This window comes from Candoia aspera, chromosome 6 (assembly GCF_035149785.1).
Source record: "Candoia aspera isolate rCanAsp1 chromosome 6, rCanAsp1.hap2, whole genome shotgun sequence".
Taxonomy (NCBI): domain Eukaryota; kingdom Metazoa; phylum Chordata; class Lepidosauria; order Squamata; family Boidae; genus Candoia; species Candoia aspera.
In genome coordinates, this window is record NC_086158.1 from 62875468 (window position 1) to 63019646 (window position 144179).

Sequence of the window (144179 nt, forward strand, 5' to 3'; positions counted from 1 at the left end):
ATTATTCATAAGGGGATTCGCTGAAATTGCCTTGCCACTAACCGATTTGCTCCAAACCAAGGGTTTGGGAGATACTCGGAGAGTAAAGAATCCAGGGGCACTGTTGTGCTGGACGCCTGCTTGTCAAACGGCGTTTGAACGGCTTAAAGCAGCTTTTATCAAAGAGCCCATTTTGCAACATCCTGATCCCTCAAAACCTTTTGTGGTGCAGGCTGATGCCTCCGATCATTCCATTGGGGCATTGTTGATGCAACAAGACGGGACAGGATGCCTCAAGCCATGTGCCTACTTGTCCCGCAAGTTCTCCGAGACTGAGCGACGTTGGCATGTATGGGAGAAAGAGGCATTCGCAGTAAAAGCCACGTTAGAAGCCTGGCGGCATCTGTTAGAGGGGGCGAATCATCCCTTTGAGGTGTGGACCGACCATAAAAACTTGGAGGCTCTTAGCACCCCTCGAAAACTGAGTCCGAAACAAGTCTGTTGGGCTCAATTTTTTAATCGGTTCAATTTTCAATTGAAGTTTATTCCGGGGAAAAAGAATTTCCTGGCTGATGCGTTGTCAAGGCAACCTCAGGACTCTGGGGCAGCGCCAGAAATGGTTAGCACCCTGTGGACGGCGCCCCAATTGGGTATGCAGGCTGTGACGCATAGCCAAACGCGCACGCAGCAGCCACCCGCTGCGGACGCCGCCCAGCCGAGCGCTTTGTCAATTCCTTCCCAGTTGCAACAAAAGTTTCTAAAAAAGCTGAAAACTGATACTTGGTTGCTTGCAAATAAAGACAATGTTACTTTTGACCAAGGCTTCGCTTGGAAATCTAACCGCCTCTATGTCCCTGAAAGCCTCAGAAAAGAGGTGTTACTACGTTCACACGATGACAAACTGGCGGGTCACTTCGGGTTTGTAAAAACCTTGCACCTTGTTCGGAGGCAGTTCTGGTGGCCCACATTACGCAAAGATGTCAAAGACTACATTGCCTCCTGCACTGTTTGTGCGATGTCTAAGCGCAAGGTGGGGAAGCCTCAGGGACTGCTGCAGCCGGTGGCTGCCCCTTCTTGCCCCTGGGATGAAATTTCCATGGACTTTATTGTTGAATTACCACCCAGTCAACGCAAAACTGTCATTTGGGTGGTCAAAGACTATTTCTCAAAACAAGCCCACTTCATCCCTTGCGTGTCCATTCCATCGGCATGTCAATTGGCCCGCCTATTTCTGGTACACGTGTACAGGCTACACGGATGTCCCTCCCGCTTGATTTCGGACAGGGGCACACAATTTACCTCACAATTTTGGCGGGCGTTCCTCAAATTGTTAGGAACAAAGCAAGCCCTGTCCACGGCGTGGCATCCCCAGACGGACGGGGCCACAGAGGCTTTAAATTCTACTCTGGAGCAGTACCTTCGAGCTTTTGTGAATTACCAGCAGGACAACTGGGTAGACCTCCTCCCTTTTGCCGAAGTGGCTTACAACAATGCGGTTCATCAAAGCACCGGCCAAACCCCATTTCGTGTGGCCCAAGGCAAAGACTTTGTACCTATCCCTGATCTACCGCAACCTCCAGGCGGATCAGCCACTCCGGGTGATTGGGCAACACAACTGGCAGACTCCTGGCCAATGATTCAAAAGGCACTAGCTGATGCACAATTGGATTATAAACAGTATGCTGATCGGAAGCGTGCCCCTCAGCCGGCATTTCAAGTAGGGGACTCGGTTTACCTTTCCACCAAGTTCATAAAGTCCTCACAACCTTCCAAGAAACTGGCTCCTAAATTTGTGGGTCCTTTCCCAATTACCGCTCAAATTAACCCTGTGACTTTTAAACTTGACTTGCCTCATAACCTCAAATGCTTACACCCTGTTTTTCATTGCAGTTTGCTCAAACCGACTATTCCTTCTGACCGCTGGCATCGCCAACCTCCACCTCCAACCCCCATCATGATTGACAGTCACCAACACTTTGAAGTTAAAGAAATTTTGGACTCTAGACGCCTTCGCAATACTCTGCAATACTTAGTTCGTTGGAAACATTTCCCTCATCCAGAGTGGGTCGCTGCACCAGATGTGGCTTCCCCTGTCCTGGTTGCCCGTTTCCACTCTGCTTATCCCACTAAGCCGGGTCCCTAGGGATATTTTTAGGGGGGCGGTATGTCATGTTCGCCGTTTCAATGTCTTTGATACATCGTAACGTTTCGCATGTCATTAGCTGGATGCGTGTTTCATCTTTCTCGGGAGGATGGGAGTAGTTATCTTTTGGCTTGGCTCTGGAATGTATTCGCATTATCTACTGCGTTCAAGGTTACTTTCCCAGGCTAGCAACTCTGACGATTGGTAGCACCTGTGCCGGGCGGGGCTGTTACGAGGGAGGCGGAATACGTTTGCACCAAGGGTTTAAGTTTGTATTTGGCGCGCTTTTGCTCATTCTCAGATTTCTCTGTATTTGCCTTTAGTTCCTTAATAAATCAGATTTCATATAGCAGCCTCTTGTGAGTCTGAGTATTTGGGCTAGGGCAATCATTACACCCTCTTGTCCACAGTAGTAGATCTGGAGTTCATTTGATGTGAAGTGGCCCATTCCAGTCCATTTCGGTTCACTGACGCCCAAAATGTCTATCTTTAATCTTGACATCTCACCAATAACCACATCCAATTTGCCCTGGCTTTTAGATCTTACACTGCAGGTTCCAATGGTGTGTTGATCCTTAGAACATCGGATTCGCCGTTCACCACCAGCACCGTCGGCCGCTAGCCGTCCTTTCGGCTTTGAGCTAGCTGCGTCATCATGTCTGGGGCTAGTTGAACTCATCCTCTGTTCCTCCCCAGTAGCATTTTGACCATCTTCCGACCTGGGGGTCTCATCTTCTGATGGTATACCAACGTATCTCTGGTTGTACTGATCCATTTAGTTTTCATGGCAAGAATACTGGGGTGGGTTGCCATTACCTTCCCCAGGGATCGCATTTAGTCTGACCTTTCTGTCATGACCTTCCCATCTTGGGTGGCCCTTCACGGTTTAGCTCATGCTCAAGCTCCAGCACCATGACAAGGTAACGATCCTTTGCTGAAGGTCCTTTGCTTACTTACATATAAATAAATAACATAAGCAATTTGAAATCCAATAAAACTAAACATAATAATGTAGATACTGTTATTTTCCCCATATGTGGTATATTTCCTCAAAAGGCTTTCTTGGCTAGTACGCCTCATGATGAACTTCTGACACAATCCAAGTGTTTCAGAAAAGCCCCATGCATTTGCCCATTGCACAGAATCCCTAACATTATACTGTATGGGACAGGATCTCTAACTGCAGATTGTGCATACAATTCTAAATGGTTTTAGAAATATTATAGAAGGATCTGCAACCAAAATAAATTCAGAGGTCAAGATAAGGTGGCCAGATGTAGAACTAAGGTGTGGTCCTTGCCCTTTCTTTATTCATGTAGAAGAGAAAATTCCATAGGTGTTTTACAAGTTAAAACTAAAGGGCAGCAGCTTTTTCTGTTTTGCCTCCATCCAGCCCAATATATATCTGCCTCCCAACTCTGTCATAATCCCATGGTTATAGATCATAGTTGGTTCTGGAAGGGAGACAGAGGAGAATGTTCTTCCATGGTAGAATTTTTTTCCTGAACTTATTTTGTTCCTGAACTCAGGAACAATGCAGAAGCTCTGATATTTGCCCCTACGTCTGAAGTGGAGAGAATTACTTATTCCCAGAAAAGGTTTCCCAGAAAACATCTTTGTTTTGTCAGGATTTCCAGATTGTCAAGTTGTATCATGTTAGAGACATCAGAGTAGTCACTGGATTTCACTGTACAGTTTTGCATCCTAAAAATCAACAGCAATTCTCTTCCAGTTCATCTCCAGACCATGATGGCTGTCATGTTTAAATTAGGAGCTACTGTTAACCTTGACATAGTGTTACCTTATTTTGTTTTGAATGTAGGGCAGGAACCGAAATATTTTTTAAAAAGCAACATTGAAATCACCTGTAATTGCAGTTTAAAATCTACACAAGGTCTTACAATTAGGTTTTGAAAGGGACAAATAAAAATAGCCTGGTTAAAAATCCTTGGAAGGAGTCAACTGCACAGTAATTGATTGTATGCTCATTTTTAGAAGACTGACCTTTCCTTCCAGTTGTCTAATGTGAAGATTTGCTTTCAGTGCTTTAGCTATCATCTGCCCTTGTTTATTCCATTAGGGGGGAAAAAAACCCTTTTCTCTGCCTAGCATGGAATATCACTGCTGATCTCATTAGGTGTCTTCAAATAATTGCAGGTTTTAAGCAAGCTGGAGATATCAACCTTCACAAAAAATTAAGCATGCCGTGAAAAGGGCCAGGAGCGGGGAAAGAGAGTGGGTGTATGGTAATTGCATGCCTCAAACTAAAAGCAAGCAAAAGGAAACAGAACAGTAGACGATATTGAAATAAAAAAAGAAAAGAAAATGTAATAGAATGTAGACAAATTTGGACACCAGGCAAATAAAAAGCATAATTTATTTAGCATTCCAATAGCTAGAGAGAACAAAGGACAAACAGGTGACTTCAAGTGAAATTGGTCACACAAGTATAACCATTTTACCTTGACAGGAATTACAGATGCTACACCAGTGAATGGATAGGAAAGAACTGCAGTGACCTAGGAGATATTTACACAGGTTTCAAAGGGAGAAACTCTGTGACAGACTGGACCAAAAATTCCCCTCATCTTACTACATTCCTTTTATTCTATCCTATCTATCTCAAAGTGTGTATATATACTCCATATACGTATGGAAACTCTCTTCAGTCACTGATTAAGAATCAGTCTCTCAAAAATTGGTGTCCTTGGTAGATAACCAGATCTGGAATGTATCACTTTACATGCACATGGATCTGTCTTCTTAATATTACAGAAAAATAAAGTCAAAAGGGAAAGCAACCATCCATGTTTGCTAAATGTCAGCTCCCATTAGTCTCAACCAGTATGGTCAATTGTGAAGGACTCTGGAAATTGTGACTGAGCAACCTTCTTACTCTCTGACTTTCAATATTTTGTGTGCAGGATTTTGTGTGCTTCCGTCTGTGCATAGATACATATATCAGAGAAAGAGCATGTTCAATACTCTACCCCCTCCTTGCTGCACCCATGTATGTTGGTATTTCTGCAACTTGCCTATAGTGTATGCATTCACTGGTTGGTGTAGACTTCACTTCACATCATCTCGGTGAGATGGTGTATTTAGATACATTGCTGATGTGCAATGAATAGGTGTACAAAAGCTGACACACTGATCCAATATCCTAACCATGCATACATTTGTTAGCCATATGGAGAGATTCATAGGAAGAAAGGAAAGCAGCATGAATCCCAGAAGAGACAGGAAAAAGACAGGGGCACTCCTGAAGAAAGTAAGATAAGGAACGTAAAATACGTAAAGAAAAGTAAAAATAATGAGTTAATTCCTGAAAAAAAAAATCAGGACACATTAATGAGTAACAGAGAAATGCTGTGCTTCTGCTCACTTAAGATCCAAAGCACTTTTGAGTCATTTTTGAAACTGGCACAGCCTTACAGAATACTGCCTTGTGACAGCCCCAGCATGGAGAAGTGTCATTCTCTGAATTTCTCTGCTCCTAGATGTGGAGCTATTGTAACATGAGCCTCCAATCCCAAACTCACACAGAGGATTGAAGAGCATAAAGTGCTAGACAGTATCAAAAGCACTGAGAGATCAAGCAGGATCAAGAGTGTTAAAGTGACTGCAAGAAGTCACCTAAGAGAATGACCCAGGTGGGCTTGTCTGCAGTACCCAGGGGTCCTGGTGTTGGAATGGGCAGCCAACTGTTCCTGGACCTTTAACCCTCTATTAATCCCCCACTCTCCTTCAAATGATCTTGGGGTGCATTTCTTTGCTCCACTTCAGAAGTACACTTGTCCTGTTTTGTTATCTCAAGTCTCCCTGTCCATTTGGGGTAGAGAACTTCAGTCTGTTGCTGTAGCAGCTGATGGGCAACTTCTCAGAGGAAGGACTGCCCCTTCAGCTGAACTAATGCTATGATGCACTCTAAGAGTTTCTATACATCCCTTTATTAGTAATGAAAGCGATCTCTACTTAACATAGAAAAACTTATTGGGTCAATACCTGCCGGAAGTGTTTTTGTTTTGTTTTTAAATAACAAATTTTCTTTTCTTGAACAGCTGGTTTTTCTCCTGAGGCAAAAGGGCTTTGTCTCCAGCTCCCAAATATACCATACATTTGAGGGTGAAATTCTTCAATTTAAGATGACTGGGAAAAGCATAAAATAAGCCCTGAACTTTTTTTTTTTGAAAGGGGACAAAAAATAGTGAAAATAAAAATGGCGATTTTAAAAAGTTTATGCCAGATTTCAAGCCAACAGTGTTTGCTTTGCTATTTCAGTAGTGCTGGTAAAGAGGGGTATGGAAAAGATTAGAGGGCATGCTGGAAAATTGGGGGAGGGAGGTGTTTACATGCATTTTGATGCTTTAGCCTTCTAAATATTTTAATTGTGTGTGTGTGTGTACATATACATATACAACTACATATACACATATACCTGTTGCTGATGTGCCATCAAGCCAGTTTGGTCTAGTGGTTAAGGTGCTGGGCTAGAAACCAGGAGGCTGTGAGTTCTAGTCCCACCTTAGGCATGAAAGCCGGCTGGGTGACCTTGGGCCAGTCACTCTCTCTCAGCCCAACTCACTTCACAGGGTTGTTGTTGTGGGGAAAAAAAGAGGAGGAAGGAGTATTAGGTATGTTCACCACCCTGAGTTATTTATAAAAATAATAAAGGTGGAATATAAAATTAATTAATTAATTAATTAGTTAGTTAACTTACTCTTAGCAACCTCATAAACACATTTTTTCCAGGAGGATTTATTCCCACCCTTGCAATGGTGCATCCACGGATGCTGTAATTGAGCCCATTACTTTGCTGCTGGTTGTCCTCTTTCCTTCCATCTTTTTACATCAATATGGACTTCTCCAGAGAGCTAAGTCTTTGCATAATGTGTCTGATGTATGATAATTTGAGCCTGGTCATTTCTGCTACAAGTGAGAACTCTGGGTTGAAATGTTTGAAAACATTTTTTAGTTTTCTTGGCTATCTGTCAAGAATATTTTCAGGTATTCTCAGTAGACTTCAACATCAAAGTTCAACAGTGTCAATAATCTTTCTTTCCTGCTTCTTCAAAGTCCAACACATGCACATACATATATAATAATATATATCTGCAGGAAGACCCCCCCAAAGGAAAGAAAGCAATTGGTCCTGCTTCCCTGGGATAGAAAGGTGGGAGGGCATAGCAGCAGGATTACCAACCAGTGGGAGAACATGGTAGCCTGTAATCCAGACTCAATAATTTGCAAGCTGTTGTCAAAATATTGCAGTTGGACAGGATTTTTTTTATGACAGTTTAGAGTCAAGCCAGCATGAGCACAGGACAGGATATAGCTCAAATGGTATAGATATGTCCTCTGATCCCAAACCATAATTGAATGGAAACTGAAAAAGGTCAAGATACATAAATGGTATCCTGTAAGAATATCATCAACAGGACAAATGCTACCTTCACAAGGATATTGTCCAGTAAATATATTTCCATTTATGATATCAATATATTCTTGCATTTATTTTTCTGTGTTAAATAGTAGTTTAATTCTATTCCAATGAAAAAAACACAATTTCCTAATCAATAAGAATGAATCTTATTTCCTTCCATTTTGGTAATATTTGATCATAATTTATATTATGCTCAGTTAATATATTTATTTAAATCTCATAATATTGGACAGGATACAAAGGGGACTAGCACAATGGTGTATTTAGCAAACCAATAAAAATGGAGCAATTCTATAAGTGAAGGTTGAAATGCAGATTTATGAGGTTGTTTTTGCTGAATTTCTGCTTAAGCACCATAATGTAATATATTCAAGCTTTGCTTTGAATGACAGGCTTCCGAAGGGGTTGCTATAATTTATAACCCAGATCTAAAACATTTTATGTTAATAATCTGGTATATAGCATATGGCATCATTGCATTTTCAATGCTATTTTCAACTATCATTAATAAAATTTCTTTTTTTTTCTGTGAAAGAATGCTTCTGCGTGCCACATTTAATATGACTAAACAGATGCTGTAATCAAAATCTAATATATGGAAATGTATTTTTTAAAATTAATGACCAAAATGCCTCTAATCATTTCAATAAGAGCAATGATCAGTAACACCAAGGATATGCTCATATGCAACTTGCTCCTCTCCCTTTTGGTGTCTGTTTGCAAGCGTTTTATTTTACATGCCACGTTTTAATTTTTCTGGAATTCTTTGCTTGTTTGGTGGCAGGAATTTTTCAGTGGGGGAGTAGAATAAGTAACATCCACTTTTACCTGATATTCAGTAATTTTCTCTTCTAAGATAATGGTGCTCATATTATACTCAGCAGTTTTGTCCCTGATTACATTTTTATTCTGTGAAAAAACAAGTCTCTAAAATTTATTTTAGAAACAGGCCAAACTGATTTTTTTTTAAATTTTGAACTGCCCGTTCAATATTTTACTTTAGCATGTTGCTAATTCTTTTTAATTAGCCAATTCCTGATATTGCTAATTTTTTTTTTATTTTATCATACATTTGGAGGAGCATTTTGTCAGTGGACAAACATGTTTCTGTCTAACAGTCTTATTTATCACTCAAATACTGTATACTGAGTGATAAATGGAAGTGAGGAAAATTTAAGGGTTCTCTTGTTGAAGATAGAAAAGATTTCAAAAGCGACTAGGCTGCTCAATATTAAAACACACACACACACAGAACCTAACAACCCAAGGCAAATTGGTTGAGAAGTCGAAACAGTAACAGACTTTTTCTTCCTAAACTCAAACATTCACTGATGCTGGAGAAAATTGTTGAGGACACCCTGGACTATATGAAGGGCAAATAATTGAATACTAGATGAAATAAAACCAGATTTCTCATTGGAACATTAATAATGAACATAAAATACTTTGGATACATAATAATTGGAGAATACTCTAGTGCTTGGAAAAATGGAAGGCAATGAAAGAGAGGCCAGCAGAAGACAGGATGTCTAGATTCCATCACTGATAATGCAAGCATGAGCTTCCAAGAATTCAAAGAGGTTACTGACAGACAGTCCTGGTGAAATGATGTCCATTAGATCACAAAGAGCCAGAAATGACTGAACAAGTGGACAAAACAAAAGGGTTTGATTCCACTTCATGAGGTATGAATCATTCTGTTTTCAATGTGGTTTAATATTCAGGAACTTTAGGCCAAAAGGCAAGCTGTACTGTGAATTCCACTGAAAAAAAGAAAGATGCCTGTTCCTTCTTTATCTCAATCATATTTCAAGGTAGTGTGGCTCAAAACATTAGTGTCTTTATGTTTCTTTTCTATTCTAGTCTAGATTTCCTGGTGCTTAGATACTTATGTATTGGACTTATTAACCTTGGCCAAACTCAATTTTGTACAATAGCCACACAAGAGCTATTGTTATTGTAACTTTAAAGATTACTGTTCCTTTGTAGTCCTAAATATGTGTAATATGAAGGACGTATCATCACTTTCAGTGGCATTTGCTTTCAGTTCCACTTTGGGGTCCAAGTGGATTTGAATAAGTATATTCCTTAACAGAAGGATTGTTGTGTTTCTCATTAAATCTGAGTAGAAAATGTAGATGCGGATATATATATAGTCTTCAAACACTATATTACAAACACTTTTTTTTTTTAAAATCAGTTAAGAGAGGAAATACAGTGTACTTGATTATTTAACATTCAAGCATTTGTATGATGGGTGACAGTATATTGAGGTATTTAATGCAACACAGCAACCTAAGTAGGCCAAAGCATAGCATCTGCAATGGTGATCACATCTGAATGTTTGTAAATTTCTTATCATCTTTACATTTATTGACAATGTTAGCTGACTCTCATATCTTATTCAGGCAACTAACTACAAACCAGGGATTAATAGCCCAAGAGCAATAAGAAAATATGGGTGACTTATCCTCAGTGTATGCCAATACATTGCATATACAGTACCTCCTAGTTGATGGGATGGCATAACAGTACATGGATCAGACTTGTGGAAAAGTAACATGCTGTTCCTCTTACATTATTTTTAGGGAAAATGGAAAAGGTCATATGAAGTCTTCAGCAAATTGATGCTGGGTAGAAAGATTAAAAATAGACTTGCTTTTATGTAGGAGTAAAAAAAGAAGACGGAAATCCATGCTGGATTTGGATGTGAGGGCAAATGGGATATATCACAGTTGTTTGGCCTACAGAAGCAGGCTCAGTGGAGATTATTGAAAGGAGAGTAAGTATCTTCTGCACCTTCTATAAATTACCACAATGCACAGACATCTCCTTAGGCAAGAGGGTAGACAATTTCATAGCTAAGCTGATAAAGATACTGGGTCATTAAATCAGTACATATCATAAAATCAGTATATCTACCTGATAAAGAAGTTGGAGGAAGGAGTAGAAATGAATTAAGCAGTCTGTACAGTAATCTAAGTTCACATACCACAGTCTTTTGTAAATAAATGCCTTCAGAACAAGGCAATAATCCACCAGTAACAAATTCTGACAAATGATAGTGAGTTCAGGTAATGAAGCTGCTTGAACGAGAACAAGTCTTTGGACACTTAGAATTCTTGACTCACATCTGCACTGCTGCAAGATCGCGTAAAGCATAATGGATTCACTGCCTTCAGGCACAGTTTTATTGCTTAGAATCTCTCTTGCCATGTCAAAGGAAAACAAAGCAATTTAATTCCACATTCCAGCCTTTTGAAAAGAAATCTGAATACAAGAAATATGATCCCAAGAATGTTACTTTCAATGATTCTTCCAGGACTTTGGACTATTTTAAATATATTTATGGGCATATTTTAAATAGTTTTCTATCTAGACATTCCATGAAGTGGATATTGTATGTGAAAGTATTCAACCTATGCATAAATTCATATCCGTCCTATCTCTGTCCATCTGTTTGTCTGTCTGTCTTTGCAGGGATCATACATTATCAAGATCTGTGGGAATGTTACAGACAGAGATTGAGTAGCCAATTTATGGAAATAAGACGCACTGGTCATGTGGAGTGCTTGAACCAGTAAGGCTGTGTTCCATTCTGTGGAAAATAGTCTGTGTCAAAACTAGAGCTACTTTTCCATCGCTTTCTTGCTAAAAAATGGTAGTTGATGTTTCTTAATAAGGTGGCCAAGGACTTTTCTTATTTCCCCCTGCTTTTTAAAACTAGAAAATGTTGATTATGGATGAAAAACAGATTTGAATATTGAACTATGATATTGTGGGAGAATAACTGCATTTCCGAAAAGCGACAAATGCTATTATCATGTGCAGGGCTACTTTCAACTCCTCCATCATCTATTACAGAGGTAGATAACTTTTGTCCTTCACATATAGTATTGCATTCCTGCTCTGTTGACTTAAAGCAATAGAGCCACATGCATATATCCCCTTCTATGTTTCCTCACTTAAGCTACACATGGCTGAATGTATAACTAGGCTAAAGTATACTGTCTACATCAGATGGTTTGAAATTGTCCGTAATATTTTACTTGTGCTGGTTCATTTTCAGAAAAAAATCAATCCCTTTGTGTTGGAGCTTTCAAATGATAATCATCTGATTGGAATCAAGCCAACTTCAGTCCACTGTTAGGTATATTGAAAACATGAATGTAGCAGGTACCTTCTCAGGGAAGAAATGGATCACTTCACCTTCCAACACTTAGGTAGGTATGATGGTAAACATATAAACATGTCATTAATATTTGATTGAATTTACTTTTTCTATGAAGCTCAGTGCAGGGATCCAAATTATGATATCCCTGCAGATGCCTGTCTAATCTCTGAACATATCCAGTGAAGGGAAGTCAATCACCCTTCTGAGATATCCCATTCCACTCTAAAACTGATCTTATTATTATAATTTTTTCCCTTAACACTAAACCAGAATCACTTTAACTACTACATCTTTTCTGTGCACTAGAATAGCTTACCCTAATCTGGTGCAGATATGTCCCTCCTATTTTGCTTTGACACTGTGTTACTTAGTAAAAGTAAGCACAACAGGAAGTATTCCCTTCTTGCCAAAAAATTTGCAGCAGAGGTATAAATATCCTATACACTAGTGATACAAATGCAAGACTAAATCCTCCCACCTGAGTTGGAAAATTCTTTGAAAATGCATTTTTCTCTCTTCTTTGTATGGGAAGTTAGAAAACTTCTTTAGAAGTTTAGAAGGATAGGAACAATTGGCTTACTTTGCAGATGCTGGGCAAGAAATGTCTCTCTAACTATTGAAAAGAAGATTGCTACACGCTCCTTTTTTGTAGTGTGTGGGAATCTTCTTTAACTTCTGAGACATAGCAGATGTGCACACAACTCTGCATGGTCCAGATAATCCACAGAAAACCAGCAGAACTATCAGCAGAAAACCCTGTAACGTTGTAAATGAGTGCAGGACTTCTTTTTTTAAGTTATAGAAATCAATAGCACTCCCAGACTCTCCTTCCTTTTCTAACCACTGGGAATTCTAGAGGGAAAATTTGGTTTGCTTTCCTTTTGTTCACCCCACCTGCATAAAGGAAAAAAAGTGAAGATTGTGCATAGATGGGATTATCTATCTATCTATCTATCTATCTATCTATCTATCTATCTGTCTTGCCCTTGACCAAGGGCAAGATGGATAGATGATATTCTAGAGGTGACGGACTCGTCCCTGGGGGAACTGTGGGTGTTGATGACCAACAGGAAGCTCTGGCGTGGGCTGGTCCATGAAGTCAGGAAAAGTCGGAAGCGACTGAACGAATAAACAACAAAATAGCTTTCCAAGATTTCAGACAGAGAACTTTCCCATCATCTACCACTATCTTATCTTTTTAACTGGAGATCCCAGGAACTGAACTATGGTTTTTTTGCAGGTGCTGTACTATACAGCTATGGTGACACTTTCATGTGGAATGTATAGTAAAGGTAAAGGTTTCCCTTGACATTAAGTCCAGTCGTGTCCGACTCTAGGGGGCGGTGCTCATCTCCGTTTCAAAGCCGAAGAGCTGGCGTTTGTCCGTAGACACTTCCGTGGTCATGTGGCCAGCATGACAGTCACAGAACGCCGTTACCTGCCCGCCGAAGCGGTACCTATTAATGTTTGTGTGAGTGCGTGTTTAGCTGCAAGCCAGCTTTTGCACTTTCTTCTTTCACCTTCATCATAAGGCTCCTCAGTTCCTCTTCACTTTCAGCCATCAAAGTGGTATCATCTGCATATCTGAGACTGTGGAAAGCTATTACTAGTAACAAATTGACCATAATGGGTGTATATAGGAAACAATAGTTTAAAGGAGAGAGATGCTAGCACATCTGGAGAGCATTTTGTGTATCTTCACATAAAATGGCTGCTAGATATTTGCCTACAGTATTTACAGAATTACTGCTATTGTGGATTTAGCTGATTACAAACGTTTCATTTACTTAAAAACAAAATGGGTACTTACAGCTCAAAGAAACATTCCAACAACCAACTAGGAGATAAAGAGTAATTAGTACTCACAGCTTACTTAAATAAACTGTAATAATTCAGAACATTTTGTTCACTTCTATTATAAGCAGAAGATTAATAAGCTAATGGAGCTAATAAATGTTATAAATCAAGCATGTTGCATGTCCACTATCAAAACCCTACTTGCAATGATTTTATTTTCTTTGTAATTGAATGTAATTTTGAATATATTTTTTCTTAGTCTTCATAAGAACATAACAAGTTAGACAATCATTGCATAATGGTTCTAGCAACAATTCATTTGACAGGACCCACTAAAATCTTGTTACCATGATATATGGGATAATTGGCTTATTTTAAACTTAAAAGAAACAAGACCTGGCATAAAATGGCACACCGTGTTTCAGACCCTGCAAAATGAATGTGAGCATCTAAAAAATTGAAACTGGAGAAAGGGATAACTAGTCAGTTCTCTCATAAACTGATCTAATCCATTCCTACAACCAACAGTAAGGTTTATCATTTATGAGGCACATTTAGCGTCTTCTAAATGGTTCACAAATATTAGTTCGTTGTAATTCTATATGGTAAATAAATTTCAGAGGTGAGGCAGAATCCTAGAAACATCACTGGTGAAATGTTATCTCTGCATCCTATTATAGGCCATGAAACAAGATTGGCACGGAGAGTTGAATCCTTCCCCAGGCATCTTCAACAGGTAGTTGATATCAAAAGGGATGAGAACAAACCCAAGTCCCTCTCTAATGACATGATCTAACTGCAACGACAATTGCATCAGGGCACTTGGAGCACTTTGAAATGATTCAGTGGGAATAAATGGGGAGAACTTTTAAGTCAACATATGGTGATTAACGATGGACAAAAAGTAATGTTTACTCTTTGGAAACCTTTATGTTCACCAGATGGTTGATTTTCTGACTCTATGTTAAAATCAGTTGCAAAGTGATCCCATGTTAGACTAACTAGAGCTGAATAAACAGTACTTGAAAGAATCCTTGAAATAAGTCTTTCATATAGTGCTTCATATTTCTATAACAACAAAAAACATATATTTCCCCTGCTGCATTTGTTTTATAAATCTTGCATCAGAATAGATGGTAGATGAAACACACATCAGATACATTGGACAGACTCCAAATTCTGTTCCCTATACCAAAGTCTCTCATTCATATAAAAATTGTTGCATCCTTGAATTTAATTTCCATATCCCAACCCTCAAACCAGTAAGTACAGAATCTTTAATTCAATGTTTTTTTTAAAAAAATAATCATAATAAGCCAATTATCTGTTATTTTATCTGCCTGGAATTCCTTTCCAGCACTTGGTGATATATATCTTCCATCTGGATTAGAGATTCAGATACTATATATAGTTATTACTTGGTAGTATCTTTCTAGAGGACAGCCTCTTAATTCCAATAATTTCACAAGAATTTACAAATCTAAACATTTAACTGTGGATTCCAAAAATATTCTTCAAGATAAGATTCCTAACAGTAACATGAATAAAAAGGACATATTAAAAATATTACATACATACATACATACATACATATTCTACTATAAGAGTGTGTTTCAGTTTAAGTGTGGAACTTGACAGCATTATTTGTTACATTGCAGAAAGCAGTCTATACTGCTGTCGTCTCTGTCTTGCTCGCTGTCTGAGCCGTCGAAGTGACATGCTTATAGGCTGCTTTCCAAATTTCTCCATGATCTCTTTGATTCTGGCCAAGTTGGTTTTGCTGATTGTGAAGTCACACTGGGTTGCACCCATGACATATCCTACAGCACAATTTTTGGTGGAAGTGGTGTAGCCCTCTGCTTTTACACCGACCACATATTCTCCTGGGTTTAGAAGCCGCCAATAATCTCCATTGTTGGCTGTTGAAGAATCAAAGAATAAATATTTAAATACATTTGCCTTAAGTTCCATCTTGTTTTTGTTTTAATATCAAAAGGCTTACTTTTGCTTACACATTTGATGATCATTCTAGGATTGCTATTAAGGACTTGTTTAGGAATTAATTATCTTTGAGGCTGGGTTGCTTTTAATCCTGTTAGATTTTACACCTACCTTTAGTGTATAGCATAATCATATATATTGAGTTACTTTATTGAACTCTATGTTTCATATTTTCCCTTCTGAAGCTAGTGGGAAGTTCTGAGAGGCTTTCAAAAGTCATTTTGTATGACAGAAGGAACAGTGGAATTTTTGGATGCCTTTATAATAATCCATCTATTTGACAATGCAAGTGCAGTTTGCACTTAACTATTTGACAAGTGCAAACTGAATGTATGAGAGAGAAAATGAAATTGAATACAGTTGGGGTCTTTCTCAGTTCTGTTCCCTGAAAAATGACAAATGAGAGACTGCAGTAATGAGGTGGACCACTAAGTTTTCAGATGTCACAAGATGTTCTTTTTTGCTGGTACAAATTGAGACACTTAACCTTTTGGAACCTGCATCTATTATACATAAGCAATTTTCATGATAGGCTTGTGGTTGTTCCTAATAACTGTGATTGGTCCATGATACAAACACTATATACAAGACTCAGATGGCAAATCCATTTCCATTTATTTCTGAAAAAATGGATGTACAAGCTTTATTGGTTGCCTTTTAAGGGAATTTGCATGCATGCAGCTGGACTTCTATCTTTATGGTAGATATTGTCATGCAGAGATTTAAAGTCTATATCACACTTCATAGCACAGAGTATAAACCGAGTGATACATATGTATAAATCCATCTTTACTATTACTGAACTAGGTTAAATCACCGTTAATGAAAATTTCTTCTGTAATTTTTAATGGCTCTCATTCAGTTTGACAAACTTAAGGTGCCACAAAGTTGTGAGGTGAGAGGGTGTGAGAATAATTTATTTGGTTGATTTTCCCAGAAGACTAAGCATCAGTTTAATCTATAAAGCCAGAAAATATAGAGTGTTAGATTTTAAGTCCACCACTTTCAATAAAATTCAAGAGATGTAAAATTAAACTCCTCTAATGTCTGGGTACTATGGAGCCATGGATGCATGTATACACATGTTGTTCTGAAGGCTGGATTATTTTGGCAGTGAGATTAAAAATAGAATATATTTGCAACATGTGCCTATTGTGAACTTTGCTATATAAAAAGAAGCAGTATTGTGAATGGGTCTTGAACATGTAATTCTCTGTGATTTTTAATACTACATGCATAGTGAATTTCCATAAGGAGATATTGTTCCTCAAGAGATCAGACAGAAGTAGAGCAGTGGATGCAGGGGCTAATTTTCCCAGATGTACCACTATGCTTGTTTACCAGATTCTGTTCACTTGAGTACAATATCATGGACTATATCAGAAATTACTGAGCATATTATATTTTATCCTTTTGCTTATGGCAGAGAGCATAGGGAATGGCCTTGAAGGACAGCAGGAAAAGCGGCTACCAAGGCAATGGTTAGATAAGAGGGGCTTGAGCCTGAGCCAAGAAAAAAAATTGAGAAAAAATCTCTGACAAGCCCCTCCCTAGTTCACATGAAGATAAAGTAAGGGAGGGGAAAGTACATTGAGACTTTCAAGATTCTGTTACTATAGCTGTTACAATAAAAGTTGTCCTGACTGTATGGCGTTGGTTTCTTAGTCTGGTCTATCTTGTTGGGCTGGCAAAGATAGAGCTACTTAACTTGACAGGTTGTGCATGAGTTGGCAATGCAACTAGCTTGAAGTTCAAAAATATGTGCTACTACCGGTTGTACTGTGGATCCACCCTGGCCTCAATCAGTAAAATGCAACCTTAATAAAGCTGTGGTCTGTGTAAATCACTGTTGGATGTTGGATGTTGGATGTTTTGGTCTCTTTTCTCATTTTCTTTCAATATAGAAATGTATATTTACCTGTGCGGACATCATGGTTAACACCTTCTATGGAAATAACGGCATTTGGAATTCCCTTCCCATGCTGATCCCTGACTATGCCCTTAATACCACGATGCACCTGTCAATGAAATGATAGGAACAGATATACAAGCTCAACATCAATAGAACAAACAAAAAGGAATTACATGCTGCTGACTGTTTTTCAAGGCTGTATAATTCACCATGGGCTAAAAGCCTCAAACAAATTAAGCAAGTTTTCCTCATTTAATTCCTACATAAAAGGAAAAGAATCTTTGGAGTGGGGCAGCTATAACGAATCTAATCACCATCACCTTCACCATCACCATCATCTCAAGGAACAGGTGGTTGCCAATGGATAAACAGCTTCAGAACATGTGATATTAGTGCTATTATACTGAAGATGCACCAGCTCAGCCTTTAGAAGGTGGAGAGAGCATAAATATTGAGAAATTAATGGATGGACCACCTTATATGATATATAGATGGGATTCCTTGTGTTGTGGCCAAAACCTGTCTGCCAGGCTCCCTTTGCTCAGATGAAGCAACCAAATCACTCTGAAGATACAACATAATTTTATTTGCATGCATACAAGCAATTATACAGTATATACTGGACCCCCACCCCCAGCAAAACTTTGATAGTGGCTGTGAGCAAAAGCAGAACCAGAGCTTATATACCCACTACATTACAAAGGCAAGACAAAGAAAAAGGCAGACACAGTGGAAATTTCAGACATTGGAATATTTTAAATAATCCCATCTTTGTGACCTTATTATTATTTACCCCTTCCTACTTGATCAGCAAGCTAGCCATACTATCTTTGAGATATGGTCAGTAAATAGAAACAATCTGGTTTACTGGGCCACAGGTTCCTGACCAATTCTTCTCCCTGTCACCACTCAGGATCAATTCAGCTTGCTGTGAATGTTTTCTTACTTTCAGTAGTTCATACGTATTGGGGTGGGGGGGCATTTCAGAGGTCTGGAAGTGAATGCAGCTCATATGTGTTAAACCTTTTACCATCACACTTGCATATGTAGCCACAATTGAGGAGGCTATACACAATCTCCTGAAAGTGTTTTGGGATTGAAAGTATATCTAGCAACTGTTAATAAGGAATACAAATTTAGGTTTACCAAGGAAGGTTTATAGTGTTATAAGACAAATAGATTCAGATCATCACAGAGGTCACTTAGTCCAGCCCCTGGTACAGTATTTCAGACATAGGCAACAATAATGGTCTGTTGCAGCCAAAATGAAAAATAACATACATAAATATGGGGAGAAGAAGTAACTGTGAATGTATAGAAAAAGAGGGTCATGTATAGAAAAGCAGGGGTACTTGGTGCTGAGGATATGTGAGTATGGGGTATATGCATTTCACAGTTTCCATCAAGCTCACATATTCAACTTTTGTGAATCCATCCTGACTTGATTTTAATGGGACCTTTGAAATACCAAAAGAGAGACAGTTTAGTGTATTGGTTAAGGCACCAGGCTAGAAACCAGGAGATTGTGAGTTCTAGTCCCGCTTTGGGCATGAAGCCAGTTGGGTGACCTTGGGCCAGTCTCTCTCTCTCAGCCCCAGGAAGAAGAAGGCAATGGTAAGCCACTTCTGAAATCTTGCCAAGAAAACTGCAGGGACTTGTCCAGGTAGTCACCAGGAGTCACTGCTGACTTGAAGGAACAAAATCATCATCAACAACACCATCATCATCATCTGGTTCAGTTCGAAGGGTCAGTTAGAGGGCAGTCTATAACAAGCTCAGAAGTAACAGAAACAACATGGAATTTGGGAGACACTTCAAAAGGCTACAAAGTGCTTTAAAGCCATGTAATTTGGTTCACTGCCTGAGTTTTTTGTACCCTTGATCTGTGAATTTGCACAGCCATATTGAATATCTCTTCCAAACTCTTATTAATAATATAATGACCTGCATTATATTATGTTTGGAACATAATGGTGATATAATGAAGGTCATTAAATCTCATATTTGCAGGGGCTGCTCTAATTACATGACATTAAATAACTTCTTACTGAGTTAATAGAGCTCGATCCAGAGTTTCCACTTTTGTTCAACTTATTATTTAAAAGTGAACTCTACGAGATGACTTAAATAGGTGTAGATAAGCAGATCAGTTATTGTTTGTATGTTCTCTATGAATAATATAAGCTTTGAAACATCGTTTTAAAAATATTGTCAGGGTCAGAGATATGAAAAGCGATTAAACCCACTGCTTCCACATACTTGCTAGAGTGGCTTCTGGAATGTAGCTTTTCTTGCCTGTACTAAAATAGCCTGATTTTTTTTCGAGGAGGGGGGAGGGGGAGGGGGAGGGGAGCAGGGTAAAAAATAATGTTATAGTACTTTTGAAGGCTAAAAATTTTCACTCATGCCAATACAAGCAAAGTATATTTCACATTCGAAACTTCCCTGGGAGAGCATCACCAAACAAACAAGAACATGGACATCTCTCCAGAATCATGAGGATTGCATGAGGAGCAGGCAAACAACAGAGAACAAGCTGTGTTAAGATAAATGACCCCTTCTCTTCCTCACATTTAGTTTTTGATCTTTAAGCACCATTGTTTATTACAGTTAGCTGGCACTTTAGTTCATTCAGTCTAAATAAGGTTAGACCTGGTTAATAATTAGACAGGAGATCATCAAGGTCTAGCTGTAAGCTAGACTGGAAGCTGAGGAGAAATACCAGACACATCCAAGAGCAAACCACATCTTATTGCTGCCAAGAAAACTACATGGATGCGTCCATGTAATCACGAGGAGTTGAGCTCAACTCAAAGGAGTCTTCATTTTGCCATTGCTTATGCAGCCATCGGGGGAGTTTAAAAACAAACAAACAAAAGCAGAAAAGTGAGGACTGAGCACTCTTTGTTGCCACAGAATGCAGTGCGATTGTTGATGAAAAATAAATTAGAAAGAATTTCTTGTAGAGGTAGGGAGAACAGAGGAAGTGCCTGAAATTGGAACAGCAGGACTTTTTATTGTGATAGTTCGCTGCAGTTCACCCTGGTTGTGATTCTATTCCTTCTAGTGTGCCTAAGGTTGTCCATATAGAGCTTTATACATGAAGACCTGTCCGAGGTAGTAATGATGCTGGTAGGAACCCTGGTGTCTGTGGACACGCTGCACCTCTAATCAGTTCTCTTCCTACTGATGTCTGTGAGCCTTTGCCCACTAATTGGTCAGAATGGTGAGGAGAGGAATGGCTGTGGAGGAAATTGACTAGTGACAACTCTGATCATACCCACAGAAAGTCAGCTGATCTTGCCTCCAAAGTGACAAACCATTATACACCTTGAAGCTATGGTGGGATGGTGTCAGCTGAAGGAGGAACCTAGTGCATCTGATGTGAACTTAAAACTGTTTCCTGATATGCTGGGGATGAGATGAAAGCAATACATGTGACCAAAGGGGAAGATTGGTTTTATCAGGGCACAATTGGGTCATGACAAAGTGCAGGAATGGTTTTCTGCAGAGACTGTGCAAGCAGCAAGGGAAGTGGCAAGGTATTACTGGGCTCCAAATTTTTTTCTGGAGGTTAGATTGCCTATCCTGGTGGAAGATAGGTCCTATTATGCTTTTGTTTCTTGGCTGAATTGTAGTGTATGTATTCTCTACATGGTCCTGTTAATGATAGCTTTCAAGCTGCGTGCTACAGACCATGTGGCTTTAGTTTGTTGAATATTGTTGGCACCTTATCAAATGTAAATACAAGCATTGTGCAGTGTATTAGGAAGAGAAAGATTCTTCAAGCCAAGTAACCAGAAAAATGCAGATTTTGTGTTGTTATGGGAAGTGCTCAAGAAAATCACACTGTGTGTTGCTCTTTGTTAGGTTTCTGCAGCTGTATCAGCAAACTGGAAAAAAGCCTGTTTAAACTTTTGCTTCCTACAGGATTTTAAATATGCCACAATTTAAAAAATTAGCCCCATGGCAACTTTTCTTGTAGGTTGGATGATGTGCATTATTATTAAGATGGGTTACCCATCCACTTACTAGGGTGAAAAATAAGGGAACAAAGAGCTTGTTTTAAATTCCTACTGTCCTCTGTAGAAGATCATTCAAAACATTTAGTGGTTATCCAATGCTCAAATCCAAATACTTTTTTCATTTGATGCACACTCCTGTAAGGTCTCCATGAGATAAAAAAAAAAACCCCAACAACCCTGATCTCTATCCACCTACCTTTTTTATGTCCAGATGCTTCTGTGTCCCATTTACAGCCAAAAATGAGAAAATAAATGTTAGAAACAAAGGAAAGGTGGTTTGCAAATGGAATCTGAAGCACTTCTTGAAATTTGGCCCAAACGAAAGAAGGATGGGCTCTAAAAGCAGAGGCCCAAAGCAGTTCATTTGAGATTTGGACTAGGTAGAGCAGTGTTTCTCAACCCTGGCAACTTGAAGATGTGTGGACTTCAAGTCCCAGAATTCCCCAGACAGTCTTGCTGGATGGGGAATTCTGGAAGTTGAAGGCCACACATCTTCAAGCTGCCAAGGTTGAGAAACAGTGAGGTAGAGAATTAACCAACAGGGTGAGTGGTGGAATCAGATTTAATTTCTGATGCTTCTGATGCTGTCAACTTGCTATCTTTTATTCCTTATTTTTCTTTCTTATTTTTTTCCCTAGTGCTTTTACTTGTGAGCCGCCTAGGTGGCATACAAATTTAATCAATCAATCAATCAGTGCTGAAGGGAGGTGATTTAGGTGGTGTGGTAGGAAGTTTCAGGTGGGCAGAGAGAGAAACAAGAGAAGAGGTCTGGGTGTTTGGATGGAGGGTATGCATTATGTAATAATGGAAGTAAATGAATACAACAGAGAGAGAGAATGTCTCTGGAGTTTTTCTGAAAGAGAAAAAATAATGAAAGAAGTGAAACTTTTCTGCTTGCTATATTCAGCCACAACTCTCAAAAGAGTTGCTGTGTGAGTAGGTGGCAGTAACAATCAATCAATTAATTAATAGATTTCCCTACCAATGTGAACAAGGCTTTTTCTACATGTTCTGAATTTGGAACTGCAGAACTGGCTATGGAAGCCATTTTTCCCACATATGTATTTATGTATTGGTGAGTAGTGATGAAAAATATTGATTCACAACACAGATTGAAATGTCCATTTGTCTGAAAATGAAAACAAAACCTATGCTTTCTGGTTCCTGAGAGAGCACTGTTGGCAAGAAACTATGGTAAACAAATATCACACATTCCTGTTAAGAATTGCACTGGAAACAGATCCAAACTTAACCAGCCAAATTGCTCTGCTACTTACCTGCTCCATGAAAACGATAAGTGACTCCCGGTTATTTTCCCATTCTTCTGGTAATTCACTTTCATGAGGATATTTATCACAGCCAACATATATAGATAGTTCAAAACAATTTGTATGTAGATAGCTAAAGTCATTTATGCCTGTCCATGCAATGAAGAGGACAAAAAAGGAAATTATTTTTATTTCTTCTGAGACTAAATATAGTCATTTTTAAAATAAAGCATTTATCCTAAATAGTTACAATGGATTGGTAAAATGTTTTAGAAAATACATGTATTTTAAAAGATACCAGTAACTTGATTAAAAGGAAGTCACATAATATTAAATCAGCTTTAATGTTTTTTGTTGTGGAACGTTAAATTAGGCCCATAAAAATATGGCTATGATCTGGCATGCAAATGTCTTACCTTTATAGATTTGAGGACATGTTCAGAGCCAAGTTGAAATAAGTGCAAAGCCAATATGCATAAATCCAATGTACAATAGATTTAGGAAACTGCGAACTTCTTTTTTACTACCACATTGATCAGAAGTTCAAAAGCTGTCTTCCCTTAACTGGCAGATACTACAAACTGATGGTTAACAAAGCAACAAACCATCTACTGGTTGAAATGTACTGCAGAAAAGAGCTTCTCCAATAAAGTTACTATTATTAGAGGAACAGTATTTGCAAAATTTAAAAGTTAAGAAATTCTCAAACTCTCAGATTTAAAATAGCCATAAAATAAATCCAATTAGGGATCAACAATTTGAATAAATATTTGAGTGCTAACTATCCATCATGTACATATTTATAATAAATCTTTTTCTAGTGGAAAACAGCCTGATCAAGACATTTGGAAGTTGGATTATGAACAGAGAAGATACTTAATCCTTTCTGAAGTGTAACTTCTAAACTTCAACTTGGCTCTCCTCAGATGGATTTGAAGGAAGGACAAGGATAATTTCTCCCTTCCTACCATTTTTCATCCTGAAATCCTCACTTACCAAAGCTGTTATTTTCCTAGAGAAAGTAGCTATCACACTTTCATTATATGCACCTGTTGATAATAAGTTATTCTATCCCTAAGATTCAGATGTAACTAACAGCAAAGATTCATGAATCAGAATAAGCTCACGAAAACTTACGCTTTTTAATTCAGTTTGTTAATCTGAAAAATGCTACCAGACATCTCCTGCTTTTGGGTTACCACAGACTAAGACAGCTGTCCTCCCGCAAGGTCTACAAGGATTCATGAGTAACAGTACAGGGCCAATGTTACATAATACCCACACTGGTGTCCAAGCTAGTTCAGGAGCACAAGGACACATGGTGAGAACCACTAGCTGGATTAAGTTCATTCTTGGGCACTTCTACCCAAAGTCTTTGCCCTGGCCAGAATCAATTCTGTGGACTTCTATATTCTCATGCTAACCTCTGTGTTCAATAAGAGAGTTGATGTCAAATGGTATATTCAACATGGCAAAAAAAGGATCTTTCCATTGGTAATACTGAAACTCTGCATATCTTGGGAGAAATTTGTTTCTTCATTGATCGGATTTCTTATCACATCTTGTCTCCTTGTTCCTGAGCTTCCACAGATTATTGTTTCTCTTCATTGCAAAGTTATTGCTTCACAGCTCCATCCAGGGTTTTTTGTTTTGTTTTCTGGTATATGACAAACACACACACACAAACACACACACACAAATATACACATCTGGCTGTGCCCATTATAGAACACAGCTGGGATTTTTATGAACTGTTTTGACCGCAGATCCTTACAATCATCTTTCCATTTGCAACACTGAAAATTCCACATAGCTTGTGGGTGGTCTGTTTTCCTTTTAGCAGAAGTTCTTGCTTCACCCTACCCCGGGGCTTCAGCTGTCTTTTTTGTTTTTTTGGAAATGAGTATAAATATATTTTGGAAATGTGCATGTGGGTTAACCACTATTAACTGGCTCTCTAGCTAGGAATCTAGCCATATTTATATATCAGCTCTAGAGTTTAAATCCTGTATCTCTTTCTGTCACCCATATGTAGTGAGAAATTTTTGCAACCCATTTTTCAGCCTTGGATATTGAGGACCCCTGCATACTGTTTTGATAATGATCGTGTCTTGACTCAAACCATTCACTGGTCTTGCCAGCTTCCGCCCTCACATCAATATATTTTAACAATTCTTAGATTCTTAGATTCCTTTATTTTATAATAGTTTAAAAAAAGTTTAAAAAATAGTTAAAAGTTTAAAAAATAGTTTAAAAAAATAGAAAGTTAGAGCAAAATAAAAAAATAAAAAATCACATTAGCATACAGGAATACTCAGGTATTTAATGAGCCCTAAAGTATGTTCTCCAGGGTTGGATTATATAACATAGATGTTGATTTTGGGGTTGATTCAATGATTAAAATGTGAGAGCACCAACTGATGCAGCTCAGCTAAAATCTTCTCCTTTCCCAGTTAAATGCCAAATGTTTGCAGATTTTAAATTAATATTTTGCAAAAAATGAATTATAGGCTAAGGTTTAAGCAGGCTCTCAAAATATCCTGAAATACTGCATAAACTATGCTGTCATTGCATGTACTTATCCATGTTCATTTTGAAATGTTAAAGAAAAAGTTCACATTTCTGAGACCAGGTCCTATTGTCTCTGGGAATGTAAGCTTAGGAGATCTGAAACAATATTTGTAACTTTTTGAAATTATATTGAATATTAACTCAGTTATTGCTGTTTGGATTGCATAACCAAAGGAAAAGCAAACTCAAAAGGTATTTATTTAGTTCATTGGAAGATTATGATGAAATATTATTTATTTTCACCATCTTTCAGTCCAGTGTAAGTTCTGGGTTCTGGGTTCTGTGTTTACAGTAGACCAGAATGAGTTGAGGTGGGTGATTTCCTGAATTTCAGAACAAGTAGATAGGATGAGAAACTGGAACCAGTATTTTGGAACTCACATTGCATAAAGATACAAGACTAATTATAGCAATTCAAAAGAGATAATTAAAAATAACTCAGAGTATAATACAGAAGTAAAATGAATTTAGTATACTAAATCCAAAGTAGTATTTGCCATTTAAGAAACAGTATTTATCAATGTGGTTAAAATCAATTCGTAGTGTTAGCTGATAGCAATATAGTTTAGTGGATTGATTTATTGTTAAGTCGATTGTCTTTTTCATTGTTAAGTTGGAGAAATGGATTTGACTGAACTAGAGATATCCACTGTGGTTGGGTTACAAATAGGCAAGGGTGGAAAAACCTTTAAACAGAAGGCAAAAGAAGTAGAGGGATTTTTTTCCATTCCTGTTCTACAGAGGGGCCCAAAACATTTTGCTTCCTAAGACAGAATAGTGCAGTAATGAGATCCTCACCAACTTCAGAGTACCCAATCTCAACCAAGACATTTTGATACACAAGGCCCCAAATCCTATAAAGACTTCTCTCCTCCAATGCAGTAAAACACAAACCACATCAATGAATTTACTGCTCTTTCCTCACTTAAACAATATGGGGCTTGGGATAGCTATTCTCCTCTACCATGGCATCTTACCTTCTGTCCAAAGAATGTCAAATAACTTCAGAATTTCAGTGCAATTCATATCCCTCCTTTCTAAATATCACACAGACTATATATGTATGTACAAGCAGCAGCACATGTAAATGTTGGTTATTCAGTAATGTATTAATATAATTGTTCTTGATTGTGCTAGCCTAATCATGTTTGTGAGAAAGTGAATAGACAGTCTTGTCCTTGGTGACATCTAATTGCACCATGTACCTGATACACCCTTAGATGCCTGACCCCACCTGATTCTTTTTTTAATGTATTATGTGATAGGCATTCTTTTTTAAAATGGGAAGTTAGCATACCAGTGGTACCCAGAAGAACCCACTGTCAAATTAATGACATGTGTATGATATCATTGTGCAACTAATGTAATGATGTTGCATATAAGTGATATCATTTGCATGATTACATCATCATGCACCTGTTATAATTTGCCCTTTACATGCACTCCCTCCTCACAGCTTTGGCCTCAAGCATGATAAGGATATTTCTGCCCAAATTATATAGATGGCATTTAAATAAGCAACATGCAGAACAGATGAAGCTTTTTAAATATTAGATATGTTGTTTGTGGAGGGCATATTCTAAACAGGTAGCTGAGAATGCTCAGAGGAGCTATTCTTAGCTTTTATCGGGCAAAAGTAGGCCAATATTTATTTTTGGCAGTCAGGTGTTTCGCACTAAAGCCACAGTTCAATTCCTCTGTGCTCCAGCATTTATTTACAAGAATTACAACTTTTCCACAAACGGGAAAATTCAGTCTAATTTCTGAAGCTGCGTCCCAAATGCAGCATCACATCTATAGTCAAGGCAGAGAGCAACTGAGGTGGGAGTTCCAGCTTTTGTATCTTTAACTATTTTGTACCTTTGGCTAAAAGGATTGTTTCTCTATCTCGTCTGGCCCCTTTAATTCTACAGAATGGGATCCAGTCTACCTAGGAAAGACTGCTGGAGAGAAAGGCTCTGCTTTTTAGCCACAACTTGTGGTAATCATGGGACTCTATAAAGCTAAGGCAATGAATAAGCAACAGGTCAGGGTCAGGGACACCAAGTTATAAAGAGACCCAGCACAGGTGCCTTGATATTAAAGTCTGGATGTTAAGTAGAAAAGGCATACTGCTACAGAGCACTTTTTAATTTGATATTCATTTCTTTGTGTACACAAATTTTGGGCAAGACTTTTACTAGGACCCTCCCACCCACTTTGGTTGCAGGCAGATTTAGTCAAATTCCATACCTGATATGCATGTCTATGCGGTAAAGGACAGCTGGAGTCAGCCAACACATTCCTATATTGTTCCTGTTATAGCACTCCCACTGGGAATTCTCTTCTAGCTAATTATAATTGTATTGGTTGATTTGTGGAGCTCCTCTGATTTTAATTATGCATGATGATAAGTCCATGGGTTAGGAATGTATGCTTTATGTTTTTCTGTTTGAAGTTTTTGTGTTTCTAATTAAAGATGGTACTAAGTTTTTCCATCTATGTTTCTGGGCCCAATACTTTCTTAGACTTCCTTAGAAAATAAAATAGTAGGTGATTGCAGTCTAGTTCATTTTATAGTCTGGTTTGGAATTGTGCCTATCTGGCCAGAAAGACGGTAAACTGAGTTCATGGAGACTATTTTGGAAAGTTAACTGAATGGTATGGAGCAAACTCATCAATTAATCATTCAGATATCTAAAAAAATTGCATTCACTAGATTGGCTATGCCCACTACAGTAGCCATTTTGTGTAAATTGTGCATGACAAACACTCAACATTTCAGATGTGTACATCACCTCTAAAAAGTTGAGGATAATTCCTTAACTACACCAGGATTACTATCTATCAGGAATAATAGCTTCATTGCATATTGCTTCTTGCTCCTGCAATTCTTTTATTCACACAGATCCTTGTTATTGCAATGCATACATGGGTTATTGCATTTTCCTTCCTTTAGATGCGTATTAAATAGACCACATATAATTTACATCCACCGTGCCAAAAAACATGGATGAGGAAAGCCCAACAACAATCAAGACCACAATGCTGAACATCTGGTACCTCTGCCTTAGCCCAGGAACATTTTCCAAAATTCAGATGGAGACAGTTATTAAGTCTTGCTTCCATGCTGTTAAGCAGGTGACTGCCACTCAATGTATAGTTAGGACAACAAGGCAAAAGAACAAATCTGACCTATTTAAACGTTTGAGAGGTTTTTTTTAATTTTAATTTTCAGCTACCACTTACTTCCTGCCACAGTATGCCAGGAAGCTCCATTTATTGTTCCATCCTCCTTCTGGAAATCTTCTGTATGGCATACTCTTCGCCGAGCATCTGTCATTAGTCGGTGAGTAGAGGCATATGAATAGGCCAGCCATCGAAACACGTGATCATCTGGAGTGGGTGTGTGTTCCTGTGTCTTCCAGACTGACCGGACCATATCATAGGGATAGGCAACTACCAGCTCCCCTCCTTGTAAGTTCCCTCCAAGCACAAAAGGATTCTTTTCCATCCATGCTATCACAGCTCGTGTTTCAACTGCCACCTGAGAAAAGGAGAAAATAGAGAATTATTAAGCCAGCTGTTCAAGAGACAAAAGTAACTTTGAAGAATCTCTGAATAAATAGACACAACTGCAACAAAGACAACATGGTGCATTTGATTTTTCACATTGTTTTGGTTGTGGTGTCTGGAATAGTCAACAAATGCAAGCAAAAAATGTCAAAGGAAGCTAATGTCTTGATAAAAGAAATGTAAAAGGAAGTTTTAGCAATTCTTGCTAAATATGATCATAAACATCCCAGCATGATCAAAATCAGAAACAGATTGTAACATATATGATTCCCAAACCACCTTGGAAATAAATGTACATACCATCTGCTGACAGAGAAAAATAAGGAGTCACTAAAATAAGTTTTGAGAAGGTTTAGATTCAGATTTGGAAGAAACCCTGCTTAAAACTTCATGTTTCCTACTGGATTCATTTCTGGGTTTATGCCAAATCTGCACCACACGTATTCTTTCTTAACAAGAATACTAGCTGTTTAAAAATCCCTCTTTCAGCAGGTAATAGGTAGCTCCCTCCTTACATCTCCTGAAATTGGCTATGTTAAGTTACAAGAAACAATGTTCGGCGTTGATATATGACAAGGACAAACAAAGTAACAATGTTGCATCTTCTATTAATAACAATTTACACAAGTCACTGTGGCATTGCCACTAGCAGTATTATTGAAGATTGTGGTTGTGGGGTCAAAAAAATGAAGTGGGGCACATAAAAGAGGGCAGAGCTTCAATCACACTGTTGCAGCTGCCATTTGGCTTTTTTAAACATCATATTCTGCAAACACCCCTGGTTCTTGTTCCATTGGAACATTTTTAACCCAAAGTTATCAGAATGATGTGGGTAAAAAAAATCAGCTATACATAGATTATAAAGTACTTGAAATCTGTGTTTTAGATTACAACACTAGAAGTAGATTACAGAAAGGTCAGCAACCTTACTTGTAAAACATTAAACTGTAAACATATAAATTATAAGCACTGTGATATGCTGTGTACTGTTTTATGTATTAAGCTCAATTAAGTTTATAGTGAAAAGAATGAAATAATTTTCAACTACTCCAAACTACTTGATATTTATGTTTGTAGAATTTCTACTTACTGTAGCATTTTCAGATAGATACCATTCTGGAATTGGAATTTGATGATTTGGGACCTTTCTCAGAAGCCTTCTATGATCTTCAGATTCCCAAAGGAGTGTATTTAAGTCTGGGAAGTTATTGTTGATATCAATACCATCCCGAGTCCATCGTCCTAAAGACCAGCCTCCTAGTTCAGAACCCTATAATGCAGTGATCAGATTATTTAGCTTATTTTATAATTGCAATTACTGTAGGAATATAATGACATACTCTATGTACCTTTCTTACAATAATAAAACTAACCTCTTATGTGCATGATAAAATCAGTCATTTTGGCTATGAAGTTGGATTGACCAAAATATCACATTCTTTTGCATCACTCTTTGTTTTCTCAACATTATAATTTGAACAATCAGGACACCATGTCTAACTTAAATCCACATTTCAACAGGATGTAAGCATGACTAATTTAATTCACATTTATCCCCTTATTCCCAGCACTTTCACATTTTATTGGACATCTTTCTCAGTACGCTTTTGGTTATGATGCATCTTTCTTTTCTCTTCTCTGTTATTATTGCGATACAAATGTCCTAATTTCTATACCATTTAATTTGCAGCAAAGAATGTGAATTCTGTCAAAACATAAAATGCCACTTTGTAATAAAAAACAACATGGCATTGTAACTGTATTTGGAGGCAGCCCCAAATGAATTTATGCATAATTGATTCCCAGAAATGTGGTGCTGGGATTCTGTCACAATGATTTTAGCCAGAAATACTAATATGATACCTGATAAATTAATGGAGAGGGAGCGGGTAATGGTGGTAGTTCTACCTAACCTTGGCTGATCCTGAAAAATTAAGCAGGGTTGGACATGGTTTTAATTTGGATGGGAGATCCTCAGGACATTCCAAGGCCATAGGCTACACTAGGAAGTTGAATAATATCCTGAAAGAAAGCAAGGGAAAACTTCTCCTGCATCATTGCCAATGAACTACAAGAGCATGTCCATGAAAAAACAAGGTTGGCTTGAACAAGATTTTAGATACATAGACTGGGGCAGCTGTGGCTTTCCAGATGCTACTGGATTTTAACTTCCCCCACCACTGGCTCCTGTTGGCTGAGCTACTGGGAAATGTGGTTTACCCACACCTGAATATCCAAAGGTTCCCTACTCCAGTTTAAGAAATTTCTTCCTCTTATTTTCAAATGCAGGACAATTCTACACATATTTTCTTCAATGTAATAGCTGCACAAGATCAAGGAAGCAAGAATTATATAGACTTCAGTAAGATATCTTTAATGCTAGCCTGGAGTAAATACAGTATCTTGGAAATTCCTGTACTGGGAGTTTCCAACTCTCATTTATAGTGAATTGGCAAAATCTCTTTGAATATTTGAGATGCCACCTGGGCTGAGTTGCCATTTATAAGATAGGTTGGCAATTGGCATTTCTACTCTCTCTTCCTCCCCACAATGGAACACAGGTTCCATTTCTTCAAATATCTAAAAACTTGTACTCCAACTAATTTTGCTCATCTAAAAGCAGAACAATCTTAAATGAAACAAAGAAAGGATAAAGAAACATATTTGCTAATAGGATGGCCAGATTTATTCAAAATTTACCTAACAGCCTTTCTTTTGGTACAACATTCTGTTTCAATTATACAATGTGCAAATATATATATATCTGAACATTATTCTACACTTGGCTATATTAAGTTCATCAAGAGAGATTGCTCAAAAGTTAGGAGCAAAGTGTCACTGCTTGGCAGATGACAGCTTAAGTTTCCTTCTTTTTTTTCTTCTGCTGATCAGGAATAGAGAAGAACAACCCATTGCAAAACACAGAGATCTTCTTGCATCTCTCTTTTTCTGTTTTGTTATTCGGCTTTTCTCGTCCTAACATCACCTTACCAAGTGAATTGCCTTTTTTCCATTCAGAAGTGGACTGGGTGGAAAAAACTGCATTATACTGATTCAATAATATAGAAGATGTTCAACAAGATGATACCAAGAGACCAGGTGGGGTGGGAGGAGATTTTACACGTTCTATTCTGTTTGTAAATGCATTTGTATTCCCTATTAAATGTAATAACTGTTTTGATTGAGAACATGGGGATAAAAAAATCAGGAGCATAATAATATTCCTGTAATATACTATCTTTAGAAAGAATCAGCATAGCTAGTTTAAAAGCAAGCAAGAAAAAAAAAACAGGTTCTTTATACCCAGTTTAACAGCAAAGATCTGTCTAAAGAAGGTCTTCCTCACTGCTTCTTCTGACCATTCATTTTTCCTTTTAATTGCACTATATGCTACATAGGCATTTTTGCCACTGAAGAAATGTTTGACCAAGATGTCAAGTTAAGTGAATTACTGGGGAAAAAAAAGACTAATCAAATAATATCCAATAAGAGCTGTCACAAAAATCTCCTAAAGGTCCAAACTATTCCTATTTTGACATTAGAATCTTGGTATATCGATGTTATTTCAAAATACAATGCTGGCAATTTGGAATCAACATTTGGCAGTGGGAACTGCCTACAGTGATTACTTAAGGAAATGAAGTAAACATAAAAGAGCATCTCATTTTGGGTTATATCCAAATTAAAGCAAGCCCCAGGAAAAAGATGTGGCTCTAATTTCTTATGATTTCTAAAAAATGGACAGCAAAATGTCAGACTGTTTTAAGGTGGAAACACATGAAAACTGCAGTGATATCTTATGATATGCATATTACAGTTAAAAAAGAAAGAAATTCCCCCTCCCCACAAACTGAGCCAGGCTGAAGCACCTGGCAGACCTTGGATTAATACTTAGATGAATCACTGCCAGGAAACATTGTTCTGTAAACTAGATTGGAAGTCGGTAAGATGGCAATGGGAAACCACTTCCATATTGCTGCCCCCCCTGCCCAAAATTACACAGACAGTTTCATGTAGCCACTAAAAATTGAGCGCTGCTTGAAGGTGTTTTTATTTATTTATTTATTTAGATTTGAAAATAGCATTTGTCATGATGTTTTACCACTTTACCCCTTCATAGGCCTCTTCATATCCATCTGGATTGATTGAAGGAAGAAGATGAATTCTAGTATTCTCAATGAGATGCTTAATGCGCAGATTCCCAGCAAGATATTCTTGGCAGATGAACTGCATTAACAAAAGCAGTAGCTCACGCCCAAGCACCTCATTCCCATGAGCCCCTGCCATGTACCGAAATTCAGGTTCACCTATTCAAAGGAAAGAAGTTGGTAATCAGTCTAGTGTCGTAATTTCTATCAGGGTAAAGGTGTTTATCAGCAGCTTCATAAAGCATCTCAGTACTAAATGTAGGCAACTAACCCCAAAGCACTACATCTGGAACATGATCTATGAACTATTTCATGGGTTTAGAAAATAGATTTGTTAGTCATTCAACTCAACTAACTCAGCTCAGCTTAGCTCAGCTCTACTCCACTCTCCATCTCTTCTCTCCTTCTTGAAGAAACAAAATCAAAACATTATTTGGGGAGTGGGAGTATCAAATTGCTCAGAAAGATTTAATATCAGTCATTTAATGGGGATTCTCCTATTTCACTTCATAGAACCACAGAATCTGTCCACAGGGGTCTGAATTAACTCGGGATGTTGAATAGGAGCTGAATCTGAAGCACTAAAATGAGCATGTTTTTAGACATTAGTCATATTATTCAGTTGATTTAGGCTTTTCTTTAAGCTGTAGGAACCATTTAAGAACCATTAGAACCTATATTCTAATGTAGCTAGAATAGTTGCTTTTAGCAGAAGTCTGAAGAGCTTTTTATTTTCTTTCTTTAAAAGCTTTGTACACAGTATTAATGTGTCAGTTTAGTCATTCTGGCTGGAGATTTATTTACTGATTTATTTATTTATAAGACTTATATTCTAGGAACTGTAAGACCTATCAAATCTAGAGGGCCAGGATGGTTTGGGTACCTAGATGAATAGACATCAACAACAAGAAACTTAAGTACATATTTCTGAATATTAAAGATTTCATTATAAAGAAAACTTTATAAATCTGGGAGATTTGATCCTCATCTTTGGATGGTTTCTATTTCTATTTATCTTAATTATCTCTAAGCAGGAAAATATAATTAAAATTTCTCCCACGTACTGTATTTTGCAGTACTGGAAGTCCTATAGGCACTTACCTATATTCATATTGTATTCAAGTCTGCAGAAGAAAATTGGCAAATCTAAGCCAGCCACAATTTTTGAGGAGAATGTAGTGCTGTAAGCCAACTTATGATGAATTATCTTTCAGTGATAGCTAGCTAACCGCTATAAACATGAGGAATATTAAACTGTTAAACCTTCCAAAAGCATCACCCCAAAGCCTTCAGACTGTTATTTTTGTCAGAATGTAATCCTAACCAACTTCGTGTTCTCCAGGGTTGTCTGATATTTCAACAGCATACAGCTTTAGCCCTTGATGACTTTTTCCAATATTGTAAATTCTTGTGATATTTGGACACATCTCATATACCACCTTCATCAGCTGTAAAAAACAACAAAAGGAAGATATTTATATATATTTATAGCCAGGAAATGGATTCAAGCTTTTACCTCACCCTTGCTTTTTGTTCTCAGCTAGAAGTGCACATCAATTCTGATCCAAATCAAACTGTCAGTTCAATTTGGAATGTTGACCTGATTTGATTTAATGATTGAATTCAAGTTAGAAAAGCAAGCTAATTCCATTTTCCAAATTGATTTGAGGCATCTCATTGCATTTAGTGATTCATTCGAAATTGCTGACCTGGTTTGGAAAGTTGATTCAATTTGGAGACTTAATTTATTCACCCTTGAATCAAATTTCCAAATCAAAACTTCATACAGTCATAATCTATATACTACTGTCTGTTGACTTCTTTGAGAATTTGGCCTAAGAGATGTAAAAAAATAATAACAAGAGAGGTAAATAAATAAAGTATCCCTTGTCATTCTTCATTTATAAGTCATTATGGGCTTTTCTACAAGGTGCAATACAAACTGGACATTAGGTACAGTATGTGAAACACTGTTTCTGTTTTGCTTGTGTTTGCAAATATTGAGTAGTCTCTTCTAATATGCAGTCACACCTATTAACAAATGGAACAATTATAAATAATTCCTAGGTCCTTAAAAGAACCATTAATTAGACTGAACTTTAATTCACATTGTATTCAAGTTTGCAGAAGAAAATTGGCAACTCTAAGCCAGCCACTATTTTTGCGGAGAATGTAGTGCTATGAGCCAACTTATGATGAATTATCTTTCAGTGATCGACTTAAGTCTTCAGCCAGATTCAGTCCATCTAATTATCTGTTTCATCCATATTCCCTATTTCCCAATAGTATTTGCTACTGACAAATTTGAGATGAATATTTTGGAAATGATCCTTTAGAGAGCAAAACATAACTCAATCATTCTTCCATCAGCTTCTTGCTTCCATCTTTGATATGATGAATCATTTAAACATATAGAAGGAACATTGTTCCTGAATTAAGTTGCTTCCTGGAGAATTGATATTGACAATAACAGATCTTCTAATTCAGTGTTCCAAATAAATGAAAGAGCAACAAACAAGGAAGCTTCAATTAAGAAATCATAACATTTAATGTTTAACTAAATTTAGGCAGAGTAATAAAGAATGGTCACTGACATCAGGTAACATCAAGTTTTGTTATCACTGCCCAATTGCCAGTCATTCGCTGCCCTCAAAGGAACTATTAAACAAAGAGAGAAAAACAGCTTTTAATCTTTTTACTTTCTCCCTGTGGGTGAGGAATAACTGGCTATTGCTTTTTTATTTTTATTTTTTTAATGTTTTATTGATTTTATTGTAATTTCTTTGTTTGATTGATCTGAGATACCCAAAGTCATTGAGAGTTGGGAGGTGTACAAGTTTAAAAAAATATTATTATTATCATTATCATTATCATTGACAAATGAATTGGCAGTGAAGAGATGACATGTCCCCATGTGAACCACCCAGAGTTGTTACAACACGAGATGGGAGGTAAAGAAATATGACAAATAAATAAATAAATAAAATTGATGGGTAAGCCCACCTCACATTAACAGTTAACTATCTCTGGAATGAATCAATACTGCGGCTCACTGAGCCATGATTTTGGGTCCCATACTCAGGAAGAGTACCCCACCAACATCCTTTTTTGCTAGATGAAAAAAAATTAAAATATATTTGAAAAAGAAAAGAAGAAGCTGGATATTAGAGATAGGTAGTAAAATAATAAAACAAAACAAAACAACAAGAGCATACATGTCTGGATAAAAAAACCAAACACTTCACAAAATACACCTGTCAGGGGCTTAACAACCTCTAATCCAGAGCCTGGAAGAAAAGGCAGGTTTCTAAGGACATCCAGAACCCCATCAGGGTTGGAGCCATGTGGATTTCTGGGGGATCTATTCCAGAGGCAGGTGCTGTGACAGAGAAAATAATCTTTATTTTTCAGTGTGTGTTACTATTTAAGCTTTATTAACTATGTATTCAAGTTCACTGTACAGCTCAGCAATTGTGCATTTCATGTAATGGAAATCTCTTTATAGCATAGTTACCTCTAAGAATAGGAGCTCTTATGGTCTGTTCAGACCCTTATATTTCCCCTATAGTTGTAATCTATGATTTCAACAATTCTGTATCATGCCAATGGATGTTTTACATGTAACTACTTAAAGCCACAAATGGATTTTTACATTTTTTTAAAAAAGGAAGTTTAATTTTATTTCTCTCTTGTGAAAGAGATTTATTTTCTAAAGGGGAGTGGGGGAGGGGCTCAATCTCCTAGCAAAATACTACAGGGTAAAGAGGTGGTGCTACAGAATGCATTCAATTTTGCCAAACAAGCAACATGGATTGTGGGAACCCTATGTAAGAGGCCAAGGAAGAAAAAGGGGTATTTTAAAATTTCACAGATGAACATTCAATCTTATCTGAGAAAATATTAGCCCTTCAGTTGTCACAATTAATGTCAAGCCTCTTAACAGCAATACACAAACAAGGAAGCAAGATTCAAATGGAGTTTCATTGATCAGGTTTAATGCCCAGAAAAGGGGATCAAACTTTCCAAAATAAAGAGGGGGAAATATAAATACCACTAACAGCCCTCACCCTGCATGTTTTTTTTTCATATTTGTTAGATAATTGTGCTAGGAAACAAAAACCTGAACTTATTTCTAACCTATGCATCCCTCCTTCCTTCTTACCACATAGGCTTAAATCACATATTCTCCATTGTTTATATTTGCCCCTAGAAGAAACTTACAATGCATTTAGTAATACCCACAGAAGCTTGTAATGGGAGTCATAATTTAGTAACATCTAGAGGGCCAAAGGTTCCCCAACTATAGTTTATTCCTAGCTGAAATACTTATCTACTGCTGCAAACCCCTGTCTTTCTAAGGGGACAAGATGAGGAGGAGATAGAAAAACTGCAAATATGTTTGCTCAAGGAAGAGCAGTTGCACTGGAAGGACTGAGAGGATACTGATGCACAATAAGAGGGATACACACACACACACACACACACACATATATTCATTGTTAGTGTGCAATGGTAGAATGAGCAATGAGCAGAAAAGATTAAATATCTCACTTGAAAGAAATGAAATGCAGATAAAAGTCAGTTATCTCATTTCAGAATTCTAACTGCAAGTGTTTTTCAGCCACATATTAGTGTATGTCAGCAAGGATTACACAGTGGCCAAATAAGATTACACAGCCAGCAGAGATTGCATTCTGAGATTCACTACTAATAGGAAAAATGCAATTATGTCTTATGCCAATTGATGTGATCAGATAAAATGGTAGATAAAGTAATTATATTTTATTCTACTGTACAACAATAAAGAACATTTTTGGAATCAAGGCTGCACCTCTTTCTTGACCTTTTCTACTTTGAAGGACTGACATTAATCTTGAAAGTCCATGAGAATTTCTATCTTCTCTTCATCTTATACCGAATAAGGCAGGTTTATTTTCTTTCTCATACTTTTCCTCCCTCTCAGGAGTGAGAAATCATTTCTGACACTCCTTCCTTAATGGGTTGTTTCTTCTCCATTCCCAAGGCTAGGTCCACATTCTTTCACAGATTAACTAGGCTAAGACTAAGATCTTAACTGCTAAATGGCCAGATGACAGTGCAAGTCAAAATCTTTAAAGGTTTGGGCATGGTTTTTCATAGCTCTACCAAATGCAGTGCGCACCAAAACTATGTAACTCCAAATAGACAAAAATCAGCAGCAGCAATGAAATCCTTCCACTTCATCAGAGGGGCACAACATATCCCAGCAGTGTTAAAGCTCTGTCTGGCTAAGGTGTGCATGAAACATTTGTTTGGTGCTCAATTGCGAACATATAATTCAGTTGTTTGTCTCTCTGGAAAGGGTTCAATCTAATTTCTGAAGCACTATCTTTCAAGTGGTCCCATGACTATTATATGAGTATCTAATGTGGTACTTAGGAAAGTGACAGCCAGTTTGGTGTAATGGTTAAGGCACCAGGCTATAAACCAGGAGACTACCTGGCCAGTGTTTTTCACATGTATCTTGATTACAACCATTTAAAAAGTATCCAGATTTAATAATATGTAGGAATGCATGTGTATTTGTGTGTTGTCTGTGTTTATTTTCAGGGACTGAAAGTCTTTCCCCATAGAGAGTGAACGCAATTAGTGATTTGATTGACTAGGGGTCACCCATGCAGCTGACTGATTTTTAAAAAAAATCAATTGACTTTCATTACCTTCAATGACATTGCTGACTGCTTTTGAAATGCCTGTTAACAGCTGATACAGAAACTTCTATAAAAATGATATTAAAAATAAAATGTTTCATAGAAAATAGCCCCTTCATGTTCTTTCTAACAGTGATGGGAAGCATCTTTTCACTCCACTAACTCTACCATGAAACCAGGTCTTCTCACCTGTATCTTATTGGCCTCTCTCCACCCTATCTGTCTTTGTTTCTGTACAAAAAGCAGAGCACTGGGCTAAAAACATGTCTCTTGTGCAGCAGTTTCCTTATAACCATGTGTCTTGAAAATGAAACAGAAACATAAAAAATAAACAGGTTTTGCATCTTGAGGAGGCAATTAAAGAATAAAATATTGAAATGGTGGGAATGGTACCAAGTCTCTGGCAAGAGAAAAACATGTCAGCAGAAAGCAGGAAAAGCAATTTTAAGAAGGCTGAACATTAAACTTAAAGGACATAATTTAGTACCTCTGAATTACTGTGTTTGGGGGGGTTTTTTGGCCTGAAAAGCCAACATTTGGGCCAGTTCAAATATACACAGTTCTTTGATTTATTGAACCACTGTTCGCTTACAAGGGTTTAAACAAAGTACTTGGACTATGTAGAAAAACATCACTACCAGTGAAAATGAACTGCTATATTACAAGAACACTCTGAAAGCTCTTAAGGAAGCAGAGAATACAGATAGGGGTTTTAGCTTTCCCCTGGCCAGGTATAACCACTGTTTAATCACAACTTTTTTATTCCTTATATAAGACCTGATGAAATCATTTCCCCCATGCTTTAAGGTATTAGTTTCCCACAAACACATTTTTTTCTACCTGACCAACCTTAGGATCTAAAATGCTTTTAAAGTTATTGTTCCTGACACTAATTATGCCAATTGAGTTTCTACTCATCTAATCTGTCTGCTGGAAATATAGGCCATGAAATCTCTTGTGAACAGTGTGTGACTCAGTACACAATTGTTCAATAAAAAAGGAAGAAGAATGATGACTCATTCGGGATAAATATGGTGAAGATTCGATACAATAAATGATTCATATACTTCATGTCTAAACATATTATAATTACTTTTGAAAAATAAGATAGAAAGGAATCCTATCTTATTAGCATATTCTACACCTACACTGCTGGTGATATTAATCAAGAGTGATATTAATCAATGTGCTTAAAGCTAAGAACATAGTTATAATCTGTGAGTCTAAAAAACAACTGGAAAGGACTTACATCTATGTGGATCTTGATGTTGGTATGGTATTGCCTTCTGTTGCCTCTCATGCTACCTGGAAACTCTGCATGAATTCTACTATTCATTTATCTAGTAGAATCAGATCAAGGCTATAGCATGAGGCAAGTGCCTTTTTAAGGTCCTCTTCTTCAGGGATTTTCAAACTTGTTCAGGCTGCAAAAATTGTTATTTCTTTTTTCTTGGAACCCCTGATGAGTCATCATGAGCACAAATGCCCTTTTCAGTTGACAAATCCCACACTTTCCACTGTACCTTAGAAAAATTGCTATGATTGCCCTGGATGTAGTCCCCCTTGCTTTTAGCCTCTCACAGAACCACATCAAATACTTGTAATTGCTGCAGAATATAGCTTGAAAAGCCCTGCTCTGCTGCACATTTCTATTCAAGCATATATACATTGCTCATTAATGTAGTCAGCAATCCTAGATTTGTCCCAGAGAATATTTTAGAGTTTCTGTCCTTCAGGCTTGGAGAAAGAAGTCCAATGTTAGATCACCTTCCCAGGTTGGAGATAAGGAATTAACAATCTCAAAAAATTGCCAAAGTAGAAATGTTGAAATTAGAGGAGTCCCACATCCAGCCTCTGTCATGCCTTAGATTTTAGCCATTTGATTGATTCTTACCCCACTCCCCACCATCAGTTGTATTGGTTGGGGAAGGGACAGTTTGTTTCCTTGTTTGTCTGTTTTTAAATTCCATACACTGTAAAAGAATGGATATTTGAAACTTCTTTCTTTGCTGGTCGCATCTGGCAAGAGACTAGAATTATGAGAACCACTTCAAGGTATTCTAACTTAGAGATAAAACCACTCTGATATGCTCAGTGCTGTAGATTATAAGAGAGAGGAAGTCTGAAGAATCAGTTTATTCATTTTTACCTGTGCTTTGTATGTCTGTTCCAAACTATACCCATATTAATTTGCTCACATATATCTGCACAAAAAATTCTATATAAAGGGATACCTGATATTTTACTATGTATTTTAACTAATTCCTAAAAATGTTTTACCTCAAAATGCACATTTATAAACCTATTTTGCTATTTTTTGAGTTAAAGTGTGAAAGATGATGAATGACTACATTTTAATTCACAATTTAATTCAAGCTGCATACATCTGATCAGTTTGCACTATAATTCTTAAAATTCAGATTTCTCCAGCATTCTGGATAAAGAGCCCCTATAAGAAAGGCAACAGAAGCCAGAATGATTTTGAATAGATAAATTTGACTTTAACATCAGGCCATATATCCCGTCACATGTACCACAGCACAGAAGTACACAGGTCTCTTCATGATGGCTTTGATTCTGGCTGAGTTTCTAGGACCTTTTATTTGATGAATCTGTATTGCACAATCACAAGAGTTTTCTAGGAACTGTTCCAGGGAAGGAAACCTATATATGAAAAATTACTGCATGAAGAAGGCTTTTCTTAAGTTTTAGCTCAGTAATGTGTGGTCACATGAAGTGGTAATACGTGATAATAAGGAGATTCCAGGAAGCTCTGACAAATCTAAGTTTGTATAAGGAGAACTTGATGTCATAGAGGCCACCTTAAGCACAATACAATATGTGCCAGTCTCCTATATAAATGTTTACAAAAAGGTCCTTATTGAGAAAGAGGCAGAAAAAACAAAGTTCCCTTCGAAATTGAAGATTTTGGGATAAAGTAGTTGGGAGGATTATTTTGACAAATACTTGACCAAATTATGTTCCTGGATGATTAGAGACAACTAGCTTTTGACAGTTTTCTGAAGCAGGCTTTAAATCAACCGATCAGTAAGCACATCCAATTAATTAAAAACCTATGGAACTTAATGGCTCTACCCTAAGGCTATATAAAACCAAATAGCCTGTTAGTATGATTTAAACTGTCTGCATTGTCTGTCCCCGCTCCCCCACCCCCCCACACTTCTTCAGGGTACCTATTCTCAGTAATGCCACTATTTTTCCTGCTCAAAGAACTGTATACACATTGTTTCTCCTTTGCATCCTACCTGCCTCATTTCTTTGTAATTATGATGCTTGAAATCTAGGTTGTCTGTTGTGGTCATTTCATTTCTTCTGTGATAATAATTATTTGGGTCTGTATAAAAAAAATAAAATATTTTCAATAGAGACAGTGATATTTTTGACCAATATCATTCATAAAACAGTTATTGGATGACAATAACACAGATCTTCTTGTAATGGTGAGCTGATTAAAATATTCAGGAAGGTGATTAAAAATTCCTGCTCAAACTACAGGTGACGATTGAACATGCTGTTCCATATTTCAATTTATCTTTGCTTTAGAATGATTTTTGTCTTTTGAATCTTGCTGTTTCAGATGTCAGATTCATATCTATATTAAGAGCACTGGAATCTTTGTTATAATCCACAGCATGTTATTTATATGTACTTATCTAGATATTTTATTAACATCAGTTTAACTTAGGAAAATAGGTTCAATCTCAGAAGCTATTAATGGATAAATTTATTCAGTACAATGATGTTTATATGTCATGCATTCAGAAATAAAATGAACAAGATTTTCAGTGATCTGTGAAATACAGAAATAAATTTAGCTTCTTCTAGTGATATGTCATAATTTAATCATCAGTTAGATCTTTTACATAATCGGTAATAGCATAGGCATGTGACTTTATATAACTGTTCCACTTCACCCTATCTGGTTTTCCTTCTCTTTCAATATTTTTACATCTTTGCAGGTGCCAGTATAAACTAGAGATAACATAGTAGTTGATGTGGATATATCAATTGCTCAGATTTACATGTTGCTAAATCCATAGATGGTACTTTTGAAAGGAGATATCTGATTGGGCAGCTTACTTAGTTCTTACATATAAAGTTATTTCAGAATGTCATTCTACTAAATTACAGTAGCAATTTTCACTATAGATGAAGGACTATAGTGGGGGAAAGTTGAAGTCTACAAGGCTAATCGCATACTTCTTAGGTCAAGCAATTAGATGCAATGTTCTTTCCAACTTCAAGGAAAATGTCAAGACAATACTGAAAGCCAGCCAAATACATCTATATATCCTCACAATCAGGGCAAAACTGTGTTTGTGTTGTGGAATAAGTAGGGGGGAAAAAAAGAATATTTATCCCTTCCAGGCTACTGCAGATCCCTGTGTCTCATTCTGCATCCATCTATAGAACAGAAAACCAAGAAAGAACCTGAACAGCTAGTATGTGTGTATCTACTCTAGCTTCTTCATGTATTATTAACTCTAATAATTTTCCCCTCATAACTTATGGAAATCATTTTACTATTGATCTACTACCAAAACTGTCATCCTTTTATTATTTTTTTTTAAATAACTCAGCACCCCATGTATATCTCAGAAACTTTTAGAAAATCAAAAAGGTGGATGGCTGCTAACCAGTGCTTTATCTGGATCTGTGTCTAATTCCCAAAAGACAAAGGGCACAATAGGGAGTATCTTGGCTAGCTAGACAAAGTGGCAAGGAATAAAATCTCTAGTTTGCCCTACCATATCCATCATCAAAGTCATTTTGTGAGACCATATACAAGAAGTTTTCAACATTCTCAATATGTTCTCTGATCCCAAAAGATTCAGCAACTACACTCCCTGGAACCAACCCAGAACTTTTTTTGATATTTTTTATATACTTTATGCCAAGTCTGATCCTAAGCATGGCTTTACCTGGGAGAGGGCAACCTAGGATTTCAAGTCTCATGCATATGTTTCCTTCCTCATACCAGGACTGAGGGTTTATCCGAATGTAACGTGCAACAAGGGGTACTGGCAATTCATTAAGGACAGGAATCTCCTTTTCACTGTTGCCTGCAAAAATCTATTTCAAAACACAAAGAATAGACATCGTTAATAACAACAACTGAAAACAGTGAAAAGTTAGAAGATGAATTAGGTATTAGGTAAAGATAAAGGTTTCCCTTGACATTAAGTCCAGTCGTGTCTAGCTCTAGGGGGCGGTGCTCATCTCCGTTTCAAAGCTGAAGAGCCGGCGTTTGTCCGTAGACACTTCCATGGTCATGTGGCCGGCATGACTAAACGGAATGCTGTTACCTGCCCGCCAAAGCGTTACCTATTAATCTACTCACATTTGCATGTTTTCGAACTGCTAGGTTGGCAGGAGCTGGGACAAGCACAGGAGCTCACCCCGTCACACGGATTCGAACCGCCGACCTTCCGATCGACAAGCTCAGTAGCTCAGCGGTTTAACCCGCAGTGCTACCGCGTCTCTGAATTAGGTATTGCACTGACCAAATAAGAAAACATTACTCCTAATCCCATTTGTTTTAGTTTTAACGGAAACTAATGAGGCAAAATGAAAATGGTTTGTTGTGTTTGTGAGAGAACTACCCCTCCTCATCTTCCTTCCTTCATTTTAATTTGTAAGGTAGTATATGACTGCCTTGCAAATTAAACAAAATGCCCATCCAACCATTTTTTCCAGTTACAAACATCAACTGAGTCAGTGCTTTTGGTGGAGAATCTCTTTGTGGAGAGTGAGTGCTGCATATGGCCTTTAACTGGAGTACTCAGGGCTACTCCCTCATAAGACAAAGGGAATGCCATCAGCACAATAAATTTGGATGAGACTATATTAGTGAATCAAATAGTAAACCTTTTTTTATCAAATAGTATTTGGGGAAAAACACTGTCAAGCAAATTTGACTATTTTGGCCTTTAACTGGTGACACCATGTCAGTGAAATGAGAGCCAGGAGAGACCATAAATAGATGGATGGTAACAGCATAAATCCCTTGTTTGCTTCTAAACAGCAGACCCACAGAAGGTGCCTCAAAGCTGTCCAAGAAAACAATGCACAGAAATTTTAGATATTTGGGAGTATGCTTTTATTGATATAAATCTACCTCAAGAATGTAAACATTGATAAAGATGTTTTAAACAAGAATATTTTTCGAATTTGGGAGAGAAGATGGTGTTAGGTTTGTAATTATCTGCGAAATATGAGAAATGAATTGTTAAATAAAATATTAAATCACAAAGGATATAAGAGAGAAGCTGATGCTGATCCCACTTGAGCTCTCTGACAAGGAAAGGCTCACAAACGCTTATGCCTTTTAATAAAATGTATTAGTTGGGAAAGGTGCTCCTAGACTCCTGATCCCAAAAAGTAGGTCAAGCGAGGATAGATATAGTCAGAGCTAGAACAAAATATAAATTATATCTAAAATTATAAATTTAAAATACTCCATAGCTATCTTAATTCTGTCATATTAGTCAGCTTTGGAGGGGGCTGTATGACGTTTGAAACTATAGGTTGCACAGCACTGCTTTGGATCTCTCACAAGACTGCATTTTCATCTATGGGGCAATTAACATAAAAATAAGTTGGCAGGAGAAAAAACATCTTCAGATCAATTGACTCTACATACTATTGTTTCTTCTATTAAATCAAATAATTGCAATTTCTCTTAGGCGTTACGTTAGTTCTATCACTACGCTTGTTATTATAATAGGCATGCATTCAAACTCCACCCTTTGATAATTTCATGGTATAAATGTTTGTTCTATTGCACTGAACAATGTATGAGTTGCCTCTTTTTGTTTTGGAAACAACAACAATATAATTGAATGTATAGAATAGGCATGATTACTCTTAATTCAGATAATGCAATGAACTCAGCAGGAGCAACACAGTATCAATGATGTAAGCCCAAACATCTATCCTGTCACTCCATTTTGAAGAATCTTTCTATGCTTTTCTGTCTTGAAGATACTGTTAGTAGAGAAGCTGCTAATCTGGAGCTGTCTTAAAAACCAATGCACCATGGTCAGAACATAAATTCATCATTTATAAATAGTGAAACAACATTCTCACAGGCTTTGAAAAGTCTGGAGTATTGCACTAGCCATAGCAAAACTTATAGGGAAACTGGAAACACAGACATCTTTCTTGTAGAGCTCAGTATTCTTGTTCAGAAAAGTTATGACTTTTGCTGGGTTTCTGTTAACTGATGAAAGTGGCAGGCAGGAGGCTCAGTGGGGAATCCAGAAACCTTTGAATAGCTCAGCCTTCACATGAGATTTTTTTTCAAACAAAACGTACTTGTATTTTTGAGATTGGTTGGGAAGATTATGTAAGCTACTTAACTATTCAACATGATCTATGGTGAATAATGTTCAACAGTGAACTCCAAAACTCAGCATCAGCTATGAGAGAGCATTTTCATTCCACTTAGATTTTGTTAATTATATACTTTCTGATCATTTCAGCTGTCTAGCCTCTGATGGTTCTCTGAAATTTCATGAAGTGAATGGTGCAATTAGGCCAGTTTATTTATAGGGATATGATTCCTGAATGGGCATAAGCAGTTAAGATATTTCTTGGGACACTAACCATGTCTCCAGAACCATTTTTGACAGCGATCCATTCATGACTGTCATTGCTCACCATAACTCGGTAAGATGTTACCCAGTCACTCCTAGAAAGAAACAGAGGATGGTTTTCTTAAATCATCATCATCATCATCATCAATCTACTTTCTAAAGATTATAATTAATCTACTTTCTACTACATCAAAGCCCACCTTATTTTTGCAGTGTGTTATTTTCAATTTGATGGTACAATTATATTTATTTAATTATTTGCTTCCTTAAGGATGTTTCGATTTACATATCTATTGGCAGCATTTATATACTGCCTGCTAGTTCTTTGGAAAGGAAAAGAAACAGAACTACAAAATTAAAAACATACAACATGAATGAAATGCACAATGCCCAGAATCTAATCAGCATTTAAAACATGTTTTAAAAGCGGTGGTAAAAAGTATTCCGACTTTTTGCCACAAAGCTTCTATGAAAGGTACCAGGTGAGCTTCTCTGTAGAGGAGATTCCACAAACTTCTTTGGGAACCATGATTGACTCCCATCTTTAATTTCTGTAATTAAAAGCAGTCATGGGTGAGATATCTTGGACACTGTGTAAAAAGGGACAGGACTTCAATTGTGCACTATCTTGGCTACTATCTTGACTTTGTTTACCCTTCTTCCACCCCTCTTCCACCCTCAACCATGGATGCTCCTGCCAGAGGCTCAGGGATCAAAGACTTTTTCCTTTGCCCCATTTCCTTGATTTAAATTGCCTTCTGAGTCTGCCATTAGCCACTGGGGAAATAGGGAAACAGTATAATATGCAGATTTGTTTCACACTTTCACACACTGCTTTCACTCCAGCTCTCCAGGCCAGGTTCCTGGGAAATCATTTTAAGTACTGTTTCTACAAACATGGTATTTATTTTTCATGCATATAGAAATCATTCTTTAATCTAACACACATTGAAAATGCATCTTTTAATGTGGGAGAGGTTGCTAACAACAATATATAACAAATATATAAATTTCAAGTGTCGATATGACATCTCTTTTTGCCTTTGGTTATATTTTGCACATAATAAAACAAATGCATTAAACACACAAAATATTTTTGAATTATTCAGGCTAATTTTTAAATAAATTATTAAACTTTGACCACAGAAAGTAATATTGATCATTCTTCCCACTGCATTAATAAAGTGCTGCTTCATAAGTAGAAAGTGAGTACATATTGATAATCCAAGATTGTATATTCAGAGTAATTTTTTCTTCCAAGCATGAATCATCTTTGTTAACCCTCACTCAAGCACAATAGAGTTATAATGATACATTGGATTTTTTAAAAGGTAATTTAGAAGCTTATTCACCTCCTTAAATCATAGCAAACTTCATAACACCACATTCACAGTTTTGAATATCAAACAAAAATGGAATATTAACTGATCAGGTCTATATTCTATGATTAAATGTTCCAGTATTACATCTCCAACTTATTGGAAATTGGAATTGGCTTTCCTGGAACTACTTGCATTACATTAGTACAAGCAATATAGTTAAGATTTTAAGACCCATTGTGACTGATTCAAAAGTACATAATATATTATATCCTTATTCCAAATGACTAATATTCTTATTATAGAAAATGACTAATATCCACCTGAGTAGTAACTGTTCGTTCCTTATAAAAAATGGATGCAGGTTTCAGTGTAACAAAAACACTGTCTTATGTTATGACAAAGCTCAAAGCTTGGCTTTTAAAAAATTTTTTTTTGATGATTTCTAGTGGATAAATATCCAAGACTAATCACAATTATTGCTATGAGGTGACTTCCCCACTACTGTTATAATAATTTGGTATTCCCCCTTCCCACTCAACATATCAGGAAATAACAAAATAATAGGACAAGATAGTTATACTATGTTTTGGAGGAAAAAAAAACTGATTTGTGGATTTGTGTTCAAAAACTGGAATGCTTTTCATATAGACATTTAATCATTGTCATACAATATTTTGATGTAAACAGCCAATATCCCTTTAACGTTTTCTTTAATCTCCTATCTGTGCAAAATCTCCAGGGAATAACTTGCACTAAATTATTAGCTCAAGGGGGAAAAAAAAGATTGGCATTTCAAGTCTTTCAGTATAAATTAATAAAGCCACTAGCAATTCCAGAGCTTCACAGAAAGTCAGTGGAGATTTCTCCTCCTTTTTCACAAGAGTGAAAATTATTGTCCTACCTAATCTTACAAAGATATGACTTTAAAGGCAATATTACTATGTCCCCAATTTGGTACCACCTAGTAATTTGGACTGTATTTCCCATCATCTCCAGCATGCTTGTTGGCAATAGTGACAGTTGTAGTCCAATGTATTTGCCAGAAATAGGAAAGATTACAATATTGCAGCCAGCAATGTTTGAGAAGAGGAAGTTAGCAGGTGAACCTAGCCCAAAATTCAAGGAAAGCAAAAACTATAAACTATGAAAGAGGGGGAAAGTTCTAAAAGAACAAATCTGAAACCAAATCTGTCATCCCAAATAGTTTAAATATCACCCATTAGATAAAATATTTAATTAGCTAAATTAAATTGCTTTACTAATTAAAGGCAGGAACATGGAAATTAATTAACCTCCTAAAGTCCATGAACATTGAGGCAATAGATAAATTCCATAAATAAATGAATAAATGATTTGGGTTTTTAGCTTGATGTATATAACTATAGTGGGCTATAGGTATGGTTAAAAAAGTCATTGGCCATGACCATGTGATCAAAGCTCCACCCACTTTTATGTGTAATGCACCATCATGGCCCCCCATTTTGACTTTTTCTACCATACCTTGCAGACACCCTGTGTGCATATATTTCGATATAAATAAAATGACCATACCTTTGCTTCCGTATATTTCACTAAAAAGGTTGCAACTCTCCTATCTTCCAGAATTGTGATATAGCTTTTTGTGTGAATAATAACTCACCCTGTTATATTTGAACAGTAAGCATATTTAAAAGGAACATTGACTAAGTTCAAAAAGATCCTGAAAAAAAATTGGTATTTAAATAATAGGCAATATACTTGAAAGTAAACCCAAATTCGTTCAAAATTATTATATGTCTCTCAGATGCAAGAATAGAGATACTTCTCCCATTTATGAATATGCTAAAATATAGAACAAAAAAAATCAACTTATATGCATAAAAGTAATGAATTCAGTATCAAGGTTATTTTTAAGTGCTGACCATGCAGTCCAAATATGCAAAAAAGCAGTACTGTCACAACTATCATTTTGTTCATGCTAGCTTAAATAATTTCTCAGAAAAGCTGGATCTAAAAGGAAAAATATGTTTAAATTCCCTATAACTGATTTATGAGGTAATTTCAAATAGAGTTTGATAAAGTATCATGATTTAAATAATGTTTACTTTCTATAGAGTCACCATTCTTTCTTTGTTAGGCTGTTTTTCTATACAGTAGTAAGAATTATGGAATTATTGAGTTACAGTATGTATATGTTTACGTATTTGGGTATGTAGTCTTTTTGTTGGAAACATAATGCCCACCCGCCAAATTGTTTCCTTCATATTATGTCACATATATTTGTACAGTGATATATTATGTGGAGGTCCAAATATGGTCCAGTCAGGTCCTGATCTCCAAAGGTAGTCAAATGTGACACAAGGCCTGAATCTGCAATAAGTTTTGGTGGGGTGGGGGGGGGGGAATGGAGTTCCCTTTCTTGTAGTCTGTTTAGATCTGATTACTGAGTTATTGTTTTATGACTTGGCTTGTGAATCTCCTTGAGATATATAATTATAGTGTTATATAGAGCTATACAAGTACTGGAAAATAAATAAAAATAAAGAGTCTAGCATGAATAAAATATAAAAAAATAATGCTTCCCTATCTGGGCTAAGAAATCCAGATACTTGCTAAATAGCAGCAGAGGGAAAAATTCTCTATTTCAATGTGTGTTCATCTAGTGGTCATCTGGATTTTTGCAGCTCAAGCATGGCAATTCTAATAAAAAGCCCTCCCTTCCCTTCCCTTCCCTTCCTCCCAGAATCAGGCTATTTGTCCTTACAATCCTATGCATTTTTTTAAAGTAAACCACATTAAGCAGTTACCTTCTGAGCACAGATTATTACAATGCCAAGGGCTGCAGCAGAAAAGGAAAATAGCCTTTACAAATAACATTGTTGGAGAAAGTTATGCTTCAAATAAGGAAATGAACCCCATTGGCCTCCTGTCCTACAAAAATGTGCAGATGCTATAAAATGTTTAGAGCAACAATATATTTGGATGCCTTCAAACTTGTTACCATAAGTGGGATTGGCAAATTTACTGATCATGCTCTCATTCAGTGAAATGGGCACCCAATCGTGTTCTCTTCCATATGCAATTCTGTATTTTCAGGACCAAATTGTACACTGCTTCGAAGACCAGGCTATTGATTCTGCTTTTCCTTTCACTCTCTTTTTCTCCTCCAGTAAATCCAGGGAAATTGTACTGGATTCAGGACCAAGAATATATGTGGAGTGCACCCTTTCCTAAGTGCAGAAAAAAATGGATTGATCCCTGATGCTAAAAGGTAATTGCTACAGTAAAAGTTGGCTGTGATTGCTTATATAATTCTTTATATAATTCATGGGCATCTGCAGGACCTTGCTGCTTTTATCAAAATGACAAAAGCAGTGTTCACTGTTGGGCCACAAGCTCTACCTCTTTGTTGTGTATATGCAACATCACAACCCAATGCTGCTTTCACTATTGGGCCTCCATTTGCTTCTCACAACACTGATGGATATTACCTGAAAATACATGGGGTTATGATCCCATTCTCCTCTCTACCTGCATTCAGAACAGCTTTTGAACATTTATGTTTGAAAACATTGGGTGAGGTGCTGGCATTTCCAGAGATGAAAATAGCCCTTCAGTTTAAATGAGTTTGTGAGTTTAGCTCTAATCCCTAAAATAGCTCAGAATGTGTCTCCGTTGCCAGATAATGTCACAAAATCGCAGCTCAATATGACTGACAGGTTTTGTGCACTTAAAACTGAAACTGTAGAACTGGATATTATTATTCACTGGGAAAGTTACAAAAAACGTGGCCCCTACATATGGCATTGCCAGAAAGATCCAATTTAACCACAGTATATCAACCCAGAACGAATGAACAGAAATTCTAACATGGCCAGAAAAACAAGTTTTCCCCTTAGTTACAAGTTTCCTAAAGCTTACAGCAAGGAAACCATTGAATCTAATCAAGTTTATCATTAGATCCAGCTTAGATTTTTCTAACAGTTTAATTTGGTGGTTGTCTACTGTGCATAGCCAGATGACAAGGAAAAAGAATGCCAGCATTTAAATAAACGCGTGCCTGTGAAATTTGTCATCATAGGCAACTGCGTTTTTAAAGTAGTGTTGAAACACCTGACCTTTTTATAAGAAATCACCATATGTAGCCCAGCATGGAAGCTTATTTCAGGGCTCAGTCTCAAACATTTGAGAGTCTCAAACATTTGCAGCCTGTTACAGAAGAAGGACAAAAAAGTCTAAAAGCTACACAAAAATCTATACCCTCAAAAGCTGAACTGACACAGAACTCTTCACGTCTTTCAGATGTAACTAAGTCCAGTGACATCTAGTGAAGAAACTATATAATGATAGGTGTTCATGTAATTGTCTGAATGGTGCTCTTCCACCAAGCATTATAATGCAGTCACAACTGAGCCCAACAACTGTGTAAGGTAGGTTGGGCTGAAAGAAACTAATTGACCCAAATCCACCCAGGGAGCTCCCATCCCTGAAAATGGATTTGAAACTGAGTCTCTCCCAACCTAGTCCAACATCTAAACCAGTGTTTCTCAACCTTAGCAACTTTAAGATGTGTGGACTTCAACTCCCAGAAATCCCCAAATCCCCATGCTGGCTAGGGAATTCTGGGAGTTGAAGTCCACATATCTTAAAGTTGCTACGGTTGAGAATCACTGATCTAAACCATTTCACCTTAGTGTTTCTTGACTGAAGTAATATAGGTATTGTGTTTCAGATGTCTACTACAGTTCTGGCCCTTCTACATAGTTTTCTAACAGAGGACTCTTCATTTCATTGCCTTTTAGTGTGTTGTTTAATAGAGTTGCTATTTAAAAGCAGTCTTGGTTTAAGCAAGTACAGTATCTAGCTCACCTTCAGGACTTAGTAAGAATACAGGCGCCGGGAAAAAAATACATTATTGAAACCGAGACTGCCACTTCTTTCATTATTGCTGTTTACGAGACGTATATTTGGTTCATGTCAGTACTGACATTTTTGCTCCTGACCCCTTCAGAATTAAGCTCCAGCTAGAAAGGATTTTTGGCCAGTAGCCATTATTGATTTCTCTTGGCAGCTGTCTGGACCTCCGCCCTCCCTCTTTTCCATTTCAATGTATGCCAGTTAAAAAGGCTATGACAAAGCCTATCAGTGAAAAGAAAAGAGAAACACCCAGGCATTTATTCCTATTGACATAGATACACATCCCAGGATGTGCCTTTCTGGGTGTCCAGTGGGGTATGTTCTGTGTTTTTAGGTTGCTTCAAAAAGAAAAGAAAGCGTCTACCACCCATCTACTACCCTACTGATGATATTGATTTAGTTTCATATTTTTGCCATCTCCACAGTGTTGAAAATGCTGCTCTGTATCTTTGGCCTTCTATGGGTCTGTGAAAGTGAAACAGAATAAGGCCCCTTAGCATTATTCTCAGTACTTTTTTCCTCCCAGACTATTAGACAAGGACCATGTCCTGTTTTCCTTCTTCTGAATGGGAATGCTTTATTGTACCCCAAGCACCGTTGATAAAATCTAGTGTCTGTGACTGTCAACCTTTCCTGCCAGGAATTATGTCCTTTTAATAAATGTGCAACAGTATAACATTTAAAATGGGAATCTTTTTATCACTGTTTTTTTTTTTCCAGGCTGAAAACTTTATCTTGAATTTTCAGTGATCAAACTTGATAATGCAATGCAAGACATCACTTTACCGGACATAAAACTTTAGAATAGAGCTTCACTATTATTAACAGAAGACTATGGAAACTTAAAATTAAATAGAGCTTAAATGTTGAATTTTAACTGACATTGTAAACCTGACAGTGAAACCTTGCCATTAAAATATATGTACTGCTGTTGAAATGTAGGCACTCTGAATAAATCATACTGAAATTTATTTAGGATTAATGCACAATGAATAAAAGGTTTGCTTGGAAAGATTTAATATCTAAAACAAAGCTTGATGCCTTGGAATCTACATTACTTTTCTCAGTGAAATACAATTTCTAGTATTATCATCGCTCAACATTTTGCTTATAGAAAGGAGATAAATTACCAATAGAATTATACTCATGATTTGGGCTGAAGCCTGATCCTCAAGTAGACTGCCATAATTCTAATATGTCTAATCTCAATCCCTAAGAATTTGTTAATTCTGCCACTAATTGCACCACAGAATTGTGCCGCTAATATTGAATTTGAAATTAACCAGCCAAGGCAGCACAGCAGCACCAGTATCAAACTGGAGAACATTCTTAAAACCTGATTCTTGGGAAGCAGAGTAACATGAAGATCTGTTTTATTTTTATTTATTTTATTTATTTTCTATCCCGCCTTTATTATTTTTATAAATAACTCAAGGCCAGGAACATGCCTAATACTCCTTCCTCCTCCTATTTTCCCCACAACAACAACCCTGTGAGGTGAGTTGGGCTGAGAGGGAGTAACTGGCCCAAAGTCACCCAGCCAGATTTCATGCCTAAGGTGGGACTAGAGCTCTCGGTCTCCTGGCTTCTAGCCCATTGCCTTAACCACTAGACGAAACTGTTGATTAATGTTTTATCCTAACAACACATAAATAACCACCTTATCCCCAAGGACACATTACCCAGACACAGGCTATGAAAATGTTACTTAGATCAGGGTTCCTCAGCCTTGGCAACTCTAAGCTGTGCAGACTTCAACTCCCAGAATTCCCCAGCCAGCAAACCTGGCTGGGGAATTCTGGGAGTTGAAGTCCACACAGCTTAGAGTTACCAAGGTTGAGGAGCCCTGACTTAGACAGTACAAAGGATGAGGCAAAATCTCATCCAAACTGGAAATGAGATAGGAAACTTGCCCAAGGAAGCTGTAGTTCAATAATAAGACCAGGATCTTCTGATTGGAGTTTCCACATTTATTTCAGAAATACATGAGATGTAGATACATTACATGTGCTTTAGAACAGGTTTAGGCTATTTTGTTTTCCCTTGCTGATAACTACTTTTGTTAGATTCCCTTGAACTGGAATTAATGTTATCAATCTGCAGGGACACATTGTTTTGAAAGTACAGGAGTCTCAGCAGTAAATTATCAAGAACATTTCCTCATCCTCTTAATGTTCTCAGAGTCACCCAAATGGCTAACCATGATGCGCTGCAGCATAAATTTGTGAGGCAACCTTATTGATAAAAAGACCAAGATTTAATTTGATGAAGCAAGACTCAGTTGAAATGACTGGAAGAGAAGTATTAGTCCTAATTAATCTATCTTTCAAGAGTACCTACTTGGTGGGCCAAGGTGGCCCATTCCATACTTGATGGGAAGTGGCATAAGGTGCTACAGTTTTAAAAGTATTATAGTTTCAACAATATTTATATTATAAAACTTTTGCTAAACCATCTGGGTTTTGCTTAGAAAGTGCATGGATGCCTACAATATAATACACATACATATTTACTTACAGCCAAAGAGAATTTCTCCCCTGTGTAATAACTCCTGTGAACTTCGTTAGCCTGCGAGCATCTACTTCAATCCATTGGTAGGGATCATTCCGTCCTGCACACCAAGCACCATCATAAAAATCATTCTCATTAATACCTGCCTGAAGAGAAGGCAAAGTGGTCTTTATAAATCTGAATAGATGTCCTTTGAAAAGAAATAAGTAAAGGGATAGAAATAAGCTAAAGTAAAGTTATAGCTCATTCTAGCCTCCATTTTTGTCATGGCTGGTGGTCATGAATGCCTGTTTATTGACTTCTATAGAAGCCCAAAACCTGAGTCTGTGTCAAGATAGTGGTCAAGGCTGAAGGCTGTAACAGGAACAGGCACAGGAACAAATGGTTAACCAGAAGGCAGGATTGAGCAGCAAAGCAGAAATCAAGACCAAAAGACAAGTAAGAAGATCAATCAGAGACGGTTAAGTTTCATCTCTGGAGTTCTGAGGGGAGGAAGGAGATTCTTTAAATGTCACTTGTTACCTTGCATATAAGTATACCTACGTTTATGTTGCCATTTTCAGATTCCAAACTGTAATATTTGACCTGATGAATCTTTCTGTGCTTTTTTTTTTAATTAGATGACCTTGTTCCAGATCACTCAGCATGCATCATAGAACATGTATGTCTTTGGTAATCAAAACAAGATGTTACAGTATATTTATTGTTCTCTTAGACTGCATTTTAGTTAATGAAATATTGTATGTAGTATTCACACACACACAAACACAATAGCTTTGAGTTTCATCCTTACTATAATTTCCAGAGCTTTCTTACAATTTTTTATGATAAATAACTATATAAACTGAAAACTAATCTATTTCTCAGCATGGCACTGAGGATGCCTTTAAAACCATAATGCCACATTTTCCTATGAATCCTCTAACATTTGCAGCAGCAGATGTGAAAAACTACTCTACTTAGCATTGGCCCAATCTCTGGTAGCACACAAATGTAACTATTTCAGAAAATTCCAAGGAGTTCATTGAAGGATTTGACATTGGGTTTACCAGGTGTTACCAAACTTCTAATCAAGCCAGATGTTTTGTTCCAGAAATACTCTGCATAATTATTATCAGCATCAATACAATCAGCACCAAAGAACTATGAGAGTGCATTTTGATGCCAACCTCCCTGATCAGCATCAAACTGAAGGGTGATTTCTCTCCCCACTTTTATAAACATTGTGAAAAAAAAAATACTCCATGCATCTGACAACAAAGCAAACTTAGGAGTTGATGGATGCTTGTAACATAATATCTGTATGAGGACTTTCAACATGCAGCAACCCTCCCAAGCTGAGATCAGTGCTGATCCCCCATATCCCCATGACAATGAGAGACTTGTGTAGATATTGGGAAACTAAGCCAATTAACAATTGTATCACTTTCTGCTCCAGAAGAAATTATTCAAAGAAAGATTTGCATCGTTTCCTCTAGACAAGTGTTGTCCCACTGTCAAGAATCATGTTTTGGCATAAACTGATTAATTGTCTGGGACTAACTTATCAATTGCATTTCTATACTGCCAGCTCCCCAAGAACTCCAGGTGGTTTCCAAGACAGCTGAATATACAATCCATCATTTGCACAAATAATGGGGTGAGGGCAGGCTTGATATTAAGAAGTTGGGAGAGCAGGAAGTTAAAGCTCCCCTATTACTGTACTCACTATTAACCAGCATTGGGTTCACTATTAACCAACATTATTTCCTTTTCTTTAAAATGGTAGTAGTCCTCAGGGTGGTCAAAAATGAAAGGCATATACTAGTGGTTTTTCAGAAGAGTCATATCCCCTAGATTTTTTAAAAAAGAAAGATAATCTTACCTGAATATTTAACCGTGCTCTGTGAGCTCCCAGGCCATATCGCTTCACTGTAGAAGCATGGAGCTGAAAATCAGTAATTTTTAAAGTTTCAAGACCCAGTGGAGGACAACCTGAAAAGCAAATATGTAAGTTTTAAATGAGAAAGCATATGAACTTTCCCAGATGCTTTGTTTAAATGTGCTTCTGTTGTGAATAGGCAAAATTGGGCAAATTCTCTTCAGTGAAAAAAGATCTGTCTTTAATTTTGCAACTGTAGTGTTAATTTTGCAACCTGAGTATCTTTGCAGATACTCAGTAATACATTATCAGATACATTATCCATAATTTATATGCAATAATTGTTTCCTGAGATTACAGTAACCACATTATTAAACCCTTCCACAAACTAATTCCAGTTGTTGCTTGATTCCAATTGGACCTCAACATGAGTCACCTGACATTGGGGAAAATTGTCAACAAAAATACCCATATAGTTGTAGTTCAAGAAATATATAAATATACAAAACATTAAAGAAAGTTTACATGTGGAAAGAAATGATTATTTCCTTGTTTTTACTTTAAAATGAACTTTACGGATTGATGTGAAACTTCATCAGAAGAGACAAATCAATAAATGAAAATGACAAGAACTATACAGTACATCTGTGTGTCTGTGTGTGTGTGTGTATACATACATAGAGAGAGAGACTGTAGATCAGAGAATCTCTTTGTCTCTAGTAAATACTGTGCCATTGCTATAGTATGCTTTTGGAAAACAGTGTTTTCCAAAATTAAGCATCAGTCTTAATAAGAACACCCAACAGAGACAGCAGGACCTCTTCTAAATATTTAGGTCTTTTTCTCCAGGATTCTTAATTTTGAAAGACACACTTTAATATAGCTCTTTTATTGTAAATATGTAGGCACGTCTTTTACCCCCCTATATTCTCTTATGCTAGAGAGGGTTTTTTATTGGGCTGGCGTCACGCTAGAGGCCTCAGGACCACCTTCCCTTAAGAGAGGGCTTATATAGCTTTAGATGTTATTGGTTACTGGCCAGTAGGAGGCACTACATGACTGGTTTCATCCTTACTAGGACTCTTCAGGTGTAGGTATCCTCCATAGATGTTCTGTGTTCAGCCTTTTAATGGGATTTGAACCCACAGGCCTTGCAGTTGATGATTAGTCAGTAGCTTGCAGGAAGGAAGGTCTTGGAAAGGGAAGGGAAGGGAAGGGAAGGGAAGGGAAGGGAAGGAAAGGAAAGGAAAGGAAAGGAAAGGAAAGGAAAGGAAAGGAAAGGAAAGGAAAGGAAAGGAAAGGAAAGGAAAGGAAAGGAAAGGAAAGGAAAACTTCTATGAGACCTTCCTTCCTCCAAGCTACTGACTAATCATCCTATTTAGATTTTTGGCCTGGGACAAAAACAATTCAAGCTAAATATTGCAGTAGGACTCTATTTTGTCTTAACTCCTAGAAGTACTTTAAAATAAGGAATACACACAACACACACACATACACGAAAGAAAGCTCTTAATCTACTACGTGAAATTATATTCCTTCTAAAATAAATCTTGTTTTTAGGAAAATTGTAGCTATGATCTCCCAAAAGTAATCCTATCAAAACTGCACCCATCTTACTTAGATCAGCCCGCTCAAGAATATTTCTTTAAATAGTTCAATATATATAGCAGAATGTTTAATTGTTGCAAACTGCTTATTTTAAGAATAAATTCTAAAGGATTCTTTAGGAAAAGAATGTACAGTATTGTTAGACAAAAGTTTCATGTACTGAATCTTCTCTCTCTGAGCACTTAAATATCTCATTGAGAACTTAACATCAGCAAGGTGATGCTGCATTAAAGAAAGTAAATTTGAGGTGCACAGACACCAAGGAAGACCTTTTTACATTGGTCTGCAAAATCTTATCTCATAGATACAGTTTCCTGCCAATTTAGTGTGTCACAGTAATGGAAGAAGTGTTTGGGACAGACTAGAAACACTCACTAGTGAAGTGTTTAGTGAGGCACTAAATGACTTTGGGCAGACACTGTTTCAGTCTAACCTAGCTCAGAAGTTTTAGGGTTGTTTTCAGCATAATTTAGAGTAGAGAAGGAACCATGTGCTGCCTTGAGCTTCTGGTGGAAAAATGGAATATAAATAGAAAAATTCAAATAAATAAAATACATTTTGAAGTAAATATTTTATATTTACAAATTCTAAACATGAAATCAGAAGTGGTATCAGAAATGTATGTCATATTGTGTGGTCACTTAATATATATATGATACATTTTCCTACAAACTGTCTACATATATTGCACAAGAATTTCTCCCTAATTTGATGTGTTTCTGCCTACCTTTGCTGAATATATACTTTTTCAAAATATAATATTATACATTAAAAAAAATTAAAAATACTACAAACAGAAAACCCCCTAAAAATACAAAGTAATAGAACTACATGTTCTGGTTCACACATGGGTATGCAAAGTGGGTGTTGGATTTATTCATATTAAAATGCAAAGGCAATAAATTTCTCTACCCCCTCTATTTAGATCTTTCTCTTGGATAAAACATGTAGCTACAAGAGAGCAGAAGTGAAGAGAAACATGATTTTTTTAAAAAATCAGGATTCGCAAAATTAATTTTAGTTGATGGAATATTCTGACTTCAAACTCTGATCATGCACCATTTCCTTCCTTGCATCCTTTCCTCTTTTTTTTTCTTGCACCTCTACATTTAGCATGTTAACTAAAAAAAAAAAAGTAACCGACTTTAAATGGATTTGAAATGTGTCATACTTTTAACCAGACTTGCTCTGTAGATCAGACAATAAACACTTTTTTTTTTCTATCAGGAAACTTTTTTATAGCTGAAAATATGGTCTGATTGCTTAGTGTTGTTAAACATTTCCACGGACAGCCTTTCTGGAGGTTGGATGAGATAGAATGACATATTTGGTACAATTCAAGTAGTTTGTCTTATTTCTATTTGCATAAAATTGTAGAGGATTGAGGAGGAATCACAGCTACAATCAGCCACCTTGATGGCACATCACCTCATATATGGAAGATTTATCCAGTCACTGATTGATATAATAAGCCATCTACTATATATTAAATTGATTATTGACAGTCTTCAGTTCCCCTTATTTTACAAAGGTGAATGCAGTAAGGTTAAATTTTCATGTAGGCAATTTTGACCTCTTGAACCTTTAAGAGATAGTTGCTGAAGTGACATAAAATTTCTACATTAGTCCAGAGAAACCTGTAACTTTAACCAAAATTTCAGTCCTGCCAACAATAAGAACATGATACTCTTAGCTCAGTTTGGTGTTGAAACAGATGGAGAACCTATTTCACAGAACAACCTGATCAAAGTCCAAACTCTACCTTCTTCTATTATTCTACAAATAATACCCATGGAAACATCACAAGGCGGATGAACTAAAATCTTGTTTAAAGTACACCACTTATTTTTGTAGATAACACACTTGAAAATTTTGAAATCTTTGAGTCCTAGCATAAAAGTAAACTCAGCCTCCTACTGGTCAGACAGAGCCCAGTGATGGTTGGGGTCACAAGTTAGAAACCGTTGGTTTACATAATGACATCTTGAGTTGTTAAATTCAGTGCTAGAATTCACATTATGTCTTCATAATTAACTCAAATCACAGCTACCCAAAACATCCACAGACTTTTCTGTAGTCTAGTAGAGGTGGATGGAATCTCCAACCTATGAAGATAATAGGATTACTTGGTACATGTTTGACAGCTATCTTGTTTTTGCAGTCCCAGGAAAGCAGACAAAGAGAGAGTTGCAAAGACACCTTGGTTAAATAAAATATCCTACAAATATGCTCATATTTTTAGACTATGATACTTTAGGAGTAAACTTAAATATGAAACGTACATTGGGTAATTATGAGGGAAACTGTGGAAAAAACATATGAGAAGTATCTTAACAGAAGTTCTCTCTTTCTATGTTGGATGGTGTAATTCTTTGAGAAAACCAATTTCACTTAACTAAAATGAATTCAAAAATGCTTTACACACACTCACAGAAGCAAACTGACTATTACATACAGATCATTAAAAACAGTTATAAGCCTCTTATATAGTAAGTCACTCAGGAAATTTTTAATGTATCACAGAAGGAGAAAGTTAATCAGCCAAGCATTCTCTTGAAAATATATTCATAGGTTCGTCTGAAGAAGTCCTACATGTACAGCCTTTTCCCAGCTGTCATCTGGATGTTGATTTCAAAGGCCAGGATTGGAAAGTTCTTTCCTTGAAATTCCATGCATCTCTGGGCTGTGGTATGATCGGGCTGTGGCACAATCACATTTCTTTCGATGTGTACAAGACAGTAAGCAGGCAGTCAAGCATCCCAAAGGGCAGGGGAGTGGTTAGGAGACAAACAAAAGCCCAAGGTGTGAAATTGAGTAGTCTTGTTTCTTTCCAGCTGGAAAGCACAGTAACAGTCACATAATTTCCCATTTAGCAACTGCTTTGCTTAGTGGCAGAGTTGCCAGTCCCAATTAGGGTCATTAAGTGAGGACTACCTGCATTTTTATGAGTACAGCTTAATTGTATAGTATCTGCAGCATCAGAACTGAATACTTTGATCCGTTGGAAGAATCTGGGAAATACTTTATCAGAATCTGAGAAAATGGTTGCTCACTCTTTCTGCTTGCATCAACCCTTTGTGTGATAACAAACAACAATAACAACAACAATGAGACAATAACAAAAACAATAATTAATAATATTGTTTACCTAAACTAACATTTGGGATATTTAGAAAAATTTGATGGTTTATTCATTAGTCTTCAAATGAGTTAATGCCCCTTTGCATTCTGGGTTCCAGGTGGTTGTGGAAGCCAATCCTTTTTTTAAAAAAATTACTTGATACTGAGCATCTGTTATTCTAGGAGACTTGAAAGCAAGAATTTCCAGTACAACTTTTCTCATGAGATGTATTTTCTAAACATTAAGGCTCAAGAGATTTAATTAAGCTTTAGATATTATTTTTTCTGAAGTTTTACATTCTTCTGCTACTTGGACTTTTTACTTTTTTACTCTTATTTATATTTATTTATTTGAATAATTTATATTTACATATTCTATTTTGTGCGGTTGTTGTTTTAATTGATTATTGTAAACCGCCCAGAGTCCCCTTGATGGGAGGAGATGGGCAGGGACAAATTGAATAAACAAATAAATAAATTATAAATTATACAACAAAATAACTTAGTAACTGGTACTTTTGAAATTGTTACCTTTCCCATCATCTGTCTTAGCAATATTATTTTTTTAATGCTAAGAAAATAATAGATAATAATCATAGAATGTAAAGGGCTGGAAGGCTCCTGGGAGATCTAGTCCAATCGCATGCCCAGTACAGGAATGTCAACTAGTTGGTCAAGCAACCTCCTTTTAAGCATCAGCAAAGGAAAGTTTACTACCTTCGTATAATCAGTTCTATTACTGAATAGATCTTACATTACAATTTTTTTCTGACATCCATCCAAAAATCTGCTTTTATATAATTTAAATCCATTGTTTCTTGTCCTGTATTCTGGAACACAACCATCTTCTACATGATAGCTTGTCAGATATGAAGACAGTTTTCATGTCTCTCTGCATTCTTCTCTTCTCCTGACTAAAAATATCCAATACATACAACCATTCCTTGTAAGTTTTTCCTTCATGTCCCTGAATATCTTCACTTTTCTCCTCTGGACTGTCTGAAATGAGATGCCCAGATCTGGATGCAATATTCAAGGTGCAGAACAGAATAGAACAGTGATCTATGTTGATGCACTTGGGTTGATACAGCCTAGGATTGCATTTGATATTTTTGTAGCTGCATCATATTGTTTGTTCATGTTCAGTTGTGCTCCACCACAACCCCCAGATCCTTTTTGCATGTACTGCTGGCCAGTATGATCATCAAACCTATATTCATACCTTTGAATTTCCCTACCCAACTGTAGGACTTTGCAATTGTTCATGTTTAATTTTATCTTGCTGGTGTGTGCATATTGTTGCAGCTTGTCATGATCCTCCTGAACTTTAATACTGTCTTCTGAAGTGTTGTTATTCTCCCTATGCTGACTTCAACCAGCTCTTCTCTATTGGTTAGTATCAGCAGGGCTGCAACTGGGGGGGGGGGCAAGCGGGGCATGTGCCCTGGGTGCCGCGCTGGGGGGGCACCAAAATGAGTGCTGGGGGGGCCCCAAAATGGGCGCAGAATCCATGTTTGTCCTGGATGACACAGACCCTAGTTGCAGCCCTGAGTATCATATCAAGAACAGCCAGTCACCTTGTCTCTTCTACAACATTTTGGAAAATAAAATAGTCAGCAAGACAACTGCAGATTTTGGGGGACTTCATTTTTTTTCCTCAATAGATCAGGAGTGGGTAGTGCTGGCCTAATTTAATGCTGTCAGTAATTTAACTCTGTGTTCGTGATACAGAGAGAAGGAAAGAGAAAAGAAATTACAGAAAAATTAAGAAAGCTTTGTGGACCCATTTATTCCAGCCACATTTTGTTTTGGCTTCACCTGCTTTTACCTCTTAGTCTATCCATAATGTGTTCTGGCCAACTAACTTTTCAATATACCTGACTAAGAAAAAGTTTCCACACCCCAGTGCTAGATACTCATTGAATGAGTAAGAGACAATTCTTCAAGAGAATATCTTCATGAAAAGAAAGAAACTGCCACAGATTTTAATACACAATTCAGTACATAATGTTTGGTGGGCAGGGGGGAGAGAGAATGGATAGTAAAATAATTTTTAACTGTCTATATCCAAATCAATTGAAAGAAGAAGAAAAAAGGATTATTCTTCTCTTTCAAAGTGTTTTTCTTTGCTTTCTGCCAGCAAATCCTTCTTCTTCACATTGCCTTAATACAGCTATAGTTTTGCAGAGTGAAGAAAATTTTATTCTAACTCATTGAACACTACTGAATGATAAAGTGTACAAGTTAATTAAAGGAGACTTACAAAACTATGCATAGTCAATATATGTGGAAATTCAAGGATGCTCAGCTATATTTTCTACACAGCATATAAGATTCCGTTTGGTCTAGTGGTTAAGGCACCAGGCTAGAATCCAGGAGATGGTGACTTCTAGTCCCACCTCAGGCATGAAAGAAGGCTGGGTGACCTTGGACCAGTCACTCTCTCTCAGCCCAACCCACCTCATAGGGTTGTTGTTGTGGGGAAAATAGGAGGAGGAAGGAGTATTAGGTATGTTCCCTGCCTTGAGTTATTTATAAAAATAATAAAGGCGGAATAAACATTTTAAAAATAAATAAAGAAACCCACAAATAAAGAAACATCTGCAAGACATACATATGCTACTACAGCTTACTACAGCTTAAAATGCTGTTTAAAGTAGATAAGTAAAATGAAATACAAATGAAACACCTAGTACATATTCTTCTTTAAGGCAACGAAGAGCTTTGCCAAAGGCCACCGCTTCCTTTATTAGAATAGCTTCATTTGTGATGCAGTTTTGAAGAATCACACAGTATAGCAAACCATCACCAAACAAAGGAAAGCTTCAAAAGAAGCCAACTTCTAATAAACACAGCTGAAAATGCCGAGAGCTTTAGAGTAGACCAGAGAGGCTAATATTATCCTTGATGATGCATGTATTTATGGATGTATTATTGGTACATATCTGTTATTGAAATCTGGCCTGCAGGGCCAAATACAGTTCCATGGAAACTCATCCAGTTCATCTGACTTCTGCCCCAGACTCCACCCTATGTCAGTAAGAAAAAAGAGCAAGGCTTATCTCAAAGATACCCTTTTCATTTATCATCCAAGTCCCTCTTTCTCTTTTGGTGCCTTTCACAATCTCCATATCCCCTTTCACTTTCTTCCAAACAGCTCTAAGCTCTACAGTTAAGGAAAGGCAGCAACTCTATTCAGAATTGCATGCTACAAATAATACAATATATGAACTAGGGAACTAAGGTTTTTAAATTTTCATATCCAGTGGCAGCTCGTTAGCAACTTGAAACAAACAAGTAAGCTCAGAAAACAGGGAGGTAAATGCCCAGCAATTGGCATGTCAAATTTTAATTGCCATTCTGGGCAGGATTAAGTCAGGCATTTCTAGAGCATCTACAGCTACTAGCAGAGCTATGCCCGATGACAAGCCAGCATGTGGATAACGAGTAAGGCTTTTAAACAATTTTCTTAAACTAGCAAGTAGAAAAATGAATATTGAAACATGCAGTTCAGACAGAACTCAATTTTATTAACATATCGGATGAACAGATAAATCTTTTTTTCAGCGTCTAAAATGCCAAGCTTGAAATGTCTCTAGTTATTTTGGTTCCTTTCAGTTTTTGTAGCTATATTAATTAAAAAACCTTAATTAAATAAGAAAAATAGGATTAAGAAACAAGCTGTAGCTACAGTAGATTTGCATATATTTTCAAATATTATTTTGTGGGGATGAAATCTTTAAGGCTAAAATCTTTTGCACACCTATTTGTAGTTGAGAGAAAGGTCTAGTGAGATTAGTCGGATAGCTACATAGGATTGCATTTTCAATTTTCTTGGTGCTAGACTATTCCACTGTTATAACCAAGGTTGCAGGATGCAATAAAAGATCTTTTAACAGATTCTGTCTAAATCTGTTAAATTAGATAATAAAAATCTAATGTTTTATTATCTTAGTAACTAATGAACACTGCAGTCACTCCAAAGAGAAACAGACAGTTAATCATAGGATTTGTGAACTTTTCATTACCACTTATACAGAAGAGAAAAGAAATCTCCTTCAGCAAAATATGATAAATCCAGGGGTTGGTTTAGCATAGAAAAGGTACCCTTTTACTCATTTTATCTTTTGGAATGAACAAATTGGTCAATTTCGATTGTTCAGTTTCTCATTTTTCCAATGCTTAGTTTGTGGTATCTGACTTTTACGTCAATTTTTAATGGAACAAAACAATTCTGCACACATTTGTACATATTTATGTGCCATTTCTCCATATATATCTTTGTCTAAGAAGCACATTAAAAAAAAATTCTCTAAAGCCATTCTGTATCTCTTCTTAAACAAGCATGTGCTCACTTTGTGTATTACAAATAAATGCAATTCAAAAATCTATTTTTGTTTAGATAACTGAACTGCAGAATTCTGATGACCTTAAATACTAAACTCCCTATTCCATATTCCATACTTATCCCGGAAGTACATATTTTAATATCAAAATCTGAATTGACCAAGCTTCTCACCATCACTATATCAGCCTCTAATTTGGTTATATGTACAATAGGTGAATCAGAAGCCTAATACTCAGCTTCAGTGATAATGTTCTTTTCATTTCCACCAGTAATGAAATAGCTAATGTGGGAAGTTTTCTCCTGTGAGCAGTGAAACCTTGCAGCAATCAACTAAACTGAACTGTAATCTGCCATGTTAGTCCAGTTAGTAGATTTTTTTTTTTTTACTCAGGTCTAGAGATGAGAGAGAGTGACTGGTCCAAAGTCACCCAGCCAGTTTCCTTACCTAAGGGAGGCCTAGAACCTGGATCTCCCCAATCCTGGTCCTATACTGGCTGATTGATAGATAGATGATAGATAGATAGATGATAGATAGATAGATAGATAGATAGATAGATAGATAGATAGAGGGAGGGATGATAGATAGGATAGATAATAGTAATTTGTTTATTTCCTGCTGGCATTCCAAAATACAATATTATTATCTATATGTAGTTGTACTAAATCAACTGAGACTGAGCTATTTTTTCAATTAAAGGGTACACTTAAATACTGTGCTACATCTAAACAAACACAGCTTTCTTTTGTGCTGCAAAGGCAGAAACATAGAGTGAAATTTTCCCTGGAGGCAAGGTATAATAATGTTACATGATCATATCACAATACAATCAAAAATCAGTTTTATAGGCTGCAATGTCTCCACTGCTGCTCTGATCTCCTTAAAAACCAGAAAAGGGGGGGGGGAGATTTCTCCTTCTTTTTTCTCTCCTTTCTCACAAGGTGAGATAAAGTCAAACATAGCATTAAGTTGCTTTGGCGCTTTAAACAAGGATTAAAATTAGCTCAGAGTATATCCATGAAGTCTAATCTCCCAGAAGATTAAAGGAAGAACAATTGGCTGTCCAATCACCCCAGCAGCTTGTCTCACCATGCCCCAGGTTTTGATACTAGATGCCCTAAATGTTATATACAAACATCAACCATAAAATCACCCTAACCCTAACCCTTTGCCATATTTTCAACATCTGTACACCCATTCAGAAAATAATTAAACTTTGAAAATTTTCAAAAGGTGACAAGAGCTGGGCAGAACTATCATCCTTGACAAAGCTGCCACAGTACACAGTGAAAGAACTTTTTAAAATCACCAGACTCTGTGATAGCTGTTTTTGGAAGGCACATATTTTCTCTTTTCTAATGCAATGGCTCTTATGCTTGAGACCATCCTAAATATTTAGGATTTGTATGTATATGTAACTGTCTGGAAACATGCTGTCTACTAGTTTACTGAAAAAGCCAATTCACAGGAAAGGTCAAATTATGCTACAGTTTAAAAAGGAAATGGAAAAGTAGTTTCCTGCTCTGTCACCGAGTTGTATGGATTTAACCGAGAATTCATTGGTGCTCAAGATACCTTTAATCTCTTTTGATTTTCCACTTTTTCCCTATACTTGACAGTAGCTAATGCACCTTTATACTCTGGTTCCACCATGAATACTGATAAGACACAAGCCCAAGTTTCATAGAAGGAATATGTGTTTCCTTTTGTAGATGGCTTTATACATTCCCTGCACTGTGCCGAATATGAAAAACTGGGTGTATCTTCACTGTGTTTTTACCTGGATTTCTGTTTAGTTATAATGGATTCATAGGTTTGCCCCACTTGCCCCTATCGTCCTCATTCAACCCTGGCAACACTGGTTCAACCCCACTGCTTTTCCAGATGGGGAGTTGAACCCCTGCCGATCAATGGATAATGTCACGTTGTGTTGTTTATTAAGCTCTGTCTTAGCTTCCTCCTGCTGCAATTATGAGGGAGGATTTCTTTGCAAGTCAGAGACTTCAGCATGGAAGTAGGAAGTGTTGCTGCCGAAGCAACAGCACTGTGCTGACTTCTATTGCGCAGGGCTTTCAGCTAGGTGACTGGAGCCGATTCCTTGCTCCTACTGTCGTCCAGTCTCTATATAAACCAGTATAGTACAATAAGACAAGGTGAGGAAGCCTATACAAAACAGTGTAAGCAGTGTGGTGGCTTGCCATCATTATCAGAAAACAGAGGGAAGTTGGCTAATTTTTTCCAGCATAAAACTGAGAGGCATGGAAAAGACACTTCTTGCTAGCCTCAAGGATTGTTAAGACACAAGGATTGATTGCCTGAGACATCTTTGTGCCCACATTTCACCAAGGAACAGCAAGCTGTAATTGAGTGTTGTATCCCTAGGAGCACAACAGACTCATGACATACGCTTGTTCCTGTACTGTCCTGATAACTCAGAATAGCCTGCTCAAGCCCTGATTAACTTAAATTGTGCAATCAGAAACTTCGGCAAGAAAGGTTGATTCCTGGAAGTGCATCCAGCTAATAATATCTTGTTTGGTTGGGGGTTGAGGGACAGAATGCATACTGGAGCAGGCAGAGAGAGGCAGCTAAAAATAAACGTGCCGCATACGATGGGTTGAAATAGCCACATCCCTACTTCTGATTCTGAAATACTGATAGGTATACAATATATTACTTCAACGTCAACATCCTTCAACACAGATCACCATAATTGGAGAATCCTGGAAAAGCAGATACTGTAATTAAAAGCTAGAGCTGTCAGTTGCAAAACTACACCCCCTTCTCTTCTCCACCTGCTTCTAATCCTGCTCTTTGTGTTATGTAGAAGCTTGAAAAGCAATGGTGCCACTTTATAGATGCACTGTGTCTATATTTTTTTGGAATTTGACAAATCATTTGTGAAGCTTTGGATTTTGACTTCTTTTGATCTGGATGTGTTTCAGACCTGTCTTATTCTGATTTATTTCTCTTCGGTTCAGGAATCAACCAAATCTATTGCATAATCTTAATCAAAACCAAAATTTAATAGTATTTAAATCTAGAGCTAAACAATCAAAGTGGCTTGCCTGGAGAGATAACTCTGTTAGTTTCACTTTCTCTCACATTTATCCATTTTTTTTAACCTTTAAGTGCTTTTCTTGCCAGTCATGAATAAGTTCTTATTCAAAAGGAACAACTGAAATGAACTACCTCCATATTCCATAATACAAAATATTTATTTTTAGGACCTCTTCTTGTTTCATTAAAATTTGTCCCAAGAGGGGTTCACCCCCCAAAAAATCTTCTAACATTTTGGCTTACTTTCCCTGCTGTCTTCACCAGTGCTTCGCCTTTCATAGTCGCCATCTGGTGTTCTTTCATTGCTCTTCTTGTTTTTCTCACCTTTCTTGTTGCCATTTTTAGCTGACAGCAGAAAAGAGAAACACATTATATTATTTGTCCCCAAATATAAACTATCAAAACAGAAAGACAAGAATAATGAACACAGTGAAAAAAATCCCATAATTTCCAGACCATTATGAGACTGTAAAAAGTAAGTAAAGAGTTTCTATTGGTCTCACCAAGTTCAAAAACAGATAAACATTAAATACTGTACATTTCAGAAAAGGTAAAGTGTACTTTAGGGATCATTATCTGTGGGTGCCCAAGGATCTTCAGGATATTTTTTTCTTTAGCCCAATATACCACAAATATTCTCTAAACCAACGTTTCTCAACCCCAGCAACTTTAAGCAGTGTGGATTTCAACTCCCAGAATTCCCCAGCCAAGTAACCACAATGAAACAGGAAAAATAGGATAAAGAAACCCTTCTCCCCCAAAAGAAGATGGCACCATTTTCTTTTGCTGCTCCATGGACCTTCTTCCTCCTCCTACAGGACCGATCTGCTTGCTGAAGGATAAAGACTCCATTGAGCCAAAGCCAATTTTTCTAGCAACAATGCAGAGATTTGTGTCCCTGGGTTCTTCTGGGAAGTCTTAAACTTCCCAGGTTAGCCTACAGTGCTGAGCATTCCTGGTTGTCTTCCATGCATGCTATCCAGGTTTAATCCTTTTAGGTTAGCCAAGGTCATCTAGATGCTCCCACCACTGTAGAATTCTACTTGTTACAAACAGTTTATTACAGTTTATTACAGTTAAGAGTATTATTGTTACTTCAACATTAAAGAAAAATTGGGTAGTTTCCAAATAACATCAACAGATTGTCATCTGGTTGAGAGACAGCTAGAATGATTAAGTGCCATCCACCAGATAAAGGAGGCATGCTAGTTTACTACTGTTGCTGCTGCTGCTGCTGCTACTGCTATTCTTCTTGAGATCATAAGCTGGCTCACATATGGAAAGATATAGCTTATGGTTATAATGACAGGTCTACAGGGGACAATGGGAATCTAGAGGTATATGGAAAGATCTCAGGAACCCATAGATTCCCATATGTACCAAGTGTGCTATAAACTTTGCCACTTTTGTAGCTAATAAAGTTAAATCTATATGAGATAAACTGGGGTGGGGGTGGATCATATGACAGCACTCTTTAAGTACCAGCAATGGTGGGCTGTCCATCGCTGGAGGCAGATGCTGATGTCAGAGATGCCGTAGTAGCATTTTCCTCCACTGTACAGGGGGCTGGACTAGAAAATCTCCAAAGTAGAACTCCCTTCTAGCAATTAACTTCTATGGTTTTATGATTGAATGTTAGAAAAATCCCCCCTTTCTATTCCATGATTCTATCTCCAGTTGATACTAAGGGAACCACCATAACCTTCTGCAAGACAGCAAGGTTGGTAATTGACAATTTTCTTTCCCTGAACTTCCTATCCCCACCATTGAAGGACACTTTTATTTTATGTACAGTATTTCTCTTATTTTACTAATACATGAAATAAATAACGGGATAGTGAAATTATGGAAGATATCTCAGTTAAATTGGGAAATCAAATGAACCATGAGAAAAAGCTAGAATTACTGTGTCAATACAAGTTTTAAAGAGGAAGCTAAGCAAGTATATGTGTGGGAGGCTTCCAGTATTTAGAAAAGATCACCATTATTATTACTCTCAAGTTTAAGATTTCCAAACTGAGACATACAAATATTAGCCGTTCATAATATGCTTCAAATAAAAGTTCTTTCTGTTATTCTGTTTTTATGGTCTATAGCCAAACCAGCAGCAAACACCACTAAGGACTCTCTTCCCAACATTCTGCTGAAACAGTAAATCAGGTGGGGATTGGAAGATGGACAGGATGAAACTAGACACTCACTGGAGGTGGTGTTGGCAGAGGATGCAAACCTCACTATGCTCTCAGTGATACCTGGAGCATAGCTGAGTCTGATTTAAATTAAAATCAGCCCCAGAATAAGCCAAGCTGTTTCCTAAACTTTAGGGGAAATAGTTTATTTTTCCAAGCATGGAAAAATAGCCAATAGCTGACATAGCCATATTAATATCACAATGCCAAATTATGCATTCTGAAGACACATCCAGACAGCCGGTTTAATGTGCTGTCCTCACACCCATGACACAACAACAGGAAGCCAGCATGCATTTCCTCTGTCTACAAAGCCAGTCTCTGCTCTGTTCTGCCTTGTTAATGAGGCCAGTGAGCAGGACAGTCCTAATAGTTGACGGCAGGGTAGTTTTCTCTGCTGATGGGAAAATATCCACCGATTGTTCTCCTGAACACAGAGAGCGGGTGGGGCTGGGAGAACAGTTTTGGCAGTTGGGCAGAGTGATGGGGGGGGGGTATACATCTATCAAACCTTAATCTGTGGCTGAGGAGGCTTTCTACTCCTGCTTGACCAGGAAGGCCCTACAGTATGGACCACTTGAAGCCATGTGAATCAAGCACTACAACGTTTCTAATATAACAGGAGAGGTTCTACCCTCCTGCTATACTGGAAAGTTCCTGCTTAACATAACCCTGCCCACAAACTTGCTGATATACTGCCCAGGAGAGCAAGTAGGCACGAGTTTTACTTCTGATCAGCCTACTGAATTGCACGTTGGTAGGTATCATGCAGAGTAGTGGTGGTGGTGGAGGACTGTGTGAAGCAGAAGAATTCAGTGTGGTATACCAACACAGCTGCTGATGTGCCGTTTGGGGGGGGGGGGGTGCAATTGCTGGCTGAAGTAGCAAGACTCACTGCCACTCTCAGATGCCACCCTGCATAATCTACTGACATAGTTATCAATGCACTCAAAGAAACCTTTATTACAGCCTTTAGGCCAGAAAACACTGCAATAAAAATACATAAACCTATAAGTATTAATAAACCTAAAAAGTAGACATAAAATGCAATAAAATTACATAAAATAAATTAATAAAGTAGCAAGATAATACAGATAACAGTGGCAGTCACCAAAATTTGTACTGATTTTCAATCGTAGGTAGGACAGATGACACAAATGGTGACACAAAATCAGACAACATGGAAAGATGTCAGGGTCCTGGTTGAATAGAAGTGACAGTTAAGCATTGTGCTCTCTACCAGGATGGGATCGATATATGTCTTCCAAGATTTTGATATATGTCTTCCAAGATTTCCTGAATGGAGAGCAACAAAGAGCAGGGGGCTTAGGGATTCAACAGAGCCATCTCCACATGGACATAAGCACTGCTGAAAAGGAATGTTTTATACCGCCCCCACAGGACTGCAGAGGGTAGTACATCCAACCTAGCCAAAGTGAAGGTCGGACAAAATTTCAGAATTAGAATTGAGGAGAGATAAGACGATAGCATGTGCCCATTTGAGAAAAATCCATGAACTATGGGGTTATTTTTTTTAATTGAAAAGTTTTACATAATTAAAAGATAAACAAAGAGTATCTAAAGAGAAAGAAGAAAAAGAAAAAAGAAAAAGTGCTAGAAACAGTACAGAAATGAAAAGAAAGTTAAAGATGCAGCTTCCAATCTTCTTTATAGCAGATACAAACTTTTATAATTTCTCCCCCTTTAGAATTACATTACTGTATATATTCCCTTCTTCCAATATTCAACCCTTTTTAATCAGCAAATCCAGAAATGTTCATTTTTGTCAATTTTCAGCAAAAAGCCCTTAAAAGGTTTCCAATCTTTTCTAAAGGTACTTATAGATTTGTCCCTAATCAAGCAGGTCAATTTTGCCATTCCTGCAAATTCTGCCATCTTCACAATCCACTCCTCCATTGTGGGTACTTCTGCATTTTTCTATCTTTGTGCATATAACAACCTCGCTGCAGTTATCATACAGAAAACCAAGTGTCCATGAGTCCTTTCTAATTGGATATCCATAAATCCTAACCAAAAAAAAGTTCTAGTTTCATCTGAATATTAATTTTTAAGATTGGTCGCATCCTCGTACGTACTTGTGTCCAGTACTTTTTTGCTTTTTCACATGTCTACCACGCATGATAAAATTCGCCTTCATGCTTTTCACATTTCCAACAGTAACTGGAAGTATTTTTATACTTCTTAGACAATTTCTGTGGTGACATATACCAACAGTACACCATTTTATAAAAATTCTCCTTTAAATTATACTACAGTGTGAATTTCAAACCTTCTGACCACTTTCTCTCCTATTGATCTATTTGAAAGTTGTAACCAAAGTTCTTGGCCCATTTTGTCATACACCCTTTAACTTGTTCTTCAGTTTCAAATCTCAACAAAAGTTTATACATTTTAGCAATCACGTGTTCATCATTTATGAATGATGAACAGAATTTTCAACTTCTGTTTTCCGATGTTCTACACCTGGTACTATTTTATCTATATTGAATCTTTCTCTTGATTGTACATATGAAAACCATTGAAAACTAAATCCATCTGCAGTCAGTTGTTCTCTCATAAACTGTGGGGTTCGATACTAGGTTTAGACTGGTTTGAAAATCAATATCCCAGATAAGCCTGTGTTGTTATGCCCTTTTTTGGAAGTTCTAAACGTCTTTACAATAAATGGGGTAAAAGCCTAAAAAAGGAAAATGATTGTGCACCCAGGTTTCCTGTAATAGAATAATATCAAAATTACTTGAATATTGAGTAAAAGAAATATCATTGCATTTATTAAACCAACCAGCAATATTTTAGGAAATTATTTTCAAAATGGAGTGCTCAGGGCTATATTCCAAAAGTAGTCAATCTTCAACATCAATGGGATTTAATAATCCTTCCTTGTCGAAAATGGCACAGCAATTCCTGCTTCTAGAATTTTTCACCAGCAAATTTTGGATGGATTTGGGATCACTTGTAAAAGCCACTAGATTTTCTAGATTACTACCTAGTTCATTGGTCTCCAGGTAACTCATTTGTTTCCAGCTTGAAGCAGACTCAGTATTAGATCTATCCTGCAATCTCTTTGTTTCTCTTGTTGTATAATTTGCTTCCATGGCAGAGGCAAACATTACATGATTACATTTTGGTGCTTGATTTGCTTGGTGGGGCCCTTACTTAGCAGCCCTATTCAATGCAATAGATTTATTTATTGGTTTATTTATTTATTTATCAAATTTGTCACCGCCCATCTCCTCAGACCGGAGGGACTCTGGGTGGTTTACAATACAGAACAATAAATATACAATAAAATTCTAATGAAATCCCTCTAAAACAATTTCTTAACTACCCCAGCTCATAAAATCCAGATGGCTGTGATCTCCTTCAGTCATTATGTAGAAGGGGCACTTCAAGGCACTAGCCAACCCCAAGAATGTCAATTCTCCTCCCTGCCCCAAGCCCGGTGGCAGAGCCAGGTCTTCAACTTCCTCCGGAAGGCTAGGAGCGATGGGGCTAATCTCACCTCAGGGGGCAAGATGTTCCAAAGGGCGGGCACTACTGCAGAGAAAGCCTGCCTCCTGGACCCCTCCAGATGGAATTCTCTTATCGACGGGGTCTGTAGCATGCCCTCTCTGCATGATCGGGTGGGACGGGCTGATAATACAGGGAAGAGGCGGTCCCTCAGGTAACTCAGTCCCATGCCATGTAGGGCTTTTAAGGTGATAACCAACACCTTGAATTGGACCCAGAAGCAAACTGGTATCCAATCCAGCTCGCGTAGCAAAGGTGTTATGTGCACACTTCTAGGGGTGCCGAAAATAGCCTGCGCAGCTGCATTCTGGACCAGCTGAAGCTTCCGGATACTCATGTAGAGCACATTGCTGTAGTCTATATGGGAGATAACAAGGGTATGAGTGACTGTCCGAAGGGCTTCCTGATCCAGGAAAGGGCATAACTGGTGCACAACATGAAGCTGTGCAAAGGCCCTTCTGGCCACGGCTGCCACCTGCTCTTCGAGCAGGAGCCATGAGTCCATGAGGACCCCCAGGTTATGCACCAGGTCTGTCTGGGGCAGTGCAACCCCATCCATAACTAAAGATGACAAAGTCCCGGATACGGAGGAACCGTTAACCCACAGCCACTCTGTCTTACCAGGGTTCAGCCGAAGCCTGTTGTTCCCCATCCAGACCCCTACAGTCCCCAGGCACCGAGAGAGGGCAGTCACAGCATCACTTACCTCACCCGGGATGGAGATATACAATTGAGTATCATCAGCATATTGATGATACCTCATCCCGTGGTGACGGATGATCTAGCCCAGTGGTTTCATGTAGACGTTGAATAGGAGAGGAGAGAAAACTGAACCCTGTGGCACCCCACAAAGGAGGGGTCGAAGGTTGGATCTCTCCCCCCCTATCACCACCGACTGGGACTGGCCGTGGAGGAAGGAGGTGAACCAGCGCAAAACTATGCCACCCACCCCCAACTCCCTGAGCCGACCCAAAAGGATACCATGGTCAATGGTATCGAAAGCCACTGAGAGGTCAAGAAGAGCCAGGATGGATGCACTACCCCCATCCTGCTCCCACCAGAGATCATCCATAAGTGCGACCAATGCCATTTCTGTCCCATATCCAGGCCTGAAACCTGACTGAAAGGGGTCTATATAATCCGTTTCCTCCAGAATCTTCTGGAGTTGTAATGCCACCACTTTCTCAACCACTTTCTCCAAAAAGGGGAGGTGGGAGACTGGACGAAAATTATCCAGTACAATAGGGTCCAGCAATGGTTTCTTCAGGAGGAGTTGTACCGGCACCTCCTTAAAGGCAGTTGGAAACACCCCCTCCCTCAAGGATGTATTAACCATCGCCTGAAGCCAACCACATGTCACCTCCCGAGCTGCTTTCACCAGCCAGAAGGGACATGGATCTAATTGTCAGGTGGCATTTACTGTCTGGAGGATCCTGTCCACTTCCTCGGGTCCAAAAGGATCAAACTGTTCCCAGATAACATAGTAAGTATGATCCCTTGGTATCTCTACAGACCCTGCCTCATGCTTGGAGTCTAACGTGGAGTGGATCCAAGTGATTTTGTCGTGGCCCAAAGGGCCTTTGCACAGCTTCATGTTATGCACCAGTTACGCCCTTTCTTGGATCGGGAAGCCCTTCGGACAGTCACTCATGCCCTTGCAGATGCTTCGAAAACTCCTCTGCACGGCCCTGTAGGTGGGTCACTGCACCCACCTTCCCCAAAAGGGATTGCATGATTTTAAATAGGGCTGTTGGATGGCATTCTGCAGATGCAAGAGCGGAGAAGTATTGATGCTTCGCTGCTTTTATCACCACCAGGTAGGCCTTAATAGCGTCTCTAACCAGTGTTCGGTCGGATTCAGTCTTTGTCTTCCTCCAGACGCACTCTATACGTCTCTTAATCCTCTTCAAAACCCTCAGCTCCTCCGTAAACCATGGGGAGCATCGAGTATGATGAAGCAAGAGAGGTCACACAGGCGCAATCCTGTCCAAGGCCCCAGCCACCTCCATATTCCAGGTGGCAGCTAGGGCCTCTGCTGGACCATGCAGCAGATCCCCAGGTATAACCCCCAGCTCCCTATGAAACCCAACTGGGTCCATCAGTCACCGGGGGCGGACCAATTGAATGGTCCTGCTTCCCTGTGGAGGGGAGCGGCATAAGAGAATCTCAAGGCCACCAGGGCGTGATCTGACCATGACAATGGGGATAGCTGTAATTCTCCCCTCAGGTCACATTGCCACTGTTCCAACAAAAAAACTAAATCCGGGGTGAGGCCACTGTCTCGAGTTGGGTCGCAAATAATATGAGTCAGGCCTATGGCTGCCATGGTAGCCATGAATTCCCGAGCTGCCTCAGAGGCCCACCCCAGGGAAGGCAGGTTGAAGTCCCCCAGAACCATAAGCCTGGGGAACTCCACCGTCAACCCTGAGACAGCCTCCAGCAGCTCAGGCAGGGAGGTTACCATGCAGCAGGGAGGCTGGTACAGCAGCAACACTCCCAGCTGCTTTCATGCACCCAACTTGAAAAACAGGGTCTCACAACCAGCCACTTGTGGGGCAGGGCCCCTGAAGGCCACCAGAGACTCCCGGATGCCACCCCTTCCCCCCTGCCCTGGTGTCACAGCTGGTGCCATGCAGTAAACCCAGCCAGGCACATTTCCAAAAGGGGCACCCCCACTTCAGGGCCCAGCCAGGTTTCAGTAATACATGCCAGGTCTGCCCGCTCCTCAGTGATCAAGTCACTTATGAGGGGGGCTTTGTTGTTAACAGACCTGGCATTGAGTAGCAGTAGCTGGAGACCAGGGCCCTATGGGTCTGCTGACTGGGGCCTGGGTCTGAGCACAGAGGGCCAGAACACGCCACTGGTAACAAACACCGGGGGCGCCTTCTCCAAAGATGGCCCGCCCTCCGGCTCCTGCCATAACGTCCCCTACCCATCACTACCTCAATAGTATGACCCACCCTGCAGCCCCCAGAGACTCCAAATCCACCTAGCCCCACTTCAGCACTTCCGGAGTCTCCCACTGGGAGTAGAGGTCCCTTGATCCACTCACACACCCTCACACATACACAGTTATCCACAGGGCAATGGCAAGCCCTCTGGCACACCAGCTCGCGCTCTCGGCGCCATCTGGGCCCAGCCATCACCCACCCATTCATTCTTCAATCACACTGCTCCCCGTTCGTCTCCTCTCACCAGTCAGCCAGGGGCATCTCATTTGCTCCCCCTCACCTCCTGCCTCTCACTCCGGAGGTGAGTGCTCTCCCACACTGTCAGACACTTCCTGACTCTCCCCCTCATCTCTCACCCCAGGAGGGAGTCCTCATTCACACTGGAGGGGCCCCAACAGCTCTCCACCGCTTCCAGGCTGGTAGGGAGGGGATGGCCCAGATCTCCTTGCCCAGCTCTCAACTATTATAGCTCTTATTTAATCCCTTCAGGCTGGAATAGAGCTATAATAGTTCCCCAATATAAGAAGGAAGAAATGGAAGACACTGTCAATTATAGGCCAATTAGTTTGTTATCAACTGGGAAAACTTTATGCAAGACATTTAAATGAAAAATTAACCTCTTACCTCGAGGAACATTTTGTTTTAACAAATGCTCAGGCTACTTTTAGAAAAGACAGATCAACCATTGATCAATGTTTTATATTAGCTTAGCAGGAAGATATTCTTTTTTCCTGAAAGGGAAATTATTTGCCGCTTTTATAGATTTTAAGGCCACTTTTGATTCTGTTAAAAGAACCAAGCTCTGGGCTAAATTAGAGAAGTTGGTCCCTGACAGGCATCTCACTGTATCAAGATAGTATCATCAAGATGCAACAGAAAAGGTTCACTTACAGGTGATATAACAATGAATAAGGGTACAAGACAAGGTTGTATTTTAGCCCCCACACTATATAACATCTATGTCAATGATCTGGCGACTACTTTACTTCAGGTTGATGGCCATTGTCCATCATTAGCCAAAAGGACAAGTTGTGCTTTGCTATATGCCGATGATGCTGTTCCTTCACATACTAGATTGGGTTTGAAACACCTACTTGAGGCATTAGTTTAGTATTGTCAGGAAAATCAATTACTATGATAAAACTAGAATTTTGGTTTTTGGAAAAAAAAGTTCAAAAGTACATCTGGGAACTTCAAGATCATATGATAACACAAGTGGAGAATTTTAGTTATTTGGGCATTTTATTTAAGCATGCTGTATCCTGGCAACATCATTGCAAGGTAATATTTCTGAAAGCAAAATCTTCTATGAGGGCCTTACTTAAATATTTTTATTCATAAGGGGGAAGATTTGTTCCTGCATCAATACAGGTTTTTAATGCAAAAATTGCATCTCAAATTTTATATGGAGCTCCTATTTGGATTACATCTGCCAATAATAACATAGCTCAACTGCAGGTAATATTTTAAAGACCTCTTTTAAGTGTTCCAAGTTGTGTTCCAAATTCTGTTATTTTCCTGGAAACTGGGCAATGCCCTTTGAAAACAAAGGCTTGGCTATTAAGCCTTAAAACTATTAAGTTTTGGTTGCAAATATACATTTTTAAAAACAAGGAAGGATTGCTTCAGGAGATTCCAAATGAATCTTTTGTAGATATGTGGTTTAAACAGGTGACCCCCAAAATTAGTCTGGTTGACATTGATTTTATTTATTTATTTCTCACATTTCTCTGAAAGATTTTGTCCTTGTAATGGTACTGATCTTGAAACAGTGGATCGTACTTAATTGCACTGTGAATTTTATAAGAGTCTTTGGCAGGAAGTTATCTGGCCTATTTTAAAATCAAAACCAGGAAGAGATACTTCTCAGTATGTTAACATTTTACTTGCAGATGAAAATCCTAAAATTACAGAGGCAACAGTCAGATTTTTAACTATGGCCATAAAAACAAGGGTTTTTTTAGTAACATATCAGTGAGTTGGGGTTTTCAGTGTATTATGTAATATTGTTTAAATATTTTACTTATTAAACTGTTTTAATCTAATGCCAAATTTTAGATTATATTTGTGACTTGCTATTTGGGCCTTTTGGCCATAAATAAATAATATCCCAGAAACATTGCTTAAGATGACTCCTGGCATTTTCAAACTCTAATGGATAGGGGCTTTCCAAAGAGAGATCTAAGGACAGTTGATTTAAAACAGTCTCTGAGGACCAATGGAGCCCAACCCACAGGGGGAAAAATCCATTTTAATCAGAAATTACAGAGATAGAACCAGCAATGGCACCCATGGAAGCCAAACTTGGCTCTGACCATAAGGCGGCATTCTTGATGTATCTTGGAACTGCAAATATACAGTAGCTCTTATAAATTTGGACTGGACAGCTTCCAGGATATTAAACTTTGTAAAAATTTAGATCTGAACACCATAAAGAAACTGAGAAACATCCTTAGCAAGAAAAACCTTGCAAGCTGCAGGACTAAAATGTGCCCCCTTTGAATGGAAGAATCTCAAGATAGTTATGGAGCTACACTGGGCAACACTTGCCCAATATGAGGAATGTGTGCTCCAAGATAAGGAAGCCTGGAACTGCACCCCAAGATAAAATTATAAGCACATACCTGCCCTATAGGGGTCCCATTAATTGGCCATTTATGCATCCAGTGTTGTGTCATACAAAGACTAGCACTTTAGTTTTTTTTAAAAAAAATAATTTATTACAAGTTCTTCTTTTAGGCAAAAGGAAGTCAATGCCCTTCTCATTCCCACCTGGGAGACAGACAAAATTACTACAGTCTTTAATAACACTGGAGAGTTTTAGAAGATTTTAGAAGTTTACAATTTTAGAAGATTAGACAGCCTTAATTATTGAATTAATGTACAGATAAGGATACCGATGTACAGATAATGTTCTAGTAATGAAGTTAGAATGCACCCTTGGTTATCAACACACTGTACATGGGGACAGTGCTGGCTGAAGTAGCCCACAAGTCTGACAACACACCATTTGAGGGTTTTAATAACTAAGAATAAATATACCCTCCACCACCACATGACCTACCTATCAGCCTTTAGCCATCACAGGTGACTGGAGAGAGGTGGCATGCCCACACTAGCAGAAAGCATCCAGTTGGATCTTGGTATATCTCATTCCCTGTTGTGTCATCAGCTCAGTTGCACCAGAGCTTCACACATTGTGATAACAAGAGTTGTGTTATGCTATGGAAAATGCCACTTTAACTTCAGTTCAAAAAGACTCCTTTAGATAGTGATATCCCTCAATAACAGTTAACTAGACATCCTTAGCTGAAGGTAAAGAGATGTATGTGACCCAAGTCTAATTTCAGCAGGGTGAAATTAGATGCATAATCCTATATGTGATTACTCAGGCAAGTAGGTCGAGGTACAAGTCATAATTCTATATACATGTACTCAGATATAGGTGTAAAACTTACCTCACGGATTAGACTTAAGTGGGTCCTCACTTAATGATGGTAATTGGGACTGGAATTTCCATCACTAGGCAACACAGTCATAAGCACGATGTTACATGGTCCCCATTTGCGACCTCCTGTCAGCTTCCCGTTGACTTTGCTTGTAGAAAGCCAGCAAAGAATGTTGCAAATGGCAATCACATGACTGCGTGGATGCTGCAACCAATTTAAAAGTACGAGAACCAGTCATAAGTACCACTCGTTCCGTGCTGTCATAAGTCCAAATGGTTGCTGAATGAGTGGTCATTAAGCGAGGACTACCTTAATTAGGTTGTTTGGACTTAACCCATAAATTGCAGAATCTGGCTCCTGACCTGAATCAGACAGCATGAGATGCCTAAGAATGCCAGCCCAAATTGTTTGATATAGAAGGATCAATTTTCCAGTATCACATGTGTATGTATCAGGACTACATAAGATAAGAAGCACAGTGCTTTGTGTTATAAACATTTTATCAGCAAGAGACAATTTATACATGACACGATAATTTATCTTAATGGGTTGATAAGATAAATTATTCCCATAAGGGTATCCCAAAACTTAATCTGAAAGCACTGACTACTTAAGACCCAAGGAACAGCAATAATAAAAATTGCAAAAGCAGAACAAACTGAAAGCTGGAAACTGTCTTCCATGACTGGCAAGTAGAAAAACATGGCAGGCCTCCTAGTTTCTCTTTGAAACACAGCTACAGATTTAGTTTAAATGCATTTTGGATAGCAAACAAAGAGACTATGTTTCTTTCACATATGCATAGAGTACTTAAGATGCCAATTTAGATATTCTGAAAAGTAGATGGGCTGTTAGTATATGTGCTGCTGAAGTCAGCACAAAGTATAGGAGCTTTTGATGTATCTGGCAGTGATCTAGAGAACCAAAACAAGCATGTGATTCATCAGCAGCAGCATAACAGAAATTTGTGATGGAGGTGACAAACCAAGGAATACATTGCTGGGAACAAAAGCCACTGAATTATTCTTTGAAATATAATGAACTGACTAACATGAGGGCTACAAAGGTGAGATATTTGCACATTAAATCCTAAATACTGAACCCTCATTCAGAGAGCTTTGTTGTTGTTGTTGTTGTTCCAAATGTATTAATTCATGCCCCTTAATACTCCTTTTAAAGACTGTTACAAATAATCCTGCCTGGATATTCCCTGTTGCATTCTTAGGATATTTTATAACATGGCTATGGAGTGCAGCAAAACTTACCTTTCTGATAGCCTTTTCCTCCAATGGCCATAGCTCTTCTATGCTTCAAGAATGCATTTGGAAATTATGATTTATGATCTCTATTCAGATATTTACCTGAACTCTTGGGGGCTAGACATGTATAGAGGGAAGGAAGATATATACTGGTATCTTCCCAGTGGGAAGATGTACAATGACCTCAGTCTTCAGGAATACAGCAAGGCCTGTGATTGTAAAGACAATTCTAGTTATATTCAGGCAAGGTGAAAAAAATGCCTTTCCTAGGTTAATAGTTGGTAGATGCTGAGACACTGAGATAAAACCAGCATGCATAGCTTTAGCAATATACATGTTCACCCAAGCAAATATGGTGCTAGGAACCCTCAGAGATGAGGCCACTGAAATTTGGAGTGATGCCAAACATCAGTAGGGTCAAACAACTGCAACATAGTCAAGCAAGGAATCAGAAAGTATGAAGCCTTATCTAAAAATTCTGCTCTTTCCATTTTAGCAATATTATCATCGTACAATTGTCCACCTCATAGCCCCTGAAAAGTACAATGCAAAATAAACATGTATCTCTTGCTTGCCCAAGGTTGGATAGCCTTAGCGTATATACTTCCAACTCTCACACATTCAGGTGAATGCCTGAACAAAACTAGGGAATTTGGGAAGAGAAGTCTGGAATGAAAGGAAAGGTATACCTAATTCTAGAACAATGGTTAACCTGTTTAAGTATTCAAGCTCTTTGGGATAGCAGTCATTCTTTTGGAAGAATAGGAATAAATTTAATTTATGGGGTGTTGCATGGAATTCATTTTGCTTGCATTTTAAGTGAACTAACCTTGCATTTCTTAAAGCAAGAGCTGGGGAGAAATTTTCCAGATTGTGCATTCCTACAAATTTTCAAGTGTGTGAAAAATATATATAAAAATGCATATTAAGGACAATTATATGTATCATATCTGCATTCAGAAAGAATGTCTTAGATATGATTAATTCAAAAATGTAATTATTAGGAAAAATTAGTACCAAATGTTTATACCAGGAAACATACAAAAATACACATTTATATAAAAATTAGATGAAAATAGGACAGAACAGATTTGAGCCTGAAAACACATGGAAGTGACATAGACGGAAATAGATTTGTCATCTCTACTAATTACCTTGTGGGAAGATAAATTTATAATCACAATTCAATCTTCCCATTAATTTTCTAACATTTATGAACTCAGGAGAATATTTTTAGTATTCCACTCACCATTTCCATTCTACCGAGCTGGAAGAAACTTTTTTTAAAGAAGGAAACAAACAGAACTTATGATAACTTCTCTCTATATAAAAGCCTATTCAGCATCATTTCATAATAAGTACTGTCACCTTGTTTTAGCACTTTCCATTGCAACAGTCCCAATTAGCTGAGACCTAGGTTTGCAGAGGTCCATCAGAAGGGAGGAAGGAGGTAGCCCTGATTTTGAACCAGAGAGGTTTCAAATTGTTGGAACATATTTTTATTTTTATTTTTTTCCCATGTAAGGAAAGGGGGTCGAGGGGAGGAGGAACATTTGATAAAGCAAATGACAGAGATAGAAGAGAAACAAGTAAAAACCATACATCTTCAACACTGGTGTTGTCTTCTTGAAAGCCCAAACTCTGGCCATCTAACAGAGTTTTCTTCAGGTCTGCTCATCTTCATTACATGAGAGAGAGAAATATCACACTGAAAGGTGAACCCCCTGCTATGTGTCCTTTGTCTCATTTGCATCTTTCCTCAAAGTTGGATGCCAAATTTCGGATGCTAAATGTCTATTCATGAATGATTTTAAATCTTAATTACATGGGTTTGTAAATTATTCCAACAATCTGTTGTGAGTAATAGGGCTTCAGATGTCTACCCACCAACTCAGAGAAGATATAAATGAGTGAAAGGGCATCCATGCAAGCAGGTGGAGCTCCTACCCATAATTTTTAATTGTTGGATGGAAAGAATATCTGAAGGAGGTCTAGAAATCTATCTATCTAGATATGGCATCCTGTTTTATTCCATACACATCTTTCTGTGGTTTAAAATTTTGCTCATTAGTCAATTCTGTCCTTCTCCAGACATGTACAGTATCTTCAAGTTTTTAAAAAATGTATATTTCTATGTAGGACATATTTTTATAGGATGAACCTGGCAAGTAATTGAGAAGTGAAAGGGGCAAATCATGAACAAGGTTGTTGCTTGCAATTTCACAAAGCAGTATAGATCTGTATCTAAGTCAAATTGCAGGACAGTATGGCAGAAATGGTTAGCCTGTAGTCCTAGAGTCTGATACATTTCTTGACCTGATTTCATAGAGGTCTTGATCTAATTTTAAAATCACTGTGTGAGAGATCATTTTAGGCTCTTGATTAAACTACTTACCTTTTCCTTGTCGGCTGCTGGTCAAGACAGTCTTCCTGGACAAGTGACTCCTATTCAAGGAACAGGTGGCAGCAACAGCCAGGAAGACCTTTCCATAAATACATACTGTTGCCAGGCTGTACCCATTCCTAAAGCAGGAGGCACTGCTCATGGTCACTCATGCCCTAATCACCTCATGATTGGACTGTTGCAATGCAGTCTACATGGGGCTGCTCTTGAACAGCATTCAGAAGCTTCAGTTAGTTCAGAATGCAACAGCAAATTCAGACAAATTAGCCATGAATAGACACATAGAGATAAACCACATTTACACACCATTCAAAAGAGACAATTTAAAAGCTAAGAAGGAAACAAAAAGACCAGAACACATCATCTCCAGCAATCATCACCCAGATAAGCAGGGATTAACACCAGACAGTCAAGCAGAAAACAATAGTCCAATCAGGGAACTACCGAGAAAACCACACCCCCACCAACACGGGCAGGGCAAGCTACTGCATATAAATGGGAACAACCCCCTCACTTAATCGCACTGATGATGTTACCTACTTGGGTAATGAAATGTCTGCAAGCAAACAAACAAGCTCAGAGAACACCAAGAGCTCCACAGTTCAACCCTGGGCTACATATATTCTCTTCTATTAGAACATGCAGTTTTGGGCACACCAAAATACATCCAGGTAATACTGCTGCTTTCTGAATTGCATTGGTTCCCAGTAGGCTTCTGGATGCAATTCAAGGTGGCTAATTCACAGGGCCAGGTTACAAATGAGACTGCCTGTCCCCTGTGATTACTACCTGTTCCACTAGATCCAGCCAAGTGGGCATGTTCCCACTCTCTTAGGTCCTTGGAAGCAATGCCTTCTCTGTCATGATGCCTCCATTATGCATCTCAGCCTCCCTTCAGAGATTTGGATGGCCCTGACCCTATTGGCTTTCCAGAAGATCATGAAAACCTGGCTTTTCCCCCAGGCACTAGGACCAGGATGTTAACAAAGCCTGGGTTTGTGGGTGCATCATGTTGGTATGGTTTTTTATAGTGCCCTCCTTGGTCCTTTTAATTGATCTGTGTATTATGCTTTATCTTTTGTTAAACAAGGTGACAGTTACATTCAGAGTTCCATTAGTATTTGGATGGCCATATAAATCTGTGAAATCAGTAAATGGTTGTGTCAGAAAGAAAAAGAATGTGTGTCAGGAGAGGAGCATCCTGACCTCTTCTGGCTTTGGCCTTCTCCTCCCCAGATTACCTCCTGAGGAATGTGGCCTGTCCAGGGATGGGGAAAAAAAGTTCCCCATCCCTGGACAGCATCCAGGGATGAATCTGGCCTTCTACAGGGTGCAGCGAATCCTGTACAGTATAATGCACGTTCCTTTCTATGGAAGCTTCCCATTCTAAATGATATTGAAAGTGCTTTAAAATGCACATTGTTTTAACTGAAATGGAAGGCTTTGCACAACATGTGAAACACTAAGGATGTCATTTAGTTTGGTCTCCATGCTGTATCTACTCCCTAAGGTTATTTCTTGGCATTCACCATCCTTCTTCTCTCAAGTGCCCTGCAGATGTCCTGAGACAGCAACTCTCAGAATTCCCAATCGACACAGTCTAACTGGGGAAGAATGGCATGCAGACAACATAAAGAACTATGGTTTATTGTTCTATACAAACTTGCAACTTTGGCTTTTCAAGGGGCTGAAAAAAAATAGTAATATCACATGGTTTGAAATGCCTTTTGTGGAGGCAGGAGGTAATATTATGGAAAAGAAACATTTGGCATGGAGGCATTGCAGAATAAAGAATGTTCCCTTAAATAAAATACATCTGGCAACCCAGGCTAGATATTTTTATCCTAGGCTTACTTGGATGAAAAACATAGTATTCATCCTATGCAAACTTCCTCTGCCAAGAAAATCTTTATATAAAAGGAAAAGACAGTATGTTATGATTGGGTAGTTCTCTCATCAGGATGCTGTAAGGAATGGAGGGCAGGAAAATCTAATGCCATATTTTATAATCTTGAGCCCCCAGATGTTGCTGGACTATGTCTCTCATCCTCTGCTAGCATGGCTAATGGTTGGAATGATATGAGCTAAGGCATTGTATTAAGCTATAAACCTAAGGAATATATCATGTGAAATGTATGCAACAGTGGATGTATGTCATTTATTATATGTAAATATAGACCAAATAAGCTTTTAATTGGTGGCCCCGTATCAGCAGCTATTCCCACATCCTGTATAAATCAGGCTGAGCAATGATGTATTTCAAAACTAGGCAACCTGGTGGCTTCCAGATGTGTTGAATATCAACTTCTTTCCCATTCAGCAATGTAGCATCTGGTAACTCGGATTTAGGAGATGCTGCCTAAATATGTATAAAGCCTTTCATGTATATCATTTCAGTAATCCTTCCCATAACCCTATGACGCATGTCAAGCATAGGCAACCAGATGTTCTCCAGATGTTTGGGTCTTCAGCTCCCACAGTCCCCTGCCACTCTTCATGCTAAATGGGAAGGGAATTGAAATTCAACATATCTGGAAGGCACCAGTGTGCCAACTTATGAAATATGTCACTGCTGGTCCTGATTTATAGAGGATGTGGGAATAGTTGCTAATACAGACCCACCAGTTAAAAGCCATAGACCATAGGGTCTATGTTTGCAGACAAAAAAAGGCATGCATCCATTGATGCACACATTTCACATGATATGTTCCATATGTTCATAACCTGATGCAATGCCTATAGCTTTCAGGCAAATTATGTTGAAAAAACAATGCTGAACATCAGACCACTGATGAAAACATGAGATTAACTTCTCCACTGCACTTTAAACCATCACTCAACCTCTAGACTTGATTAGCAGGCAGTGGTTTTTCAGCCCTGTTAATAAGGTCTACACTCTTAGTGACATAACAGTATAGTACTTTTTAACCTGCTTGTTCCATTCCTTCCCGCTCCATTTTCCAGTCAGCAGGAAGGAAATGAATTCTTTCCAAAACATTTCACAGAGCTTGCTGGAGCACCAGCTCCCAAATGAAGTCAACCAGCAGGTTCAACAAACTTTGAAAAAGTCCAGAGAATGAATGGATGGATGGATGGATAGAATTGTTTCTACTCATTGCCTGGTGAGCAGTAGTGGGAATGGGAACAAATGAGTCCCTTTTTTCTTTAAAATAATTATTTTACCAGGTGTCAAGAAGAGAATTGAATGCTTCTCCCTTTCTTTTTAAGGGGATGGAAGGGTGCATGTGTGAGAGGGAGGGAAAGAGAATGCATGCATAAGTGGAGAGGAGTAATGAAAACTATACTGGCAGATCATATTGGTGTAAATCACATTCACCAGTTGCTCAGTCTCATGAGCCTTGGATATGTTAGAACAGGTGGACAACCTACCACTCATGGGCTGCACTCCATTTGCAGCAACACAGCACTGCAAGTTTGCACTCCCAGAGTTTGGTTGCAAGATAGCTTATTTTCAGCAAAGCAATTAAAAACATTCAGGAAGAATAGAAATGTTGGCCTCTCACTTCCATTTCCACCCTTAACCTCCCACCTGTGTCCCCAAAATGGCCTAGAATTGTGCCATTAATATTTTACCATTTTATCACCAAATTTCAGCAGTCTGATTCTCATCCCATTTGGGGAAGTTGGAAGGTTTTTTTTTAATGGGTGTGAATGGGAAGGGTTTCCTTCCAGATGCTTGCATTCCTTCTCTTAATTCTCAGCACCAAAAAAGAGTGGCAGGGGGAAAGAAGACTAAGAAATAATGAAGAAGACAGTAGGAAACTCCAACCTTTGCTGTAATCTCACCACCTTTTCCATGATTTCACCTTCTGTCCCTAGCTACACTGAATAATGGCACCTGACCTTGAGAAAGTTGGTTATCCATGTGTTAGGAGAATCCAGGTTTCCCTTCCTCCAACTGCAGCCTTTTATATCCTTGGCTAGAAATGCCTGATGAGTCTTCCCTCTAATTCTCATCCCGTAAAGCAAAGATAAAGATTCTGTCATTCATGAAATTACTTCAAAAGCCTTCTGCGTGTCATCAAGTCAGACCTTTGGCAAGAATGCTACTTTCCTCCCCCAGCAGCTTACTCTGGAAAAAGAGAGGGGGGGGGGGAGAAGAAAGAAGAACTGATCTACTAATTAGCTTTGCCCGTTATCTGCATGGGGCCCCAAAAGAAAAACTGTAGATCTCTACAAATATTGAAAGGAAACCAGCTATCCAAAGTTCCTTGATTTGTCATGAGGCTTCCAAGACTTGGAAAGGTAATCATGGTCATGATACTCAAACCCACAAGGCAACCCTCATTGCGTCTTCAGCCAATGACTGGCGCCTACTTGCTGGTTGTTCAGATTCCTTGCCACTCTGATGCAGAACAAATTCATTACAGTTGAGAAGGGTACAGTTAACAGACTTCGGGAAAAGCTGCTCTTTCTGATTACTCCATGTTTGCTAGCAGACAACAGCCAAAGCATTCCCCTTTTTGTGGAGTCCTTGGTGCTCTCTGAGCCTTGTTTTTTTCTTGCAGACATTTCATTACCAGACCAGGCAACATCTTCAGTGCAAAGAGGGAGTGGGCCCTGTTCTCTGTTTATATACCATGGCTTGCCCTGCTTGTTGGTAGGGGTGTTGTTCTGTCCTTGGGAGTTCTTTGATTGGGCTGTTGTTTGCTGCTTGGTTGATTGCCTGAGTTAATAGTTCCTTGATTAGGGTGTATTGTGCTGTTTGATGGTTCATCTGGTGTTAATCCTAGTGTAGATTTTTGCATATCTGGGTGTTGATTGCTGGCAAGGGAATGTACTGGTCTTTTGGCTTTTTTATTGTCTCTTCTGAGTGGTATGTAAATGTTGTTTACCTCTCTGTGTCTGTTGATGGCTGCTTTGTCTGAGTAATGGCTGCTTTGTTCTTCTAGGAATTCTCTGGCGTTTTTGGATTTGGCTTGGTTTAGGATGCTCAGAGTTTCCCAGTTGAAACTATGGTTGAGTCTGTCCATGTGTTGTGAGATTAAGGAGTTCTCATCGTGTCTTCTGACTGCCAGCTGGTGTTCGTGGATGTGCTCTGCTATTCTTCTGACTGTCTGTGCTACATAGTGGCTGTTACAGTCTTTGTACTGTATGTTGTAAATAACCCCTGTTTTTTCTTCTTGGGCTACTGGGTCTTTTGGGTTGCTTAATATGTTTTGAAGAGTTTTAGTTGGTTTATGTGCTACGGTGATGCCATGTGGTTGTAACAGTCTGTTGGTGGTTTCTGAGATGTTTCTGATGTATGGCAGGGTTATCCTTTTCATAGTTTCCATTGGTTGGGTTGTAGTGGGTTGGGTGGTGAGGCACTTTTTGATAAAGTTGAGCGGGTATCCATTTTGTTGGAAGATGCTGTGCAGATGTTCTTTTTCTTTTTTCTTGTGTTCTGGGTTGCTGCAGTGTGTAAGTGCTCATCTGAATAATGTTCTTACACAGCTTCTCTTGTGGGAGGTTGGATTGTTACTTTGGTAATGGAGCACTTGGTTGGTGTGGGTAGCTTTCCTGTAGACTTGTGTTTCTAAGTTACCATCATTTCCTCTACTGATGAGGATGTCCAGGAATGGTAGTGGGTTGTTGTTTTCTTCCTCCCTTGTGAATTTTATTCCATTAAAGATGTTATTGATGGTTTTGTGGGTTTCTTCCAGTTGTTTATTTTGTATTATAACAAAAGTGTCATCTACATACTGGATCCATACTTTGGGTTGCGCTCCAGAAAGCACACAAATGGGAGAAATCTGCAGGTAGGCAAACTTCTACCAAAGAACAGCTGTTCTTTCTGCATGAATGACTGCGACAGAATGCCCTGCCCTCCTGTGTCAGTTACAAACCTCCAATCAACTGCACAGCTGGATGGAAGATAGCGCAACCCTGAGCTACAAATATTCGCTTTGATTGGCATTCCCCTTTTTGATCTTTTGTCTAGAAAGGAATAGGGTAGACAGGATGTGGAGATATAGTTCAGGAATGGGCAACTTTCTCATGGCCAAAGGCCTCCATTTGCTCCCCTGACCATCGATGAGGTTGCAGATAATATGCCAGGGGATCCTGTACAGGGGATGTGTGATGCTTAACATCTGTAAAATAACATAACCAACACTAAGTAGGCAGGAAGCTGTTCTGTTGGCTTACGTTGCATGTGAGTAAATTAAAATTTCCATAACAATAAATTTCTTTTTCAAGCCAGCAGAAATGAAAGAAAAGCAAAATTTGTCCATTTCTTGTAAGTATGGCGTCTGCAACAGCTCCATTTAAGATTTCCCTCTCCATTGGAGTACATTAATCAAAAGTGAGTATTGCATGTAAGAGGCTTCAGCTTTCTAGCTATTATAAATTTTAGTCCACTTCTGATTCAAAGCAAACTGCTGATTGGTACCAGCTGCTCAACCAAAGGGCAGATCACATATTCCTAATTCTTATCCCTTGGCTTTGGTTTATTCCAGCATAGACTCAGTTGATTGCTTGCAACAAACATCTAATTAATCCAACATGCATTTAGCCTCATGGAGCTAAAACAAAAAGGAGGCATTTTTAATGTTTGCCAGTTGAATTCTCTTCTTTATTCTATTGTTTTTCTTGAATACCATGTTACAGAAATGGACTGTTAACCCCACATCTAGAATCATAGCTATTGATTAAGATTAATTGTTGCTTATCTATATTGTCCTCCACTTTTATGCCCTCACTTAAACAATATTCTTAGGCTTGCTCTGTAATTAGTTTGCCCAGAGGAATCTATCAAAACAATCAATGCATGAGCTTTGCTCAAATCACCTGTGCACAAAACAATGATTTCCTAAAGATGTTGTACAGTAAGGAATGGCAGCATTCCCATTGTTTCTACTCTCTGAGATGCATGGCTGTCCTGCACAGTTTGGTGAGCAGTACTGTTTGAGGGTAGCAGAAATGCTTCTTGTATTGCTGTCTCAAACAGCAGATTAATGTGCCTGGTCTTTGGCTAGAGAACTGGACTTGAGGAGGCAAGCATAATTTGTAGCTCCACTTCTAGTAGCACAAAGTCTCTTGCTGAGACACTATTTCAAGATGGAATTGTTATGTAGTAGAGCATGATGTGCCAGCATATTCCAAGAGTACTACAATGCATACTATAGTGCCAAACTATATCTGGCTGGGGCAAAACTTCAGAAGTCCTGATATTGTTTCTCATCCAGAATTTAAGCATGTTGTTCAGGAACAAAACCAAAGAAAAATGCAACGAGTGAAAAGACATTTGCACTCACATTTTCAGTGCTTACAAGCAAAGGGCATTTTTTTACCTTGATGGGAAGAAGTTCACACAATTTTTTTTGTTACAATATACTATTTTTAATATTTAACACATGTGTGGATCTATGTGGGGGTTTTCATGATTACTTGTTTTAAATTTATGTACGTATTCTTACTATCTTTTAAATGCATTGTATTGCTTGGTTGTTAGGAAGACTTAACATCCTTTTTAGATGGCAGTATAAATTAAAAAAAAGGTATAAAAATTTCTTTTTGAAAAACCAAATCTAGAAAACTGGAACAAGTCAGGACAAAATACCATATTTCAACTGTCTTAGCACATTGCAGTTTCAGTAGGAACATAAACAGTTAAAATAATAAAGCAAGTCATTATACAGAAAGGATGATGATGGTGATGATGATTATAATATATTTGCTGAAGTTACAGCTGAATGTCCAAACTCCTTTGGATCGCAGTCTTTTATTTTCCATTTATTTATTTATTTATTTTATTTTTGCAAAAATTTAATTTTACTGAATATCCCTTTTGATCAGTTTTGGGAGAGCTTTCATATGAGATAAGACAAAATCCACATGTTGCGCCAGAAACAAATCTCGGACCCCTCTCCCCCCATGGACTTAAGAATAAAACCTAATCCATATCTATATCTTTACTATATGTCATCTGCAATTAAGAAGAGGAAGCTGGGTATAGAATCTATATGAAAAAGTTTTTTGAAAACATTTAAGTGAAGAGACCAAAGAGTTTTAGCAAGGCTATCTCTTCCTAAAAGAGTAGAGGTTGTTAAATATAGGTTTACAGATAAAACACCTTGTAAACATCACAGCGGCTTTTCATACTAAATTGTTTAATTTACTTGTAATACAGATAGTATTACATTTGTGTTTATGCTTATTGGGGAAGCAGAGCTCCCTTGAGACCCGTCTGGGATCTTAACATTTGAAAGTGAAAGAAGAAAGTTACCTGGTGGAGTCTCCAGAGTTGATTTATCCTTCCTTGGTTTGATAGTTTTCTTTGATTTGAACTCTTTCTTGCCTGGTTTGAATCTTGGAGATTCCTCTATTTCTGCAGAAGGTTTCAACTCTTTTTCTCTTGGTCTTTCTGTGAATGGTGACAATTCCTCATTGGGATCCGGAAAAGAATAATAATGATTCCTATTGATGATTTCTTGCAGGTAGTAATCCTGGTCCTCCATGGGGACAGCCCAAGTTATAAAGCCAAGCAGTACCAGATCGAAACAACAAAACACAAGGCAGAACTGAGGCAAAGATATTTTCTTGAAAATGGGGATCATTTTCATTATTTTTATTTTGTTGCTATGTAGCTCTCCAGACTAAATTGAGAAGATAAAAGCAAGAAAGCAACAGAGAAGAAAGAAAGAAAGAAAGAAAGAAAGAAAGAAAGAAAGAAAGAAAGAAAGAAAGAAAGAAAGAAAGAAAGAAAATCTTATTTGCTAGTGAAATCCAAGATGAAGAGCAAAGTCTGGGGTAAGAGCTTCTGCTTGGTAGTAGTTTGCAAAAGTTGCAACTAATGAAGTAGGAGTGTGGAGTGGAAGCCGAGGGAGGAGGACGCAGCCTGAGTTCATGTGATCAGCAGAGCTTAACAGTCAAACACATATGCAGACATATAGGAAGAGAGATATACTTGACAGGTGTGATTTTCCATCCAAAGCTTTTAAAGATATTGTTTCTCTCCCTCTCGCTCTCTCTCTGCCCCCCTGCTCCCCATGGCTCCTAAGATGCTGCGTCTATGAATACTGCTATAATACTGAGTCTGGACATTGTTTATTTAATAAAATGGGGGAGGGGGAGAGAGAAAGTGAGTTGGCCACAAGCCTTAGTATCCAATTCCTTTTGCAAATTGCATCTTTTGTCTTGCCCAGATTGTGTATATTGTAATGTGTTTAGATGAAACTGTAGAAAGGGGAAATGTTTTCTCCTCTGGTGCAGCCTGAATCCTCAACAGAATATTAAGGTTGCATTCATTTTCTAGGAAACAGGAAAGCAGACTCATGAAAATGCCTTTTATTCTTCAAGCATTTGATAGAAAACAGGTGCAGATCATCAACAGCATAGAAAAGTATTATTTTTCATTTGTACAGTTTGTCCCCTTAACATCTGAGAGAGACTAATGTTGAAAGTATATGCCCACAATAAACTGAGATCAACCACTATCGCTTTTTTAGTAGAAATGCATAGGAGTACATTGTAAAGCACAAACTGTCAAGATACTAGACACTTTTAAACAGGATTTTTAGCTATGTACCTTCTATATTTTGTCCTGTTTATATTCACAGAATTAAGCCAATATTTTTTTTATCTTTTTCTCAAAGGAATTCTTATATTGTTATTCCCTTTTAGAAAAATTCCTCTTTGCAGTTCAGATGTCCATGACATGGGAAATATTATTTCATCAGAGTCCCTCTTTTGAAGGAGATGAGCGGTGACAAAATTTGGTAAATAAATAAATCAGAACATTCCGAGTTGGCTAGATTCCAATGAAACAAACAACTTCAGTGTACAAAATTGAACAACTTAAGTGTTCTGGTCATAAGAATCAATGGGAACTAAGAACAAATCCCCTGCTCCTTTGATTTTCATTTTCAAACATCCTCAAGAGTAGATGGGGTAGTAGCCTATGATGACTACTGCCTGCCACCCAACCTGCATAAAAAATAATCAAGAGAATTATTTTTTAAATCTTTGTGGGGTTTTATATTAATATTTTCAACTCCACCCCACCTCCTTTTGTTTCTGATTGTTCTTGCTGTCCTCCTTTATCACAGGCCCAAGTCCAGAAAAAAAGCTACAAAAAGTTGCCACAAAAGTACTGCTTCTTTATTCTTAATAATACTAACAGTATATGCACAAGTGCACTCACATACACAATCATATATAGGTAAGACCTTTACAAATCAGAAAATAAAACTGCATTTAAATGTACTCTGAGGCTCAACCTAACAGGGCACAAGAATGCAAATCAACTCAGCAAAGCAACCCAAACCAACACAGAAATATTTGCAGTTTAAAAAGCATTCTGAACAGGACACAAGCACAGGCACAAACCCCACTGCTTAGCAAATCAACTCAAATCCTCAACAAGGTACAGGTCTTGGCATTCAAAATTTATAATCTCAGCAGCATTAGCAACATTGCTGGATGAAGCATCACAGTGCATGCTTGTCTGCATACAGGTACACTTACCCCTTTGCCTTTCATGCTTCTTTTTTCATTTCTTTGTTTACCTGCTTACAAAAGAAGACAGAGCATGGAACACCCATGAACTCTAGATTTCTCATATAAAGCATTAAAACATGATCAAAGCAGTAATTTATTTACCCAGCAGGCAGGTAGGCATTTAAACGTGCTGCTGCAGATAGTTTTCTTTTCTCCGTATAGAAGCAGTGTTGGAGGTTAAAGGGTCCTGTGTACATATGTGAGGATCCCTGAGAGAGGGAATGTAACCTAGGAATTAGTGAGGCAGGTTTTATAACTATAACCTGAAGATGTATTTACAGGAAATGCCTTAACCTAGCAGATAGGGAGCTATATCCATGTGCTCCATTTATATGGGCCTGGGAAGAAAGGTGGAAGGAAATGACCGAGATTAGCAATTTCCTAAACAAAGAGCAGGCAGCAGGCTAGGCAGAGGGGACACAGAGTAATCCCAACTGCTCCCCTAGGGTTAATAAGCCCCCTCTGCTTTGCCTAATCCACAATGGAATTTTACAGAGCTTCGCCAGGCTGTGGGAATGGTTTGTCCAGTTCGCCAAATAAATGGAAGATGGATACTCATTTAATTCAATGAATCACTTTTTCTCTTTAATGGAGTTAGAAATTGTTGCAGGATCAAAACAGATACTCTGTTTGCTCTGTTTGCTCTGCTACTTATCATTCCATCTACTTTTTTTGGCCTTTTACATAGGACTGGAGGTAATCACGGAATGCAGCCTAGCTGGTTAGTCTTGTCTCCCTTTCCTAACCCAACTGCGTTGCAAGTGACCTAATCCACTGCAAATGAAGAATTCCTTTCTTTTCTCCTGGTCTTGCAATCAGATTCTTGACTGAGAACTGCATCTTGCTCACGATAGTTATGCAGTTTATAGTTTTGCAAGCGATTTACTATGAAATTAATACCTGCGTCCTTTTTTATTTCTACTGCATGTACCACCAGGGCCGCAACTAGGGGGGGCAAGCGGGGCGTGTGCCTCAGGCACCGCACTGGGGAGGCGCCAAAATGAGCACGGGTGGGTGCCAAAATGGGCGTGGAATCCATGTTTGCCCCCGGTGACAGAGACCCTAGTTGCAGGCCTGTGTACCACAGCATGGTAGCTTCTAGGCAATGAATTTAAAATGAAAGCAACCAACAGTTCTTCCATTATAGGCATTTTTTTTTCCTTTTAAGCTGACTTGCAATATCTATGGTTTGATTTATATATAATGACCTCCTCCAGACACTTGTTTCGTCACTTTTTGAAAAGCACTCTGGAGACTGTGGATCTTTTCTTCTATAAGTCTGAGAAAAGTTTCCAATTTTTTCTGGCATGATCTAAATCTCTTAAATGCAGAAGAACTGAGTCACTCACTGCCAGATAGATAATCTCAGCTGCTCTGCCATTTCCAGTTTCCCAGACTCCTTGTTCCTAGCATGTGGGTCTCTCCTTGTCTAGCACAAAGGTGATTCCTTGAGACGTCAGGAGTATTTTCACTGTGAGTGACCAGAGGGAGGATTTTAGTCCTTGCAGCTCCTACACAGGCTGAACTTTCCTGACTCCTTTTCTGGAAGGGGTCTGCTTTCTTCTCCAGGCTTTCCTTCACTGCTCAGGAGACTCCCTCTGTCTCTCTTATTTATGAAATCTTCTTGCACATTTACTGGATGTTGGATATTGAAGCATTCTGTATGTGCATGTCAATGCTCCCGAGAGTTAGAATCCAACTGAAGCAATGATTAATAAAGTCGGCTAAATAACTGTGATAGAAAGGATAATTATTTACAAGGAATATATTATACAGATAGGGAAAGACTAGCATCTAGCATCTACCTGGAGGAGAGATCAAGAGCAGGTCATCTGTGTGTTGGGCCTGGAAGAAAGGCAGAAGAACATGGCCTCAGATTAACCATCTTGTAGACAAATTGCAGGCAGATGATAAATAACAAAGGAACACAGAGTAAATTCATCATTCTCCATCTACAGCCTTTGTTGTCTGAAGGTTCTGAGATGCTGAAGAATCAGTGCCACTGGATTTGCACCTCCAGCAAGCAGCAGTACAGCAAAATCCATAATGTCTCTTCAGTTCTCTACTGTTTCCTTACTAACTTGATTTATCCCACAGTCATCCCATCCAATACTGGTAGTAGGAGAGATGATAGGTAGGTAGATAGGTAGGTAGATAGAGATGGATGGATAGATGGATGGATTTATTTTTAAAAATCCAAATCTGAAAACATGAAACAAAAATACAACTGCCCAAAATGCTCAAAACAATACTGCTCAAGTTTTCTTCTGAATATTGAATAGAACATGCATGTTAAACTTCAAGCTCTAATACTTTGATTTGCTATTCTGCATGATTATCCTGAATTTGCGCATTCGTTTTTTCCACCATATATCAGTAATGCATCTATGATGTATTTTAGCATGTAACCTTGTTACTTTCACAGTTTGGAATTTTATTGGTTACATAGCACCACATAATACTATTTGTTGAAGATAGCAGCATTCAGAAAATATTTGAAAGCAGCAGCAGCAGCAGTTCTAGTAACTCCTTCATTCATATTCACAGCATATAAAAACAAAATGCGGATTTAAAAAAATCTAACTATAAACAGGATTGTGTAAGAGGATAGTCCCTATGTGTCTCTCACTAAAACCATTAGCTTTTGTTAGTCTTTCCTACCAAGAGTGCATGTCCTGTAGCTCATGGGAAAGCACCTTTCTGAAAAGAAGGTGGAGCTGAGGTATATGAAATAATGAAAGCTGAGACCTAGCAGTGAAGGGTATCTGTTAGTTAAAGAAGAGGCTGCTGATTGTAAGAACATCACAACAACAAGTTAGAGATGGATAGAGAGAAAAGAGAAGACCAGAAATCATAAAGCCCATAGAAAAATGCTCAGAAGACATTCCAAAGAAAAAAGAATGAAGTGTTGGATTGTAGAACGGAGATTGCTGTTGGAGGTATGGATGGATGTAAGTGAGACCAGTGCAGAGAAGATATAATCGGCTGTCCATCAGTCTGAACACCTTTGAGGTTCCAGGAAAAGCTGAATTGGGAAACAAGGTTTGAGAGGGAGGGCAGTATTGTTATTTCATCCAACCCATTGTTATGTAGAGTCCATTAAGAATGATTATTGTTGCCAGGACTAGACAAAGGAGGAAATGGAAAGCAGCTGTGTGGAATCTACAAGGAGTTGGATAAGAAGAAGAAGAGGGCCAGCAAGAGAGATTTTTGATTCACCCAGAAGAGAGCTCCCACCCACGGAGGAGAAAGATGAAGGCTGATAGACAGAGGAATGGTGTTATGTGACAGAAGAACCAACCTCGTATGCTTGAAGGAAGAAGATGGAAGAAACAAAAGAAATGAAGGAAGAAGTTGGAAAAAACAGAACAAGAGGGAAAGAAGAGTGAGAAAGTGGGAGAAGAGAGTAAAAGTGGTAGAATTACAAAAGCTAAGTTGTAAATCAATAAAAGAGTTAAGAAAACATTAACACTGCTAAATAATCAAGGAGAAGTAAGAACAGGAGGGGTGAAGTGAAGAATGTAGTGCTCAGGCAGAGAAAGTTGTTAAGGACAAATACAGTAAGTTCCATGGTTCAAAACTGAAGTCTAATTAAAAGGAATCAATTAAAATAGAGAAGAAAAGAACAAACTCTTATAAATGTAAATAAATAAAGCTTAAATGGGATTGAAATAGTGTGTTTGCATATCATTATAAATGTCTTTTTGTAATAAAACCTGGTCTCTTCTTGGTAGCCATCAACCCTTAGAAAAAAGAGACAAAAACAGATTCGTAATGAATAATCTAGTTCATTCATTTGACAATGCAATAAAACTTTTTGGAGGTGAATTCTGGCATGATTTCATATGTGCTTCAGATTATGTGTGTGTGTGCATTTGTAGTGGCAGCATCTAACTGACCTTGGCTGATCTTGAAAAACATAGCAGAGTTACAGCTGTTTAGATGGGAGATTGCCAGCTGGACTGGGAATCTGAAGGCAGCAGTGGTAAATTACTTTTGCATTTTTGCAAGAAAAACATTTGGATATGTCCATGAGGCCACCAGAAACTGAGTTTTATAAGAGGAAGTCTTTAGTTATACGTGGAGTAATTTAGTTTCTGCTCCATGCATGAATCAACTTGAGTTGTATTCATTTTAATGTAGTTTGTTCCATAACTGAGCTCAGTCTCCTTTGCAGGTACAAAAACTGTTCATTTTGGGCTGGCCTCTTATGCATTTTTGTGTACATATCTGGATTATTCTTGCAATCTTATCTGAGCATGATCAACCAATGCTTTGGATGGCAACCTTTTTTTAGCGTTCTCAACAAGATATATTCAAACACACCAAAATGTTGGAAGAGGGTTAATCTGTCAGAGAAAGGACGATTCGCCATCAATCTGCATAAGGGATCAGTAAGAAATCCTGCAGAAAACCAGGATACATACTTGAATTGGAATGCTTAATCAGTTGCATACTTTTCACCTATTTATAGCAGCTCAATTGAAGACAAAATACACAGATATAGAATGAAAGAGGCCTGCCTATGTTCATTCTCAATGCTTTGAAGGGGAAGATACAGCTCCAAAAACATTTGATATTAATAATGAACTACCTCAAAATTTGTCAAGTGACTGAAATATAAATACATTATGCACACATTGCAACAATGCCACACCTGGTTACATAGATTCTACTGCCACTTGTTTACCATCAATGTGAGGTCATCTGTTGGCATTCAAGTGAGATATCATCAATATCTGGATGATAGCCAGTTTTACATCTCTATCCCTGGGCTATATAGCAGATGCAATAACTCTTGTCCCCATGCTTGAAGGATCAGGAGCTAGATGTCGAAAGATCAGCTTCAATTCAAACAAGATGAAGTAGCAGCTGATCTAGAAGCCAACTGATTCTGGGATAGTTCCAACCTTGGCTCTTGACGTATAGTACTTTCCTAGAAATAGTAGGTCCACAATCTGGAGTATTGTCGGATTCATGGCTTCTCTTAGAAGAGTGGGTGGACCTATGGTCATGAAGGCTTTTGCTTAGCTTCAGCTAGGTGGGCCCATTGTAGTTTGTCTTGGAATAGGGGCACTGGGCTAGGCACTCATGCCTATATTATCTCTTGTTTGGACTATTTATTTATTTATTTATTTGATTTCTATAGCCGCCCATCTCAGCGAGTGACTCTGGGCGGCTTACAACAATAAAACCATAAAACAATTATTAAAACAATTACAATTAAAACAGTTAAAATATAAAATAAATACAAAATAAATATACATGGCTGCCAAGTGAGCAATGCATGGATATTAATACAGCCAAGAGACGGGACCATCCACATGCTCGAGGCCCCAGGCCCAGGCACAAAGCCAGGTCTTTACGGCCTTACAAAAGGCCAACAGGGTCGGGGACATCCTAATTTCTGGAGGGAGGATGTTACAGAGGGCAGGCGCTACGGAGGAGAAGGCACGCCTTCTAGTTCCCGCCAGCTGACCCTCCCTGGCTGACGGGACCCGCAGAATACCCAACCTACTAGATTGAATTGGACGGGCAGAATTGCAATGGGTTCTACATGGGGTTGCCCTTAAAGACCATCCAGAAACTTCAGCTGGGGTAGAATTGAGTTGCCTGTTTATTAATGGGTCAAACTTGCTATTGTCACATAACACCTGCCTTATAGAACTGCACTGGCTACCAGTTTGCTTCCAGGTGCAATTCAAGATTTTGTTTATCATCTATAAAGCTGATGACTAGAACCTGGTTATTTCCAAGACTTGAGTGCTCCAAACAGAATCTGCCTGCCCAATACATGCTAACAGGGTGTGCATGCTGACAGTCCTTACCAATGGAGGAGTTTGGTGAGAGGGCACTTAGAAACAAGCATTCTCTGGGGAAGGCCCTCCTATGGAATAGCTTACCTATGAATGTAATGATTGCCTATCCTGATATACTCAGACTCACAAACAGGTACTTAATGATATCTGATTTATTACAAGAATAGTATGCAAATACAGAGAAAGCTGAGAATGAATAAAAGCGCGCCAAATACAAACTAAAAACCCTCGGCTCGAAACGTAATCCCTCCCCTCGCCCAACTGCAGCAACCACCCCCCTCCCAGGTGCTGGTAACCGTTTTCCACTGATCCTGGGAAAGCAACCTTGAACACATGAGATAACCCAAACACATTCCAAACCAGCAGCCAACAGATAACAACTCCCCGAAGTGGAATCCACCTCCCACCCGAGATCAAACACGTATCAGGGAAATGACATGCGAAATGTTATGATGTACCAGGAACATTGAAATGGCGAACATGACATACCGCCCCCCCAAAAATACTACGGAGCAGGTTTCAGAGGATAAGCAGCATGAAAATGTCTAACTAGAACAGGAGAGTGAACATCATGGGCAGCCACCCACTCAGGGTGGGGGAAATGTTTCCAGCGGACAAGGTACTGCAGTGTGCTACGAAGTCTGCGGGAATCAAGGACCTCCTTCACCTCGAAGTGCTGTTGCCCATCAATCATGATGGGAGCAGGAGGTGGAGGTTGGACATGCCAGCGATCGGAATGGTTGGCAGGCTTGAGCAAGCTGCAATGGAAAACAGGATGTAAGCGTCTGAGATTGTGAGGCAAGTCCAATTTAAAGGTGACAGGGTTAATAACTGCAAGCACGGGAAAAGGACCAACAAACTTGGGAGCCAACTTTTTAGAGGGCTGAGGAGACTTAATGAACTTGGTGGAAAGGTAGACCTTATCACCTACTTTGAAGGCAGGCTGGAGTGCCCGCCTCTTATCGGCATGCAGTTTGTAGGCGGCTTGGGCATCTGCCAATGCTCTTTGAATGACCGGCCAGGAGTCAGCCAGGTGCGTAGCCCAGTCAGAAGGTGAAGAAGGTGGGGAAGTGGGTTGAGGCAAATCAGGAATGGGCACGAAATCCCATCCAAACACAGTCTGGAAAGGGGTGTGCCCTGTGCTTTGATGTACAGCGTTGTTGTAAGCCACTTCAGCAAAGGGCAGCAGATCCACCCAATTGTCTTGCTGATAGTTCACAAAGGCTCGGAGATATTGTTCTAAAGTAGCATCAAGAGCCTCTGTAGATCCGTCAGTCTCCGGATGCGACGCCGTGGACACTGCCTGTTCAGCGCCCAGGAGTTTTAAAAATGCCCACCAAAACCGGGAAGTAAATTGTGTCCCTCAATCTGTCACCAAACGGGCAGGGCTTCCGTGAATTCTGTACACGTGGACCAAGAAGAGGCGGGCTAATTGTTGAGCCGATGGGATAGAGGCACATGGAATGAAATGGGCTTGTTTAGAAAAGTAGTCTTTCACAACCCAAATCACAGTCTTTCTCTGGCTCGGAGGCAAGTCGACAATAAAATCCATAGAGATCTCCTCCCACGGATGTGAGGGACTGGCCACTGGCTGCAACAAGCCTTGCGGCTTACCCCCCTTCCGTTTGGCCATGGCACAGACAGGGCAAGAAGCCACATAGTCTTTGACATCACGCCTCAATGTAGGCCACCAAAATTGGCGTCGTACCAAGTGTAAAGTTTTTACAAAACCGAAATGACCAGCCACTTTATCATCATGAGACCTGAGTAGGACCTCCCTTCGCAAGCTGTCAGGGACATAGAGACGGCTTTGCTTCCATGCGAAGCCTCGGTCAAATGTAACATTTTCTCTATTCACTTGCAGCCAAGTGTCAGATTTCAGTTCTGAGAGAAACTGTTGTTGCAATTGAGAAGGGATTGACAGCCACCCCCCAGCTGGTGAAACTGCGCCTGCGGGCAGTTGCGCGCGTGTCTGGCTGTGAGTGACAGCCTGCATAGCCAACTGAGACTCTGTCCACAATGTGCCTATTACATCAGGTGCTGAGGTCGCATCCTGTGGTAGGCGGGAAAGCGCATCAGCCAAGAAGTTCTTCTTACCCGGAATGAACTTCAACTTAAAATCAAAACGGCTGAAAAATTGAGCCCAATGGACTTGTTTGGGGCTGAGCTTCCGGGGCGTGCTGAGCGCTTCTAAGTTCTTATGGTCTGTCCAAACTTCAAAAGGACATTTGGCCCCCTCTAAAAGGTGGTGCCATGCCTCCAAAGCTGCTTTAACTGCAAAAGCCTCCTTTTCTCAAACATGCCATTGTCTTTCTGTCTCAGAAAATTTGCGGGAGAGATACGCACAGGGTCTTAGGCAACCAGCAGCATCTGCCTGCAACAAAAGCGCTCCAATGGAGAAATCAGAGGCATCCACTTGCACCACAAAAGGTTTTGTGGGATCAGGGTGCTGCAGGATAGGCTCAGCCATGAACAGGCTCTTTAGCTTGTCGAAAGCCACCTGGCATTCAGGTGTCCACTTGAGCAATGCTCCCGGGTTCTTTACTCTGCATGTGTCCCCCATACCCTTTGTTCGCAATAAGTCAGTGAGAGGCAATGCAATTTCTGCAAACCCCTGGATAAATTGGCAATAATAGTTTGAAAATCCAAGGAAACTTTGGAGGTGCCTGCGAGTACGCGGGCGCTGCCACTCCAAAATGGCTTGGATCTTTGCAGGGTCCATTTCAATACCCTTGTCAGAGATTCGGTACCCCAAGTAATCAAGCTGAGTTTTATGAAATTCACATTTAGACAGTTTAGCATAGAGCTCAGCCTTTCTCAATTTGCTGAGCATCTGTTTCACCAAACGCTCATGTTCTTCCATCATTTCAGTGTAAATCAAAACATCATCTAAATAAACCAGTACCCCTTTGAACAAATGCTCATGCAACACTTCATTGATCAATTGCATAAAGACCCCAGGTGCCCCTCCCAAACCAAACGGCAACACTTTGTACTGGAAAGAGCCCAAAGGACAATTGAAAGCAGTTTTCCATTCATCCCCCTCCCGTATACGGATACGGAAATACGCCTCCCTCAAGTCCAGCTTAGAGAAGATTTTCCCTTTGGCCAGATGTGTTAACATGTCTTTTATCAGGGGCAAAGGATATTTATTTAATATTGATGCTGCATTCAATCCGCGGTAATCTGTACACAGTCTCAATGTCCCGTCCTTTTTTGGCCGGAACAACACAGGGGCGCCCACTGGTGAATTTGCTGGTTCGATAAAACCCCTTGCCAAGTTCTTATCCACAAACTCCCTTAGGGCTGCCAGTTCTTTCTGGGTCATGGCATAGATTTTAGGCTACGGTAGTTGAGCACCTGGGACCAACTCTATAGCGCAGTTGGTTTTCCAATGCGGTGGAAGTTGGTCCACCTCATTCTCTCCAAACACATCTGCAAAACCTTGGTATTGCTCTGGCAACCCCGCTAATGGGGCGGCGATGAAGTGCGGAGTGGCCGCTGCCGCCCTCCCCACTGCAGCCTCCGAGGCATCGTCTTCCTCAGGAGCTTGATAGAAACCATCCCTAAAAGTCAAAGTCCTATGCACCCAATTTATGTGCGGGTTTTGCTGGACCAACCAAGGGATCCCCAAAATGACCAATGGGCCCCCCACTGGTGCCACTACAAACGGCAGCCCTTCCCGGTGGCTACCCAACTGTAACGCTACCATGCCCGTGGAATGGGTGACTGGCTTTCCCCCCGCCATAGTCCCGTCCAGTTGGGTAAAGATCATGGGCCGTTTTAGTGGAAACGTGGGTAGCTCCAAAGCAGCCACCACATCAGGGTGCATCAAGCAACGTGAGCACCCTGAATCGACCAACACCCACACTTCCACTGCTTTTGTACGGGAGCCCAACTTCACCTTCACTGTCAGCGTGCGGTAGTGGCCACTCACCGAGATGTGATTGCGCCCCTCCTCTACCACCTGCCTAGCGGCGCCCTTTAAAGCAGGTGGTGGGCGTTTCCCGCCGGCTGGAACAGATCGGGCTCCCCATCGTCTCCAAAGAAAGGGATGTCCTCAGTCTCAGTCTCAGCCACCACTGCTTTCATCTTCCTGGGCAAGGAGGGAGATTTCCCTGACAACTTTCCCGGATGCTCCTCGGTCCTTCCTTTAGGGCACGCCACTGCTCGGTGTCCTTCCTTCCCACATCGGAGGCATTGCCCCTTTGCAAAATGGCTCTCCTTCTCCTCCTGCCAGGCTGTGCGCCCCGTTCTGCCCGTGGTGCCCGGGGACTTTGTCGCTCTCATCATAGCTATTTGCTTAGGACCCTTTTTGCTTTGTGGGCTTAGTGTGGGCTTGTTCAATGTTCCCCGCCAGCTGAATCCAGTCATATAGGGTAATGGGATCAGCTCTTCCCAACGACCACCTCAGCAACTCGGGTTTTAGTCCATCCTTAAACATTTCTATTAGGGTCGTTTGCGACCAGTCGTCCACCTTTGCAGCTAAGGCTTGGAATTCTAGGGCATAATCTGCAATGGACCTTGATCCTTGGATCAGTTCCCTCAGCACCACCTTGGCTTTCTCTTTAGCCAACGGGTCAGCAAAATGCAATTTGAGTGCCCACAGGAAGTCTTCGAAATCTTCCAGTTCCAGGGCCTCCATCTCAGTTAATTGGACAAACCAATCAGCTGCCCTCCCCTTCAGTTTGGTGGCCACAGCATTTATCTTAGCCCTTTCAGAAGGAAACAACCTCCCAAACTCCTCCATATAGCTTTTAGCATTGGTCAGGAAAAATGACAGCTTCGCGGGATCCCCGTCAAACTTGACAGTGAAATCCCTGTATCTTGTGCCCTGTGGGCTTCTCTTCCTCTCTTTCTGCCCAGCCCTTCTCCTGGACACCAGGGATCTTTCCTCTCGGGGGGGGGGGGAATTCGAAACCCTGACTTTGGGATTTCTCTTCCCATCTTTGTCTTTCCTCCTTCCTCTGTCTTCTAAACGCTGTGGGGGCAATGGGAACGAACGTCTGGGACTGCGAGAAGGTGAGCCCGCCCGATGCCTCCTACGATCCTTCTTCCTCACACCAGGGGGGGGGGGAAGAGATGGGGACGACTGCCTGTAGTGATGTCCCCTTCCCCCTCTGCCCTGGCCCCACAATGCTGATGACATTTTCACCATCATTTCTTCCAGGAATTGTATCCTGGCTTCCTACCCTTGTGATCTCTCAGGGATCTCAGAGTCCTCCGACCCTCTCTTGTCAATCCTGACCACATTCGGGGGCAGTGGATACCTCTGCTTCCCAGACGTCTTAGACGTCCCTGGTAGGGTGCCCTGTTCCTCACCCCACGTCATCGGATCAGCCGGCGGTTCTTCTGCTTTTTTAACCACTTTAGATCTCACAGCTTTTCCTTTCGCTGGGCTGGAGCTCGAAGCCTCTGACAGGTCCTCCGACTCCGGAGTGGGGGCCTTTTCCCCTTTCTTTACCGTGGAATCCGGTTCCCCCACACTCGAGTCTTCACTTTCCCCCAAGTAAGGAGTAGGCTCAGTCATCACTAACTTAATTTCCTCACAGATTACTCTGGAAGGATGTTAACGGTAAAATTTTAGGATTCTCAGCTTTACGTAATGATTGCCTATCCTGATATACTCAGACTCACAAACAGGTACTTAATGATATCTGATTTATTACAAGAATAGTATGCAAATACAGAGAAAGCTGAGAATGAATAAAAGCGCGCCAAATACAAACTAAAAACCCTCGGCTCGAAACGTAATCCCTCCCCTCGCCCAACTGCAGCAACCACCCCCCTCCCAGGTGCTGGTAACCGTTTTCCACTGATCCTGGGAAAGCAACCTTGAACACATGAGATAACCCAAACACATTCCAAACCAGCAGCCAACAGATAACAACTCTCGAAGTGGAATCCACCTCCCACCCGAGATCAAACACGCATCAGGGAAATGACATGCGAAATGTTACGATGTACCAGGAACATTGAAACAGCGAACATGACAATGAAACAGAAATTAGTCCCTTCCCTGATGATCTTTAAAGTGAAGACCTGTTTGTCTCAAGGGCTCTGGACAAGGATGTTACTGATGTTGTGGAATGTTTTCCCAAGAATTGAGAGGAGCTGGGCTAATGGTTAATGTTTTATTATAATATATAGCATTGTTTTTCTGTTTGTCATTATCTTCTTATTTAATGAATAACTCACTCAGAGTTGGTTCAGTTGAAGCAACATAGTATATAGTAGGTAGGTAGGGGTAGGTAGGTAGGTAGAGATGGATGGATGGATGGATGGATAGAGATGGATGGATGGATGAATAAAGATGATATAGTATAATTTTTTTTTTTTTGGTCTTATCCAGCTATGTGGGGCTTGACACCCCAGTAACAATCCTTGGAACATGGCTGAGTTTGTAGTTGGAATCAGAACTTTTGTAGCAGGAATCAGACAATCTGACCGATGGAATATTCTGTATATTTATAGCGCTTGGCATACATGATGAGGTGATCATTACAAGGATACTGGAGGATCCACCAATATTCTTGGCTTCATATAAATCACTGAAAGTTAAGATTGAGAAATAATTTCTTCCACAGTCTCTATAATTCATCACCCAATAAAACTGTGATTCTCCAGGGCAGAATCTATGCTCTTTAAAGGTAAAGGTTTCCCTTGACGTAAAGTCCAGTCGAATCCGACTCTAGGGGGCGGTGCTCATCTCCGTTTCTAAGCCTTGGAGCCGGCGTTGTCATAGACACTTCCGGGTCATGTGGCCAGCATGACGACTCGGAACGCCGTTACCTTCCCGCCGAAGCGGTACCTATTGATCTACTCACATTGGCATGTTTTCGAACTGCTAGGTGGGCAGGAGCTGGGATTAACAACGGGAGCTCACCCCGCCGCGCGGATTCGAACCGCCGACCTTCCGATCGGCAGCTCAGCGGTTTAACCCGCAGCGCCACCGCATCCCCATGCTCTTTAATACTGTGCTATTTGTGATGGTTTGCTCCACAGGGAATTTTCAAGAAGCATTAAGAATAGGAGATTTTTTTCCAACTTCTCTTTTCTTTGATCACTCAGTGTTTAAATAAGTGGATAAATATGCCAATTCAAAGAATGAGGCAACAGAGACAAGATTAATGGGAAACCTATCTCTGCAAGGTAGAAAAAAATGGCTACAAGTTCCAGATTGGTTTCAAATAAGGCAAACATAGTCATTTCTTCTGAAGCTAATGATATCTTATACAGTATATCAAGAATATTAATAACATTCGAAGAATGGGTCATATAGCATATCATTTAAAATCAAAGATTTGTACAAAATTCTTATATCAAACTCAAACATAAAATCTCGTAAAACATGTATGAGACTAGGATTTGGGATTTAAATGTGATTCTGGAACTCTTTGTGATATAAATTTCAGCATATCTCCAATAACTCTGTTTATTTAAAAAGTTATCAATGATACTGCATCCTCCTAACACTGCATTATCCCAGCTGAAGTCTTTGTTAGATGGGAGGTAATCAAAGTGCTACAGAACAGCATCTCTGGTGGAAATGTCCACTTAGTTCTAGTTTCATTCTGATTGAAAGATTTTGAAGAAATTGGAAAAAACACACTACAACCTTGATGACTAAGTCTAATGTGAGTTTTACATTTTATTTTATTTTATTTTATTTGTAAATTTATTCACTCCCCATCTCTCCCCTATGGGGTGATCCTACATTGCATTGTCCTCACAATTTATAAAATGATGCAGCACAAAAATATAATTAAATATCCAGAGAAATATGTCTTTGGATTAATAGTGTTTAAAGTATATAAAAGTATGAGAAATAGAATTAGCTGAAAAATAAAATGAAACAACAAGGGCTTATTATTTATTTATTTATTTATTTGATAGATCGCCCAACTCCATCCAGACTCTGGGTGGTGCACAACATAAGCCAATTAAAAACAGAATAGTGCAAAGATCCTACAAAATAAGGTGTCATGAGTACTGATGGCGAGCAGGAGGGGGCCACTATCCAGGGGGAAAATGCATGCGTAGTACTGAGGAATTAAGCAGCCATTCAAAGAGACACAGATCAGACCCGCCTTAAGTTTTGGGGTTTATCTGTCTGGGTTTTTCCCACACTTCTTCAGTTTGTTAGGATTCTGTTTAATGTAGCAGTAAACTAGAGACCTACTCCTCATCTCAGCGTGTTTTCTGACTGTTAGGACATCAATCCTAACAAACACCTACTCCCATCGAAAGAGGGAGGAACAAATAAAAATAAAGGAGAGACATTTGGAAAAGGTCTTCGGAAAACCAGGAAATTCGGCAAGCCATCCAACAATTGGCAGCAGCCCTGCAACAATACCAACAAGTAGATCTCCAGATCAACACATTACAAGCTGCCATGCTACAGCAGTTACAACAACCAGCTCCGATTAACCCACAACCGGTGCCAGCAGCAGAAGCAGCAGCAGCTCCACCAATAGTTTTGAGATCCCAGGGCAGTCTACCAGAGAAGTTTGGAGGAGAAGCAGGACAGTTGAGAACCTTTCTCACACAGTGCACAATGTTTTTCGACAGTAGACCAGCAGAGTTTCCCACAGACAGAACCAGTTGTTGTTGTTTATTCGTTTAGTCGCTTCCGACTCTTCGTGACTTCATGGACCAGCCCACGCCAGAGCTTCCTGTCGGTCGTCAACACCCCCAGCTCCCCCAGGGACGAGTCCGTCACCTCTAGAATATCATCCATCCATCTTGCCCTTGGTCGGCCCCTCTTCCTTTTGCCTTCCACTCTCCCTAGCATCAGCATCTTCTCCAGGGTGTCCTGTCTTCTCATTATGTGGCCAAAGTATTTCAGTTTTGCCTTTAATATCATTCCCTCAAGTGAGCAGTCTGGCTTTATTTCCTGGAGGATGGACTGGTTTGATCTTCTTGCAGTCCAAGGCACTCTCAGAATTTTCCTCCAACACCACAGTTCAAAAGCATCGATCTTCCTTCTCTCAGCCTTCCTTATGGTCCAGCTCTCGCAGCCATATGTTACTACAGGGAACACCATTACTTTAACTATGCGGGCCTTTGTTGTCAGTGTGATGTCTCTGCTCTTAACTATTTTATCAAGATTTGTCATTGCTCTTCTTCCAAGGATTAATAGTCTTCTGATTTCCTGACTGCAGTCAGCATCTGCAGTAATCTTTGCACCTAGGAATACAAAGTCTTTCACTGCTTCTACATTTTCTCCCTCTATTTGCCAGTTATCAATCAAGCTGGTTGCCATAATCTTGGTTTTTTTGAGGTTTAGCTGCAAACCAGCTTTTGCACTTTCTTCTTTCACCTTCATCATAAGGCTCCTCAGTTCCTCTTCGCTTTCAGCCATCAAAGTGGTATCATCTGCATATCTGAGATTGTTAATGTTTCTTCCAGAGATTTTAACTCCAGCCTTGGATTCCTCAAGCCCAGCTTGTCGCATGATGTGTTCTGCATACAAGTTGAATAAGTAGGGTGAGAGTATACAGCCCTGCCGTACTCCTTTCCCAAGTCTGTTGTTCCGTGGTCTGTTCTTACTGTTGCTACTTGGTCGTTATACAGATTCTTCAGGAGGCATACAAGATGACTTGGTATCCCCATACCACTAAGAACTTGCCACAATTTGTTATGGTCCACACAGTCAAAGGCTTTAGAATAGTCAATAAAACAGAAATAGATGTTTTTCTGAAACTCCCTGGCTTTTTTCATTATCCAGCGGATATTGGCAATTTGGTTCCTAGTTCCTCTGCCTTTTCTAAACCCAGCTTGTACATCTGGCAATTCTCGCTCCATGAACTGCTGAAGTCTACCTTGAAGAATCTTGAGCATTACCTTACTGGCATGTGAAATGAGTGCCACTGTTCGATAGTTTGAACATTCTTTAGTGTTTCCGTTTTTTGGTATGGGGATATAAGTTGATTTTTTCCAATCTGATGGCCATTCCTGTGTTTTCCAAATTTGCTGGCATATAGCATGCATTACCTTGACAGCATCATCTTGTAAGATTTTGAACAGTTCAGCTGGGATGCCATCATCTCCTGCTGCCTTCTTATTAGCAATGCTTCTTAAGGCCCACTCAACCTCACTCTTCAGGATGTCTGGCTCTAGCTCACTGACCACACCGTCAAAGCTATCCCCGATATTGTTATCCTTCCTATACAGGTCTTCTGTATATTCTTGCCACCTTTTCTTGATCTCTTCTTCTTCTGTTAGGTCCTTGCCATCTTTGTTTTTGATCATACCAATTTTTGCCTGGAATTTACCTCCGATGTTTCTAATTTTCTGGAAGAGGTCTCTTGTCCTTCCTATTCTATTGTCTTCTTCCACTTCCGCGCATTGCTTGTTTAAAAATAATTCCTTATCTCTTCTGGCTAACCTCTGGAATTTTGCGTTTAATTGGGCATATCTCCCCCTATCACTGTTGCCTTTTGCTTTCCTTCTTTCTTGGGCTACTTCTAGTGTCTCAGCAGACAGCCATTTGCCTTCTTGGTTTTCTCTTTCTTTGGGATGTATTTTGTTGCCGCCTCCTGAACAATGCTGCCAACTTCTGTCCATAGTTCTTCCGGGACCCTATCTACTAAGTCCAGTCCCTTAAATCTATTCTTCACCTCCACTGCATATTCCTTAGGAATATTAGTGAGCTCATATCTAGCTGATCTGTGGGTCTTCCCTAATCTCTTGAGTCTGATCCTAAATTGTGCAAGAAGAAGTTCGTGATCTGAACTACAGTCAGCTCCAGGTCTTGTTTTTACCGACTGTACAGATGTCCGCCACCTTTGGCTGCAAAGGATGTAGTCAATCTGATTTCGGTGTTGTCCATCTGGTGAAGTCCATGTATAAAGCCGTCTCTTAGGTTGTTGGAAGAGAGTGTTTGTTATGCAGAGTGAATTGTCTTGGCAAAATTCTATCAGCCTATGTCCTGCTTCGTTTTGTTCTCCCAGGCCATGCTTACCTGTAATTCCAGGTGTCATTTGACCGCCCACCTTAGCATTCCAGTCTCCCGTGATGAAAATAACATCTCTTTTAGGTGTGTTGTCCAGTAGGTGCTGCAGATCCTCATAGAACTGCTCTACTTCAGCTTCTTCAGCATTTGTGGTTGGGAAGTATATTTGGATCACTGTGATGTTAGATGGCTTGCCCTGAATTCGAATTGAGATCATTCTGTTGTTTTTTGGATTGTATCCAAGCACTGCTTTAGCCACTTTACTATTAATTATGAAGGCTACTCCATTTCCTCTGTGGTCCTCTTGTCCACAGTAGTAGATCTGGTGGTCATTTGATGTGAAGTGGCCCATTCCAGTCCATTTCAGTTCACTGATGCCCAAAATGTCTATCTTTAATCTTGACATCTCACCAATAACCACATCCAATTTGCCCTGGCTCATAGATCTTACATTCCAGGTTCCAATGGTGTGTTGATCCTTAGAACATCGGATTTACTGTTCACCACCAGCACCGTTGGCCGCTAGCCGTCCTTTCGGCTTTGAGCTAGCTGCGTCATCACGTCTGGGGCTAGTTGAACTCATCCTCTGTTCCTCCCCAGTAGCATTTTGACCATCTTCCGACCTGGGGGTCTCATCTTCTGATGGTATACTGACATATCTCTGGTTGTACCGATCCATTTAGTTTTCATGGCAAGAATACTGGGGTGGGTTGCCATTACCTTCCCCAGGGATCGCATTTAGTCTGACCTCTCTGTCATGACCTTCCCATCTTGGGTGGCCCTTCACGGTTTAGCTCATGGCATCATTGAGGTGCTCAAGCTCCAGCACCATGACAAGGTAACGATCCTTTGCTGAAGGGTCATTTATCTAGATGACATATTAATTTTCTCTGAGGATGCTACAACTCATGGAACCCATGTACATAATGTCTTACAAAGACTGAGAGAGAACAAGCTGTTTGCCAAGCTAGAGAAGTGTGCCTTCGATTTATATGAATTACATTTCCTGGGCTATGAGGTATCAACAGAAGGCATATCCATGGATCCTTCTAAGGTCCAGGCAATTCTCTCTTGGCAACCCCCCCAAAATGTGAAAGATGTACAAAGATTTCTAGGGTTCTGCAATGTTTACAGGCAGTTCATAAAAAACTTTAGTGACAGGGCTAGACCCCTCACACAGCTTTTGAAGAAAGGATCAAAATTCATTTGGGGGGAGAGGGAGCAAGCAGCATTCCGAGAATTCAAGCAACTCTTTGCATTCCAGCCGCTGTTAAAACAACCTGATCCCACGAAGCAATTCATAATGCATTCAGATGCTTCCGATATTGCCATTGGGGCAGTGTTATTGCAATATACAAACAAAACCGAGAATACATTACTTCCTTGTGCCTTTTTTTCACGCCTGCTCTCACCAGCAGAGAGAAACTATAATGTTTTTAACAAGGAGTTGCTAGCAATTAAAGCAGCATTCCAAGAGTGGAGGCACTGGCTAGAAGGTGCAGCCTTTCCTGTGAAAGTTTGCACCGATCACAAGAATTTACAGCTTCTACAAAACACCAGATCCCTCACCCCACGCCAAATCAGATGGAGCCAGTTTTTCTCCCGTTTCAATTTTATTATTTCCTATGTTCCCAGGGTGCAAAACTGTTTGGCAGATGCCCTGTCTCGATCCATTCAGGCAACTCCCACCACTCACCAGGAGGTACAGGCTACTATATTACAACCTCACAACTTTGATCAGTCTATGAGGGGGAACCAAACAGAGATTTTAGCAGCAGGCAGACAAGCAGAGGACCTATTTACAAGAGTCAGAGCTCAGCAGCAACAAGACCCGTATGCCAGGGCCAGGATGGATGACCTCCAGAGGGGCCCGCAAGACACTGCCTCACCATTCAATGTGGAGGCAGGAATCCTCTGGCATAGTGGGCGATTATACATTCCCCCCTCATCGAGGGAAGAAGTACTGAGACTTTGCCATGACCATCAAATGGCAGGCCACGGAGCTGTTTTCAAAACTCTCCATAGAGCTCTGAGAGACTACTGGTGGCCTAAGATGACTGCAGACATAAAGGGCTATGTGGCTTCTTGTCATACCTGTAGACAAGACAAGCCTCTCCCAGGGAAGCCCACAGGACTCTTGCAACCCCTACCCACCCCCAGTAGGCCTTGGGATACAATCTCCATGGATTTCATCACTGATTTACCCCCGGTCCAGGGGATGACTTCCATACTAGTGGTGGTGGACCTTTTCACAAAAATGGTGCATTTCATTCCATGCAAGGGCCTCCCATCTGTGCAAGCCACAGCGCAGTTGTTCATGGAACATGTTTTTAGGTATAGAGGCATGGTAAATGACTTGGTGAGTGACAGAGGCCCTCAGTTCACTTCCAGGTTCTGGAGGGCACTTTTCCAAGTCATTAGGGGTCCAGATCCACCTATCATCATCGCATCATCTGGCTAGTAATGGGCAAGCTGAGAAAATTAACCAATGGTTACAGCAGTATCTCAGGTGTTACACCACTTATCAGCAAGACAATTGGCCAGCCCTACTCCCCATGGCAGAATTTACATATAATAATTCTGTACAGTCCTCTACCAAGATGTCTCCTTTCCAAGCACTCTATGGGGTTAACCCTTAGGTGTTGCCCACCTCCTCCCAGCAGAGAGCTGTTCCAGCCACGGCTGATTTTCTTAAAGAGCAACAAGCTGCACAGGAGTTGTTAAAGGAGCAGCTGAACAGAGCAAAGAGTCCTTACAAGAGAGTTGCAGATGCTCACAGACAAGAGGGGCCAGCGATTGCGGTAGGAGACAAAATGTGGCTCTCTACCAAGTTTTTGACCTCTACCAGACCCTCCAAGAAGTTGGACTCTAAGTTTGTGGGCCCTTTCACTGTGGTACAGCAGATAAATCCAGTGGCTTATCGCTTAAAGCTGCCAGCATCCATGAAAATCCATCCAGTCTTTCACAGAGCCTTGCTAGCCAAGGACCCTCCCCCAAGTACCTTACGATCGCAACTTCCCCCCCCCCCCCGCTCCAGTAATTGTGGAGGGGGAGGAGGAATACGAAGTCAAGGAAATTCTGGACTCTAGGAGGAGGGGAAGGGGCATCCAATATTTCATACACTGGAAAGGGTACCCTGAGGAAGAGCGCACATGGGAGAATGCCAGAGATGTGCATGCACCAATGCTGGTTCATCAATTCCATCAGCTTTTCGCTCACAAATTCAAGCCTCGCACTCTACCAGAGATTCCTCGCTTGGCTGAGCAAGCAGAGGAATCCCAAGCAGAGGAGTTCATAAGTTTGCAGTTTCCACCCCGCCCCCTGAAGCCTTGACACCAGTAACAGAGGAGGGGGGGGAACCGCAGCCCTCCACCTCGGGCTTGCATTTCCCAGGGGGGAGGGGGGATGACTCTTCTAATTATCTAGCTATTTTCCAGGAGCAGCCACCTGGGCCAGAAGAGTTATCAGACCTGGAGAGCAACACTGATTCGTCCTTGGAGGAGTTTTCCTTTGAAGACTTTCCATCATTGCCCAGTTCCCATGGGAGCTTAGAAGGAGACATAGACTCTTATCAAGCCTCTGGAAGGGAGGGGGCTGAAATGGAATGTGAATCTGGAGGGGAGGGTGATGTCATGAGTACTGATGGCGGGCAGGAGGGAGCCTCTATCCAGGGGGGAAAATGCATGCGTAGTACTGAGGAATTAAGCAGACATTCAAAGAGACACAGATCAGACCTGCCTTAACTTTTGGGGTTTATCTGTCTGGGTTTTTCCCACGCTTCTTCAGTTTGTTAGGATTCTGTTTAATGTAGCAGTAATAAACACTAGAGACCTACTCCTCGTCTCAGCATGATTTCTGACTGTTAGGACACAAGGGATCTTAAAGAAATGTTCTTTTAAAATTATTTTACACACATTTGGCCTCCATTTTTAGTTGTATTAACAAGGTAATAGGTTAGGTCTCTGTCTATACAAAGGTATTTATGAATTTGAGGGACCGCCTCTCCCCAATTTCATCTGCCCATCCCACTAGATCCAACAGAGTGAGCATGTTATGGGTTCCTCATGTACAGAGCTACATTTAGCGGGCCCTAAGCAGTGGGCCTTTTCTGCAATGGCGCCCACATTGTGGACTCTTCTTCCCTGAGAGGTGAGGTCAGCCTCATTACTCCTGAGCTTCCAAAGGTCCCTCAAGACCTAGTTATACCAGCAGGCCTGGGGAACCCAGGGGACGGGTGAACTAGTGAGGTGGCTCCATTATTATTAACATCCCTTCAGCTATTATTTTCTTTTCTCTGTTTTAGTTCTGCTTTCATAGTTTTTAATGTTTTTTTAATAATTATTATATAATGGTTTTAGGTAATGCTTGTTTTATATATCTACTGTTTTATTGGACTGTTGTACGCCACCCAAAGTCACTTTTTGTGAGATGTGACTCACATATAAATTTGATTAATAAACTAACTAAATAAATAAATATTGAATGGGGAAGTTGAACATTTGTAATCTTAAAGTCAAGATTCCAAATGCGTGTGTTGGGGGGGGGTGTATTCTGAATTATGCACATTTTAAATACTTGCTGTTGTGTACTTGCTGTTTTGCTATATCTATTATGCTGGTTTTTATTTTTGATAATTTGTGGTATGTTGTTTCATTAAATAAATAAAAAGGTGCCCAGCAACTACATCAGGATCTGGATTCTGATGAGCAGGACTTAGTATTTTAAAGAGAGCATGAGAGGGGAAAAAATGTACTGTTGTGGTCCCACCAATGTTACATTTTCCAACTAGTGGAAAAGAAAATATAAAAGGGTTCTTATTTGTTTCTGTTGGCTGACTGAGTGTATTGTTGGATTGGGTCTTTAAGGGAATTAAAAAGTGTATTGGGGAATTGAAGGAAGACAAATACAGCCACAAGCCTGCTTGGTTTTGGATTACGGCACCGAACTTTTGCTCCCGAATTTGACTCTGCCACTGCTTGCTGTATTTCATTCTGTGTCTCTTCTTGTTGCTGTTGGAATTGGGGAATGTAACCACAGTCACATTTTGTAGCTCATTTGTTCATATTCCTTAGAACAGCTTCAAACTCTTGGCTTTGCAGCGGAAAGATAGAGCAGTATTTCAGAACAACTTGAGAACCTAAAATGGGCACGGATTGCCTAGTTCAGCATTTTGTCTATAGCACTGGCAAAGATTAGAACTATATGAAAATACCAGCCCTCCCCTTTAATTTGGCCTAGTTAGTCATATTAAGATTCTCTTGACTTGGCTGCAATCCTACAAAGCATGGGTGGGCTTTATACCACACCACCCCTCATGATTAATCCCATGCAGTCCCTGGAGTCACTCTTCAGTTATCACTAAAACTCAGTGGCACCTTTTTCTGCTACAAGTTTATGCTGAAGTTCTTTGTCAGACCTCTTAACTATTTTATTTTTGTAATCTTTAATCTTAAAAGCATTATATTTCAGATTTAGGGTAGGGAATTTATGTCCTGGAATTTCTTTATTCATGTTTCACATTGTAAGTCACATCTAGCATGAATTATTCTGAATTTGCACAGCAGTTTTTAGGCTTGGCCCAAATCTGGATCTTGATCCTGAACTTCAATATAGTTCAGCATCTTTTCTAGACTGTAATGGGAAGCAAGGGTTGTATTGTTGATTGTTTCATCATAAAATGGAACAAAACCCCTGCAAACAGAAAGCAGATGTACAGGCTGTTATTCAAGAAAGAATATTTAATCACGTTCTTTGCCTTCCTTCTCCTGTCTGCAGTCTTGAATGGTAACAGTGAAGGGTAATGTAGTGATTAAGGTGTCAGACTAGGTTTGATGAAACCAAAGATTAATTTCACCCATCAGCCCATCATTAGATTTGGACCAGTCACTATCTTTCAGCTCAACCTGCCCTCAACCTGGTATTGGACAAAAACTTGGAGAAAGGAGTGCTGTATATACTGTCTGAAACTTCTGGAATAAAGGTAGAATATAAATCAAATAAAAAAAGAAATTCCAGGAAATAAATGTATGTACTGCATGTTGTCTGTATATGTTTAAGTAGATTTTTTTGAATTATGAAGATTACTGTGGAATCTTGTCTAATAGTTAAGACATGCAATCCAGATGAAATGTCATATAGAATGAATCTACATTTCACAGCAGATTCTAGCCCATTCACAGCTGAAGATTGTTTAAATATTCACTCTACCTCATTTGGAAAACATAAATTAATTGCATTCCTCAAAGCCAATGGGAAATCTATATTTTTTTAAAAATGTATGAATAATGCAGAGAATTACATTATGTATATATTTTATGTTTATTTCTGTATTAACTACTAAGACTTTTACCATTCTATTAATCAGTTTAGGACGGTTTTCTAAGACTGAATTTCAAATTACAGAAGTACCAATACTAAGTCTTTGAGAAGGCCATAAACTTTGTATATATTTTGGCAACAAAACATTGCTAAAAATAACTTCTTTTTTTCTGACACTGTGGAAGGCTTCTATCTCTAAGTACTTAAAACCCACAGTATATCATGAGCTATACAATAGGGAAAGAAATTGGAATTACACTTTTAAAACATTCATATTTTTTATTTCACAATAACCATTTATACCTGCTGTCAACAGAGGCAAGATTTACACCCACAGAGAAAGAAAAGCACTTTTGAAAAATACAGAGTAATCTGTGTTTAAACATTGAGACTTTGCTTTTTCAAAGTCCAAATGTCATTCAGTACTCTTTCTCTGTTCACTGAGCCCTAAAAATCCTATCTCCAACTGCTTTATGTCAAAAACTTAAAAATGTTCACTCCCTATAAATATCAGATTGTCATAATAAATGTTAAGCGGTATTTTTTTTTACAAAAATGACTTCTATCGCAAAATGTTGTCCTATGTGTGTGTATGTATATATGGGGGGAGGGGGAGAGAAAGAGAGGAGGAGAGATGGTTTACATTTATATAAACATATAAAATATAGATATAATTCAAATAAATTGCAGTTTTAAATATTTGTTGCATGATAGGGTAGTGCAATGCATTGATTATTGTTGCTATTGATTGAATGAGCATGCCTCTAATCTTGCATTGTTATTTGATTGCCTTGGCTGCTTGTATATATTTTAATCCTTGTAGACCCCCTGGAATTAGTTCTTCTAGAAGTTTCAGAAAATCAAATAGCAGGAAGAGCTTACTCCAGTCTCTATTGCCTTTTGGATGATCACTAGAAAAGAAAACAGCTATGGCTACAAAGGGTGATAATAAAAATAAGTGCTTCTGTCTTATCCCCAAAGGAAGAGAAAGAGCAGTAAACAAACAAAGAATGACATTGAACCATTGGCAGCGAGTAAAGACTACGGATGAGTGGCGATGAGTGCACCATTGGGAGACTTAGAAGAACGAGTTAGGGGTAGATTGTCTTGGAGAAAATCTATCTTTGTGGTCACCAGGAATTGAAAACCACTTGATGGGACATGAAGACAAAGGAAGAAGGTATACATGAAGGCTAGCTCTCTTGAGAAGATGTATGTATTTGGTAGTGTCACAGATAACTAGATATTATATACAGAGAAATGTGAATAACTTTAGAGGCAAATGAGATAGTTGCTGAAAAACAGATGCCTGAGTTTTATGGGAGGCAAAGGGCACAGCTTATTAATAAGCTTAACTGCATCACAAAACTATTCGCAGTTCAGTTTTGCAGAACTAGTAAAAATAATGCAGGAACATTTGATGCCAACATTGATTGTTATTATTGATAGCAGAGGATTTCAGGTTTCATAAACATGGCTTGAAAGAGGGGAAGTCTGCTGCAGTTGAATGTTAAAAGATGCCTGGATTAATTTGGTGAAAGGATAAATGATGTAATCTCATCACCAACTAGATGGTTGGTAGAATTCTGAAAGAAAATAAAATTTAAAAGACAGTACAGGCAGTCCTCACTTAATGACCTCAGTTGGGACTGGAATTTTGATTGCTAAGCAAAGTGGTCATTAAGCAAATCCAACTTGATTTTTATGACCTTTTCTGCAGAGGTTGTTAAGCAAATCACTGCGGGTGTTAAGTCAACCATGTGGTCATTAAGTGAATCACACAGTTCCCTGTTGATTTTGCTTGCCAGAAGCTGGGCAGGAAGGTTGAAAATGGTGATCATGTGACTATGGGACTCTGTGACAGTAATAAATATGAACTGATTGCGAAGCACCCAAGTTGTGATCATGTGACCACGGTGATACTGTGACAGTCATAAGTGTGAGGACCGGTCATAAGTCATTTTTTTCCAGCACCATCATAAGTCCAAACCATCACTAAATGAATGGTTGTTAAGTGAGTACTAACTGTAGAAGCAAATTTAACATTTAAGACAGCATTTGAAATGGTTATTTCCATAAATACTGCTGTATTTATGAGTTGTATTCAGAAGTAAAAGCAAATATAAGTAGGCTTATAATAACATACAGGCACTTAGTAACAGATCTAAAGGAATTGTACTGTCATTGTAGGTTTAGCTATATCAGTTATATTACAGTGAGCAACATTTCAGCAACATTTCAGAGATGTTAAGCAAAAGCCATCAGAAATTCAATTAAAAACTTATACTGGAAAAAGATCATTCCCACTGGATTGATAATTGTAACTGTCAAATATAGTACCAGCAAGACATGTTGAACTTGTATAACACCTTGTGTAAACAGACGGACTGGACAAGCATGACTGGCTAAGGAAGCTGCCATTGGATTGCCATTGGATTGGCAACCTGCACTTCCTATTATGGAGATCACCAAGAAGAAGCTATAGCAGGTATTGGATGAGACTGCACCGTCTTCTAAGATGGCATCAGAACACTGAAGCACATGAAAAGTAAAATAATGTTACAGCAAATTCCATATCCAAATTTCACAAAGCATGCCACTCCCATATGCCATACGCAACAAAATTGAAAACTGAGCTGGATTGGATGGAAGCTGAAGAAACTTTTTCAAACGGTGATTTGAACCCAGGGGTCACATCTGAGTTCCAGTAGCTAAGTCAGAGTTGTCATGATTTGTAGTGATGGTACAATTACCATTAATCCACTATTACAGACTGAGCAATACTTTTTCTAAATTTTTTCTAACCATGCTGGGGAGACAATATTTCAGCAAAAAAAATCTAGCAGAGGCTCATTTACAGATAGAACCAGAGAAAGATTCCAAGGTGTTTCTCACCATAAATACAGAGAAAGAGTTACATTGTGGCAAAAGTTTTTGGAAAAGTATCTGCACTAGTGCTTTTGCAGAAAGAAATGAAACAAGCACTACAAGTACTATTTGATCATAGCATTGTCACCAGCGAAAATGATAAGGTGCATCTGCAAAATCTCAAGTCAGCATGGGAAAGTTGGTGGATTATGACCTTTGAGTATGATTCAACAGATGTGAGTTCTTTAAACCTAGTATTACATATTGCTGGCTCACCATTGATGCACAAGTCCTACTAAGTATGCAAAGAACATTCAAGCAGTTGTGAATGCACTGAGGCCACAAAAGGTGCCATAGGTATAATTCTTTTTAGGATTTGATTATTTTAACAGATTTCTGCTGAACCTAGCCCTTTGAACACTTTACTAAAAATGGGGAGAGCGTGGCTGGGGACAAAATTGTGCAAACAAACTTTAACATAAGCAAAAGTAATAGTGACATCAGATGTGGTGCTCACACATTACAACTCACACTTAGCAGTGAAATTTACTTGTGATGCCTCACAATAAGGTATCAGCACAAAACAAATGTCCAATAAGGTTCACATCATGCTCACTCACAGCTGCTGAGAAAAATTGTGCACATATATCAAGGAAAGCAATGGATTGATTTAGAGAATTACTGGCTTCAGCTCCTACTTGTATGGAAGAGAGTTCACCCTCATCGCTGATTATCAGCCACTAGTGCAAATCTTCAAGCCTTAAGGGAAATTCTACTGCTTGAGTGCAGAGTTTGGCTTTATTCATTGGATGGCACAGATACAAAAGAGAATTCAAAAGGACACCCAGTCATGCAAATGCAGATGGGTTATCTCATTTTCTTCATTCACAAGAAAACTGATAGAATGTCTTACAGACCCTAAGAACACGGAGGGGGGATCTGGATTGGTACAGAAGAGATTCCTTAGTCCAGAGGCAGGAGAATGATAGGAGAAAGAGATTCAGAGTAACTGCATGGTGGGGTTAATTGATCTGGATTGATCAGGCTTTCATGATTCTGAACTTTATCCTACTAGCAGTAAAGATATTATTCCAGAAATCCCAATAGTTCTTATTTCCTGAGTTGCCAGACTCAAAGAGCTTGACACAAACTAAAAGTCCACATTAGATGGGGATTCCTTTGACATGTTTCCTCTCACAGAAATCAAGACTCTTGCCCTAAACTGCAACATTTCATCTATGAGAATGGGCTATCATTCCATGGAGATTGTAACAAATTCCTGTAGACCACTTTTGTACATCATCTATTAAGTTCTGGCAGAGGCATGTTCAAAGTGGCCAGAGATGTTTCCAAGCAACAACTCTGTGTTAGAACAGGTGTTCCAGAACAAGTAAAGAGTGAGAATGAGTTCCAATTTATAGCTGAACAGTTTCAGATCTTCCTGGAAAAAAAAATGGAATCAGACATATAGCATAAGCACTGTATTTCCCAGCTACCAACAGACTGACTGAAAGGCTTGTTCAAAGTTTCCAGAATGCTTTGAGAGCAGTATCTGAAGAAACCATCATGCTGACTCAAAAGCTTGCACATTTTCTATTGGCATATTGCTATGCAGTACACATAACTACAAATGAAGCACCAGCAATGCTGTTCTTAGGTTGTACTGGATGTTCAAAGAGGACTTTCAAATGTAAATTGAGGTGTTCAGAACAAGCAGCTGAAACAAGCTGAAGATCTTCTCAGACTGAAACATGACACGTTTCCATTGGACAAACTGTACCAGCAAGAGGCTATATAGGAGAATATAGGTGGACACCAGAAAAAGAATAGACCCCGTATCTTTTGCTTGATTAACAGAAAAGACACAACAGGCAAAACAATACCCCATATCATGAGCAGAAGCCTCTGTGTCAAGGCTATGAGATGGCTAAGAGTTTTCTGATATTATTCCTTTTTTAATGTTAAATAAAGAAAACTCCACTTAGAACCTTCAGTTGTGAGGCTTTTTCTGCAGCTTTTTGTGGCCACATTTCCCCCACTGCTCTAGAGGTGATGCCACATTGGGTCATGTCTCAGGACCTCACTAACACAGCATTGTAAGTAATGCAGCCAATGGAAAGCAATGGGAGATTTGCTCTACAACTCCATAGCAGCTATACTTGTTGAAATGCTTTGTGTGCAGTGCAACACCCTGTTGCTTTACTCCTAAGGCAGGCCAGTTACTGCAGCTAACAAGAAACAGCAGAATAAGGTTGCATTCATGAAAGCAGGGCACATTTCATGATTTCAGGAATTGTAGGGTAGATGTTTAGGCTCCGAATTTGGCCCAAGAGAATCCTGCTGCAATTCTATATCCAGTTGTATTGGAAGATCTACTGAGCTGTTTTACTGATATATGTGTCAGTGTGTATGAATATTAGTAAACCATATTGAAATTGTTCATGTATACAATCACATCAAGATTCTTTTGACAGTCTGTCCATGCATGTAGGCATATAAGTGTCATACAGAGAAGAAGATGCAAATGAAACAAAGGAATTTAATGCTGTTGCTAATTTGATAGCATAATGAAGGAATGGAATAAAGAAAAATCTACTTCTCCATAACTCATATCCAATGTCTCCTTTTGCATGGATATGTCAAGAACACATATAGCTGCCCAACAATTGACAGCACCAAAAGGAAGTTATTCTCAAAATAATTAAGCAGCAAATGGTCATGCATGCAAGTTTTGCAAAAGCAGTATTAGCATATGCATAATATTCTGCTGGATTTAGATGATGTGACAAAAGAGCTATCTTTTCTTCTTCTTTTAAAGAGTCCTTACATGCAGCATATAAATTGCATTCATTATACCTTGAGGTTAAATGTGAAGCTTATTTGAATTATAAAAGAAGTGATACACAACCCCTAGCTGGTAAAAACAGCATTGTTCCTTTCCTCCTCTTCTACCTTTTCTCTCAAACATAATTCATTATGTTATCTTTATATTTGTGCCTAATGAATGAGTCCCAATTGCCATGGAAACAATAACTTCCTGATTCTGTGCTATATATTCCCCAGACGCAATAACATCTAGACTTTTTTTTTTTTTTTTTAAAGAAAGGTTTAGATTTTACAATTTGGGCAATTTGTAATCTCTCAAAATGTCTGATGGAAAGGACTTATAATAGATATTTTGAGTCATTCTCTACATCATTATTGTAAAGCTGGGAATGGTTGCCCATAAATTTTACAACATAGTCCTGCCATACTTTTAGTTTAAATTTCTCAGTGCTATTGTGAATAAACTGTGATGGAAAGCAAATGTTTAATAAAGTGGACACATTACATGGTTTATGATGGTATATTTGACAGGCTCTAGCATTTCTATTTTGAGACACCCAAACAAGCAAATTCCATCATAAAATGTTCATTCAGCCAGACTATAAGCCAGGCACCTTTACTCAGTCTATTCCCTTCACAGGACTGCAATAAAGATAAAATGGCAAAGAACTATATACACAGCTGCGAAGTGCCTGGAAACTCTTCAGTTTTCATTTCAAGAATGTGAAAATGTTTAGGTTGCAATACCATGCATATTTATCTGGGAATAGGACCTATTTAGCACAATGGAATTATGGTCAGTGACTATGCAGTAATTTTAATTTTTAAAAATAGAACAAGGGGAATTTTGTGCAGGTTCATATACATAGGAGTAGTGCTGTATTTGCCAGTTAAATTAATATGGATGAACTACAAGTAAATAAATAAGTCCCATCATGGCCTTTGGTCAAGATCTTTATGAATCAAATTAAAACATAGTTTTTGAGCAATCATCCTGTTACTATTTTAAAATTAGCAAATATATTTAATGTACAGTGTATAATATAAATTTGGTATATGATATGAAGTGATTTATTTCCTTTTCATCCTGCCCTTCCTCTGAGATACATTCTTCTGAAATGTCATAGAGCAAGCATTGAAAAGAGATATTTAGTTTACATATGATAATATAATTTCATAGCTGGGTTATAAACAAGTTCAAAGCTGACTTAGAGTAATTAAACATGGACTTGTGCCTGCATGCTGATTTTGAAAGGTGAAATTATATACTCTATGGAATCAGGTCATTAGACAAACATTTCCTGCTGTATCCCTTGATGCTTATTGTAGAACAGCAAAAATTTTGCAAAGATATTACAGGCCCAAATAAATAAAAGAGGTGGATTGTTGATTAGCTTAATGTTTTTGTTGGTTCTCTGTAGAAGCTTGTTGATATTTATTTGAACATCAGGCATAGAGTAGAATTTTGAGTTGTAGAAAGCACATATCAAACTTCCCAAAAACTAAAAAAAAAAAAGGAAAATACCTATAAGAATAAATCTGGAAACAGAACTCTGAAATAAATCAGAGGAACATGAGAGGAACAAAATTTAGACTGATCAGCACACAAAAAGGAATTCTTCAGTACATGGTAGGATCAAACCTGAGATTCTTATGTTATGGAGTTGGGGGTTGTTGCTCAAAACAGGAAGTAGACCAACAAGGAAAATCACTGCAGGAAGATAAAGTATGAGTTCTGTATTAAAAAGTTTTAGAAGGTAAAATAATCTCCCAACAAGAAGAATAGGCAAAGGAAATAGAATGTGGACGCCGTTTGGAGCAAAGTGTAAATAATTATGCTTCATAATGCCATGTAAGTGTGTGGAGTTGTGTGAATAGAAATTGTATAGAAGGAGGTTTGGTGGAGTGACAAAATGAAAGAGATGGTAGCTGGAAAATGCATGTAAATGAGTGATTGCTGCAAAAAATTATTAGAGGAAGATATATAATGTGGATAGAGAGAAAAAGATAGTTTAAAAATGTGGTGAAAAGAACAAGATTAAGGTAAAAAAGAAAAAATGCAGTGATTTTCATCAAACGTTTTAAAAATATTTTGGATTTGGGTGAAGAGGACTGCGTAAGGACCCCCCAGCAGAATGAGTGATTGAGAGATTTATGTGGGAATGAAAGTGAGATGTTAATTGAAACATATGCTATAAACATAAGTGTCCCGGAAGAAAATGGTAAAAGGAAGTCTCAAATGGTGTGGTTGTAGAAAATGGCAAGGCTGCAAATATAGAGGGAAGAGCTGAGGAAGTGTTAAAATATGGATGTGGTTTGACTATGGAATACCTGTGCAATTTGTTTAATATGTATCTGAAGATTGCATCTAGTGTCGGATGACTGGAAAACTACTGCTATTGTTCTTCATACCAAAAACAACTTAGAGAAAGCATATGATAAAGTAGATAGGCTGCCAAGTGATCAGAATAATCTTAGACATCCATGCTATAGAACAGTCATAGCATAGCTTAATATTAGCTGATACTGGTAACAGATGAAGAAAAGTATGTGAGTTCCATCAGGATTCAGTGACTCATCATAGTCCCTTGAATGTAATTCAGTCTACCACATTGCTGACTAAATTCTTAAAAAAAAGAATTTTACTCTAGGTCATATTTCCTCTATTTATGAACTTAACAGAGAGGAGAACAAACTGTAAAACTTGCAGTGTTAACAGTAATTCTGTAAACTCTGCATGAAGCCTACAAATTAATGGATATTATCCACAGCTACATAATAATAATAATAAAAGGGACTCTTTTTTCAGCCATACTCCATATATTTTGCTGGCCTCTCCTAGCAGAAAGGGGCAATTAACTATTAAGGTAACTGTTTATTAGTCCTTCAGTTTGGGGGGGGATCCAAACTCTATTAAATGTCAATGTATGTTTTTTGCTCTGTATGCATTTAAAGTAACAAATAAACCATAATAGCTTCTAATAATAGCCTTGAAATGAAAGTGGGAAAGGGAGAACCAGTGAGGAAATGGCAAACTGACATCCCACAGAGAGCGGGAGACATTACAGCTGACAACGGCAGCTGGATGATGGATCCAGACTGCCAAAATCTCTCCAGAGAAAGGAGAAATCTTGAGATCACCCATATGTACTCCAGGCAGCTGTTTTTTTGTGAGTAGATGGCAGGAACTGAGGTTTCTGTGGCCAGTAAACAGCTGGGAGTCACAGGATTCCACCAAACTGGTAACCATCAATGTAGACTCAAGGACTACATGGACTAAAGGTCCAACTGAACCTCACTTCTTAAGCACTTTGAATTTTTTTTTACTGCTTTTTAAAGATTGAGAACATTCAGAACTGCAAGTTTGATTGTGTTCACTGGGTGAGATTTTCTTCAATTCTTTAAGAAAGAAGTTTTAATAATGATTTGTAAAAAAAATTCTCTCTTTTTTTTTGAATATAGAGCAAAAGAGTGATCAAAGTGTTGATTTTATAAAGTTTTAAATGGATTAGGGGTCCAGATGGACTTGAATTAAGACTTTGAAATTATAAGAAACCCTCCCATGGGAAACTTTCTATGTTTGCATCTCAAAAAAAAAACCCTGATAAGTTATTTGAAGGTTGGTCTTTAGAGGGTACCAGAAGGAAATGAATATATCAATGGATCCATTGAGAGAGATTTATGACTATTGGGGTCAGAAAATAATTTTAAAGATATCTGCTATTATAGATGAACTAGATGGTGTTATGGAAGAGGAACAAGTTCTACCGAATAAAACTGAAATTGATTTAAATGTGGATTTTAAAATGACAGCCTATAAGAAGGAGGTGGAAGAAGATGAAATAGTGGGTACACAAAAATTTGAATTGTTGGATATACAAATGAAACCGGCTGAAGTTTTAACAATTAAAAAAGACATACAAATGCTAAACCAGAAGAGTAGTGTGGATAGCCTTTTTTATATTGGATTTACAAAAGGGGCTTGTTAAAGTTGCTAACAATTTTGTGAGAACAAAAAACAAAGAGACCATGAAAAGAAAACAGATGCTTGGACATTCTCTGAGAGGACTAAAGATTCTTGTGGGAAAGGAGAAAGAATATAAAGTCGGTTTATTTGATCAAGGTTAAAATAGATGGGTTGCTATTTCTGGTAATGTTTAATGAATTTATGCTGACTAGGACTGGATGACAACGTTTCAAAAAGGGTTTATTAGATATCCTTTGTAAAAGTTATGTTGTTATTCCTGACAACCCTTAATGGACTTTTTCTGATTAAGATGGAGTGATGAGGCTTTAAAGATTTGTTTATAGAGAATGGGGTGGAATATGGGATATGGGATGAAGACCTGGTCGGTATTTTAGGAGATGATGATAAGTTCTTAATGTTATCTATACTTTCTGGGGATGAAGGGGGAGGTTTATTATTTTTCATTCTTTTCTTTTTTTCTTTTCTGCACCTTTATATTTTTCTAAATTTTTTATTTTTATTTTTCTATTTTTTTTCTTTTGTAGTTTCTATTAGTTTATTTGTATAATGTAATCCTTAATAAAATTATTATAAAAAAAAGAAATTAAAGTGAGAAGATTGGCTTTAATGGAATTAATTTAACCGAAGTACATAAAATGATTACATTACGAATCTTGTTAATGAAATAGTTGTTACCAGTTTTACTGCTGTGGAGAAATCTTTTCCATCATTTATTTTATTTTAAGGTATTTTTGCCCTAGTGGACTTGTAAGATGCCTTCATACATTACAATGGGAAGGGAATCTGTCCAAATGCCTGTCCTTTCTGCCAGTGGCATCACTAAGCCACACTAGCTTCACAACCCTGGAGTGGCAGATTTAATGTATAATGAAAGGACTGCAAATGAGGTAGACAGAGGTTAGACGGAGGGTGCCAGGAACACTTCCAGGTTAATGTGTTACAGAACTTAAAGGCCACAAGAGAGAAGGTCCCCTTCAATTCTTATAGGGATGGGCCCTTCAGCATCCCCTCCCTGCATGAGGAGGTAAGTCACCAGATTCAACATGGAGGAGACAGAATCTAAGCTACCCAGGAGCCAAGCCATAAAGGGCTTAGGGCGATACAATTACATTTGGAAGCCTATTTGCAACCAATCCAGCAATGGCATTTGTGGGATTGCCCTGTATGTATTTATGTATTATGTAACTTGACTGGCTTTTAGTATTGTTCTTCTTGGCATAGCTAGATGGAAAGATGCAAAGGTTTTTAACTTCTCCAGGAAAGATTCCCTGTGCATCTTCAGCACATAAAGGTAATTAATGTGCTCAGCAAATTAATTTCTCTTTGCCCTTTGCCCATTCATTTCTCTTTGCCCATTGCCGTTCATACAATATGAGCTAAATGAACACAAAGCAGATTTCTCCAGTCTCAGGTGCATAGTGATTAATTCTGAACTTCTCTATTAGAGTCTATACATTTGGGATACAATCTACAGACAAAAATGAAATAAATGCTACTATTTGATTCCTTAACCATATCAACTTGATAGAAACCAATATATGAAATATACATAGTAGTTTAAAGAGAGTTGTCAATGCCATTGTTCAACACCATGAGATCTGAGGTAATACAGAGATTTTTAAGAAGTCTCTTTTTCTGGACTTAATGATATCTTTTATATTACTCATCTCCCAGTAACCTCCTATCCATGCTGTTGCAATATGCTACACACAGAACTGCTTTTGAAAACAGTTTACTAATTTCAGTGCAGACACACCACATGAGTGAACATCATAAAAAGTTCACCTGGAAGTTAAATATTTTCTCAGATCCTTTTAGATATTCTAAAAAAAGATATGTGTTTTTGTTTTAAAGATGATTTTTGTATTTTAACCTTTACTGATTTTGTAAGTCACTATGGAACATTATTACTGAGCAACATATAAATGCCATTAGCTGCAGATGCTCCTCCTTCATCCTTCATCGCCCTGTCCATTCTAGTGAGTGTTTTTATTGCTGGCTTCAGTAATAATAGCCATAGGCTGTTAATATGAATGTGTGGATCAGCCAAGATTCAATCTGGATTGAAGATTTCAGATCTGAAAGTGGCAAGATTGACCTGAATTGGCTATTTGATGTGATGAATTGAATCAATTTGTAATTTTTGTTCAAATCGTCAGAACAATCTGATCTAAATGCACAATTTGATAACAGTGTGCACACATAAACGAATGTCCTTCAAGCCTCTGGACTGATAGTTTAACAAATCAAATAGGCCTAATAGTTTGATTCAAAAGAGAGATTGCCTTTGAATCCAATCTGACTCAAAGTTTACTGGTATAAATAGCCCTAGTAATTAGCAAACATGTGATTTAATAGAGTAGGCAAACAGGGGGAGGTTGCAGCCACTTAAACATTTGAAAACAAAGTCACCATTTAATGCTTTTTGCTCACACTGTGTCTGTCTTCCACACTTTGACTCCTTCACAAGAAGGCAAATGCTAATCTGAAGTCAGAGGCGTAGGTCACAGAAGGCAGGTGCTTTGGAGAAATGTGGCTCCAAAAATTGCTAGACTCTACTACAGATCTATATACTTTGACTCTATCTACCCATGCATCAAAATTTCCTCTAACCCTCTCCTTATATTCCATCACACAAACACTGCTATGTGACATACCATGCTAAGCCTTAATTAAACTCTAAGTTACAAACCAGGCTTTACAAACAAAGTGATGAGTTTATTACTTGTCCATGCTAAGTCAAAACCTAAAAAGTTACATTATTCTTAGTGTATCCCATGCATCCATCCCCTGAATTTTAAACAGGGCTTCTAGACATTGTTCTCATGTTCTTCCAGAGCTGGCATGAACAGAAATTCAGCAAAGAGATTAGTGAGAAAGATACCAAGAGAAACCATTGCTACATTAACCTGAGGCTAAGACTGGAAAAATATAGCAATAAGCTGAGTGTATAATGTTATACAATTATACCAATGGCCAAACTACTTGTTATATTTATTTCATAAGAGGTAGCTTAGGTTTCTTTTATAACAAGCTGAAGTTCTATCATTTCTGTCAATGGGAACTTTCCCCCCAAAGTTTCAAACTGCAGAGTGGGAATGAGTGGGGAGCTATTTTTGGTTGGAATATCTGAGAACAGGATAGACCTTCTCTCCAGGCACAGTACACTGAAAGTAGGAAAGACGCCTCCCCCAAGCAACAGTAATTCATTCATGAAAACATCAAGATGCAGGTATACACTACCCAATAATCATAATACATGTAGTTAGAATGCTGCTAAAAATAGGATTGAGCTGTTCAAAACATCAGGTACTTTAAATAGGCACCTTATACTTCGTAGTTTGTTGAGATTTTGTACATATAACACCCACAAATTTTGGACTCTTTATCTTTTCAAGGGAAAATAATACAAAACAGAAATGTATTAATTACATTCATTTTTTTATTCACTACTAATCCTTCTAAATCATGAAATCAAACTTTTTAAAGAAATGCTGAACCTTGGTTATTTTCATACACAAATGAAAAAGAAATTAGGATTTCTTTTGCAGCATTTAAATGTTGAAGAAGCCACTTAAGATCAGTTCCATAAAAATAAACACACATGTATAAAAAAAAGTCAACCCACTTTCATTTTTTCAGATTGAAATCTAGTAAAATATCTCAAGCAAGGACAAGTGAGCTGGAGGAATTCCACAGATCAGTCTCAATGTCAGACTGTGCATCTGATCTTATTTTGGCCAAAAGAACAAAGAGTATTCCAATTACATATTGTTATGATATGTGTTCTTATATTATCATTCCAATGATTGTTTCTTCAAAGCATTTAATAATGTATTTTCTCCTATGAATTTTTCTATGATTCATTATTCAGGAAAAGGGTTTTGTTTTTTTTAATCAACCACCTTTCACATTATATCCTTCAATAGGCTTCCTCTTCCAAATAATAAGAATATAAAAGGAATTTTAAAAAGCTTTTCCCATTCTTATACCATCTTAATCCATATTTAAAGTTCTGATGCAGGTTGGTCCATCTAATTTCTTCAGTGTCTTTGTGAAAAATGCAAATATTCTAGATACTAAAAGCGGAATCTACTTGCAGAAGAATATTCTATTGTTTTCTATACAGAAGCAGATAAAAATAATGTCTGCTTTCTCTTCTAGTTTTGAGATAGATAGATAGATAGATAGATAGATAGATAGATAGATAGATAGATAGATAGATAGATAGATAGATTTTCCCCCAGAATTCTAGAAAGTTTCTTTAATTTACTTCAGTGGAACGGATGGTTCTACTCATATAAAGAGATATGAATGCAAAGATGCCTTCCTTGCTGATGGGAGTAGGCGAGTCTGTAATGACGGAGTTTCCTGCAGACATTGGAATTACAGGACAGGAATTAAAAACAAACAAACAGCCAGTTCTCTATGCAGATGGCCCATGTTCATCTATGAAGAACTAAAATAAAGGAATATAAAGGATCTTTCTCAATTGCTTTCTTTTATCAGCATACCCTATTCCCATAATTCAATACAATTTCCCACAATATAAATGGCTTTTAAATACAGCACAACTGAACTCTACATGCCTTTGCAATGGATTGCCCTTTTTATAATCAGTTGAGTCCAGTATTTTCTTTTGCCATTTAAAAACATGCACCCATTCATTTATACTCTTTTCTATTTAGATTGTCTCTCATCAAATGTTGTATTTCTAGACTATTTAAATCAGTAATACCTCTGACAATACATCTGTGCTTGACCACTGATCCTAAAACATCTTTCATTGCAATTCTGCTCTGATACAACAGCAGGGAACAAGTAAGGAACTTCAGAATTACAGCATTTCCAATTATGTCTTCTTTAATATCCTCTGTATTGCAGAATATTCCTGTAAAAGACCTCTCTCCCAGAATGAAAATACTTATCAGTATTTCTGTGTATTTCAAAGAGTTAGAACTCTCTTCTCTGATCATGTCTAGAATGGATGTTCCTTGTACAGATATACTTAGAGCTGAGAGATTGCTCTACAAAAAGTAGTGAAGTCATGTGTTTGTATAAATAAATAAACCCAATATTTACTTAAAACAGGCTTTCAAACTTCTGTCTTACATACTGGTGAGGATCAGTAGATGTGTATATGTGTCCTATTGATGAGTATTTACTAAAGCATGAAAGAGCAAGTTCTAATCTTCAGGCAAAAGTAGAGCAAATGGCAAGCTCAGGGCTTGGATGATAAAGGGAAGTTAGAAAGATAACTTTGATAAAGTTATCTTTCTCTTCCCACACTCACAGTTTTGCCTTCTAAAAATAGCACATAAAGAGACCATCACAGAAATAAAAACAGCTGCACATTCTATCGTTTGAGAACAAATTTGGGGCCTACATGGGAGAATTGAGTTGAGAGAAAAAAAGCTTATTTTCTACTCCAACCTGTCAATAATAACTTTACACCTTAAAGAATTATAGCTCAACAACCCTAGAGAATAAGGACATCTCAACCAAGTCCAGTTTCTGATTCCACCTACAGAATCCTTTAAACTGGAAAGAGAATTGTCCCATACTACAAACAAGATTGTGAAGGATGACCTTGAAGAATTGCCCAACTCATGAGCAATATGTAAGAGCCAAAGAGTGTATCTTAAGCAAATCCAAAGATATACCCTAGAGTAGATGAAGCCTAGTAAGTGCACCATCAAATGCATATGCTATCGTATGTTTTCTTGAAAGCAGTGAAGGATGGATAGAATCAGATAGCATGAATAGTTGACTGCAAACGTATTCACCACACATGCTAATTTAGGCAGGTAATTTGTATATGAAATGCTGATTTTGTGGCCCGATCTCTTTATTTGGATCAAATAAGAAAGCTTGGGACAGGGTCTTCTATTTTGCACTGTCCCTCTTTTGTGGGTGGTAATAAAAAGAGAAAGCACAATAAACCATTTTATTCTCCCAATGCCTTAGCTATGCATTTGCCTTCTACTCTGTTAATATGAGATGAAAAAAAGAATTTCAACTTAAAACTCTGCTACTCAGAATCTGAAGTAATCTGAGGCATTACTTCTCTCAAGATGTCATTTTCAATAGCGCAGGTTTAATAAAAGCTACGTGCAGCCCCAGGGACTGATTGACTGTAAAACGATTTGACTTGAATCGTTCATGCTGTCTGAGTGATTAAATTCTCCAGTTGGATCTGCAAAATACAAAAAGTCATATAATTGGTTCCCCTGTAGGAAATGAATTCTTTCTTTCAGGGGGCAGGTGGGTGTACATATAGGTTTGCTCATTCACATGTACACACAAATTTCTGACTAGATATTTTTTGGGTTTGGGGATTATTGCCAAAGCAATACTAGTAATCCTAGCTTTTAAAAAAGTACCTTTGACCAATAATATGCCCTATTGTTGCATTTCATACTGTATTTTTACACTTCATAAAAGCTTAAGTATTTTATGAAAACGTTTTTCAATAAATTTAGTTTACCAGTGTATTAGGTTTCTAATCTTTCTACCACATATGCAATCTGTTGGAAGTAGGGGTGTGTGTGCATGTGAGTGTTCCTGAGAGTGGGAATCTGACCTGAGCAATGATCAGTGAATCAGGTTTTATAACTATATTGGAAATGATTTTATTTAACAAGAAATACATTAGAGGGATAGGTAAAGCCTAGTCTAGCCTACCCTACATCCTATCAGGAGAAAGTCCAAGAGCATGTGGTCTGTGTGAGTGAGCCTGGAAAGAAAGGCAGAAGGAAGTGATTTGGGATTAACAATCACTTAGACAAAGAGTAGGTAGTGTGATAGGGAAAGAAGGGGCACAGAATATATCCCTCACTGTGTTTCTACAGCCCTTGACCCCTTGTGGCCACTATGAAGTGGTTAAGAATTAGTGCATCTCTGATTCATTCAACAAACTAGAGAAAGCCAGATCGTATCCAGTGCGTCATATTAAAAAAAGCAATCAGTTATGTTTGTTTAAAATGTCATCTCCCAACTTTACCAGAATAAGCACAGAGAAAGTTAACAGAAGCAAAGATGAAGAAATTGTTTTGAACTGTTTTCAACAATTTATTTAAAAATGGAAAAAAAACAACCAAACAAGAAAAACAGTATTTCTTATTTGAAACCATAGATTGAATTCATATGACCACAAGAAGAAGGAAAACAGCCACTAGGAACATTCCACAATTGCTTGTATATTTTTAGCAGTACTTGATTAATAAATTAAATCAATCCATGTACCAACAGAAGACAAAGATTTAATTTAAGTTCAATTTTCTTGGGCAGTTTGGTAGTGCAAGGATCACAGAACTTTCATATATGTCAAAGATCTTCCTGCGCAAGATCTTTTCCATACAGATGGCAAGAATGCATCCCACTCTGGTTTTGCAAGCATTTATTCAAAAGGAAGACAACCATAAACTTAAAACACTTTTCCCAAAAAGGAAAAGTAGGCAGAAAAGAATTATGAACACAGACAAAAATCCTGAACAATTCCCACTTTCCAAACCTTGTCAACATACATTTGCCAACTACATCTGAAAATAATCCAGGAGGTTCAAGAGAAAGTTAGCGGCAGAGAGAGATTTCTATATTTCTATGCTTATATATGTGGGTATGTGTATATTTTTATTTAATTATTTATTTTTATCCTGCCTTTATTATTTTTTATAAATAACTCAAGGTGACGAACGTACCTAATACTCCTTCCTCCTCCTATTTTCCCACAACAACCCTGTAAGGTGAGTTGGGCTGTGAGACAGTGACTGGCCCAAGGTCACCCAGCTGGCTTTCATGCCTAAGGCAGGACTAGAACCCACAGTCAAAAAACAAAAGTGTATTTAAATTATTAACAGCAATTAAAATGAACTCTCTGAGAGACAGAAGATGATCATCCTCTTCCATGGTCTCTAGCAGCTGGTATTTAAGCTGTTATGATGCTTTTGATTCTGGAGGTAGTGAATAGCCATCACGGCTCATGGTCTTTGGCAATTCCACCCTCCACTAATGCCTACAATTCCCTTTTAAAATGATCTGCCAGCAGTCTATCACATCTTTAGTTCTACATTTTATAAAGAAGCATACAACTTTTATTAATACTGACTCTATTTTACCAGATTGCAATCATCAAAGCCAACCAAATAGATAACTTTTCTGTATGGCCAATCAAATCTAAGAGAAATGTTTCCTCTAAACTAACGCAGTCTTGAATAGCTGGAACATAGATACATGTCTAACCTCCTGCAAAAGACATGAAGGAAGAACACTGAATAACCTGCTTATTAATATTTCTTGTTGTCCAGTGTGGCTGACCAAGCAGTGTCCTTTCCTTTCCTTTCCTTTCCTTTCCTTTCCTTTCCCCCTAGCTATTCACAGTCAAGCTGCAATGTCAGGATGAAGGCAAGAAATGGCATTGTTAAAATTTCCTGTTCACTCTCCAGGATTCTTTATTTACACATATTAATTCATGCATGCAAACATATGCAAATTGTAAATTGCCTATTGACTTCCATACAGCAACAAAAACCTCAAGTGAATGGTGTACAAATTAAAAATGTCAATACCAATGCGTAACTTGTCAGTGAAAATGCACAGATTAATGTGCTTCATTAGTGGGGTTAGACAACTTTTTTGTCAGGACAATCATGCTTTTTTATCACTGATTAGAAAGGAGAAATTTAGCAATGATGGGAGTTTTCTGGCCTAAGTTGAACCTCTTACATTTCTCCACACTTCATGAGGTACAAGATGAGAGGTGCCAAATCCTTTTGTGCTATACAATTAGGTCAAAATTGATAAGATTTCCACATTTTTCCCCTGATACCAATTTTCAGCCCTTGTTGGAATAAAATTGGCAGGAATTGTTGGAAGTTTAAAGGTTTATATCTCCTTAGAATCTTAAAAAAGTACTAACAGGGATCACTCAGGGTGCTAATTTAAAAACTGGCTTCCAGATTGCCCTAGCACAGTGTTTCTCAACCTTAGCAACTCTAAGATATGTTGGCTGGGGAATTCTGGGAGTTGAAATCCACATATCTTAAAGTTGCTAAGGTTGAGAAAACTGCCTTAGCAGAACCAAAGATTTTGTCCTGTACTTCTTTGTATAAAAAAGGTGGTCTAGGCTACGTGGCACATCAAACATGTCCTGATCTGCTTAAATAATCTGAAAATTGATCTGTTCCTTTAGATTTTTTATCTAGAGGTATTTTTTGCCCATTTGCTTCTAAACCAAAGAAACATTACTAAGTTCTTACTCAGTTCAACGCATTGGTAATAGCTCTCTTTCAAGAAAAATCTAGATATTAAAAAAAAAAAAACTTGTCACAAGCAACTGACCCATAGCACATAAAATACTACATGGATCTTTTGTCAAAGATGGAAAACTCTGCCATCAGCCAAAGCCACACATTTTTATAGGCAGCTCAGTGCACCCAACTCAGGTCAGTTCAAGATCACTGTCTTTAAATGCTGCAGATTTCTCCAAGGTTTAGACAAACACAAGCCTCCTCTTTCTAATCTCAGATCTACCCCAATAAGGAATTTACCCCACATAAGCAGGCCACCTTTCATTAATAGTGCAACTTACAGTCAGATCAAAAGATTTTATAAAATATACCTGGAAGAACAAGGGAAAATTCTGGGAGGAGGGTGGGGGAGAGAGAGAATCCCAGTATAGGACAGCATTTCTCAACCTTGGCAACTTTAAGAGGGGTGGACTTCAACCCCCAGAATTCTCCAGCCAGCACAGCTGGCTGGGGAATTCTGGGAGCTGAAGTCCACCCCTCTTAAAGTTGCCAAGGTTGAAAAACATTGGTATAGGAGAAAGAAAGAAAAAATCTCATTCCAGCTAGAGTCCTAGATTTAGCAATATGAAAATATGGTGATGATGATGATGATAGCTTTTTTCTTCTTGCTAATTGCAGTGCCGAAATGAGGAGGCTTAGGGTCCTTTCCCTGCACACTGTTTTGACAAATATTGCCCCTAGAATAAAAAGATTTAAAAACCATTGTAGGAACCGCAAGCCATAGTCTGAACATAATGTTCAGCTACTGTAGGCCCACTGTGCTTTATCATTTCTTCACACTTCATAGACAGGCTTGCCTCTATTCACTCAGCATGGTGTCTTCTCTCAGCATAGTCTGCAGGTTGCCTCCATCTCCACGTCACAGACAAACGAATGAAACAGGTTCCTGAAAAAGATGAAACATGAAGAATCCCTATCTGCCTTTATCATTATTTCTGCATTTTGGCAGTTCTGCAAAAATTTCCATTTCACATAGCAAGGGAAATGTCAGAAGCAATTACAGTTTATTTTTCACCTAAGATTTTGTAACAAAGTGAAGTTTAAATCTCTGGAAACAATGCAATATTTTTAGCTTCATCCAATTTTAATTCTGTCCCTTTCCCACATGCAAAAGTATAATTACAATAAAAGTTGATGTATTGAGACATCTTTTCCAAATTCTTCTGCTATTTCTTGGCATAGATACTGAAACAAGGTATCCTTTATTTCATGGAAATACACCCAGGAATGCAGCTTTCAAAGCTTTGTGTCAATTTGGTCTCTTCTGGCTGTGTCCCTTAAGTTTTGTTCCATTCTTTTTAGACCTCCATCATTCCATATTCCATATACCAATATACAGGGTTCTAGAATGTAAGGCTTTTGGTAATATTATATATTACCAAAAGGTAGGTAGGTTGGTTGGTTGGTTGGTTGGTTGGTTGGTTATATATATATATATATGTATGTATGTATGTATGTATGTATGTATGTATGTATGTATGTATATAGTTATATATATATATGTATATGTATATGTATATGTATATGTATATGTATATGTATATGTATATATATTACCAGTAGTAAAATTACCCACTGGGCAATTTTACTACTGATGCCTACCAACTGGATATTTTTTTTGTGTTATCAAAAACTCCAGTACAGTTGCATTTTCAAGACACCTGAAGGAATTCTATGATCACTTGCTCTGTAACAAAAACCTGCCCCTTTCTGTAGCACTTCAGAAAATGACATCAGCACTGCTTGAAGGATCCCATCGTGTTAAAAACAAAAATGAAAGTGCTGTGCACATTTAAAACGATGTCAGGAGAATTTTGATATGGGAAGATCAAATAACTTACCATGCACCTACATTCTCTTTCCATAACGTAGGGATCCCAGGGATTCTGCCTTGCAGAATATATGCTTAAAAATCTGTTATGGCAAAAAAATGTGTTTGCTGAGTTGCATTGTTACTAGAGAGTCAGTGAATGGCATGATCATAGTGATAAACTGGGATTAGGAAGTTAAAGTCAAACCCACATTTAATGGAACCCCATTGAGTGACTTTGGGCTTTTCACTTTCTCTCAGATCCTCCAAACTTGCAAGATTGTTGTTGTGGGGATAGAAGTAGAGAAGGCAGTACCATGCATGTTTTCTTGGTGGCATATAAATCAAACGAAAGACAAGCATATGCTAAGTGTACCCCAAGAAGGTGTTTGGTAGAATTTGGATCATAAGTGTACAAGAAGTGACAATGTGCAAAATTTAGGAAATGCAGTGTGGGCAGGGGATGTACAAACCAAATGTGTGCTTCACAGCAGGCCATTAATAAACGCCTGAATGTGAGAAAGGTGATTTACAGAATCACGCAATCAAGTAAATAAGTAGGGTTATCAAATGTATAGATGAATACGGAGTGAAGGTTGGTTGCTTAATACAATAATAGCAACATGTAATGGAGGTAAAACACATGTCACATATAAATATATTCACCTTTAATTAGTTGTGTCATTTAAGAGCATCAACTCCAAAAAAAAATTATTTTTCATTTTTTTTTTAATAGCCATTGCTCCTCAGTCACTAAGTACACAGAGGTCTAACCTTAATGGGAACCACCACATGGGGTCAGGCTTGATATCTTTGTTCTGAAAACTACTCCATGAACAGACACAGGTTTTTTTTTTTAAAGGTATTGGATTGAGAGGCTGAAAGAAGAATTGATCTCCGTTGTTCTAAATGCCTAATGATCTGATCTTGATCAGGGTTTTGGGTGATTAAGGCTAAAAAGTCCTGGAGAGGCAGCTGCAAAATATGTATTAAATTATAATGTAACTTGCCTTTCAGACAATGTATCTTATACTATCAGATAGATATTGTTGCTGACTTGAAGAAGATGGATTTCAGCTTGGATTTATGATTAAATCTTATATTGCAAGCTTGGAGTATTGGGGCAGATAGCTCAAAGCTAAGGCATCAGGTTTCCAAATTCTACAGGTTCCTTAATGGGATATCTGCTTAAGTTTGGGGGTGCAAAAATCCAGACAACCACTAGAACAGCTGCAAATTGTTATCTCTTTGCTGCCATCAGGTGCATGATCTGTTTTTGCAACCCAGATATTATATCCATAGTTTTTGTTTGTGGGAATTAGTGAATATTCTCCCTTACTATTGTGAGAATCTCTTCCTCCAAGATCTTTTCCTATTCTGAGCATCAACCATTGTTGATGATTCTCACTGTTTCTGCACACTGATGTTCAGCCATGCTGTTCCAGGCCTAGCTGGCAGTACAGTTACTGATGGCACCTGTTAAAGTCCACATACTGTATATCACCACAGCTGCCACTGGTACTGAAGGACAACTGCAGCTGTTTGTCTATTATCATAGGCCAAGACCTAATCAGTGCTGATGAATTTAGCACATGCTGTTCTCCATTGCCAAACTACCTTGGCCTGTGACAACATAATTAGAACTAGAGGTTCTTTCTTCAAAATTACCTCTAGATTTTGGGTTTTGAATCATATGGCCTTATTTCCAAAATAAAATAAAAGTCTTTAGGAAACCTCCATCATTCCATATTCCATACAGCAATATACAGAGTTCTAGAATGTAAGGCTTTTGGTAATATTATATATTACCAAAAGGTTATTTATTTATATTTATATTTATATTTATATTTATATTTATATTTATATTTATATTTATATTTATATTTATATTTATATTTATATTATCAGTAGTAAAATTACCCACTGGGCAATTTTACTACTGATGCCACTATCACTATTAAGGCAAAGTCCTCTCTATATGACATTGCTAGAGAAGTTCTCCATCACTGAGAGAAACTCAAAGAAATTGTCCACTCAGTTTCTTTGCTCACAACTTTGACAGAAGAATCCCAGAAAATCATTTGCACTAAATTGTACTTTTAAAAAAAATTGTCATAGGACTATGACTTAAACACAACTTTCAGTTCATTCCTATTCATCTCCATCCAACATTATCAATGTGTAAGAGTTCATCAGTAGGACAATTATGTTTTAAAAGGTGGTGAAATGTGCATATAATTATATCATGTTTCATTTTGTATTATATTAATTCACCAATGATCAGGAGCACATGTATGTATCAGTGAAGCACATCACAAAAGGATATCTTGATTCAGTCACACCTACAAAGTTGGGAGGCACCAGGATTTTACCAATGCAGACATGTATTCCTATTGATAAGGTCAGGATACAAATCAACTGAAAACTTTGGTACATTACACTTCAATTCTAGAAATAATTATAGAAACTCTCTACAACAAAATTCAGGAAAGACAGAAACAAGGAACAAAATAAGCCAACAAAATAATCAAGTAATCAGTCTGTGGAATTTTATTCATCTCTAATAGGAGATCAGCATAGACTAACAAAAGGAAATACTGTTGTCATAAGCTTAGAATTGTGCAAATACACAAAACTCACTCCAGTTGTTCTGGCAATATAATTTCAGGGGGCTCCTATCTTCAGTCAGTGAGTATTCTTGGTCCTTAGTGGCAGGCATCATTCTCAGTAATCAAACTGTACTGGATTGCTAAGCTCAGCTGCAGTAGAATTTCCCATAATGAGCCAGAGTGATGCTACTTCAAGGGCATTGTGGGAAATAAATATGTACCTAACTCAGCCACCTGGCAGATAAGGTCACTGATTAAGATAGCAGCCCACAAAATACTAACTTTTAGAAAACCTGATGAAGTGATCGAACTCATGGGTTTTCTAAGTGGCCATGTAGGAACAGAGCACTGGGGCATTGCAGAGCACTGCACTAGGGGGACTTCGGTCTAATGTGCTGTAGCTTTTAAATGTTTTCTTGCCTGTTTATAAACTAAGTAGGTTAAGCCTATCAGATCTATTTTACTTCTTTTTTTCCCCCAAGTGGAAAATCATATGACACTTATTTCCAACAGTATAATCTTGGGGGCTTTCCTACAGATATGCCCTATGGATCATGGGTTATGCATCCCTGGCCCAATCCATCAGGATTGGAATTACTTTTGTGTGCTTAGAACCATAGACTCTGTCATTTTTTTAATGGAAGAACCTGAACGGCTATCAGAAATGAGTGCCACTTGGGCCCTGTAACTACACAAGGATATCAGGTATTAGGCCTTGCAAATGTATCTGCACTATTTCCAACCAAATATTTTGAGGAATGTACAGCAGCTCCTTATAGCTGGGTCCTCTATTTGAAGGAAAGCAATTTTAAGTTCTCCAGAGTCCTTTTATGGTTATGTAGGCACTGGGAGAACCATCACTTTTACTGAAGCTATAGAATCCAGACATTTGAACTTCTGGGATGTTTTTCTTCCCACAAATGCCAAACATTCCTTATTCTTTTCACTTAATTCTAAGAACTAAACAAAAATACCAAAAAAGAACAAGCAGTTTGATTTTGGCTAGAATAGAACTGGGGAGAGGGGGAGGAGGAGAAAAGTCTGTTAAAACCCTTTCAGTTATTCTGTGTTGAAGAAGCACACTTTTCAAAATGCATATATGTAATTCACTACTAAGAAATAGTAATCATAAGCAGTCTACCAAGAGCAACAGGGCATGGGGATGGGGATGGGGGGTAGACCAAAAGAAAGCAATTTAGGCCTCAAAATATAATGGAACCAAGATAACTGAAAACTTTTGTTTGCTGATTTATTTTCTATTCCAAAGAGGTATTTCTCTATTTATCTTTAAGCACTGGAAAGATCCATCATAGAAAAAAAATGGGCCTATGTTTCCCTCAGATGATCCAAATATTTCCTTGCTGAAAGTAAAACAAAATGTGTAGTACTAACAGCAGCTGAATCCAATTTTAATAAAACATTTGCTTTGCCTGGACTGACTGGCAAAAGGCAGCTGACTCCGAATTCTATGTACCTTATTCTTTCCTAATACAATGGCTATGTTACCAATAAATTGCATTATAATATTTTTTCCCTTCTGTGTCCTATACCAATCTTTTCCAGTTTAGTACTTTCCACATTTATGGTCCACATTGTTTGGACCATAAGCTGGCCAGAAACAAGAGAAGGTGAAGTTCAGCACAACTGATAATGCCATGTTGAGAAGGTTGCCTAGCATATTGCTAAAAAATGTTGGTTTAGTGTCCCGGAAATGCAGAATGGCATCTTTCATTCACTGTGGGCTAAATATAATTAGAAACAGGTGAGGAATTCTGGAAATATTCTTCCAATCTATCATCCCTTCTTTTGTGGAGAAGGTGATGAGAGGTTTATGTATATATGATCTCAGTAATGTTAGAGAGGGAAACGTGTTGTCTCCTAAATGTTGTTAACTACTTCCCATACGCTCTCACTAGAAATGATGAATTGTAGTCCAGCATTAGCTGGGGGCCATAAATTGTGCTTAAGGACCAGAAAGTCTTAGGTTATTACTACATACAGAGATACAGTATAAGCTGAACATTATATTCTCTCTTCAGGTATTATGACTCTTCCTTTGTAGAATTTCAAGATATCCATTTACTATAGTCCCCAAGGTTTATTTCAAGGATTTCTCTCCCCTGCCTTTCTTTTTTTTTTGCTAATATTAAGTAAGATGGAATTTTTTAGCATTCTGCATCAGATAAAAATGTAAGAAGAGTTGTGAAGGATCAGGCCAAAGGCCCAACTAGTCCAGCATGCTGTTCTCACAATAGCTAAACAGATGCCAGTGAAAAGTCCAGGATACAAATACAAAAAAGCACGCTCCCACTCATGTTCTCAACAACTGTATAAGTAACAT

General features: G+C 38.6%; 1 protein-coding gene across 1 annotated transcript; it reads right to left on the reverse strand.

Annotated features, from left to right (window-relative positions):
• Positions 1-13718: 13718 nt before the first annotated feature.
• Positions 13719-93430, reverse strand: CPXM2 (carboxypeptidase X, M14 family member 2). The gene is made up of 14 exons (XM_063307304.1): positions 93063-93430; positions 69293-69394; positions 56919-57028; positions 55061-55200; positions 46336-46420; positions 43650-43800; positions 41973-42061; positions 34341-34464; positions 32979-33175; positions 29959-30138; positions 28542-28839; positions 22752-22891; positions 17456-17555; positions 13719-15455 (listed from the first exon to the last, which is right to left on the reverse strand). Exons 1-14 carry the CDS (start codon positions 93397-93399, stop codon positions 15184-15186), a joined length of 2325 nt encoding a protein of 774 aa, XP_063163374.1. The 5' UTR covers positions 93400-93430; the 3' UTR covers positions 13719-15183.
• Between the last annotated feature and the right edge of the window lie 50749 nt (positions 93431-144179).

Bases quoted from the DNA above. Each gene is read 5' to 3' on its own strand.
- CPXM2 (XM_063307304.1), bottom strand. From the start codon at position 93,399: ATGAAAATGATCCCCATTTTCAAGAAAATATCTTTGCCTCAGTTCTGC. The intron at 43,801-46,335 runs GTTAGTGTCCCA...GTTTTGAAATAG, and splicing joins AAAATGGTTCTGGAGACATG to ATTTTTGCAGGCAACAGTGA. The intron at 17,556-22,751 runs GTAAGTAGCAGA...TTTCATTGACAG, and splicing joins TTATCGTTTTCATGGAGCAG to GTGCATCGTGGTATTAAGGG.